This window comes from Sciurus carolinensis, chromosome 9 (assembly GCF_902686445.1).
Source record: "Sciurus carolinensis chromosome 9, mSciCar1.2, whole genome shotgun sequence".
NCBI lineage: Eukaryota > Metazoa > Chordata > Mammalia > Rodentia > Sciuridae > Sciurus > Sciurus carolinensis.
The window spans coordinates 112,814,060-112,958,238 of NC_062221.1; the positions used below are offsets into that span (position 1 = coordinate 112,814,060).

Below are 144,179 nucleotides of genomic sequence, written 5' to 3' on the forward strand. Positions count from 1 at the left end.
AGGGCATACGTTTTACTCATGACTCCTTTTGACCTTGTAAAGTTAGTAGATATAATATCTTTCTCTGTAACTTAGGTCAACTGCAATGTTTAACATGATAATGTTTTAAAGACTTTCTTGTAAAATTAGAATGACAGGGGAAAACTAGAAGATAGATTTGCCTACAATGAGAATATTGTCATGACTAGCAATTGCTTTTATTTCATGTTTAATTGTTAATATTAATTTTATATTTTGTCAATATTTTTGAGAATTATAGACCTGCTATCAATATCTAAAAAATTTTAGAGGAGAATAAACATAACTGAGGTTTTTTTTAAACCCCCTTATATAATTTCCAAAAATGAAACACAATTCTATGTAGTCAAAACTATAGATTAATGCTAGGTTTATTAAACTAGAGACTATAGACTCTACCCAATCTACTAAACCCTACAGAATGAAAATGCTGCATCTTCATGCACTGTTGATTTTATTCAGCAGCTTGTGGAAATATCTCTCTCTCTCTCTCTCTCTCTCTCTCTCTCTCTCTCTCTCTCACACACACACACACACACACACATACACACACATTTTGGAATAAATTCCCATATAAGCTTTAAGAAAGGAAATTTTTAGTCAGAAAATTTCCTGCTACTTTATTTGGGTATTTCCTTAGACACCCTCACCACTACTGAAGAGGAGTTCCTGCTATATGCATTATGTTAATGGAGGAAAAAGCAAAGTATTGTAGAGACACCACTATTAGCCAATAGAGTTTAGAATGTTTTGAGGCATACAGTTTATATTCAGACCCATGGTTGAAGTACAAAAGCTGACTAAGATATTCTAATGAATATTCACCTTTATTTAATTACGAATAGAACTTTGATCATCGACTTTGGTTTTCAAAGAATGCCAGATATATCAATATTTTTGATATAAAGGGATAATTTCTATTCACTGGGTATTATGAACAATTGATTGGATAATATGAATAATAAAAATTATCCAAAATGCAGATATGACTGAATCAACATAACACACTATGGAGAGAATTTCATGAAACATGTATGGTTATTAGTTTGAAAAGAAATGTGGGCTTATAGGTGAGTTGGATGTTACTAACTCAACCCTAACTGATTATATAACCACTGCTTTTATTTCTTTGCAAACTCTATCTACTTATAGTAATGAGGGCCTTTAACTAATTTCCTCTCCTATATTCTTGGTAGTTCAGTGCTTCAAGTCAGCCATAATTTGACAGACTGGCTTCAAGTTTTTCTTAAATATTGTTTCTTTACCATTAATAGAAAACCATTTTTTAAGCACCAAGTGTCATTATTTGCCTTGAATGTTTCAACTTTGGGTTGAAAATAATGTAGTTATGGCTTTTATCTGTATATAAGCACTATAATTTGTTACTTTCAAATACCAGTATCTTTAAGGAAGATTTCTTATCTAAAAAAAATAAGGTAAGCAGTGGTATAGAACAATATATTACTTTGGAACACGCTTTCTGAGCATAAATTTATCTTCCTAATTATATTGAGCAAATGCTTAATTTTTTCTGCATTCCTTAAGAATGTAAGAACAAGACCTGTATGTCTAAATATTAGGCACAACCCCAATCTATGATTCAAAATTGTCCTTGTATAATCCATAAAAGGAACCACTCAAATACAGATAAATGATAGTTCACAATGTATTACAGTGGTAATTTGTATTTTTCAGGAAAAAAAAAATCAAACTCCTGCTATCTTTTTTCTTTTTAAATACTGACCAGTTTTGATATTTTATTACTGCTGAGATCTATTTTTAGAATAAATTTACTCTCCATATTAAAAGAATAAAAATGTTATCCCCTTTCAGAAATAAAGAAGGGGACAATCACAAGTTTGTCTTATGAAGTAAGAATAATTATCCTGATGCCAAAACCTTACAAATCCTAGCAAAGCAATATTCCTTTTTAATTTAAAAGCTATCACCTATTACCAGCCAGGCAGAGTGGTTCACACCTGTAATCCCAGCAGCTCGGGAGGCTGAGGAAGGAGGATGAATTCAAAGCCAACCTCAGCAATAGCAAGGTGCTAAGCAACTCAGTGAGACCCTGTCTCTAAATAAAAAATACAAAATAGGGCTAGAAATGTGACTCAGTGGTTGAGTCCCTCCAAGTTCATATTGAACAGAGTTTCTTCCCTGGAGGGGTGAGGGCCAGGGTGTCAGGTACACACAGACACTGGAGACTCACTTGAGGTGGTGGTGAAGCAAAATCCATTTATGGTGCATTTACACCATAAATGGTTAAGCTATGTAACCAAGCTTTTGGTTACATAGGCTATGCAGATGCTTACATGAGGGGAGGCTCCTTCTGCACGAACCAATGAAAAGGTCATTAACTCCACTTGTGGCAGATGTTCCTAAGGTTACAGGCAAGCAAAAAAAGTCCACTGGATGGTGTTCCAATCCAGACTGAGTGGTGGGCCTTTGCTCACACCATTGACTCAGTGACCGCTGCCAAGTATGCCTGTGGGACATTGCCTACAAGTTCAATCCCCAGTACCAAAACAAAAAACAAACAAATGAACAACAACAACAAAAAAAAACAGTACACCATTCTGTTCTCTGCTTCTGTAAGTGTAGATACCTCACCTAAGTGAAAGCAGGCAGCAATTGTCCTGTGACTGACTCACTTCCTTTAGTACAGTTGCCCTCCAGGTTCATACACATTATTACACATGGCCTGGCTTCCTCCATTTTTAAAGCTGAATAATAGTCCACTGAGAGTTCATATCATATTTCCTTCATTTGTTCATCTGAAGACATTTCACTTATTTCCACATTTTCTTCCATTATGAATAATGTGGCAAGAAATTTAGAAGTGTATGTGACCCTTTAAGGTTATTTTCAATTCTTCCAGATAAGTACAAAGAAGTGAGATTGCTAGGTCATATTCTTGTTCAATTTTTAACTTTTTAAGGAACATCCATAATATTTTCCATAGCCACTGCATCATTTACATTCCTACATACAGTGTACAAGTATCCCTAACTCATATCTCATCCTAACACTTATCCAGATCCTAATACATCCTAACACTCAGGTATGTGTGTGTCTTCTAACAGGTGGGAGGTGTTCACTTATTGTGGTTTTTGTGTGCATGTACCTGAATAGTCATAGTGATGTTGAGCATCTTTTCATATATCTATTGACCATTTATTTGCCTCATTTGGATTAGCTACTCAATTCCTCTGCTTATTGTATAATCAGTTTATTTTTTCTTTTTAAATTACTGGAATTCCTTATAGATTTTGATATTAACCCTTCATCAGATATGTGGTTTGCAAATATTTTCTTCCCATTTTGTTTGATTGCCTTTTCAGTCTTAATGATTTCCTTTCCCATGAAGAAACTTTTTAGTTTGATGTTGCCCCATTTCTTCATCTTTGCTTCTGTTGCTGTGCTGTTGGTGTCATACCTAAGAAAGCATTGTCAAGGCCAATGTCATGACACAGAATAGAAGGCTGGTTTCTAGAAGCTGGGGGTGGGGGAAATGTAGACTCATTCTACAACAGGCATAATGTTTCAGTTACCAAAATTCTAGCAATCTACTGTTTAACATGCCTACAGGCAACGGTATTTTATATTTTAAAATGTGTCCTTAGATCTCATGATGAATTCTTACTTTAAACATAATAAATGGATTAAATATATCAAAATGTTAATAGTCTGGATACCTTGAGTTAAACATTTTATTTTAAAAGCTACCAATATAATGAATTATATTAATAAGGAAAACCACATGATCAACTCAATAGGAACACACTGGTACTCTACTAAAACTCATCTGCAAGCCTAAATCCCTAGCATTAAGTGGGTGAGGCCTTTAAGGGGTATTTATGGTAATGAGGGATATCCCCTTAAGAATGGATTGATGTCTTTCTTGAGAAATTGGGTTACTCTTCTCAAGATTGGATTAGCACTCCCAGGAATTGATCAGCTCCTGTGAGACCAGACTGTAATGCAACAGGGACATGCCCCTCCCTGCTATCTTACTTCCTGTCTCACCATGTAACATCTCTCTTCCACTCCTTCCCTTTCTCCTTCTCTCACCTACTCCTGCCATGTGCCATCAGCCATGCTGTGACACAGCAAGATAAAAGTTGTACATAGTTTGGACTTTTCAACTTCCAGAGTTATGAGCCAAATGACACCCCCTCCCACCCCCCGTTATCCAGTGTTAGGCTCTGTTACAGTGACACAAACAGACTATCACAGCACAGAAAAAGAAGTTGGAAAAATTCAACATCCATTGCTGATACAATGCTCAGCAAAACAGGCATAGAAACTTCCTTAAAGTGATAGCATCCACATCAAAATTTATGAATCATACTATATTTAATTTAAAACCCTTAATATTTAAACCCCACAGATTAGGAGAAAAAAATGTTCACATTCATTACTTCTATTCACCACTTCTATTCATCATGAATGTTGAATATGAATCTGGTTTTTGAGCTTGTACCTATTCAATCATAGGCACCATGTTTGATTTTTTCAGACTTATTTTCTATGTGAAAACCAGTGTTGACTTTAAACCTGACCACTACCACTAGTTTAGTACAGATACTCATTTGTTCGACCAACATATAAGTAATGATTATGCTTTCAGTAATGTTCTAGATCCAGAAATACAGCAGAATATTTGATAATTTGCTCTAAGTTAGTCTAAAAACCAAAGAAATACAGTTCCAATAATGGAACTACATTGTTCCACAAAACTCCCAACTACTTCCATCACTTAGAACTAAATACTATTACTATGTAAGAAGGAATAACTATCCCATGTCATGTAGGAATGGTTTAATTTTTAGGTTAATTATCTTCAGATATTAAAAACTAAATGTCTGTCAAAAATATCCAGTTCACAGGTACTTCTTTTGGAGTGTGTTTTACTAAAAATTCTTCAGTAATAAACTGTTAAATTTATCTAGTTATATTCAATTTATGAAATTCTAATTAATGAGGCATGTTTTATAGTATCATGTATTAATACACATTTTAAAATACTATTACTACATCCCTTTGACTTTAATCAGATTTTTATTTCTATTTTGAGTCACAAATGGCCTACAGTAACTATATCTGAGGGTTCATATTGTACATACAAAATTTTTCAATACTATTTTATATTATCATTCTGATATACTATTCAAATTCCCTATTAATTTATACTTTAACCTCTTAGTTCTTGCAATGAAGCATTTAATGAGCTTCTCCCTTGGTATAAAGTAAGTTTAATGAAGCTCAAAAATGCATTAAAATATTTATATTTTAGAACAAAAATTGATGAGTTTCTATGATCTTTATGAATAGGAGGTAAAATGTAAATTCTTAAATCTCACCAGTTTAACTAAATTCTAATTTCAAAGATTAGCTTTATATATGGTAACAATCTTTGCTATAAAGAACATAATGTGAACATTTATACCCATTGCAACAGGTTGTGGTGTTTCCTATCATTTTATAAGTTTGTAAAGGCAAGAATTGCTTTACTAAAAAAATTATTCCTCATAGTTAGAAGTCTGAACATTTTAAGTTGCCAACAACTGGATGACAGTGACTGGTGTATTTATGTGTCATGTAACAAGTTGGTGGCAAAATTAAAATGTGAATTAAGGTTTTCCCCTGTCTTCCTCCCAGTATTGACTCCAGATTCCAGGAACTAGAGAGGGGTTGCTTTACATTGTTGAGCTGTTGCAATGAGTGGGAGGCTGTAATAGGTTAACCTCTAAGACCAACTTACTCAGAGTCTTCAGTTATTAGCTGATACAAAATTCATGTCCACATCCCCATACAAGGCCTCTTCAGTTCTGTGGAACACACCTTATTGATTCCAGTCCACAGGATCTTGATGATGTGCATTTGTCATTCTGGGCTTGCAAAGAGATCCTCTGTGGTCAATGAACTTACAACAACTTACAACCCATTCTCTGTTTTCTACACAAGCGGGGGGGGCACTTTAGGACCTTGCTTTTCATCATCATTCTTGGATTCCAAGAACCCCCAGCCAACAAGGCACTCCCCCAATTCCAAGTGCAGTCTGAGGTAAGGTCACGCACCCTGGCTATCTAAGCCATTCTTGTTTCCCTGTGTCTTTTCTCTAATAATCTAACCAAGGAGCAGGACAATTTCTACTTATAATTATTCCAAAATGCTTCAACTCTTGACTGAGGCTTTAAAACTCAAGTGTCTGGTAAGAAAATTGACTCTTTTTCCTTTGGCCTCAGGTATTGACATTCATACCCCAATAAAAAAAACACATGTAATTGCAATTCTGCTACATCAGCAATGGTCTTTCTAGTCTGTTCTTACTCTTGCTTTATTCTTCGTTTCCTTTAAAATAAGAAGTCAGAATGAAAACTTTTATTTTCTCAGTATCGTATTTTGAAAAATGTGTCACTTTCATGCTACAATACATATTGAAACACATGATTAAATTAAAACAGTATAGAAGCAGTCATGTAATTTAGTTTACTTTCAAGGAATAAATGTGTTCAGATTTCTCAGATTTCTAAACTCACTTGAGAGCACTTAGTTGATGTAGAAGACTAAAAACATTCACTTTTTCAATTGCAACAAATTATGGGATTATTTTCCTAATTTAAAAAAATTACATAAAAGAAAAACAAGTAAAATGATGACAAAATTCATCTACTATTGAAATTCTTTCAGAAATGAAAATAATGGTCCCTGCCCCATTTCCTTGCAATACCATGTATAAGGCAGGTCTGTTGCACAGTTTGTATCACTTCTAGAACTGATTGGGCAGATCCTGGAACAGGAACATTGGAAACTGGTGGAACAAATCAACCCAGTTGGGTCAGGAGGGAAGAATCTGGCTCTATATAATGTGGACACATGCTGAAATTGACTTACCTTCTGGGTCTGAAAAAGAGTGTCTTTGCTACTAGGAAGTAACAGAGCAAGAGAAAAGGATTATTGGTGGCATATAAAGTGAAAAATTATGTCACAGGAAGTTAAGATCCCACAAAAAGACATTTAGTGTAGTCAGTACTTGGAAATCCAGGCAGAGTTTGGTACTCTAGGTAGAGTACAAGTAGCAAACAGAAAGTAAGAAGGAAAGGGGGAATTAAGGAAGTTTATGATTTGAAATTCAGAAGAAACCAAGATAGAGGGATGCATTCTGTAGCATTTAGACCGAATAACTGGATTACTGAAACAAGTACCAAAACAAACTCAGAAACAAGGATTTGACAAGAGAAGAAGCTTACTTACCAGAAGATGGAAGTCATTTCGGGTAGAACATGGTAGATTTATGAAAAAAAAAAAAGGCACAGACTGGAATCAGTGTGAACAGTCCCCTAAACACATCTAGAAAGAATCCCCACGGACACAAGAAGGAGCTAAGTCCTCAACAAGAGCTCCTTAAATATCTTCTGCCTTGGGTCAGGCCCAACCCTGGACACGGGGAGGAAAGAAGAGCCTACAGGTAAACCCAGTTGCAGACTGGAACATTAATAAGGGTGAACACAGAGGCTGTGGCCTTTCAACGCTCTCTGCCAGCAGCTTCTAGTAGTTCTTGAGGCTTAACTTGCATCAAATCACCTGGTGGACCTCTGAAACCAGAGCACCACATGTGCACTTTCCAATTCAGTAGCAACAGAAACCTAAATTGAGGCAAGGTGGAGATCAGGCAGTTACAGTTCTGTGAGGTGCTCCGGGGCTGTGGGTATGACCTTGCATAGGTGGCTCTACTCTGCTGTGGGCAATCACCTGTGGGAACAAAGTTTCAGATCTGAGAGTACTCTTGTAAGTCTTAGAGATCAAGATATCTTGCAATTTGCTCTTTACAAACAAACAACTCCAAATAATATTGTGTATTTGTTACACTTGAGAGTTTGAAAATTAAAACCATGTAATTCAGAGGCATTCATTTTCTCTGGATTCATACGTAGTTCTGGTACTTTCCAAGTCTTCACATGATTGGAATTTTGGATATATCAGATGTAGATTTGCATGTAGCTATATGAGAACTTTGGTATACTCAGCCTCAGACATCAACTTGCTCCCTTGGTGTTTAAGGGAAAAACTGAGGCAATCCATTTTTCTACATGACACAATTCAGTCTTTGGTTTTCTTATGCATTAATACTCCAACTAGCCATAATAAAAAGACACAACATGCATAAAGTATTTATCTGAGCATCTTGTATCATTATATCATGATTTAGTTTGTAGGTTTAAAAAATTTCCTCAAAATACCAGTGAATGCCTACACATTGAGAAACAATTTATGTTGAAAGACTGCCCTCTTGTGGCAACATATTTTTTTTTTCTGGTAGAGTCAAATCCTACTTTACCATATACCTGCTAAAATCCAACTCAAAATATCATAAAAAAAAAGAAAGAAAAAAAAAAGAAAGCCTTGACATAGTTTTTGATGCGAAACTATCAATATTCTATCAATATTGATAATATTCCAACTTCTGATAATATATAGTTCAGTTTACACAGATGCTTCATGGAATTAAGGGATTTAATCCATCTCATTATTTAGCTACCTAAATGAACATATTCTAAACATATACAAATCACTTTTCATGTTTAAAAAATACAAGCTCATTACAGATTTAAGTGGCAGTGGCACACATCACAGAATATAACCCAGACTGTCACCTATATTACAGAAACTATAAATGTCACCCCCAAATTAAAGAATCACTTCATTAGCAGACATTTCTAATGGAATGTTAATATTACATATCCTGTTTAAAGAGCTAATGCTGGAGATCTAATGCAGGAGGTAAATGATATAAAAGCAATTCTGAAGCAAAATAGCAAGTATTATGTAGATAAATATAATATGTGTATTATACACAACATATTTTATATATGACATATATATATATATATATATAACTATACCTGAAAGAGAAAGTACTTAGTTTTGCTTTGGAGAACCAGTGAAACTGAGCAGGAGATGGTAATGTTGGGCCCACTATTAAAATTTGAATTATATACATAGGAGTTTGTTATATACTAAATACTTCTTAGCTGCTGTGGATATATTAATGAAAACACATGGTCCCTTTATGTAAGGAACTAAATTATAAAGCAGAAATCATAACTAAATTGATTGCATGATAGGGCTATAATTTTCCATGAACTGTCTCTCCTTCAGCTCTCTTGAAATTGTTCCCTTCTTTACATTTTATATGCCATAGTAAAAATACAGTAGCAATATTTTTTTATCTTAAATTTTATCTGATAAGCAGATGATGATACATAATGGGGGGTGGGAGGGAGGCAAGAATGGAGGAAGGATGGATTGTATAGAGGAAAAAGAGGGGTGGGAGAGGTGGGGGAAGGAAAAATAACAACGAGACAAACATCATTACCCTAGGTACATGTGTGATTACACAAATGGTATGACTCTACTTCATGTAGAACCAGAGAAACAAGTCATGCCCCATTTGTTTACAATGAATCAAAATAAATAAATTATTACAAAAATAAATAAATTTTTTAAAAAAAGAATTTTTTTTCTTCCTGTATTTTCTAAAGTCCTTCTTCCCAGTTCCAGAAGCGAAGTTGTTCTGGTTTCATTGTTTCATAGGATGGAAAGGAGAGGTTTTGTGAAAAATAATAATAACCTGAAACTTGCTGGCTTTTGTTTTCTGAAATCTTAATTCTTTGTGAGAATGAAAAGGATATTGGAAGAGATGGAAAGGATAAAAAATATAGGAATGCAAATGGAGAAAGAGTTTCCCCAAACTAGGAAAAAATGTCTACATTATATTCCTACATTCCTTTCTCATGGTTCAGAGGAGAAGAAAACAGAAAGTCCACTTGGTGAGCAATGGGACCTAGGCACAGTTTCCTAAAAACGTCCTAGAAGGCATAAAGATGCCAGAAAAGCAGCCGCAAAAGTTTGTCTAGCTAGAAGGCTCCATGGACAGACTTGTGAGATTTTTGTATTTCCAAGTATGGTAAAAAGCAGCAGTGATCTGGGAAGAAATGGACAAAGGGGAGGCCAGCAGCAGCTTATGTGACAGGTAATCAAGCACCAAATGCCAGTCACATCATTTCATCCTCCAGGCTTGGGCTCTGTTTAACAAGGCTGTGATCTGCAACTGGATGGATTCTAAGTGACTGAAACATCACTCCTCAGTTCCTGAGAGTTTTGACAGATGTCTATTGGCAATAAAACGCAAGTCTGAATAAATACCCCCCATCTAAGTTTAACAAATTTTTTTCCAAGGACATCCCACATCCAAGAACTGATCATTATGGATCTATAAAGGCCTGGACTCCCTGCCCCAATTTGAGAGTTTTTTAGACCTATTAAAATTCCCACAGAATTGACTGAGGTCATTTGTGTGACTGGCTGCAGTTAACCTCTTGTTCTGTTCAGTCCTGTGGTCTTCACTATTACACACATGTTGGGAATATCCCAATAAACTTCTCTAACTTTCCATCTAAGAATTCATTTTCTTAAACATCTGACTGATGACACCCTAATACCTATGGAACAACCCAGGAGGTAGTCTCTAAAAACAGACCAAGGCTAGTTTCCCTGACAGCACAGGTGAATAGTGTCTTAAAATAGATATTAAGTGAATTCAAAGGACTCAAAGAAAATGGAAATTACATGCCCATCTGAATTTATGGACCGAAACATATGATCCCTAAGAATATGCATGCGCTCTGTATAAACTACATCACCTTGAACTGAAGTCAATGCATTTTAAAAGAGAGTAAATAACCTATGATAAAAATGGGGTGTGTAGAAAGACTAGACACTGGAGAGGCACTTGTCATTTGCAGAATAATATTGAACTGGCTGGGCTACATGGGAAGAAAACAGTGAATATAGGATATTAGCAAATAAGGAGATTACCATACACGTTCAAATCAAGGTGGACTTTTTTCCAGAATTATCCCTTAGAAAAACTGTGCTCTCTGTTTGAATCTTCACAAGTCTTCCTCTGATGGGTAATTGCTATTGTTGTTGTTGTTGTTACTTTGAATAACAAAGTAATATATAAGGAAACTCTTCTTTGAAGTGGTGGAGCCAAGAGTGAATTGAGGAAGTGGGTAGAGTTTCTGGGGGCTTTGACTCTTCCCAGTCAGATGCAAAGATGATCATGGACTAGGTTTCTTGCCTTTTGTTTAGTAGCCTTGATAATGGTGTTTGGCATTGACTTTAATCTTGAGTGTTCCTTACCCCAGAACAGCTGGTACCTCCAGGACTGCTATAGAGTTCCCCTGACTGATTTCAGGGTTCTAATGTTGTTGCAGTTCTATCAATTAAGGAAAAACAATTTAATTATTCCACATATGTTTGAAACTTACTGTTTAAATTCAGATTTACTATTTAAATCTACTTATTCATACATCATTCTTTGTTTTATTAATTTTACAGTAGAAAATAATCCCTGCTCTATGACACTAGGAATGGGGAATGAAATCATTTGTGCTTATCACCTTAATGATAGCAATATTATTGAAATTATTTTCAAGATTTTCTTCATAGTTATTACTACTATTTCAAGCGAGACTAAATAAAATTAAATTCACCATATCCTTCTGAATTTCAAATCCAGGGTAATTCTTATTACTATTTCAAAATATGATAGCATACTAAAGGTACATTATGCAGTGGAAAATGCTTTCATAAACAACAGGATTTTGTCGAACAGCAATTCTTAGGTCTCTTGAACCCAAGAGATGGTGCCTTTTGCATTTTGCAAATTTGACAGTGACCTCCTTGTGATGGATATTTGTTTTCAAGTCTATACACACACACACACACACACATACACACACACACACACATATACATAGATATATATATATATAATTTTTTTTTTTCTTAAGTGACTCCTGGAGCAAAAGAAAGCCTTGTTCATTGTCGAGGGTACTGTAAGTGACTTCCTCCCCTGGGAAAAAGTTCAGCCAAGTGAACTGCCCATAAAAAAATGATTTGGGTTCCCTAAGCTCAGAGTGATTCAGCATGTTGGCAGCTCTGCGTTGCCCTGGGAGAACAGGATTTGTGGGAATTGGACACTCTCACTGTGCAACTGCTCTGAGTAACATGTTCTTTTTTTCTCTGACCCAATAATCTCATCTTCTGCCAACATCTATAAGAATTTGGCAGACTAACTTGCTAGTTTACAAGGACAATAAAGTCTCAGACCCTTCACAGTTATCAGCGAAGATCCAAAATCTTTAATCCAAAAATTTTAATGTATAATTTTGTATATAGAATTGTTTGGAAAGAGTCTGTGAACTGAAAGAAAGAGAAAATTAAGAGGAATGCTCATACTAAAAAGACTGTGAATTTTGAACTTTATTTTTACCCATCTGCTACGATTATGTTTCATAAACAAAAAAAACGCTGATATTACATAAAAACAATATATCAGATATTCTATACTTTATTTCCAACAAAAAATATCTTTTATAATAGTATAGTTTTCTACCTAATTATATAGAGAAATTATTAATTTCTCAACATACTTTTATATCCTACCATTCTTATTTAAGGGCAATTTTATTGTGTATTATGGTATTATCATCTAAAAACAAAAATAACTTGGAAGAGACAGAGTTAGCATTGTTTTCAGATTATAGTTATGAATACATATTAATAAAGTATATTGAATTTATATATATTTATTCCACATTTATGGCTTTGGGCAAAATTTCCAACATTAAAAATAACTACAGTGATGACTAGATTCCTTATGTCAATTCTGATTTCAAGGATAATTTAACCCTTAATGAAGGAGGAAACTGTTAAAGGTATATATTTTATCATCCTAAAATATTTTTAATAAAATATTTAGTATTTTTGAAAAATATTAAATGCTAGTTTAATAAAATTTTATCTTGCTCTTTCATTTTCTGAGAATTGGCAGTTTGGGATTTTTTTCTTTTCTCCTTTATTTTTTTTAACTGAACTGAATAATGTCCATACAAAATCTTATTCACCTAAAATCTTATTTGGATTTATTTATCTGTAGATGTAATCTGTAAGATTGGGATTAGTTTGGGCCCTAAGTCCCAGACTGGGCCCTTGAATAAAGAGCATACAGAGACATAGGCAGATACAGAGAAAACACCATGTGAAGACAGGCAGACAGTGGAATAACACATCTACAAGTCAAGGAACATAATGATTTCTGGAACCACCAGAAGTCAAGAAACAGGCATGGGAGAAACTCTCCCTCTGAGTTTCTGGTAGTAACCAAATTCTACCACACTTGGTTTTGGACTCCCAGCCTCCAGAACTGTGAAAGAATAACTTTCCATTGTTTCAAGCCACCCACTTTGTGGTACTTTGTTACAGCAACCCTACCACACTAATACAGTTTTTATAAAATACATTTTTTTGTATAATCAAATTAATCATTTGATTTTCTGTCATCATTATAGATTTCCTAATAAAAGGGAAATGTGTTTTCCTTTGGTTAGCCTCCTTGATTCACAAAATGAATTGTGAAACATTTCACCCAAACATATTCTAGAATTCTAGAATATGTGTGTGACTTTTTTCTTCCTTCAGTATTGGAAAGAATTCTAGATCAAAGTCTTTCTGAAGCCAAATATTAATAAGAATCAAAATGTCTCACAAAGGGTTTCATCTGCCTAAATTGTGATATTTTTCTACATAAAAATTAGTAATTTATATCACTAGAAAAGCATGTGTTTCATATGTGTTTAAAGTATTTTATCAAAATATCTCATTTCTTTTATTATGCCTTTTCTTCTGTTTTGAAAGTATCTAGTACGTGTGTTCCTATGTGTGTACTTATTCTCCTTGAGTATTGCCAAATAATTTGAGAATTTTATTTGTGATTATTCTTTTGTTTTTTCATGTGGTATTTTTTTTTAATCTTAAATGAACTTAATAGCTGAAATTGATTCTGTGAACCACTGATCACATCAGTTATATAATATTCTTGTTTACATTGTTTCCTAATAATGTATCTAACTTTTTCAATGTCTTCTTTGACATTTAATTATTTGGTAAAACATTTTTAAATTTCTTTCTAAAATTATATTATTAATTTGTAGTTTATGGCATCATAGTTTAAAAATGCATTGTGAATATTTTATCTTTGGAATATATATACTTTTTCCCTATAGCCCAATAACTACCAATTGACCTGGAAGGTAAACAATTTTGTAAAATTTCCTAAAATACAAGAAAGTGCTTATCATATATTTCGAAGTACTAAGTATATATGTAGATACATGTTCACTCTATTATTCAAATGGTTTATATGCATTTTGGGGACCTGTATCTGAAAATTTCTGAAATTAGTGTTTTCTGCTTCTATGATTGTCGGTCATTGTTGAATCCATTTCTAATAATTTCATTAATCATTTCACATCCCAAGACTATGTGTCATTTGCATGCTACTTGTTCAAGCATTGATTCTTCATCATTAAACTGGATCCATTTTTCTTTTCACAATGTTTCTTCTTGCTGTTATTACATTATTTTAAACTTTCTTGTATTACACTTTCCAACAATTTTTCTTGTTTTCTATTTATTCCTAAGTGGGTTATAGTTTTTGTTTGGTTACAGGGGAATGAATTAACACTTCATATTTTGTTTTGTTTTTCTGCCTATTCTTCTGAGAATTATAAGCAGGTAGCTGGGGTTTAGAGCTCCCTTGCTTCACCATTAATTTCTGATGAGTGATAGACAAAATTTGCTTCCTCGTGAACAATTTGGCTTTCAGTACTTTGTCTCCCAGAAGAATTAATTCTCTGGGGAGTTGTGCAAACACAGTAGAAGGAAAAAAAAGGAATAGGAGAAAAAAATGGAATAGAAAAGATGCACCGAATATTTATTAAATCATGAAAAGTACATAAATTTTTGACTCCTGAAAGCAGCATATCAGGTCCAGTTGCCCAGAATAACCAAAGAGATATAAGTAAGACCCTGACTTTAGCAAATTTGTGGATGATGTAATTAGATCAAGAAAGACCAAAGTTCACTTTTTTCCCTCTCTTTTATTCATGTTTTTAATTTTTAAAAAATGCTTTGAACTTACATTTCTCCAAATCTCACTTATGGTTTCCCTCTAGGTCTTATGAGTAAATTAATAATGTTACGCCACTTCTCTATTTCTTGATAATTAGCCTTCTTTCTTCGTGCCATCTGAAATTATAGAACTAGATTTAATTTTTATACTATGTCAACTAATTCCACCATTTGCTCAAGTATTTTCTTTAATTTTGTGGTTACTTAAAATTAGATAAATGCAGCCAGTCACAGTGGCAAACATCTATAATCCCAGTGGCTCAGGAGGTTGAGACAGGAGGATCTGGAGTTCAAAGCCAACCTCAGCAAAAGTGAGGGGCTAAGCAACTCATTGAGACCCTATCTCTAAATAAAATACAAAATAGAGCTGGGGATGTGGCTCAGTGGTGGAGTGCCCCTGAGTTCAATCCCCAGTACCACCCCCCACCAAAAAATTAGATAAATGCATATTTCATTCAAAGAAACCCTCACCACCAGCACTTTTTAATTTTTTTTTAATTTTAAACTTTTCTGACAGTGATCTCCATGTTCTGAAATCCTTTCATTCTTCAGTACTGAGATTGCCTCCTGTTGTGCCTCCATCATAAAAATATTCATCTTATATATTTTATTCCCACATAACAATCTTTATATCTGCTTTCCTCCTTCAGTTGTCTCTAGTTCTCTTTGGATTTGGAGTGTAGTAGAAAATTTGCGGGCCACAGATTAGGTTTTTAGTCATTATTGACTTGTTTTCTGTTTATTTTCTTTACCCTTAATATTTAAAGCGGTAGCATGGATATAGTTAATTGTTCCAGCTTAATTAATTTTACCAAGCTACTTATTGTTTTATGTCAAACTACTCTGTATTTTAGTGTTTTAAATTATATTTTAAATTTATCTTTTTTTATTCTACTCCGGATGTGTTCAGAAATATCAATATCAATTATATTTAAGTTGGACTTTTAGTCTTTGTCATTCCTACTTATCATTTATCATTTCAACATTTTATCATTTCCTTTCCATTTTAAAAGCATGACTCAATTTTTTTTGAAATATCATTCATGATATATTTTGCATTACATATTACTTCTCATTTAAAACTGCTATTGATTTTAAATTTCCATAATATATTTCCACAATTCTTCAAATCTTTTAACATCTCTGTAGCTTTCCATTTTCATATCAGTGTATTGAATTTTTTTCCCTATTTTTCATCCATTCTTTACTCTCTATGTGTTATTGTTTTTGAGAACTCAATGTAGATACTTTCTAAAGTATTATTGACATCTCATAATATTTCATATATAAAATTTTCATCTATTTCCCCCAGAAAACTCTTTCCTCCATTACTCAATTTTAATATGGTTTCACCATTTTTTGTTTCAGAATACTTACACAGAAGTATAGATTTGTTTTGATTTTCATATTCCTAAATCTCCAGTGTAGCTGTTGTCAAAATGGTTTCTTCTAGATCACCCTCAGCGTTTAACTTCTTTAGTTCATGTCTTTGTTTCAAGTTGTTGGGGATCAATGTTAAAATATCCACTGTATCCCAAATATTTTGCACTTTTTAGTGTAGATGTGATGAGCTGAAGAATTCTGATTATTTTAATTTTGTTTATCTTATTTGGAGATATCTTAGTTGATATCTCCAAAGACCCACTTGATATCTCCATTGGATATTTTTTATTAGTCATCTCAAAATTTAAATGTCCAAAATTAAATTTTTAATTCCTACTCTGCCATCTGCCACCAAAACCTTCCTGTTTCCCAGTTTGCCCAATCAAGTTAAAGTTACCATCATTTACAGTTCAACTCAGATTAAGATATTAGGAACCTTTCTTAACTTATCTCTCCCCCTCATTCTTCTTATTTAATAAAGTGACATTGTTAAGATTCTCCCTGCAAAATACCCGAATCTGACACTACTTCCACCAACCCATGGCTCAAGTCAGCTTGATCATTCAGCCTTCTGAGTACCTGCCCTGCTTCCAACCATACCTGGCTACCAAGGATTCTATTGTTAATGTAATACAGACTCTCCCACCATCCTACCTCAATCCTACTTAGAATAAAGTCCAAACTGCTAACATGACCAATATGTTAAAAATTGGATCCTGACCATGTTACCTGCCTCAACTGCTATAACTGTGTCTCCAGGTTGCTAAGTTTCCAGCTCTACTGACCTTGCTTCTTTTTTCCCAATACACTTTCTTATTTCATGTGCTCCTGCTTGCTATACCCTCTGTCCGAAGTGTTATGCCCTTGACCTTCACCTTAGTGGCTCTGTCTTAGCCTCCAAACTTCTGTCCTCCAACTACCTTCTCAGAAAGACCTTCCCTGACCACCTCTACTAACTCTGTCCCTCTAATATCACAAATTCACTAACACATTTTTCTCATTGCCCTATCAGTCTTTGATATTGTGTTTTTATTACTTTGTTTATTCTCTACTTTGTTCACTAAAACCTAAGCTCGATAGGTTGAAGAATTTAGTGACTTTTGTTCATGGGTATGTCTCCAGCTAGCCATCAGACATATAATAAGACACACAGTAAGCATTTAATGCATATTTTATGAAAGAATGAAGGAACGAGGGCCTATTTAAAGGCTCCTACCTTACTCACTCTATGTCACATCCTCCTAGAGGTGCCCCAAATTTTTCTTGTCCCTTTCCATACTCTTCTTTTATACTTTGGAAGGCATATTATTTAAATTTGACTTCATAGCAAACCATCTTAAACACTGTTCTAAAACAATAATTGCTTGACATAACTCATGATTTGTATGTCAGTTGTATGTTTTGTCAGGTGTGGGCTAATTCTGCCATTCTCTGTCTATGGTCTGTTGCCTGAGGAGTCTCAGTTCTCCTCCACTCCCTGTCTCATCCTTCTGGCAGACTAGCTTGAGATTTTTAACATGATGTCTCTAGATCCAATGGCCACAAAAACTTCTCAGGTCTAGCTTGTGTCATGTTTTCTCTTGTCTCAGTACCCCAAATAAAACCCATGTACAAGCTAAGAGTAGGTGTCTCAGGTGGGTTACTTGTAAGAACGAATACAGTGAGGTTTGACTTATTTGGGGCCATTACTGAAACCATTCACCATGAGAAGAAAGTCATCACTGCTTGTCTGTATTTGTTACCTTAGTTGTAATTTTCCTGGTTTGTGGCCTTACAGTAAGTACAAAGTAAAATAAATAGGGTGAATGTGATGCACAGTGGAAATTATCTTGATGTCAGAAACATTTTTGTTCAGGTAGATAAATAATAAAATTATTTTGCTTGGAAATGAAATTGGAAGTCAGTCGGTCAAACTTTTCCCCTGCTTCTGTTGCTGGCAATACTGTCCATCTTAATGTTCTGTTTTTGTTTGATTGCTAAAATTTTCTCTTGGAATTTGGGAGATTATGATTAATTTTCCTGGATTGCAGAGATTTTCAAATCTAGGTTCTCTCCTTTCTTGACTTGTTCTATGAGAAGAGAGAGACGGGTGAATGGAGCATGGTTAGTTTGCATGATCATAACCCTGACATGCTTCTGAATATTTTTTCTTTACCTTATATTAAAAACTACCTACATTGAATCTACAAATATCAAATAAATGTTATTTTTAGGAGAATTTTGGAAAAATAATGGCAAAATAAGATAGTTCCCTATGTTCATTTTGTGAAACTCTAGCTTCTCTTTTGTAATAGAGTTTCTTCTGTGTTGGGTGCATTGTCCTGGGCCATGCAATTGTGAGAATACATCTACTTTGATCATTCAAATACAACATATTCTTAATAAATTCTAATATTCTCCCCCCATTCCCTTCTTAAAGAATGCTGTCCTAAGAATAAACCCATTTTTCAGTCTTCATTCATATTTCTTCCTCTCTTTCTTTGTTTCTGAGGTGCCGATGATAGAACCCAGGAAATGTGCTTTACCATTGAGTATGTCCATTCTTCATTCAGTTCAAAAATTCTCATCTTGAAAGTTTTTTCCACAGACACTTTTCCAATTAAACATTTCTTCTACCAAGTCACAAGGAGCAAAACAACTTTACCAAGTATTGGGAAGTGCAAATTAGTTTGCAATATGACAAGTTCAACAGATAAAAGTCCAATGATTTCAGAATTTTTGTATCGGCAGTAAATTTGGTTACTTGCTTTCAAATCATCTCTATTCCTAAAATACTATGAAGGAAGGACCTGGGGTTTAACATACTTCTATGGGTTTAGATGTTGGTGTTTTACAACTTGACCACTATATATGAAAGAATTTTTAAATTTTCAGTTCTAAATGCAAATTATCATTAAATATTATATTTGTCCTGACTAAAATCAGTTAATACTGAAATCTGGTTTTTCTACATTCTTAAAAAAGTGTTTAAGACAGATAATCTCCCATTTGCTGCATAATAAGAGCTCTCTGACCTCCAAGCAGAACTACTTGTAACAACGTGTTCTTTTAAATAGCCTCTAATGACTGGTTTCTGCCCACTCTTTCCCCACTAAATTAAAAAGAAAGAAAGAAAAACTTCCTGTTTCATTTTTTTTTCATTTCGTATTCATCATTGAACAAATATTTATGCTGCATCTATAATAAGTCTGAAACCTAACAATACAAAGATATACAATCTGAAACTTCCTACTCTCAGGAAGCTCACATTCTCATGATGGATACAGACAAGTAAGCAGAAACTTGTAATACCCAGGCTAGAACACAGGCATGGACTAGCATCTCTAGTAAAGAGGGGAGGAGGCAAAAATAAATGCAGTATTAGATTTGGGACAGATAAATTAACCACAGAGAAAGCAAAAGAAAGGGCCCAACTGGGAATAAAGATGTGAGAACCAATCTGAGCTAAGACCTGGAATGTGCCAATGAAGACCAAAGAAACATAGAAGAATATTCAGTAGAATTGTAATGAATCTGGGTGAATGATTGGTTACTTTGAATCTTCAAACACTTTCTGCAATGTTGTGTTCCATTTAAAGCACTTTAATCATGACTGCTAGCCTGAATGCAAATACGTTCTTCCCTGTCCCTGTGAGATAAAATTCCACCCTAAGCCAAGAGTCTAGCATTCCAGAAACTTAAGCCATGATACAGAAATCCAAATTCAATTCATCAACACCATCTGCAAGACCAGCTGTTCACCTACCAGACTTTCTTATTTCTTCATGTCCCACATGTTCACAGGGAAAAAATTATGAATGAAAATGTTATCTATGCTTTGCAGTCCTACATCTCATAACTCCAGAACCATTCCCCAATTTCTCTAATGGTTAGGTCACCTGGAGAAGCAGTTCATATTTATCTTGGGGCAGAACTCAGGTATTTGGGAATTTTTAGCTGTATCTTCATCCTAAGAACCTAAAAGGTGATGCATGAGTGTCTGTCAATTTGCCAAAATGGTCACATCCAACAAGTTCTATGTCACTTGGGAAACACCAGCTACATCACAATTTCTTAGAACCCAGTCCCTCCTATTGCCCTATGCTTCCTTTGTAGAGGACTGATTTCCTATTCATCCATCCATTCATTAATTTATTCATTCATGAATTTACACAATGCTCATTATTTACTTCATAGATAACATTCAAAACACAACCTGTCATTCCAGTATTTTCAATCATCCAAAGGAATTTTTTTTCCTTTTTGTCTCTTCTCAGTCACTGAAGATGCCCTGTAGGGCATTTATAAGGATGCATGAGACATTGCAAGTAATGGTTTAAAGCACAGATTGGTAGAGAGTAAGTGTTATGATTTCAATCTTCAATGTTTCCCAAAGGATCATGTGCTTAGGCTTGGTCCCAAGTTGATGTCACTATTAGGAGGTGATGGAACCTTTAAGAGGTAGGAATTAATGGAAGGAAGTTAGGTCATTGGTGCATGTCTTTGAAGGGGATATTGGGGCCCAGTTTCCTTCTCTCATCTCTTTACTTTGTTTCCCTGTCACCATGAGATGAATAGAACTCTCCAAGTATGTATGCTGACAAGACATTCTGCTTTCCAACAGGCCCAAGAGCAACAGAGCCAGTTGATCATATACTTAAACCTCTGAAATCATGAGCTAAGTAAGTCTTTCCTCCTTTTATTTTCTCAGGTATTTTGTCACAGCAACGGAAAGTTGACTAACAGTAAATACTCATTATTTATTTGCTATTATTGTTGTAATAATGTGAAGAAAAGGAATAATGTGAAAGCCAAGAGTATTATGAGCCACAATACTTTTATTAATATAACTAATTATACATACACTTATGTAATTGTGCCTTGTGTATATTGGAAACACACACACATTTAAGTAATTATTTAGTAAATTAGAATGGTATTACAGAACATCTAGGTAATAGTTTTTTTTTTTCCAATTTTTAAAGTGTTTTTTTTTTTTTTTTAAAACAAAAACCAAAAGCCTGTTGACCTTGATTTTGTCCACTCAACCTTTCAGTTGACAATTGCGGGTAACAAAGATTGCTTTATAGATGACATTTTTATATAAAGCTTATAATTCAATGGAAACCCAAATAAGTCACATTAATAAAGTGGGTCTTATTTAATTAAAATTATTTAATCTAATTAAATAAGACCTATTAACCTAAAATAATTGAACTACCTTCTTGAGAGGTTTTGAAAGGCAGTGTTCAGTCATGTTCTGTGACCTGTGCTGAGCAGGCATCTAAGGAATAAAGGATTGAATCACCTCATCTCTTTGCTTCTTTCTGAATCTGACCTAGAGCATCATGTCGTCAAGGCAACCTGGCGTAAAATATTTTGTACATAATGGCTGCTTGTTTTAGAATACCTGTGCTTCACTAAGGTCCTCCAAAAAGTGCATTTTTCCTCCTTACTTCTATTTTGTAATATACAGTTTCTGCAAATTTAGGGGAAAATATGAATAAATTATTCGTTGGGGGGGGCTATAAGCTTGGGGTCACAGAAATTTATTTCCCTTGCCACCATAAATACAAACTCCACAGGCTCCTTATCTAGGTCAACCTTTACCTGAAAAAAGTTGGAAGGAATTAGGATACCTGAGAAGGCATGAAAATATGAAAACCTGTGAACATTTTCATCTTTGAATTATCCTTGGAAGACTGAATCACTTGTGGCATGGAAGTTTCATTATGAAGGTAAAGGCAGGCAATGTCCTATAAGAAAATTAGGTTACTGTTTTCCCTGATGCCCAAAGAGCCTAAACACTCAGAAAAACTAAAAAGATTTCTGTTTCTAGTAGCATATCTGTAGTATTTTAATTTCATTTTAAATTTTACTAATACTAGTTTGAGATTCGAAAGTTTCTAGGAATATCTCAAAAATTAATGGAGTGGGTCATTAGAAAAATGAAATTACATAAGAGTGTGTGGTTTTGGATAAGCATGTGGAAAGCTTGTGAGTAGGTATGTAAGTGGGAGAGATGAGAGAGAAGGTCTCCGTGGACTACAGTCAGGGGTCTATGGAGTGAAGGGCTGCAGCAGAAACCAAAGGAGCTGTTTTCATGAAGTGTAGTCAGATAGTAAAGGTACAAGCAGCGCTTCTTAAATTCTTAGGTAAACAGTGAAGCATCTTTGTGTTTCTGCCTAGAGCACACAACTGATACCTCAGGAGCCTCACAGTCTCTGTATTCCAGGTGGGCACCAACAATGGCCCTACTTCACCTTCAAGTGGATTATTTGGCAAAGAATCCCATGACAGGGCTAAGGTATCATGGTGAAGTTTACATGCTCAAATGTGTCCCCTTACAATTCATATGTTGATAACTTAGTACTCACTACTGAGTATGACTATATTTGGAAATAGGGATTTTATAGTGATGATTTATTTAAAATGAGACCATTGGGGTAGGCCCTAATCCATTCTGACTGGCAACCCTATAATAAGGGGAAATTTGGATATGAGACTCAAGGATGAATAAGCACATAAGAAAGACCCTGGAAAGATACAGCAAGAAGGCGGCCATCTGCATGACAAGGAGGGAGGCCTCACAGGAAACCAAACCTGCCAGCTCCTTGATGCTAGACTTCCAGCTTCCAGAACTCTAAGAAAATATACCTGTCGTCTTAGCCACTCAGTATATTTTGTTACGGAAGCCCTGAAAAACAAATACAACAGGTGTGTTAGTAAACTTTTCATTGTCGTGTCTATGATACCAGACAATAACAAATTAGAGGAGGAAAAGTATATTTTGGTTTCACAGTTTTATAGGTTAAATCCATGGTTGACCAACTCCCCAGAGTACTGGGGCCCCAATAAGCAGAGCATTATGGTAGAAGGGACTGGTGAAAGAAAGTTGCTTACCTCATAGCAGCAAGAAAGCAGAGAGAGGCTTGAACCAGGGGTACTAGATATAACCCCTAAGAGCATGCCTTCAGAGCCCTACTTGCTCCAGCCATGCCTCCAGTAAGTAGTCCTTTCAAAGTATTAATCCATCAAATAGCTTAATCCACTGATTAGGTCACTGCTCACCTACTCTAATCGTTTCACCTCTGAACTTTTCCTGCATTGTCTGTCATATGAGTTTATTGGGTGTCACTTCATATCCAAATCACAACAGGAGGAGGCAATCAATACCATAGATACTGACTATTGTTGATAGTCTGCCTCACAGGAGCACATGAAAGACAGGCCATTGAAACATAAGTGGGAGTGATCTTTGCCTAGAAATTCTTGGACTGAACAGGTAAGCTGGAGAATGCCAAGGATGTTTAGATTATTATTTTGAATGTGATCATTAGTACCTATGGCTACTAACAGCTAACAAACATCACACTTTGAAGAAACACAAACTATGGACCCAAACTTCTTAGGTTTGAATTCTGGTTCTGTATATGATCCTCAGTAAGTTAGTCAACATTACTAGGTCGTAGTTTCCTTATCAATGGAGGTAACAAGACTAACTTCATGAATTTTTGTTATATTAAAAGAATTAATATTTTCCAAGAATATAATGATAAACATATGCAGTAGGTATCATTTTTATTATCATTATTATAGACATATTCTGTTCAAAGTGCTTTATTGAGTCAATCATCACAAAAATTCCTTAGATGACTGAGACATGGTGAAGTAAATTAACTTACTCAGGATTACATAATTAATAAGTTGTGGACACAGGATTTAAACATAATTGTAGAGGCCTTTAAGTTATTTATTTATTATGTTCCTTATAAGCAAGTCCTTTATTTACAAAACATTACCAAAAGTACCAAGTATTTATATTTACAAAGTTCACATTAATCCAAGTAATTTCCTCAAAAAACAAATTTATAAATTTTTAAAAAGTTTATTTATTACTTCAGTGAGATATACAATGAAAATGATTAGAAGTGATCCACTAAGTTCTTGATCATTTTTCCTTTAGAAAATGTTTTAACATGTTTACTAAAATAACTAATTGAGGTAAACATTCAATGGTAAAACTATGATTTAGGAAGTAGATGAGGTAAAGAGAAACAAATGGGTTTTAGAATCTATTCAGAATATTTTTCATATGCATTTTTTATTTTCCATATTTTTATTCTTAAAAATGTATTCAAGAAATAAATATATCCGATTGAACAATGCATTCTAAAAGAAAGACTGATAGCATTGTACCAATTTACAAGTTCTTTAATTCACAAATAAGTTTACATTGATGGGAGAAGGAATTTAAATATTCTTTGCTGTACATGCATGAGGTTTAAGAAATACTTCCTTCCCTCTTTAAGTACAAAATTGTATCTGCAGAGTGGTGGTCTGTGAAAGAGAAAAAGAGAGAGAGAGAGAAAGGTATTGATTAGTAAAGAAACAAATTTTATTTCCTTTTTATATAAATATTGTATATTCTATGCCTGTAGCTAAATAGTTCTCCAAATGCAGGGATTTCCAACAAACCTACAGGATCAAATTCACTCCCTCTCATTCAGTTATATAGGGATGAAGCAGACATAACACTGATGAAGAAGAGATTCTCCATTTCAGCATCTGCACTTCTTGCTTTACTGGAAAAGTTACATTGTATGGGAGACATAGTTGGACACTGAAATAGCTTACCCTGTATTCACTAAGTGGCCAGGCCACTCCTTCTCTCATGACCACTTCCAAGGAAGGGTGAGAATGAATTGTATAAACAAATTTTGCCTAAATTCTTTAATCAGTACTTTTTTTTTTTTTTGCCATACATTTAAATGGAAATAACAATGCCTAATGTGTTCTATCTCTTGGAGAGATGGTGTGCATAGTACTTGAAGATTCTATCATCAAATGCAAGATAAGTCATTTTGTCAGGCTATATATTTTCCTTTTAATGTCTTGCAAAACTCTCAAAAAAAGTAATCAGCTAAAATGAGAAAAAGATGCTAAAATATCAATAAAAGACAAAGTAAAATAGTAGAAATTAATGAAAAAAATCTGTATCAGCAGCAGTCACTTTGTTAAAGAACAGGGGCTGCAGAGGTGGTGGAAGCTCACCTTAATGTGACCTTGCAGAGTTCTAGCTCAGAAGGTCCATGGATCCCAGGTGTCTGCCAGTTTGGTTAAGACACCACTGAACATGTTTTGAAAACACTCAGGAGCATTTTCGGTTTAAATTGTTCATTTTTTAAATAAACTAATTTTCTACATATGTGTAGAAGTTATAAAAATCATAAATATAGACATTTATCTTCATTTATGGAAGTTGGTAAAGGATAATACAGTATTTTCCATTTGAAATAATAAAGGCAGTTTGAAATTCCATTTTAGTACTATAGCAGTAAATGTGAAATAATAACACTTCAATGTGGAAGATTTTTGGATGCTGGCAAAGTCGTTTTTTGTTAAGTTTTCAGAGAGTAGAATGTATACGTCTATCTTTAGAATAACTAACATATCATCAAGAAATCAGACATCATCCTTCTCCATTAAGAAATAAGTGGATAAATGATTTTTCCACTCCTCGAACAAATGTATATACACTTATGTCAACTTGTCAACTGCTCTTATCACTGAATGTAACTTCAATGCACTGACTCACCTCATTTTAAATTTATCAACTAGAATAAACATGTCATTAGACACATTACCTTGTTCCTATAATAATTTTTCTGTTTCAAATCTGTAATGCAATATGAAGGCAAGCATGTTTATATTTCTTTCTACAATAGAACAAAATTGCACAATTTTATGACCATTGATATATTCTATTATTAACATAGTAAATATACATCTTTATTAAAAATTCCACCCTTTATAAAGCCTCTGAAAGCATTATAAAATAGTTTAAGCTGGTTTGCAATGCCTGCCAAAGTTAGATTTCACCAAAACATATGAGATGTTTCTCTTTTCATTGTGAACAGTTACCTAATTTCATTGCCATGACTCTAATTTTGTCACCTTTTTATTCTACTATTGATAGTTCCTTCTCCCCAAACAATAAAAGAGGAAAACAGTATAATTTAGAAGATAATGTGTGGTATATGTTGAACTGCTTTGAGAAGAATATTGTGTTTACTTTTTTAATCTCAAAAAGCACAGTGAATATTACATTTCTAATGTTTTGCTAACCATAATTTACAGAAATGAACCCCATTACCTTGATAAAGTATAAACTTTAATAAACATAGGGAAGAAGTCCTATGATAAACAATCCCTAAAATCTAAATATAATCTAATTTTTAATTTTAAATCATATATATAATTTTAATACACAAATTTTAAGCCATAAATATCATACCAAATTATAAGAAAGAGATGTTTCCTCAGTTTGAAAATCTCTTTTTGAGACTTTTTTGTTTTGACCTAGGATAAAATTCTAAACACCAACACAGGGACAGAAATAGTGCCAGTTTCTACCTGCCAAACGGGAAAAAACAATGATTCAAGTGCACTAGGTAAGCACACAAAGGAGTCTTGATTTAAGTAGTGAAAGTAACTGAGCCTAGACTGAGCACCTGGCCAGGCCTGCCTAATACATCTTGTACATCTTGATAGAAGGACGAGAAAGGAACTTTTTTTTTTTTCTATTTCTTAATAGGAACTCTTGACTATAGGTAACTTAACAGCAACTTGAAAATAAACCTCAAGAAAATTTTTTGTTTTCCTCAAGGAAAACAAAGTATAGAAAACCCATATGGTAAAATGTACAGTGTCTGACATCTAATCAAGAATTAGCAAGCAGGGATGAGCATATAGCTCAGTGGGAGAGCACTTGCTTACAAGTGCAAGGCCCCTGGTTCAATTTCAGCACTGGGGGAAACAAAAGAAAGGACAGCAACAGGTTTCTCATTAGGATCAAGGCTTGGTAAATGCTGCATGGTACAGAAACATTAAAATGATGAATGTAAATTCTGCACTCAAACTGTCTTTCAGAATGAAGGCAATATCAAGACTTTTTCAGACATCCAAAACTGAAAGTTTTTAATACCTGTCCACCTACAGTATAAAAGTATGTTAAATAAACCACTTCAATTCAAAAGGTGAATTATGCCAGATTTTTAAAAAATGTACATCTATGGTGGAATGTGACAAACATCATTACCCTCTGTACATGTAAGATTACGTGAATAGTGTGTACATCGGGAAAAATGAAAAGTTGGACCCATTTGTGTACCGTGAATCAAAATGTGTTATACTGTCATGTCTAACTAAATAGAACAAACATTTTTTAAAAATGTGCATCTACATCGGGGTCTGAAGAGCACCAGATGTGGAAACTCGGTGGGTGACCATATATAATTTTTCTTAACTATTATATCTCTTCAATTGATTGTTTAAACAGTGATACAGTGTATTATGGAGATAGTTAGCATATGTACAAGGAAAATGTTTTCTAACAACAGCACAAAAGCCCAGTGGGAAAATAGAAGTATACTACTGTATATATGTGAATCCACTTGAAGGTTGATTGTAATAAACAAAAGATTATAGTGCAAACCCTTAAAGAAACTACCCAAATAATAAAACAAAGATACAAAGTTAACAAACCCACAAAAGACATAAAAATGGAATCATAGAACTACTCAATTTATCCAAAGGAAAGGCAAATGATAAGAAGAAATGAAAGAACAGATGGAACAAATAGATAGCAAAACAGCAAGATAATAGAACTAAAACCAGTCATAAAAATTATATCATTAAATTAACATGTAAATACCCTCAATTAAATATCAGAGATCATCATGATTTGTCATTTGAGAAATGCAAATTCAAAATAATAAAATATCTCTACATACCCATTAGCAGAGCTAAAATGAAACCAACAAACAAAACAACAAACTGATAAAGGTACAGTTTTGGTGCAGGAGAGGAATAAACCCTCCTATGTTGCTGGTAGAAAAGCAAAGTGTATAGTCACTTTGGAAAATAGTTGACAGTTTCTTTGTGTGTGTGTGTGTGTGTGTGTGTGTGTGTGTGTGTTGCTGGGAATTGAACCCAGGACCTTGTGTATGCTAAGCAAGTACTCTACCAACTGCTATATACCCAGTCCAATTGTTAGTTTCTTATAAAGTTAAATACACATTTACATAGCACCCAGAAATCCCTCTTCTAGATATATCCAAGAGAAATGAAAACTATGTTCACATAAAAACTTACATGCAAATATTTATGGTACTTTTATTAATAGACAACAAAAACTTCGAAGAAGTCATATAACCTCTAACTGGTAAACAGATAAGTGAACTATGGTATATCTACACCAATGGAACACTGTTCATCTCCACATTCCATTGATGTGAGCAGCAATATGGATAAATTTTAAGTAGCTAAGTGAAAGAAACCACAACTAAAGACAACCTATCATACAGTTCCATTTTCACAATATAATATATTTTGCTACTATTATATCTGGAAAAGGCAAAACCAGACTGATCATCAGTGGGTGGGAATGGGGAATGAAGTTGAAAACCAAGGGGCCATATCAGGGAGTTTTTGTGACTGTTTTAGTCACCTTAGTTTTTCTGTAACCAACATTCTTACAAGAACAACTTAGGTAAAGAAAAATTTATTTTGGCTCAGTTTCAAAGCTTCAGTTCATGGTCGACCTTATTCCATAGGTCAGGGCCCAATCTGAGGCAGAACATCATGGTAGAAGGATGTGGTGGAGGAAAGGTGCTCAATTAAAGACAAAAAGCAGAGTTGGGAGGGCATGCTGAGCAGGAGAGGTGCCAGGGAAGAAATTAAAATCACCAAGGAATTCTCCCAATGACCTACTTCCTTTAACCATACACTATGTGCCTACAGTTACTTCCCATTAATCCATCAAATGGATTAATCTGTTTAGGTTAAGACCCTTGTGATCTAATCCTTTCACTCCTGAAGATTTCTGTGATCTTTTGGGAACATGAGCTCTGGGGGGATACCTCATATTCAAACCATAACAGTGATTGACATGTTCTGAATCTTAATTGTGGTGGTAAAATATGACTATTTGCACTTATCAAAACACACACACACACATACAGTATATTTTACTATTAAGTAACATTTTTAAAAATGTAGCTGGAGCCCAAGTATTTTCCAGAAGGCATCCCAGGTCACCTCAGTCATGTATATCCCTCACTCCCTAAATTCTAAGGTCCTACTTAACTGGAAGTGTCTAGAAGGAAAGAGTGCTTGAAGTCTCTATCATACTCATTACAGAAATAATTACTGTTGAGTGCATGCAGTTTAATTTGGACCATAAGGCATCATATTTTTATAACTCACATTTACAATAATTTGGCAGTGCTAATTCTCATTAATTGCACATTATCTGTATGGACAGATCTAAATAGGAAAGCCACTAGATGGTTATAGCAATTATCTAAGTAATTAAACTTACAGCATACTTTCATCCAAGCATCTGTTAGCATCTCCAGCCAGCAGGGAATGTTAAGTTTTGCTACACACCCACAAAATATATTTTAGGTATTTCTTTTTCTTGAGTAGAAACAATTGCATCCAAATTTCATAAACTTAGTAAATTTTCATACTCTATCCATGGTTTAGAGTTTGCATTAAATTAAAAATTACAAACTAAAGCATTTTTTTTTTTTTTTGCACTGGGGCATATCCCAAAAACTACTCTACTTCTTACTTAACCTGTGAATAAATTTTATACAGTATTTGCCTATATAAAACAAGAGTAAGAAGATAATGAACCAAATATAATAGTTAATATCAGTGTTGCCTCTTCTGTTTCCTTTACCCCTATAATAAGTGACTTAAAGAAGGAAATATGCCTGGAAAACAAGGTTTACCTATAGGTTCCCCAACATTCTGAATAAAGTTACAAGCTTTATGGAGATGGAAAGCTGGAAAGTGTTCCTCCTTCTTGATGTCCCAACTATGAATACTTAACAAGGAAATTGTTTAAAATGCTAATAGTTATGTATGTGCAGATATTCATTTTTTATTATAACAATGCAATGTGAAAAAAATAAAATATCTCAAAATAAAGAAATAACAAGGTCAAATATTCCACAAAAGGTGGAATACAATATAGCTATTAACTTATTGATAGAAAGGAAAAAAAAAAAAAAAAGGCTCCAAACCTGGTCCGCAGTGTAGCACAGGTTAGATACATTGTGCTCGTGTTGATGTCCATAGAAACAGAGAAACTTGACTCTATTGCAGTCAATAAATAGGCTACATGATTTCACACACAGACCCTGCTTCTAACATGATGTGAGAAATTAAAGGCATGGTTCAATGGTAGCATGTATGATAAAATATTAATATTTGTTATCTCTTAATTGAAGGATGATATAAGAATTAAAATTTCCAAATGTTTGACAGTGAATATTAAGATATATTAAGTAGCTTAGAAAACTTAAGAAAGTTTAAGAAAGTCTTTTCCACTAGTAAAATACCTCATAGACTTGTGGTAAGGATCACAAAAAATAGCATCTGGAATGTAGTAGATGATAAAAAATGTATACACTATTATTTATCTAGAAAGTCATTCACTCATACAAAAAAATCTCAAAATGTTTCTTTAGTGCTCAAATATTTAAAGTTATGCATCCTTGGTACACAATATATTGCACTTAAATCATGCTACATTAATAGTTACACTGAATTCCACCTTTTGTGGAATATTTAACCTTGTTATTTCATTATTTTGAGATCTTTCATTTTTTTCACAATGTGTGAAAACCTGCATCTTGGATAAAACTAAAAATCCCTTCAATTCCCTGAAGGAAGAGGTCAAATTGAAGTTGGGACAAATAACTCTTAAATATATCCTACCTTCTGAGATGCAATTTCAACCACTGAAAGATTTCTTTTTTCAAATTTCTTGGTCGTCTGTGCTCAGTCTTCCTATGTCACTCCAAAACTCTCCTGGATTAGAATGCACAGCATGCAGTTACCAGAGTGGGAGAAGTGAGGATAGAGCCTTGATAAGAATTTGAGTCATAATAAATGCAATATTTACAAGAGGCTAGAAGTTATATGGCTATGCAATGAGAGCTACAGCTTACAGAGGTATTGGGAATAGGGTTAGAAAGCATTTTATTGATAATTTCAACAGTAGGAAAATATGTTTCATATAATTATCATCTTGATCTGTCTGTTGCTTAAACTGTGTGTTCCTAGATGCAAGGAGGTATAAGGAAAGGTAAATTGGGTGCTAAACAACGAAAGGAAAAAGAATTAGAAGGAAAGATGGAGAATCTCTATGGACCAAATATGCACTTTGAGTATATATTACGCAATTGAAAATGTATGGAACAAATTACAAGACAAACAGAAAGAAAAGCAGTTATTTTATGAACCAGAAGGATTGATTGTTAAACACATTTATAGACATTTATAATGTGTTTTTACTTACATTTTTCTGAGATTTTAATTGATGAGTGAATATTTATGTAATAATATAATTGTTCTACAATTAATCAAAATCAGGTTCATGATTACAACCTGAAAATTCTTGATTACATTGTGCAATTATCAATTACTACCTTAAATTATTTCATAACATCTTTCAGGCAAATTAAGGAGAGAATTGTTTTATTTTATTTTTTAAATTTAAATTAAGTTCTTTTAACAGAAACTAAACCATGAAATTGTTTCATGGGATACCATGTGTATACATGTGTAAAATGTATAATGTTTAAATCAGGTTAAACATGTCTATCTCTACAAACTTCATTTCTTTACAGTAAAGGAGATTGAACCCAGGAGTACTTAATCACTGAGTCATATCCCCAATGCTTTTTGTTATTTATTTTGAGACAGAGTCTCACTAACTTACTTATGGCCTCAATAAGTTGCTGAAGATGGCCTCCAACTAGAGATTCTCTTACCTTAGCCTTCCTGGTAGCTGGAATTACATCACCATCACCAGCTTTCAAACATCATTTCTTTATGATGGAAACATTCTAAATCCTTTCTTCTAGCTTTTTGAAATATGCAGAATATTGTCATTATTTACAGTCACCCTGCTGTGCAATAGCTCACAGAAACTTATTATTTCTCTCACTTTATGCAACTATTCATAATTTTAAAATCATTCATTTTATTTTTGGTGGTTAGTGTCTTTGCTTTTGTTTTTTGAGATGTGGGTCTTACCAGTTGCCCAGGCTAGCCTTGAACATACAGTCCTCCCATCTCAACCACTGTGTGGTTGGAGGACAGGCAAGTGCCACTGCACCAGGTGTTAAAAAGAAGAAAAAAAAAAAAAAAGTTCTTATGTAATATAATTACAGAAAAAAATAATTTAAACCAAATAGTTTTAGAAGTAAAAATATAAATAAAATATCCTTTCCCTTAATATGATTATTAACTTGTATTTCTAAAAACACCTAGAGTTAATTTTCTTTTATTTAGTAATGACTGTACTGGTGCCTATAAGGAATGTCCATTTGGGGCATCCTACACCTGTCTGATTCTTCTAGTGAGGCATAGCTCACACTCCATGCAGAAACACACTATTATGGCTTGGATATGAGGTGTTCCCCCAAAAACTCACGTGTAAGACAATGCAAGAAGGTTCAGAGAAGAAATGAGTGGGTTACCAGAACCTTAACCAATCAATGAATTAATCACCTGATGGGATTAATTGAATGGTAACTGAAGGCAGGGGGTGTGGCTGGAGGAGGCGGGGCATAGTGGGCATGGCTTTGGGTATATATTTGTATCTGGTGAATTGAGTCTCTCTGCTGCTTCCTGATGGTCATGTGAGCTACTTCCCTCTGCCACACCCTCCCAACATGAGGTTCAGCTCACCTTGAGCCCAAGGCATGGAGCCTGCTGTCTATGGATTGAGTCCTCTGAAACCGTGAGCACCCAAATAAACTTCCTCTTCTACAATTGTGCTGATAGGGTCTTTTAGTCATGACAGCCTAAAAGCTGACTAAAACACATGTATATGGGCGTCCTCTGCTGACACTGGGGTGCTTTACCACTACCACTTCTCCACAGTTCCCCACACCTGGAGTGCATCATTTGAGAACACAGAAAAAAAGGGGAGGGGTGGATAGTGAGGATAGGAAGTTTCAGAATGCATGAACACATTTTAGAAAGATGTACTTCAGAGGTTTTGCCAAATTTGCTAACTTTTAAACACCCTTCAGGGTTCAATTCCCAATTTCCATAATTTCTCAAAGTGCTTTGGTGTTTGGGGCATGAAATTTAAAGGACAAAAATAAGATCTCTATTTCAAAACAAAATGTGAACTATACATTGTCTTTCAGAGGCTATTTTCTAATTTAAAGACAGCTTCTTGACTCTTCTTACTCAAATGCTTGCCCCTCATTGAATCTAGCCATTATGTATATTTCCAAAACAATCTTGAAACTATTGAACTAAATGCAACTACTCTAAGTAACCAGAGAATTTAATGTGAGATAAGGAAAACATTAGGCTAATATTAGTATATAAATTTTTTTCATCAAGATCCCTTAAGAAAAAAAATACATTTCATTAAATATTTTCCAAATTTGGAATACATTTATTATATTTGAAAATAATTAGTCATTAACAAATATGCTATATTAATTTGCCCATTTTGATGATTACCTAACATATCATATTGTAAATATTCCATAATCAATTTATCAATTACCCCATCAAATGCAGTTAATTTATTTCTATTTGTAGCATTATTAATCAAACTGTGAATGCATTTCTTATATAGAAATATTTATGTACATTTCTGATATTTCCTTTTACACTTCTTAACAAATGCTTGCATAGAGCTTACAATATGCCAGAAATAGTTTAATCATCTACAAATATTGTATCAATTGTAGATATTCCTTACATTATTTAACCTTCTTAATTCTACAAAGTAAAATATTTCTTTTCCTATTTTTATATAAGGACACCAAGGCACAGATGATTAATTCATTTATCCAAGATGATAACTAGTAATTAATTGAGCTGAAATTCAAACTCAGACACTCTGATTGTAGAGTTGATGCTTTTAAACACCACCTCCTGCTATGTCTCTGAAATGTAAATCCTTAAAGAGGAAATAATGCATTAACATTTGGGGGTTATTGATATATTTTACTAATTTTTTTTCCAGAATATATGTACGAGTTTACATACCTACCAGCAGTAAAACAGGATGGCAATTTCAGTATGAATTCAATAACCGACTTTGTTTTGCCAACTCGGGAAAAATATGCTATATTTCCTTTCCATAATTTTAACTTTCTTAATATAATTGGGATTAAACATTTTAAAATGTCTATTAACCATTTGTTCCTTTAACTTTTAAAGTTATTTTATGACAACATATGTCTGCATTTCTTCATCCAATAACCATTCATTTAGTGATTACTATGTCCCAAGCACAGTTTAAGGTACTTGAAGTACTTGGAGCAGAACAGATAAAATCAGTGCCCTCAAGGTGCTTACGTTCTACCATGGGAGAAAAAAACAACAAAAACAATGAACAAGTATAGAGTCCACTATGAAAAATAAATCCTATAAGGATAAAGAAGTAGGGTAAGAGGTCGGGAGTGGTAAGATGGCTGTATACAACTGTAAACAGAATGGTAAGGTGGGTTCATTGAGAGAATGATGTTTGAGCAAAATCTTGGAGATAAGTTAGCCAGGGGCATATCAAGGAGAGAAAATTTCCAGGTAGAGGACACAACCAGGGCAATAGCATAGGAAGGTGCAGTTACAGTAAGGGGTATCAGTCCAGGGTTCCAAGGACATCAGGGAGACCCGTGAGACTAAGTGAGCCCATGTAACAGGACCTAACCCATCATTTATAAGATCACTCTGGGTCCTGCATTAAGAATGATTTATAAGCCAGGCACAGTGACACATGCTTGTAATCCCAGCAACTAGGGAGAACGAGGCCAGCCTCAACCTAGTGAGAGGTTCAACCTTAGTGAGAACCTCAGCCACCTAGTGAGACCCTGTCTCAAAATAAAACATACAAAAAGGATTAAGGATGTAGTTCAATGGTAAAACATCCCTGAGTTCAACCCCAGAACCCAACCCCCAAGAAAGGAGAAGAAGAGAAAAGAGAAGAAAGAAAAAAAGGAAAAGAAAAGGATAAATTATAGGACATAAGGCTAAGAAAAGAGAGTAGTAAGAGTCTCTTAAAATGTTTCTGGCAGAGATGGTCCACATTAATAGAGTATGTAACAGTGGAGATGGAAAGAATGGATGATTCTGGGAGTGATTAGAAAGAAGGCAGAGACAAGGAATATCCCAACTGAATGTGGATTGAGAGACAGAGTCTAGTCTATGATAAATGAAGATAAAGTCAGGATTTGGAGTATAAATAATTTGAAGAACATTTATCTCCATACTTCAACTAAAATGTATTTTAATAGTTTTTGGTAAAAATTATTTATATATAAATAGTTTAAAGCCATTCAATATCATATGCATTATAAAACTTTTCCCAGGTAATTTTATTTTTGTTTATGTATATAGACATCTAGATCCTTATTTTTGGATTTTCATGTAGGCAAAACTGCTTAACATTTTTGTTTTCTGTGTCAGCTTCACATAGTACAAAGACAAACATTTTCTAGATTTCTTTCTGTTCTTTATTAGTTTGCATTTAATATTTTATTGGGATAAGAAATTCAATGTGTGATAAGAAATGTTTAAACTTTTTTCACTTGTCAATTATTTAGTATAGTGTCATTATTTGATTGCTGTTCTTTCATCAACAAGATTCTGGAGGTTTCCACTTACTCATTAAACTACATTTATTTTCATCTGCCAGTTTCAGACATTTTCATTATTGCTGCATGGGAATACTTTTACTGTTTCATAGCTACCATTATAAACATTATACTAATTATTCAAACTTTTGTGGCTCATCTTGGTATTTTTAATTTCAGATTGGTTAGGAAGAGTCAAGTTATATATTTTTTAACAGCATCTTGTTAAACTTGTATGTGCATTTAATAAAACTCCCCATTGCTACAACATTGAATCTTCCACTCCCTGAATATTTCTTTGAATATTTGAAAAATTCTCTTTATCATCAAAATTTAAAAATAAAATTTATAAGAATGGATCTAAATCTTGACCTCTTGGTTTCCTGGTTTTTAGTTTATTCTTTCCATTTGGGATCATTATCTTCTTCAGTTGAAGGGAGTTTCTTTTATCACATCTGGAGGTCTTCTGTCTCTTCTTTGGTGACATCAGGTATCCACATTTACATTTCAATTATTTCCTCGATTTTTATATTATTCAGTATTCTCAGTTATTTACATATTTTTATTCGGTAGGTTATAAGGTGTTTTCTACATTATTGATTGAACCTTTCTTTACTATTTGTAATACCAATACCAATTCTGATGTTGATTTCAATTATTTATCTCAGTTAATTCTCTTTTAATCACTGTCATTTGTCTCATCATATCACTCTTCACTTGTTTTTTCCTGAATTTGTTTTCTTAAATATCAGTGAAAACACTGAGTAATGCTTTATGTAATTTCCTTGCATTTCTTGAAAAAATATATTTTAGAGTGAACTTATTCCTAAAGCCTGATTGTAAATCTTTCTTTCTTGTGTTTCCAATGCCATATTACACCCTATTTTGTTTGTTTTGCTGTTCATCTCTGCTTCTGTGGTAAAAGGAGTGTCTACCCCCATATTTACCCATGCTCACAAAGGATGAATTCCGTGTGTTTCCTTTTACCGTCCACAAACTTGTAACTAAATTTCTCTTGCTCTTCTTGAGCTTGTGTGCTGTTCTGTATGCAAATATTCTTGTTAAACTCTTGGTATCTTATCAGAATTTACATTGTGTGCTTCTTCTGGACCGAGGAGAAAATTCTTCATTTCTCTTTCCATTTATGATATCAAAGGAAAAACACTATTCTTGGCCAATATGAATCCCTTAAATTAAGGTCTATAAACAAGATGTGAAACTACAACCTCTAAACTTCTGCATTCATACCCTCCATCTTAACACTCAGAAAGGTATGAATGGGGGAGACTAGGACATTATGATGCCACTACCACCTTGACCTCTTCAGAGACCAGCTTTAGGGGACTGCAAATATAATTTCTATTTATATATTTAGTGGAAGTCTTGTATCTTTAAAAAATAAATATGGAGATAAATTGAAGATTGAAATATTTACAGCTTTAATCCTTCCAGGTATGACCCCACCACCATTGCTACCATGTACTTTGGAAGATAATGATGAAGCTAAATGCTCCTGCTGGAAATGTCCATATATTTTTTGTGTACATTTCAATCCGAAACAAATGACAATAAAATAATCCTTAGTCTTTTATCATTATAATGGTATTTTGTTGACATTTTAGTGACTAAATACTACCCCCAAAATTATGAAATGACCCACACTTCAGAGAATTTCCCCAATTCCTCTCTGTTGATATAGTCTTTATGTAAATGTATATTCTTATCACTTATCATTTTTATTTTTACTCTCCACAAATTCATATTACTACTTTCAAAATTTCTAGGAAGGTATTTGGGAAATCAAATACATAAATACAAGTACAAAAAGAGAAATGAAAAGGAAGCATCATAGTCAAGTAAAGATTTCCAACAATCCACACACACTTTTCTATTGACTCTCAGCTGATACTTACTGTTGAAAACACTCATACATTCAAATGATAGGTGACCAACTCATCAAAGAGCTACTCAGTGTTCCTAACAACTTCCCAAGGGTGTTGTTGATGGAGATATGAATTCTGTGGCAAACGTGTTCATAACTATCATGAGGACAAGGACAGTTAGTTCTCTGTGGTTGTGAGTATAGAAAACCAAGAACAATACAGTCAGTGGACTGAAACAAACAAGTGCTAGAGCTGATGATCCTCAAGACATGAACCCCAGACAGTAACAATGGTGTCACATTTCAATAGGAATGGAGGCAACGGTGACATAAGTGACAAACAAGACAGATGACTATAAAATGAAAGTGTGAGGACTTAGCTTCTCTTCATGCTATTGTGGTGTGTATCCCAGAGCCTCACTCTATTCTTGTGTTGAATTTCCAGTAATCTTCAGAATGGTAGGGGCATCAAATGAAAATGGACTTTCTTCTTTCCCCAATGAAAGGGTAATGAAGTTGGGAGAAAGAAAAGAATGCTAGAAGTCATGATGACCTTCATCTGCTGTAATCCTGTGTTTCATCATAGTTTTCAGTCACTGGATACCACCAGAAGGACAACTCTCAACCACTCCAGGAACACATATTATAAATAAGAAACTATTCATAAACTTCTGAGGCATACATTGTCTCACTTTTTCATGTGTGTTGTTTCTTAGGAAATGATTGTGTGTGCATTTTCTTTGCTTGGGTAATGTGACCACAAAATAAATTTTATCCAAGCCCCCCATACACTTTTAACATTTACTATCTATGTATAATATATGTATATTTTATGTATATGTATATGACTATATATGTAATATAGTCTGAAATAAACAATAAACAGATACTGGAATGCATAAATAATTAAAACATTACTTAATGAGCCTGTATTTTCGACCTTAAAGGTGACAGGTTGAAATAAAAATTGAGCAGTCTTACCTTTCTGGATATGTGAGTGATTTTAACATGAGACTCTGGATCCTGTAGTTGCATGTGAGACATGGAGTATTTGAGGTCTGGAAATACGTCAAACCAATGCTTGAAATATTTACAACATCAGTGAAAAATTGAGCAAGAATATTGACTTCTTGAAGTTTATAAAATGGTTTGCTCTTCCTAAACAAAAAATTTTATATACTCAGCATATTAATAATTTTAAACATATATTAGATCTAAAATCAATATAATACTAATGAGGCAGGATTCAGAAAACATTCTGCTATGGAAAAAGTCAAACAAAATACTTGTTAAATATTTATTAAAATAATCTAAACAGTAATTTACTATAAACATAATAAAATAGTAACAATATATACATTCCCACAGATATATTTGGGGAATACTTTTGAGGAAGAAAAGTGAGGGCTGGGGGTATAGCTCAGTTGGTAGAGTGCTTGCCTCATAAGCACAAGGCCCTGGGTTCAACCCCCAGCACCGTGAATCAAAAAAAGAAAGAAAGAAAGAAAACAAAGTGACATATCTTGTTTGTCTGAGTAAGTGCCTAGATTATATATTTGTCTAAGATTGTTTTATATTTCTTTCTTTGGACACTTCTTCGACTCTCACAATTCCTTAAATAGATAAGGAGTTCAAATAATGTTCTATGCCACCTTATCAAAAATTTCATATTTAAAGGGATAACTGATAAAAGCCAGAGATTCAAAATAAAAATTGAGGGTACTATTTAGTGAGTACAATTTCCTCAGCACTCCTGTGTACCCAGAATTATAACAATGCTCCACATACTAGACCTTATTTAACTATTTCAATGACTCTTTTTTGTAGGAATTATGAGCATTTCCATTTTACAAATGAGAAAAACTGAGTAGCAGAGCACACGGATGCCTTTCCCGAAGTCACATGGCTAAGGGACAAGCACGTGGAACGTCAACAGCCTCATCAGTGCTTCTCTGCCAATTCTTTATCCCAAGTGCCAGAACTGTGTGTCCCTGGAGTTATTTACATCAACGTGGACTTGCCTGACTCCAAGGATGCTCAACCTATTCTGCTGCATCTTGTCTCCTCAGGTAAAACTAAGAGCAAAGGAAAGAAAAATCAGAGAAGGTACGTGAGAGGGAAGAGGATGAGAATGGAGGGCAAAAGGAACGGGAGAATGAGAGAAGGAAGGGAGGGAGAGGAAGAGAAAGAAAGAAAGGAGAGGAGAAGAAAGCACAGGAGAGAAGGGGGAATAATGTTTTTTAAAGTCTATTGAAAGAAGTTTCTTTTAGGAGAACAAAGACTTGCTTAAACCAAGGTGACATTCTCACACAGAAACACTGAAGAACAGCCAGTGGGGTCCCTAGCGCTCCCTACCCTTGCACTCCTGACTTTTTCCTTCTCAACAGTTAGGCCCCAAAAAGGACACCATCCTTCCCCTTAGGAGTCATCCCTGCTCCCTCCTGGCAGAGCCACCTCCTCCTCTTTCACAGAATAGAATGTCATTAGACATATCTCTGATGTCTTTCCAAAAAGCTATCTGGATTTCTGATACTCCAAATTCAACATATCCATATTGGAACATGTTACATTTCCAACCAATCTGCACCCACCCCAGTGGTTTTGATTGCCAACAGATGGCTCATGATCACCAAGTCTCTACCTCTAGTTCATAGTTCAGATACATGTATTTCCACCAGTTTCACTTTGTCATTTGACTATTACCAGGATGCCTCAAGCTTAGAAGCTTCCCCAACACCTTCCCCTGACCCCACAAAAAGAGAATAAAAACTAAATGAAACATATAAATTTCCTCATTGTATTAAATTGTGTCACCATCTTTATGGTACTACCATCTACGGCCTTAGCCAATCTGGTACACGTCTGTAATCCCAGCAGCTCAGGAGGCTGAGGCAGGAGGATCACAAGGTCAAAGCCAGCCTCAGCAAAAGCGAGGCTCTAAGCAATTCAGTGAGACCCTATCTCTAAATAAAATACAAAATAGGGCTTGGGATGTGACTCAGTGGTTGAGTGCCCCTGAATTCAATCCCTGGCACCAAAATAAATAAATAAATAAATAAATAGATAAATAAATAAATAAAATTGGATTCACCCTTGATTTTATTCTCTGGTCAATCCCAACATCTAATCTATCACAAATTCCTTACAGTCCTTGCCAAAGAAATACCTTGAATCTTTGAATCTAATCTCATTTTTCTATCTCCATTGAAAATCCTCTCACCAGGGTACCATTGTATCTTGCCTCTATACCTCCAATAGCACCCAATCCTCTCTTCAATTCCTTCTCTAATTGCAGTGGTCTATGGTTTTTCCAAAATAAAAACACAGACTTGGCCTCAATCAGACTCCCCTAATCAAAACATTTCAGTAGTTTTCATTTGCCTGGTGAATGAATTATAAATCCTGCATCATGGCCTATGAATTCTTGTTCCTGTAGTTATTCAGGTGCTATCTACCCCTCTCATCTCTCTCTCTCTCTCTCTCTCTTGTGTTCCCTGCCTTTATTCTCAAACACAGAGCTTTCTTTAGCTCCTGGAGTGAATTGTGCCACCTTCTGCTTCACGTTCTTTGCATTTTTGGGTCCCCAACCTGGAATGCAGCAGGGCAGTGACTCATTTACCATTTAGATCTCAACTAATGCAATATACCCATAAAAAATTTTAATGACCCCACTAATTCATATTCCCTATTTAGGTTTCCATACATAGTATAATTTGTCTCAAGACACATTTTCAGGGCTATGTTTTACTTTTAATTTATTTATAATTTATAATTATTTGATTACTTTCTATTCCTTACTATGCTGCAGTCTTGATGAAGAGAGTACTGTCTATTCTGCTCACTGCAAGATTCCAAGCACTTAGCAGAGGGCCTCCTCAATGTGGATAATCATTAAAAATTGTTTGAAGATAGGGATGATGGACCTCATTGTATTCTTTCTATTATTAATTTAAAGTCTATCTGCTGCCCTACACTGAAATTATATAAGGGCAGAAATCTAATTTGTCAAAAACGTTTTCCCCATTCCTACCATTGTTCCTGGGCTACAGAAACTCTCAATGTTTTTACTGAATGATTACTTTGGATCATCCCTATGTGAGTCTTAGCTCAGTATGGAATGGCACTTTAATTTTTAAATAGCTACCAAGCTCAAACACATGAAGTCACTCTAAATTGATTTCTTTTCTTGACTTTCACATTCAGTTAATCATAAAAACACATCACATAACTATTTGAAAGTCTTAAAACCTCTGGAATCTCACACTTCTTTTTCCACGTTTACTGGTTTGGTGCAGCTTCTCTGTGGACTCCTGGCACAAATCTGGTTCCTTCTAATTACCTACTGCTCATCCATCTGGGGAATTATTCTAATATGAACATGTAATACTGAGATCTCCTGTTTAAAGTCCTACCTTGGTATATTCATACATTTGGTCTCACAAGATCCAGTGATTTTAGTTACACAGAATGAGTGTTCACGTTACATCACTAAGTATAACAATCAGGATGCAGAACACATTTTCAGGAAGATACTCATTTTGCTAATAAAAAAATAATGTGTATCCACAGAGTCATGTATGAAAAGAAAAGGAGGATCAGAAAAGGACAGAGGAGAAGAGAATAAGGAAGAGGAAAAAGAGGAGAAGAAAGGGGGTGTAATAATTATTTTTTAATGGTTAAGGTTGAGTATTCTTGGGTGACACAATTATAGGCAATTCTCATTCTCCAGTCTATAAAATGATACATTTTCTACAGTGAAAAAATATTCTTGTTTCAATATTGGAAAGGCAAATAAAAGATCATTTAAAATACTCTGAATCCAGAGCATCTAAAAATAATTCACATCCCAATAATTATTAATAGAAAAACAATAAAGTCATTAGCCAGGCTCAAATGGACAGATTTTAACACAGGAATATTTCCATATTTATACTTTTTCATGGTGTTTGTAAAGTAAATCAGAACACAGTTTGCTTTCCAGAGAAATCCAAAGCAACTGCTTGAGAACTGTAGTCTGCACACTATTCTTGAATTAGGTGCTTTCTCATCTCCTTATCTTTGAAATTAACTTCTCCCTGTTTCTGGATTCCATCACCTGTGTTTTCTAATGCTTCCTTAATTTTCTCTGTGACTCAACAGTAATTTAGTGATATTCTATCATAAAACTTATTACTCAGAGATGCAATTATGGCTTAGTCTCTTCCAATATTAAATATGTGACCTCCTAGTGAAAATAACACTATTATGGTCTGAGTTCTAGTATTCTGTAAAATGTCTGAATAAGGTTAGTGATGAATAATGTGTTGGATAAATAATTAATACAAAAGTTAACAAGCATAGTTCTGATAAAAACTAAATAATGGATTATATGAATATGCATAAATATACATATTCAATGTTACCAAAGGTAAGGAACTATTTTGCAATAATATGTACAATTACAACACATTTGACCAATGTTCAAAATTAGGTAAAAAGGATCTTAAAGTTTTTTATAATAAAAGATGGGGACTTGATAAAAGTGAAGAATTTGAACTGAGATTCTAGTTTAATTTCTTTTATCTTCCTTTTTAAGTGACTGAAGGAAGTTTTAAAAAAAGGAAAGGAACAAGAATAATTGGTACTCTTGCATTACCACATTCATTTCACCATTAAATTATCTGCAATGCTTTTATGAACTTTAGAAAATTAAAGTTACACAATTTAATATTAAAAATGCATTTTTCTCAAAAATTTAAAAAACTTGCCTGATTTTTAACCAAGGGTATTATTCCTAAATATGATCATTGTTTCTCATGATGGAAGTTCTTTATTTTAGCACAAGAGGTTCTCAGTAATTTTATCAACATGAACTCTAAAATTATTTTCTATGTGTAGTGCAAGGGCTGAAATATTTAATCTTAAACACTGTATTAGTTGTGAATTGTGATTCCTTTTTATATTTTAGTGTTATTTTTATTATAATTAAAAGTTAATAATACTATAATATTAGAGACATTGTTACCATTGTGCAAATAAAACAGGCAGGAACATTTTCCTGGTTCATGGTTAGTGGCTGAATGAATCTATATGTCAATATATATTCAGGTCCAAAGTCCCTCACATATTAGATTTAATTAATTTGCCAATTCAGGTACTAGGACTACCTATAACCTGTGACAGCAGTAAACAATGGAGATACCAATTGTTCCTTCTGGAACTCCAAAACCATCATTAACCATTCAAAAGTCAAACCAACCTATTAAAATCCATGGCAAAGCAAAATTTATCTTGTATTTAATTACCCGACATGGTAACTATGAGTCTTTTGAAAGCAACTCTTATTTAACGACTTTCTAGAAGGTCCAGCACAGTATATTGGAAGCCATAATTTCAACTGTAACATGCACCTTTTTATCATGCTCTTAAGAGAAAATTAATTTTCTACTTTAAGGATTTATTAAACACACAGGTACTCAAGAATCTGACCTGATAATTTGCTTTGAGATGAGTAGATAACATTATAAACATGTATATACAACTGCACATGAATAAGAAGCTAAATAGAAGATTGAGGAAAAGCATCCCTCTCCTACTATTTGGGAGCTTTGTGGCTGAGCATGGTTTTCTGAAATACTAGAATTGCTTCACTCTGTTATTAATTGTCACTAGACATTCATTTTCACCACTATGAACATGATGTTTCTTAAAACCTGGAGAAAGTCAGAAGGTTGTCAGGAAAGACATTGGAATTAAGAATGAAAGGACAGAAAATAAAATGTTTCTTCTTGTACTCTTATAACTGAGATAGTCATCAGATATATAATATTAACAAACTACTCAGCCTCATATTCAGTATCTTCCTCTTTAAAATGAAAGAATCTGAATGAGACACAAAATCCTCATAATAACTAACATTTAAGACTCTTTGGATAGAATTTACTTTGTTTGGACTATCTTCAACTGGGGAATACTCAAGAAAGCACACATTTAATGTATAAAAGAAGAAAATATGAAATGGTACTTACTCATAGAGCCTTGGATTTTCAACCGTTCCAAGTTGGTTTAATAATCTAAATGAAATATAGCCATCATTCATAGTTTCACCCAGAGCAACTATACTGAGAACAAAATAATAAGCTACGAAATAAAAATATAAAAGGCCATTCACATTATTTTTTAAACTTTAGCTTGGGCACATATGCAAATACACACACACACACACACACACACACATATATATATACATATATATATATATAAATATAATATATATATAATTATTTAATGTAGTCCTATATTATATATGCAAATGATATTCATCAGAAGTTCTCATTTGACATTAAGTAATATATTTTGCTTCTTGTTTGTCAACTTCTGACTAGTCTTAAAAATGAAGAATAAGAACCCAGTAATGGTTATGGTTAGGATTTGGTCAAGTACCTACTAAATTCTAAATAGTCTACAAATCAAAAAACAACCAAACAACATTCAGAATTTAGGTCAATTAATAACTTGTACTTTTCAATAAGATAACCAAGGTAAATATGATAAGGTTTTTTAATTATATGAAATAGTCCAAGCTACATCTTCTTGACAGCCATCACTCTATTTTCTCTGGCAGCTGAAGAATGACTACTAATAACCCTATTATGGTAAGTTTATAGTCGTTCTTATCAAAATGCTCTCATGAAAATTTAGTATGGTATATTTTTCAAAGACAAGACTACTGAACTCACTCCTACACTCAACAGTTTCAGGGTTATAAGGAAGTCCTAACTCTGCCACTTACCCCAAGCACCCCTAGAAGACGATACATATATTCAACATAACATGGAATCTGCAAATTTTTCCTATGAGATATACAGAAGTTGTACATGCCACCCTGTTAATTGCTGCTACTAAGCAGTCAGAAGTAACATCATGTCTTGTGCTTAGTATTACCTCAAATAAAATAATGCATTTATGATTGGATTTTGTAAATTTCTAATGCAAGAGATGGTAAAGGAACGCTTCTTATTCTGAAGCATATGACCAACTTTAGGCAGAGTACTGTGGCCCACCTCCCTCATAAAATTGGCTCAGGTGTTTTCTGGCAGCATCACATATTAAAATGTTACAGAATGAGCCACCATCCTACTACAAGTATATAGAAATGCTAGGTGTGCAATATATATTTTAATACGCAATCAAGCCCTAAAGGAGGAAGTGGAATGAAGAACAATACATTCAAGGCCATAAGGATTGAAGCCCTGGACTTGAGAAATGGTGTGAATCATGGAAACTGAGGTTGAAGTATCAACTTCCAGAAGAAGAAATATGGTGCTAAGTGACAGAGTTGAAATTCAGGTCCCTGTAGAGTTTCAGGAACCTCAACCTCCTGCCTCATCATTGAAAGACCCACTGGGGAAATTACTCCTCCTGGTTCTGTACCTCTATAGGTCTTTTTAGAATCTTTCTGTTCTTCTTTTTGAGGTTCTGAGAATTGAACCCAAGACCTCAGCATGCAAGGCAGGCACTGTACCACTGAGGTACAAACCCAGTCTTCCATGCAGGTCTTAAGGTTAATAAAATAATAATAACATGAAATTTAAATTGATACTAGTCATTTAGTGAAGAACCCTAAACAATTTACATAAGAGTACTCCAGGACTGTGATAAAACAGTTCTAGGAAGAAAGAGTCCAACTTGCTCTGAAGAGAAAATTTTGGAAAACAGCTGGTTGTTGAGTATTTTCTATATTAATGAAAGATATAAATCTTTGATTTGAAAGAGCACAAATTTTTCATTAACCGTTAATCCAGACTTAAAAGGAGCATTGATATTGAATAACAACACTGAAGCAAAATAAATTTATAAATACAAAATGAAGAAAGTGACAGATTATCTTCAAGAAAAAATTAGGTTGACAAAAAACTGGAAAACAGGAAGCTTGCATGAATATAAGAGGATTAGTCTTTTTGACTTGTGAACAAAAATAAATGTTGATGTAGAATTTATCTCAAACTGTTTTCATTTCTAAGTGAGAAAAATAAGGATAATTTCAAGGGGAAAAAAGGAAAACTGACAGAGAACACTAGTGAAAAGTCACCCATATGGTATAGATCAGTAAGAAGTTAACACTAAAAGGAACAATGCAGCATCAGGAGACCTCAAAGACACAAACACAGAAACTGAAATTAGGAAATAAAATTCAATAGTTAATGCAATAATGACATTTACAATTAATATTGAATATTGAATAAATGGAAGCAAAATACTACTGAATAAAATATTAAGATAGTAAAAAGAAAAGATTCAAAGAATCTGTGAGGTATATTATTGCTGTGAATAAAATCTAATAAAATAACTATGAGGTAAGATAAAATTTTATGTATAAACCAAAAAAGAAGGAAATATGATCTATAATTTATTCAGGAAAATATAACAATATTATGTACATTCCACCCAGCAAATGTAGGATATAATTTATTTCAAGCAACCATATAGAATTCATCCCTCAACAGAGTAAATATTTTGCTCTGCAAATGACTCTGTGAAAAGGAGGAAAAGATAAATTACAGCCACAAGACTTCTAGAACTAATAATAAATATTAGTAAAGTTGCAGGATACAAGATCAACACACATAAATCAGTTGCTTTACTACGGACTGATAATAAAACTACTGAAAAAGAAATTAGGAAAACTATTCCATTCATGATTACCTCAAAAAATAAATAAAACACTTGGAATTAACTTAACGAAAGATATCAAGGTCCTCTACAACGAGAACTATAGAACACTGAAGAAGGAAATTGAAGAAGACCTCAGAAGATGAAAAGACTGCCCATGTTCTTGGATAGGCAGAATCAATGGCCTACTACCAAATGGCCATACTACCAAAAGCATTATACAGGTTCAATACCATTCCTATTAAATTGTCAATGACATTCTCCACAGAACTAGACAAAGCAATTCTAAAATTCATTTGGAAAATTAAGAGACCTAGAATAGCCAAAGCGATTCTGAACAAAAGAATGATGCTGCGGGCATCACAATACCAGACCTCAAGATAGACTACAGAGCCAAAGTAACAAAACAGCATGGTACTGGCACCCAAATAGACATAAGGACTAATGGAACAGAATAAAAGACACAGAGATAAATCCACATAAATATTGTTATCTCACACTAAACAAAGTTGCTAAAACATATGTTGGAGAAAAGATAGCACCTTTTTAACAAATGGTGCTGGGAAAACTATAAATATATGTAGAAGAATGGAACTTAGCATTATCTCTCATTATGCACAAAAGGCAATTGAAAATTAATCAAAGACCTAGGAATTGGATCTGAAACTGCAACTGTTAGAAGAAAATGTAGGCCCAACATACTAACCTGTTGGCACAGGAATCAACTTCCTTAGCAAGCCTCCTAAAGTGCAAGAAATAAAACTAAACATTAATAAATGGGATTGCATCAAATTAAAAACCTTCTGTACAGCAAGTAAAGAAGAATATGAAGAGAGAGGCTACACAATGGAAAAGATCTTTGCCATCTGGTAGAGTATTAATAATCAGAATATATAAAGAACTCAAAAACCTTGACACCAAAAACAAATAACCCAATTAAAATATGGGTAAAAGAACCAAACACCTCACAAAAGAAGAAATACAATTGGCCACCAAATATATTTTTTTAAATGTTCAACATTGCTAGCAATCAAGGAAACGCAAGTCAAAGCTACAGTGAGATTTCATCTTGCTTCAATCAGAATGGCAATCATCAAGAATACAGATAATAAATGTTGGTAAGGATGTGGGAAAAAAAGTACACTCACATTATTGATGGAACTGCAAACTAGTGCAACCACTATGGAAAGCAATATGGAGATTTCTCGAAAAACTAGGAATGGAACCACCATATGATCCAACTATATGACTCCTTAGTATGTAGTCAAAAGAACTAAAATTAGCATACTACAGTGACACAGTCACATCAATGTTTACAGAAGCACAATTCACAACAGCTGAGCTATGGAACTAACCCAGGTGTGCTTCAACAGATGAATGGATAAAGAAAATGTGGTATATATAAACAATGAAGTTTTACTCAGTCATAAAGAATGAAATTACGGCATTTTCTGGTAAATGGATGGAACTGGAGACTATCACACTGAGAAAATAAGCTACACTCAGAAAGTCAAAGGTCCAATGTTTTCTCTGATATGTGAAGTCAAGCCCAAAATAAGAAGTAAAAAAAAGAGAGAGAAAGAGAAAGAGAGGAAAAAGGTAGAGAGAGTCTATCACAATAAAAGAAAGACCAATAGACTAGATAAAGAAGACTGAGGGGGAGAGAAAAGGGACAGGATAAGGAAAGAACAGAAAAATGAATCTAACCTAAATTTCCTATGTGTATATATGAATATACCACAGTGGACCTCACCATCATGTATCTCCACAAGCCACTAACAAAAAAAAAAAAAATAGAAAAAAATAGATCAGGGAGAGGAAGGGGAAATACGGGGAACAGAATTTGAGCTAATTACATTCCATGCTTTTTTAATTATGTAAAAATGAATCTTAATGTTATATATAACTAAGAAGAAACAATAAAAAATTTTTAAAAGACAAACAACAGACCATGAGAAATATTTTTAGTTGAAATATCTAATAAGTACAACTTTCTAAAATATGTATTATCAAACTCAGTAGTTAAAAAAAATAATCCAATGGGAAAATGATGAAAAAGTATGAACACACATGCCTCCTAAAATGGACCTTATAAAAGAGATATTTGATATAATCACATATCAGGCAGGACAATGCAAATGAAAACCAAATGAGGTGCAATGTATACACATCAGAATGGGTAAGATTTCAAAAATTATGACAATGCCAAATGCCAAGTGGGAATAAGATAAAATGGATCACTCATATTTTGCTCAGGGGAATATAAAATGATACAGTCATTTTGGAAAACAACTGTCAGTTTCTTTTAAAGTTAAAGCAGCAATTAGTTTATGACCCAACAATTTCACTCCTAAGACTTTGTGACAAAAATGAAAACATATTCACACAAAACTTTGTACACAAAATTCTTATTAACATTATTTGCAAGAGCCAGAAACTAAATGCATCCTCTATGCTCTGTAAGAGCTGATGGTCAAACTATAGTGCATATATACTCTGGAATACCACTCAGAAATGAAAAAGAATCAATTACTGATACATGTTAAATGAATGAACGTCCAGGGAATTATGTTGCATGAATAAGAGCCAATAAAAAAGTCACATACTAAATAATTCCTTTTTTATAATAGTTTTGAAATTACAAAATTTTAGAAATATATTAATGAATGTCAAAAGTCAGAAACAGCTAGGAGACGGCATATGTAGTTATAAAAGCACAACATAAGGGATCCTTGTGGAGATGCACTGCTGAGTATCTTCACTGTAGTGGTAGAGACATAACCATATACATGGGACTAATCTGTATATAGCTCAACCAACACACACATACACAATTTGTAAGGAGTTCTGAATAAAGTAGGTGGAATGTACAAATATCAATATAGCTAATGAAATATATTACCTGTAGTATTGTAAAATGTTACCATGGAGGGAAATTGTCTGTATTATCTCATCTATGTGCAAAACTAAAATTAACCAGTAAAAGTTTTAAATTTAATGGTAGACAGACTCAATTTAGTATAACAGGGCATACAATTAATGTTTATAGGATTATAATATCTTCTGATCAATCTCACTCCAATCAGAATGGCAAATATCAAGAATACAAGCAGCAATAAATGTTGGTGAGGATGTGGAGAAAATTCGACCCAGTTATCCCATTCCTTAGTTCATATCCGAAGAACTTAAAATCAGCATACTACAGCAGACAGACCCCAGACACCATGCCTGCCCAACCCCCACCACAGACTGACGCCAGACACCTAGCCTGCCCTCACTAGGGCTCCCCAGCTTCTTTGGAGGCTGGTGCAGGCATTTTGAATTATTCCTGAGGGTGAGGTCATCATCAGTGGAAGGGCAGCTCCCTTCCTGAGACACCTACAGGAGATTGGAGGCCCTTTGACAGGTACCTCTATTTACTCACTTACATCCTACACCCTTCCCAATCCTCTTCATTCACCACTAGGAATACTGTAAATAATAATCAAACTCATCCTCTTTATTACAACAATGTTAAAGTCTTTATAGGGGCTATCTGGTTTAGGGCTACATTTTCTTTGTATTGGGTGCTAATATTGATCTACCCTTCAAAGGAGAGGTACTGGAAAACTGCAGGGTCACAATAAGTCTGCAGTGGGGAAACCTCAGTACCTCAGATTTTCACAGATCTGGGGAATAAACAGAAACAATATGAAAACACAGGGGAAGAAAGTGTCCATAATAAACCAAGATGCTATTTGATAGAATCCAATGACAGCATGGCAGTAGAAATGACAGAAAAAGGGTTTAGAATCTGTATAATTAAAATTATCAGTGAAGCAAAAATGAGATAAGAGAGCAAATGCAGACAATGCATGATCACTCCAATAAACAGTTAAAAGAACAAATGCAGGAAGCAAAAAGAACACTTCAATAAAGAGATAGAGATTCTGAAAAAAAAAGAAACAAATACTTGAAATGAAAGAAAAAAATAAATCAAATTAAAAACTCAATAGAAAGCATCCCCAACAGAATATATCTCATGGAAGACAGAATCTCAGATAATGAAGAAAAAATACTTAATCTTGAAAATAAAGTTGAGCAAACAGAGAAGATGTTAAGAAATCATGAATGGAACCTCCAAGAATTATGGGATATGAGAAGACCAAATTTAAGAATTATTGGGATTAAGGAAGGCACAGAGATACAAATCAAAGGAACAAACAAACTGTTCAATGAAATAATATCAGAAAAATTCCCAAACCTGAAAAATGAAATGGAAAAACAAATACAAGAGGCTTACAGAACACCAGGTACACAAAGTTACAACAGATCACACCAAGGCACATTATAATGAAAATGAGTCACATACGAGATAAAGATAGGATTTTAAAGACTTCGAGAGAAAAGTGTCAGATTACTTATAAGGGGAAACCAATAAGGCTATCAGCAGATTTCTCAGCCCAGATCCTAAAAGCAAGAAGGGCCTGGAACAATATATTTCAAGCTCTGAAAGAACACGAATGCCAACCAAGAAACCTATACCCAGCAAAACTAACCTTCAGATTTGATGATGAAATAAAATCTTTCCACAACAACAAAAGTTAAGAGAATTTACAAATAGAAAGTCTGAACTACAGAACATTCTTAGCAAAATGTTTCATGAGGAAGAATTGAAAAACAATACAAGTCAGCAAAGGGAGGAACTACCCTAAACAAAAAGCCAATCAAAGGAGAAACCAAATCAACTTAAAAATAAATAAGCCAAAATGATTAGGAATACAAATCATATCACAATAATAACCCTGAATGTTAATAGCCTAAACTCAATAATCAAAAGACATAGGCTGGCAGATTGGATTAAAAAGAAATACCCAAAATATGCTGCCTTCAGGAGACTCATCTCACAGAAAAAGACATCCACAGACTAAAGGTGAAAGAATGGGGAAACAAAATACCATGCACATGGACCCAGTAAAAAAGCAGGGGTCTTCATCCTCATATCAGATAAAGAGAACTTCAAACCTAAGTTAGTCAGAAGGGATAAAGAAGGACATTTCATACTGCTTAAGGAAAGCATGAATCAGCAAGACATAACAATCATAAATATTTATGCCCCAAACAATGGAGCATCTACATACATCAAAGAAACTCTTTTCAATTTTAAGAAGTAAATAGACCAAAACACAATAATAGTAGGGGACTTTAGCACACCACCCTCACCACTGGATAGATCCTCCAAACAAAAACTGAACAAAGAAACTACAAAACTAAATAATACAATCAATGATATAGACTTAATGGACATTTACAGAGTATTTCATTCATCATCAAGCGAATATACTTTCTTCTCAGCTGCGTGGATCCTTCTCCAAAATAGACCATATGCTATTGCACAAAGAAGTCATTAGTAAATACAAAAAAATAGAGATACTACCTTGTATCCTATCAGACCATAATGGAATGCAATTAGAAATCAATGATAAAATAACAAACAAAAACTACTCATACACCTGGAGACTAAATAATATGCTATTGAAAGATGCAATGATACAGAAGACATCAGGGAAGAAATAAAAAAATTCTTACAGGTAAATGAGAACAGCAACACAACATATCAAAATCTCTAGGACACTCTGAAAGCAGTACTAAGAGGAAAGTTCATTGCATTGAGCTCATACATTATAAACAAAAAAGTCAACAACTAAATGACCTAACATTACATCTCAAAGCCCTAGAAAAAGAAGAACAGATCAACACCAAAAAATGTAGAAGACAGAAAATAATTAAAATCAGAGCTGAAATCAATGAAATTGAAACAAGAGAAACAATTTTAAAAGTTGACAAAATAAAAAGTTGGTTATTTGAAAAAGTAAACAAAATTGATAAACCCTTAGCCACACTAACAAAGAGAAAAAGAAAACTCAAATTACTAGAATTCATGATGAAAAAGGAAATATCACAACAGACACCATTGAAATACATAACATAATTAGAAGCTACTTTAAAAATCTATACTCCAACAAAATAGAAAATATCAAAGACATTGACAAATTTTTAGAGACTATAAACCTCCCAAAATGAATCAGGAAGAGGTACACAATTTAAACAGTCAATTTCAAGCACCAAAATAGAAGAAGCCATCAAAAGCCTACCAACCAAGAAAATTCCAGGATCAGATGGATTCTCAGCCAAATTCTAGGAGACCTTTAAAGAAGAACTAATACCAATACTTCTCAAGGTTTTCCAAGAAATAGAAAAGGAGGGAACCCTTCCAAACTCATTCTATGAGGTTAGTATCACTGTGATACCAAAACCAGACAAAGATTCATCAAGGAAGGGAAACTTTAGACCAATATCCCTGATGAACATAGATGCAAAAATCTTTAACAGAATACTGAAAAACTGCATACACAAATATATTAAAAAGATAGTGCACCATGATCAAGTGGGGTTTATCCCAGGGATTTAAGGTTGAACATATGGAAATCAATAACTGTAATTCATCACATCAATAGACATAAAGTTAAGAATCATATGATTATTTCAATAGATGCTGAGAAACCATTTGATAAAATGTAGCACCCCTTCATGTTTAAAACACTAGGAAAAAATAGGAATAGTAGGAGCATACCTCAACATTGTAAAGGTCACTGTAAAGGCTTAGCATTGCTAAGCCCATGGCCAACATCATTCTTAATGGAGAAAAACTGAAAGTAATCCCTCTAAAAAATGGAACAAGACAGGGCCTCTTTCACCACTTCTATTCAAAATCATCCTTAAAACACTAGCCAGAGCAATTAGACAGACCAAAGAAATTAAAGGGGTACAAATAGGAAAAGAAGAACTCAAGTTGTCACTATTTGCCGATGACATGATTCTATATGTAGAGGATCCAAAAAACTCAGCTAGAAAACTTCCAGACCACATGAATGAATTCAGCAATATAGCAGGATATAAAATCAACATGCATAAATCTAAAGCATTTTTATTCACAAGCGATGAAACATCTGAAAGGGAAATGAGGAAAACAACTCCATTCACAATAGCCTCAAGAAAACTAAAATACTTGGGAATCAATCTACTCAAAGAGGTGAAAGACCTCTACAATGAAAACTACAGAATACTAAAGAAAGAAATTGAAGATGGAAGATCTCCTGTGTTCTTGGATAGGCAAAATTAATATTGTCAAAATGGCCATTCTACCAAAAGAATATAGATTCAATGCATTTCTAATTAAAATTCCAATGAAATTCCTCATAGAAATAGAGAAAGCAATCATGAACTTCATCTGGAAGAATAAGAGACCTTGAACAGTCAAAACAATCCTGAGCAGGAAAAGTGAAGCAGGAAGTATCACAAGACCTTAAACTATACTATGGAGCAATAGTAACAAAAACAGCATGGTATTGGCACCAAAATAGACAGGTAGACCAATGGTATAGAATAGAAGACACAGAGATGAACCCACATAAATACAGTCACCTCATACTAGACAAAGGAGCCAAAAACATACAATGGAGAAAAGATAGCCTGTTCAACAAATAGTGCTGGGAAAACTGTAAATCCATATGCAGTATAATAAAAATAAACCTCTATCTCTCACACTGCACAAACTCAACTCAAAATGGATCAAGGACTTAGGAATTAGACCAGGGACCCTGCACCAAAGAGAAAACAAAGTAGGCCCAAGTCTTCATCATGTTGGCTTAGAATCAGACTTCCTTAACAAGACTCCCAAAGCACAAGAAATTAAGCAAGAATCAATAAATGGGATGAACTCAAACTAAAAGCTTTTTCTCAACAAAGGATACAATCAATAGTCTGAAAAGAGAGCCTACAGAGTGGGAGAAAATATTTTCCATAGGCACTTCAGATAGAGCACTTATCTCCAAAATTTATGAAGAACTTACAAAACTTTACACCAAAAATACAAAGAATCCAAACAAATGGGCCAAGGAACTGGACAGACATTTTACAGAAGAAGACATACAGGTGATTAATAAATATATAAAAAAGTGTTCAACATCTCTAGTAATTAGAGAAATGCAAATTAAAACAACCCTAAGATTTTATCTTACTCCAATTAGAATGGCTATTATCAAGAACACAACAATAATAAATGTTGGTGTGGATGTGGGGGAAAAGGCACACTTTTACATTGCTGGTGGAGTTGCAAATTGGTGCAGTCACTCTAGAAAGCAGGGGGGAGAATCCTCAGAAAACTTGGAATGGACCCATGTTTTGGCCCAATTATCCCACTCCTTGGTTTATATCCAAAGGACTTGAAATCAGCATACTACAGTAATGCAGCCACATCAATGTTTATAGCAGCTCAATTCACAACAGCTAGATTGTAGAACTAACGTAGATGCCCTTCAACTGAGGAATGGATAAAGAAACTGTGGAATATATACACAATGGAATATTATTCAGCCATAAAGAATAATACGCTTATGGCATTTGCAAATAAATGGATGGAATTGGAGAATATTATGCTAAGTGAAACCAAAGTATCCCAAAAAAACAAAGGCTGAATGTTTTCCCTGATAAGTGGATGATATATAATGGGGGGTGGGGAGTGGGGAGTAAGAGAAGAATGGAGGAACTTTAGATTATGTAGAAGGAAATGGGGGGTTATGGAAAATCGTGGAATGAGACAGACATCATTACCCTCTATGTACATGTATGATAACACAAATGGTATGAATCTACATCATGTACAACCATAGAAACAAAATGATGTACCCCCATTTGTGTACAATGAATCAAAATGCAGTCTGTAAAAAATAAAAAACAATTATAATTTAAAAATAAATAAATACAAAAAAATCAGCATACTATAGTGACACAGCAACATCAATGTTTATAGCAGCTCAATTCACAATAACTAAACTATGGAACCAACCTAGGTGCCCTTCAACAAATGAATGGATAAAGAAATAGAAATACACACACACACACACACACACACACACACACACATATATATGATAGAATCCTACTCAGAATAAAATTATAGCATTTGCTAGTAAATGGATGGAGTTGGAGAATACCTTGCTAAGCAAAATAAGACAAACCCAAATAACCAAAGACTGAAAGTTTTCTCTGATATGCAGACGCCAATTCACCATGGGAGAGTGGGGGCTAGGGAAGGATGGAGTTACTTTATATTATGTAGAGGGAAGTGAAGAGAGGGGTAGGATATGGGGACAGGAGCATAAGAGAGTGAAACAGACATTATTACCTAATGTACATGTATGACTGCATGACCATGTGATCCTACAATATGCATAATCAGAAAAATGAGAGATTATACTTCATTTATTTATTATCTATTGAAATGTATAAATGCATTCTACTGTCATGTACAACTAATTAGAAAAAATATAAAAATTAATTAAAAAGGACTATAATATTTTGAAACTGATGGTGAATATAACTTCAAAACTTAACAATAACTGACCCACCATAAATATTTTGTAATGTGAGAATCTATTTTAAGTTTTTTCCCCAGACACCAAGGACAGTGCCACTAACTAGAAACTAACTTATAATATCCACATAAAGTGATTTCTTTATAAATCACTTCCAACTTTTCATCTTTAAACAAAATAATTGTGCTATCTTGCATAGGTCCTCTTTAAGTTAATTATTTAATACAACTCATATAAGATTCTCTCCTGTTGTACATGTTTTCTCTCACTTAACTCTAAACGTATTAGGGAGATTATTATTTATTTGTCATTTTCAGATGCATATATTTTAAGTTTTTAAGTTGGTATAAATAGTATATGTATAAGTCTTAGGCTTCCTAACATGTTATATGCTGAAATGACTTCAAAATAAATCATGTTAATTTGAGTGAGGCCGTGATCATTTCTTTGGGAAAATATTATAGAAGCATCTGATCAATTTATCTAAAAAAAATCAAGTCTTCAGTTGAATCTAACAATCAATCAAGTCTTTAGTTGTCTCTAATGAGTTTTTAAAAATGATGGAATTTGAGAGAGTGCAAAGAACATTTTCAATAAAATAAAATGGAATACAAAATATTAATATTTTGTTCATTTGTTTAAAATGTTAACAACTTACTACAGAATGGATTTGTGCTACTAGTATCCAAAAACACAATGGTCCTAAGAGGCAATCCTTCCATTTTTTCTTTTAAGCCAACTTTCCATAGCTCAGCTTCATAACCTAAGATGTAAGAAAGAGGACATTGGATATTGAACTTTTATCAAATAATACACATATTTCAAATCACTAAAGTATAACTAAAGGATCAATGAGCAACATCATCATGATAATCACAGTCATGGATTTTTATAACTTACAAAACATTTTTCTAGTAATGTTTATTCTACTTACTTCAACTACAATAATAAATTCTGGATTCATCAATAAATCCACTCTAGAAGTCTAATCAGAGTTTAACATATGTTGCATGACCATAGTCCATTTGTAACAGATTTTACTATTATGTTATGAATTCAGAATTTAATTTGTAACTCTTTAGAAAAAAGTTCAGCAGAGTACATTGTAATAAATGAACATACAGTTTAGCTGCTCGGTTATAGCCCTTAGTTTTTCTATACACATATGCAAACATACAGATATGGTATGCATGTACATATATTATATGCAATATAAAGATGTAAATAGCATAAGGGTATCTATATACACTCACATAGTAGATAGTATATAGTTAATATATGTATACATATGCATATAGAATGTGTATTATATAGAACAGATTTACATATTTATAAAATTTGAATATTTATTAAATATATATGTGTACACATATTTCAGATGTTTCTTGTTCCCCCACTCCTGCCTCCAACACTGGAGATTTGAATGAAGTAGAAAGAATGCTCTATGGAAATTTTACAGGTTTAACTTTAGTTCTCACTTATGCTCTTAAGCACTTTATATATTCAATGTGGTTCATTCAATAAGACCAAAAAAAAAAAAATTCCAAAAGAGCCCTGGAGAAAATGAACCCACATGATGTCATGTGGGGAGAGTGACCTAGGATGATATAAATTTAGCAAAGCCTGCATAATGCATGCCTGCCTAGAGATTCTCCACATACTTTAGTCCTGCTACAGCAAATTGGTTACATATGGTTAGATTCAGCCTTTGTGACCACTATTTACTCTTAGAGCTCTTTTGGTTTTAGGAACCTTTCTGGAAGATCTTTCCACGATACTGACCAAAGGTTTATATGCTAGGCTCTAGTATTTTCTTTGGAAGACACTGAACAGTCCCTGAGAGTCTAACATTCTATTTTCATGTGCATTCTTTTTGTTCTATAATTTTCCACTGGAAGCCTTTAATTTTCAGAAGCTGCAATACTTAACTGCTCTTACCAAGCTTTATTGATTTAGAAGGTGTGAACCATGTAGGATTCATGACTACTTGCTGATAGCAAATGGAAATCTATCTGTGGTTCACACCTCTTCACTTGCTCCTAAAACTTCAAGTGAAAAAAGAAAATTCTCAGGGCTGTAAAGAATGTGCAAGTTTCTTTCTTTAAATGTAAATATAATTGGATGATAGATAGTTAGACTCATTTGGATATAAAGAACATGGATCATGTCATTGGAATCTGCCCACTATATTAAGTATAGGAAGGCAGTTGAACTATTTTCTCATTAAATATTTTTAAAAATAGTAGGAAATAAAATATTTATTCTGACAGTACCATGTCTCCACAGACAAATTTTCCACAAAATGTTAACAAATTAACATATAAATATAAATAATAGTTTTTATGATTTAAAGTCATCAGAAAATACTAACACTTAGGGTATTCATTCTCAAAAGGAGTTACAGTAACTATAACAATCCCTCTTACCTAGCCTAGGACATGAGTTTTGCTTAAAGCTGCCACAGTCCACACATAAACTAGCCTTGTAATCTTTGTATGAACGACAAGGAAATGAAACAAAATTGCAGTTTGTTTCCAAAGTTGCCATGAACAAGTGAATTGCTCGCTGGTGGTCACATTTAATATATTCCAATCCTTTAAGGAAAAAAAAACAAACAAAAGAACTATACATGTATTAAACTGAGATTAAGTAAATCAAAATTTTTAAACGTTGAAGATTTAAGTTCTACTAAATTCTGTGTATATTATAAATATGAAAGTGTTGACTGCAATATACTTATATCTCAAGTCCCTTAACAAATAGTACCATTAGAAACTTAACTTCAGCATGTCTTCTGCAGGAAAATTAATAATGTTTTCCACAAAGTAATAAGTAACACAGCAAAGATGTTTAATTTCAATAACAGTAGTTTATGATAGCATCTTTAATAACTAGTATACATCTCTCCTTTCTAATCTTCCCCCCATAAGATTTCCACCCAGGATCAGAAATGACTATGGAAGCAGATGACACTGAAACTTAATGACCTCCCTTTCCTTTCCCAAACTCTAGCATCCTCATCTCTTTGACCAAATTTGTCCAGCTTCAGCAGCCTTTGACCTTGTGTTACTTGACCCATTACTACTGTGGACCTAAGAATATTTATCACCATGGCTCTCAGATGAGCCAAAGTCCACACCTGTAACAGCTGCTCAGCTGTATCTATACATAAGATAATCAAGAGTTGAGAATTTAAAAGTATGTTTGTACAGTAAAATGGTGATGATAAATGTTAAATTTTGAGAACATATGTGTGTTACATGATACTTTAGCTACATGATGCTTCCTCAATGACTTAAAAATTTTCCTAACATTTAAAATGATGAACTAAAATCATTGGAACCATCACATAATAGTCTCATTCATGACCAAATGATATGATTACTGGCAATCTTTATGAATGAAGTAGGATCAAATTAAACCACTTATGATCAATAACAATCCCGAATCTTGAGGCAAGGATGATTAAACCAAACTATTACCCAAAGATTTAAACAGGAAAAAGTGAATTATTTTCTTTGACCATTTTGAATCATGTGTAGTTCATTTGCAAATACTATACATATACCTGAAAAAATTGATTTAGGACAGCCAGGTTGTTTTTTTCCTCCATTTGGATAAAAATCTACATGTCCCAATGGCTCTTGAATACCTAAACCTAAGAAGAAAGGCACCCAAGAATCACAAAATGTATATAATCAGGTAGGCAACAATTACCTAAAACTAAATTGCTTATAACAATCTATAGAAAAGTACTCTTTAAATATTTTAATTGAAAATTTTAAAAAAGCTATTTTTTCAGATATGAGTTTTTATGGTGTTAGTTTTTCAAATTTGCAAAATTGTAATTCATTAATTTAATATATTTACCAGTCATGGGTTCACTATGGAACAGTCACATTCTTAATGCTTTTAGTGCGTAAGTTTGAAAAAAGAGCAAAAATTCTTGTAGAGGAAAATACTTTTTTAGTGGAAGGAAGATATAAGGACAAATAAAAATATAATATATAAGATAAGTGCTAAGGAGCAAGTGGAACAAGGACATAGCACAGCTGGCAAGGGTGGTAGCTGCTCTTTTCAGTAGTTTGGCTAAGTAAGGTGTTTCCCACTGAGGAGGCTGAAGGTGAGCAAAGATTGAAGGATGTGAGGCAGTGAGTCATGGGGATATGGGTAAGTAGACTTGGGGTATTCAAAGAAACCAGGTGGTTGGAGCATAACATGTAAGAAGGATCATCAGAAGACAAGAAGTCATGCCATATATGACCTTTCTGGTTAGTGTGATGATTTACTCCTATTCTGGATGATCATGTCTGGGAGCTGCTGATGCTAACTGGTAAAACCTAAAGAGCACACTGCCTCAGCTGGAAGAATATGGGCAAGGGTGGCATGCAACACACAGCTATGATTCCTGGGATTCTGTAGATCTGTAGATCTTTAGGGCACTGGTGAAGTTACAAATTCTGAGTCCATTATCAATATGCAGTCTATTACCCAGGGAGCCACTAGAATGAAAAAGGGTAGCAAGTTCAGAAAATTCAGGACTATAATTAGATATAAAAGCTGCCACCAAGTAAGATTGAAATGCTTTGGCTTAGGGCACAAGAAATCAACACAGATAACTCTAAAAAGAAATCAGCAAAATGTTTAGCATAACAATAAAATACTTGGATCTAACATTAAGTATTAAGATGTCAAAGATTCAGCCTCAGCAGCTTAGCAAGGTCCTGAGCAACTTAGGATCTTGCTAAGGTCCTAAGTTTTATATATATATATATATATATATATATATATATATATAGAGAGAGAGAGAGAGAGAGAGAGAGAGAGAGAGAGAGAGAGAGAGAAAGAGAGAGAGAGAGAGTCATATAGTTATATATATAAATATATATGACTGGGAATGTGGCTTAGTGGTTAAGCACCCCTGGATTCAATCCCTAATACAAAAAAAAAAAAAATTCCAAAGATTAAGATGCAGCAAATTGATTTAATTAGTGTATAAACAAACACAATAACAGCTAGGGAAGTATTAGAGGGACAGAGAACACTGGTGATATACATAATGATGTGGGAGTGAGGGTCTATTAGAAAATATAAAAGATAGTTTAGATGATTCCATTAAAGAGCCTAGATTCCAGGGAAGCATATGTGTGATATGTCTGTAAGAGAGGCCAATTACTCTTCACATCTCATCATACACTCTGCTTATGGCACTTAAGCAAGCATGAAATCCAATGATTTGGAGTTTTCTAACATCTAAGCACAATATGGAGTTCCAAGTTTGGAACCAGCAATTTCTCCAATCTACCACTGAGGTTGACCCCAACAGGATAGCTCCAGAATCAAGGGGAAGCAAAAGATTTATATTCTGAACTTAGAAACAGCCCTTAATTCAGGCATGGCATTTCCCTCTTATCAGATGCTGGAGGTAGGGCAGCTTGGTCAACTTAGAGCATTAATTTCCTTGATTTCAAGAAGGATGGGGAGAACAAATATGGCCTTTTAATTTTCTTTTTATTTAAATTATAACAACATAAGAAAGGAATATAAAATATATGACTACGAATTCATTATTATGAGGCAAATGGCCTCATATCTAGTCATGTCAAGAAACAGCATCTGGAAGCCCCATTGGCCCTTATCTAGCCGAAAGTTTTTCTCTGCCCTTTAGAGATAACCAACATCCATTCCATTAATGAAATCATTTTTGTGTAAATTGATACACTAAATATATACACAAGACACTATATATACATAAAACATATATACATATGTCTATATGTACACATATGTACATAGGCTTTTGTGTCTGGCTTTTTCCAATGATCAACCTGTTTGTGGTGTTACTCCACATTATCAGGTGTAAAGGTTATTTACTGCTACATAGTCCTTCAGTGTATGAGCATTCCATAGTTTATCTGTCCTCTCCAATTGGGAGACATTTGTGCTGTTTCTGTTTTAGGGATAAAATTCATTCTTACTCTGAATATTCTTGAACATATAGTCATGCATATGTGAAAGCAAATCTGTTGACTGTACACTTGGAAGTGGAGTTGCTGTTTTATAGACTATGAATATCTTCAGCTTTAATAAATAATGATCAAGAATATCCAAAGTGGCAGCACCAATTTGAGTCTCTATCAACAACACTTGAGTATTTCTTTTGTTCTACAACCTTTTTAACAAATGTCTTCCCGGGCTTTTGAATTTTAGGCAGTTTTATAAACATGTGGTATTTCATTTAGGTTTTAATTTGCATTTTTCTTTTTACTAACTTTAAAAATGTTCCATATGGTTATTGTTTACTTGGAATTTTTCCTTTATAAAAATGCCTGATCAAGTCTGGATTTTTTTTAAATTTGATCATTTTTGCCTTTCTTAATTCATTGTGGTTTTAAAGTTCTTTTTCCCCATATTTTTGGCTTGCTGTTTGCTTTCTCAAAGTGTTTTTTGATAAAGTTCCCAATTTTAGTGTAAACAAATATTTAAGTCTTTTCACTTGGGTTATGAGTTTTGTGTGATTTGGAAAAATATTATTCACTATCCCAATAATATGAAGGGTTTAAAATTGATACCACATAACCTATTTGCTTTTCCTTTTCTGTTTGTATGCACAACATGGACAGGATTTTTGTTATACGTGAGTTAGAGTTTTTTTTTCAACTTCAGCAATTAACTAGCTGAAACAGAAATATTTCTTGAAATTTCATTTTTCATAGCTGTGCCATCCCTGCCATAAATCTCAGAAGTTTCACAAGAAACTTGTTTTGTTTTACTGGATCTTTTGTCTACCCTTTATGTTAATGCCACACTCTCTTCATTTCTATGAGTTTATAATAAAATTTGACATTTATAAAAAATATGTACTTTTTTCCTTCAAGACTGCCTTAGCAATACTTAGCCCTTTAGATTCCAAATTAATTTAATACTTTGCTTTTGAAGTGATTTTTTAAAGATGGGATTTTGATAAAAAAGGATCAAGTCAATGACTATCAATGGCTTAAATAGGACAAACTATGTTTCACAAAATTTAATTTTTAGGATGATCTGATACTTTTTGAAACCTGAAGGAGGCAAACTGAAGACAACCAGTGCATTTAACAATATAAATGGGAAATTAACCCCAAACATCTTATCTGCAACCCTTCTTCCTTTTATAATCTCCTCTTCCCTAAGGTCTACATTCAATTTTTCATTTTTAAATCATTATATCATAAATCCTGCTTTACCTTTGGCATCAGAATGGATGACATCTACAAACTTTGCATCAGTATAATCTAATCTACTATTTGATGGTTTTCCAGAAAATTTTGGCCCAGCAGGGTCAAGACCTGAAATTCAAGAAAGGAATGATCAATATAATCAAGTCTTACTCTGATGTTCATTATAATGCATGCTTGCATTATTAGTATTACATTTGAAACATATTAAGCAGTTTAAGTTGAAATCTTCCTAAAAAACACATTTAAAGATAAGTAAAATTTGATAAATAACATGTATCTTCATTAGTTGAATACTTAATATCAACATTCTGAGGCAGTCAAACTAAACCACCCTAGAGACACCTCAACACAATATTTTCTAGCATTTTCATTTAAGTAACAATTGTTAGTAAATTGGTAGTTTTATATTTAATAATGACTTCTCTTGAAGGGGGAAAAGATAATGCATAGCATGTATTCACATTCTCTTAATAAAGAAAGATATATTTAAAAATTCTGTGTAATATAAACATTATTTTTGGAGTAGCTTAAATTTTATATAAAATTTTAAATAAAATTCTAGACTCATGACTTTCTGAAGAGTATCAAAGTGGGGGGAGATAAATTCCTTGAGAGCATCTATGCAGTGGAAGAAAATAATATCTGAAAAATTTATTTGAAAAATAAAGAAAACTTAAATATAATGTTGCTCATCCTGGGCCCTTCTGTTATCTCTGTTTTATTTAATTAATCCACTTGACTGAACAGTCTACTTCTCTCTTCCTGTAAATTATTGTGATATAGAACTTCCACATGTGTTGTCCTTTTAAGCCCTGATGGAAGCCTGGTAAATGGAGCCATTAAATTTGACTAATAGGTAGTAAAACATACCTGTCCATACAAATATTTTTCTCCTCTCCTCTTCCTCTTTTCTGAAATTTAACTAAAAAGTCTATTGTCTTTTATTAATACTTGAAATTGTTATAAATATTCTATGACCATACACTTCAATAATTGTTAAACAAAAATAACATAAATTGTTCATGGAAGGATATTGTACTTCTAAAATCACCACCATTTCTAGAGGAAAGAAGAAAATCTACGTCAGCATTATTTGGTTACTGAGTTCTCTGAATACAGAAACTCTGTCATGGGAATATGTGGGAAATTGGATAGCAGAACTCCTGAAACTTAGATAACAACTCCCGATTCTTCTAGTACTCAAGTAAAATATTTTTAAAAACTGATGTGGAGATAGCGGGGCCATGCAAGTACCTGTGGGAGAACGACCTGAAGCGGCTATGGGATTACGTTTGTGACCTTCTCTTGGAGGAGTCAAATGTTCAGTCAGTACCAACACCAGTAACAGTGTGCAGAGACATACATGGACAGTTTTATGACCTTTGTGAACTATTCAGAACTGGAGGTCAGGTTCCTGACACAAACTACATATTTATGGGAGATTTTGTAGACAGAGGTTACTATTATTTGGAGACCTTCACTTACCTTCTTGCACTAAAGGCTACACTTATTACACGTATTACACTTTTACGAGGAAATCATGAGAGTAGACAGATAACACAGGTGTATGGATTTTATGATGAGTGCCAAACCAAATATGGAAGTGCTAATGCCTGGAGATACCAAAGGTTTTGATATGCTCTCAGTAGCAGCTTTAATAGATGAACAGATTTTGTGTGTTCATGGTGGTTTATCTCCTGATATCAAAACACTGGATCAAATTCGAACCATTGAACAGAATCAAGAAATTCCTCATAAAGGGGCATTTTGTGACCTGGTTTGGTCAGATCCTGAAGATGTGGATACTTGGGCAATTAGTCCTCGAGGGGTAGGTTGACTTTTTGGAGCAAAAGTCACAAATGAGTTTGTTCATATCAACAACTTAAAACTCATCTGCAGAGCACATCAGCTTGTGCATGAAGACTATAAGTTTATGTTTGATGAGAAACTGGTTACTGTGTGGTCTGCTCCTAACTACTGCTATCGCTGTGGAAATATTGCTTCTATCATGGTCTTCAAAGACGTTAATACAGGAGAACCAAAGTTATTCCCGGCAGTTCCAGATTCAGAACGTGTTATTCCTCCCAGAACGATGACGCCGTATTTCCTTTGAGGCCTTAGCCCATCCTGCTGACCCATTTTTCTGTCCTCTTCTTACCCCAACTTTCTTGTATTATCCTCTACAATATACTTTTGATCGAGCACTTTGCTGCTGAAATGCTGCCTCTTGCCTTTTTTTTTTTTTTAAATTTTAAATTATCTAAATTTATTGTTTGTTATGGTGTCTATAGCAATGTTTTTCTATCAATTTTCTCCCTCATCCCATCCCCACCTTGGACTCATTTGAGAAGACTTGAGAAATGTCTTAATATTCACACTGCTGCATATAGCTCTTGCTTATTTACTGGTCTGGGGAAACAGGATGTGTTTCCTTTTTTTAAAAAGCCAATTGACAATTACACCGAAATACTCCTCCTTTTGTATCATTCAGCCTTTTCTTTTAGTTCGGTAAGTTTAAAGAAATTTCAGCAGCAAAGTTGTTATTCAGTGGGTACGATGGACTACAGATGCCTCAAGTTACGTATACCTGTCCCAACTGTAAACTTCATTGTCCTTTGTTGGATGATATTTTAAAAGGACATAAAATAAATTGGTCTAAAGGGCTGCCCTCCTTGTTGTGTTTTTAAATTTTAGTTAAAAACTGCTACAGCTTATGACTTTGTACATTAATATAATTGTATTGATCTTTTTCAAATTCCTTGTATTTTTTAATAAAATAAAAATTCCTTGTATTTTTTATTTTTTAATAATCTTAAAACTCAGGTTAAGTGTTAGAAATTTTAAACAGCTTGCATTGTTAGCTTAAAGTTACTCTTTTTTTCTTTTTTCCTAATTAGAATTCTTGATGATTATTTAGTTTAAAACTTCAATTGAAATTCAATAGTATTTATTTTTAAAAAAATCACTGAACTGTGCCTAAAGAACATAACTGCCATATTAATGTTTTGGTTTATATCCTCTATAATAATAGAAAAACATTTAATACTTGTAATGCTGATGGTTCATTTGATACCAGTTGAGTAGAATGTGATCAATCCAGTTTACAATCAATCATGAGTATCATTGAGTAAAAATATATGTACTTTTCAAGGGAACCATTCTTTTCTTGCTGTAACACTTGACCTTAACTTTTAGGAAGTGTACATTTTTAACTGCAACTGGAAAGGTTGAAAAGTCAGGACTCTTATTTGTGAAGTGTAATCTGAAGCAGATTATTTAAAATGTAGAAGGAATAAAACTGTCCTTTTTTGTAAAGGTCCGTGATAACATGTTTTGGCTTTGTGTAAGTAATTTGAATATCCAAAGGGTTATGATGATCAGTTCTTGATATGCAACTGTCCACTTAATAAGGAAAAGTGTTCCAGTATCTCTATGACAGTGGCCATGAATGATGTTGGAATGTACCATTTTGTTAAATAATTGGTATCCCTTTACTACTATTTTTGTCATCCCAGGAAATCCGTGTGAAGCCAGCCAATTAATAAAGCACTTTAGCATGTGTTCAGGTACTTTTAAACCCCACTTTTGCCCTTCAGGATGAGAACTTCCAGGTTACCTAAAAATGCAATAAAAATCTTTATAGTCTAAGTTTCTTGGCACATAATTTTTCATCAGGGTTTTGTTTTACTGAATGAGCACAATAGCTTTTTATTTTTCCCCAACCACCCAGCTCCTTGTACAGTTTTTAATTGTATAGCTATATGAAAGAAGTACTAAGACATTTGCTGCACACATTTGAACTCATGGTGGGTCAGTAGCTTTGTGTTGCTGCCCTGACCCCAGTGTAATTCAGGTGGAAAGGTGTTTATCTCACAGGGATATGTAGCTATGTATTTTACTAATTGTGAAACAGTGGAAATTAATGATGCAGACAACTTGGTGTGGTCTTTGAATAGTTCTCTGCAGTATTTTTTTCCTGTTACCATATATTGTATTTAAGTGCTTGCCCTTCACTGCTTTTAATTTGTACCAATAAAACTGGTAACCCTCAGACCTACTTTTACATTTGACACTCCTTAGTTTAGATTGATGTAGTAGTTTTCATTCTCCCTGTAATATGACTTTTATTTTTAATTCATGGTGTACTGCATTTGTTTGTCACTAGCTGGGCATGTGCCAATAATATTCTGTCCATTCCTTAACTGCCATCTCTGTTTTGCCTGATTTCAACTGAATAATGGCTTTTTGCATGGAAAAGAAGAATAGTTTTTACTATTAGACTTGTAAAGGGAAGAGAGAGTGAATGTATTAGACTTTGTAAGCCTAAAAGGAATATTTGGATCCCTCTAATAAATAAGGGCTATGTATTATATAGAGTTAATCATGTGGTGGAAGATACTTGCAAGTCATAGATTTGTAGGCAAAAGGATATGTTACTCCCTGTTTTTAGGCTGAATGTAAAATCCTTTTTGTTGTATTAAGGAGGGTAAGAACTATTTTTATTTGCCTATGATATATATACTGGTTTCTAATAAAGAGTCCTAGGCTCTAGTAAAAAAATATATCTTTTTAAAAACTGAAATGCATTAAGGTTTGTGAAAATTAAGTACATAGCTATATTCTTAGCTCAGACATATATTAATTATAAGAAAGTTTAATTTAATGGGCCAAATCTTCCTGTGAATTCTTACAGCAATATAATAATTTAGATAGAAATACATAGATCTTTTTCTCTCATTTCTATCTCAGTCACATAAACTGTACTTAGAACTAAAGGAGATTTTAGAATCTGAAGTCTAATATTTGAATATAAGTACAGAAAAATAAATGTTCATACATAATTTCTATTGTTTCATTTTCTACCTGTTAAATTTTAAATAACTTCTGATACTTAAAATTGTGCTAAAACAATAATTTTATAAATAAAAGTTTTACCTGTTATTCTTCCAAGTCCACCACGAAATATCTTTCCAACAAAACCACTAATATGAGCTCCCAAGCTCATGCCTATGAAATGAAAATTTTCAAGAGAAGCTCCATGTGTCTATAATTGAAAATAAGAATGTCATAATTTGCATTTTTGGTATTCACAAATCCTGCCTCCCACATCCACATTCTAAAATTCATTCTTTTTTCTTTTTTCGTGGCTTAATTCATTTCTGGTAGGTAGGAAAGGAGAACTTTTGTAATTTTTGAAACAAATATTTATTTGTTCAACTTGAGGCATAAAATATCTTATTTTTCTCTAATTTTTAATAATATAAACTTTTATTTAAAACTTTTTAAAAACTTGTCATCTGTTAAATGAAAGTGTCTGTAAAATAACATTTAATTATCAAAACATTTTCTTATAATAATAGACCTTTTAGGTGATTACTTTGTGTTAAGTACCTTGACATGTGCATTATAAATCTCACGCTTAATATTCCCAATTGTCCTCTAATTTTTTTTATCCTATTGCATAAAATTGTGCCTGGTACTTATTAAATACTAATTAAACAAATATCAGTGAATTCCCATTTTACCAAGGAAACAGGTTTACAGGTTAAAGACTGACCAAATCCACTTCTACCTATTCTGGAGAAGATGGATCCCAAGCTTCCATTGTCAGAATGTTTGTACCCTCTGCCCCAGATTAATATGTTGAAATCCTAACACTTGAGGTGATAGTATTTGAAAATGGAGCATTAGAAAGGGTGATTGCATCATGAGGTTGGAGCATTAGAGAATGGGATTTGCGCCCTGAGCAAGAGGCCTGAGGGAACTCATTTGACCTTTCCACCATGAAGGCAAACTGTAAAAAGATATCATCTATGAACCGGGAAATGGTCCTTTATCAGACAACAAAACCTGCCAGGGTCTTGCCCTTGAACTTCTCAGCCTACAGAACTAGGAGAATTTCCATCATTTATAAGGGCAATCTATATTATTTTTGTCATGGCAGTTCAAATGAATTAAGACACATCCCAGATCAATTTACCTAGTTTATGCTAATCTGTCTCTCCATTTTCTCTGGTTATAGTGTATGAAAAATTCTAGAAAACCTGGTAAAAGTATAATAATCATTCTCACTTCAGAGATGATAAAATGAGGATTATGGATTTTAAGTGACTTCCCCTAACATAAGCTGAATAGTGATGGAATCCAATCTTCCAAGACTAAGGTTTGAAAATCTATTATTAAGGGTATGGAGGTGGGAGGATGGAGGCATTAGGAGCTTTCATGAGGGCGTATTTCTTCCACCACATTCATAGGGAGCTAATAAGAGAGTTGTGGGCAGATCACAGTCCAGTCTACACAGTGACTTGCCTGAAAGCTTATTGAAATATGTAGATTGTCACTAAAGGAAAACTAGACAGGCTTTCCCAGCACAAATCAATAATGTTCCTTAAGTACTTCAGAGCATGCCCCAAAACTTGAAGGAAGTATTTCTCCAAACTTCAGTGCTACTGATCTTTTTGTCTCTTCTTAATTTAAAAATTTCCAAGCAAAGGCATTGTTAGAAATTTATCTATGCTACAAATTTTCCTAAATTTCTCTACTTAACTCTCACACTTTCCATACTTTGAGATTTATTTTTATTATTTAAAGAAAAAATTGTTTACGTAACTTTATAACCTACTGATAGCAATGGGTGAGGTAATTATCTCCTCTGCCTTTCCACAGGCATAGTATGGTTCTCTCCAAATTTGGAAATGTAAAAATAATAATGAAAGTGGATTTTATTCGATGATTACTAAATGTTATTAACTAGTTAAATACACACATATATACACATTCACAGTTGAATATATCTGTATATTCAACTAATAATCATATAAACATCATTATAAAATTTTATCTCAAATGCACAAATAAGGAACAGCAGCATAGAGAGGTTAAATAATTGCTCAAAGCCACACAGATGATTAGTGAAGGATTTGGGCTTTGAACCTCTCCAGTCTGACTTCTAGCCACTATGTGTAGCTGCTTCTTGGATTTGCTGTGCTTGTTCAATTTCATCAAAGGCTTGGAAGTTCACCACAACATATGCAATTTCAAGCCCAAGAATATACCACAGACCAACATGTAACCCTTCTTTCTCTCAAGCACCCATAATTACCACCGCTCAGGACAAACATGAGTCCCATAGGTCAACATAATAAACAAAAATCATTCAAACTACAGATGAGTCAGAACTGATCTGAATTTACTTGGCCCATCCCTACTTTGAGCAGACCTGAATGGAATTGCCTTTGACATTGGTAAAAGAGGAAAAAAAGGAGTGGGGAGAGGGTGTGGGGAAGGAAAAATAACAGAATGAGACAAACATCAGTACCCTATGTAAATGTGTGATTACACAAATGTATGATTACACTCTACTTCGTGTACAACCAGAGAAACAATAGTTGTACCCCATTTATGTACAATTAATCCAAAATAAATAAATTTTTAAAAAGATCAGATTATAGATAATATATCATATATAAATACATTTATATTCATGTATTACATAAATGGAACAAGAACTAGTTATTTTGACTTAAAATGATACTTCTTTTCCTAAGACAAAATAAAAATGGTACTTCATTTGAGGGAAAAAAAAGTAAGTTACTTTTCAGACTGTTTTCCCCTCACTTTTACCCATTCATATTTGATAAATGCAAACACATTAGACATGTTTTAGGGTAGATATCTAAAGAATGCAATGATTATATACTTTATTCCCTCTTCCCACATAGGATATTAGTTTAAGTACAGTCAAAAAGTCTTACAATGTTTTTAAACCAAACATAAGAGAATTATTTTAAAATAAGGTCAAATCAAGTTATAGAATTATACTTTGAAGCAAAGATAATAAGACTGCATAAATTAGAATATCAAAGATGTAATTCTAAATGCTTATGGAAAAAAGTATTTATTTTATATCCACTCTGTGGTGTTACATAACACGCTATGTATTGCATAGCATGGACTTACCAAAAGATTTTGAATGTACTCAGTCAAAGTCTCAGCAACTTTTCTGGTGTTTTTGACTGCTCTATTGTAAATAAAAGTTGTAGCACCATGGTTCCAGTCTACTACAATTACATTCATGTCTTCTTTATTCAATAAAATCCTTACAAAATTTGAAAGCCATGATGGGGTCGAGCCCATTGGTCTGTATCCATGAATGAGCCAGACTGTTTTCTTTTGTGTGTTGAAATTAACATTAAGTGAGTTATTATGCTGTAACAGTGGCTGAGCGCAGTTTAGGTTGTTCCTTGTATACATCATCAGAATTATCTTTAATCGGGGAATAAACAAATCTTTTAAGGAATCCTTTACACTTAGATGAGAGAATTCAATGCATTGTCTTTTATTCTCTGAAATTAAAAAAAAATTGCCAGTCAACCTGAGAACTTAGATATGATTGAATTCTTGATGATGTTTTAAAGAACAGAATTGAACATGGCAGGTTAGAGGATTTCACTTTATTAGCATTCTAATATAAATTACTAACCAACTACACTGTTTAAAGTAATACACTGATTAGGCAAAAAAGACTTTCTGAACTAGAAAATAATTAAAAAATTACAATAGAAAATATAAATAAATGTGATTGGTTAAAAATCAGGAATTGTTTATCCATATAAAGATAAAAAATAATAGCAATGTTTGTGACTGAAGTCCTTAATACTGTTAATAATACTATTAATACTGTTAATAAAGAAATGAAATAGATAAATGGATTAGGAACTATGAACTTTAAGAATATCTTTACAGAAGGTTACTTACAAATGAATACAAAGCATTAGAAAAACAGATATTTTACCTGAGCAGTTCTCCAATGAATATAAATCAAAACAAAATATGATTTTCCTAACAAATAAAAATAGAAAATTCCTCCAAATACCATTGATAAGGGTAAATATCAAAAGATTCATAAACATGAATGGTAAGAACATATAAAATGATATACTTGAAAAATTTATATGTATGTATGTCTCCATATGTGTGTACCACACAGCCATATTCTTGACAAAATTATAAATCACTTTAAATGTCAACATTAAACTGAATGTGTTCTCTCTCTCTCTTTCTCTCTCTCTTTCTCTTCCTCCCTCCCTCTCTCTTTCTTCCTCCCTCCCTCTCTTCCTTTATCCATCCCAGAAGGAACAAAGGCAGAAAATAAAATAACTAAGAAAGATTAACAACGCTCATTGCCACATAGTGAAACAACAGCTGCTTTTTATTTTCTCTTTCATAGATTTTCAGAATTGTAACTCTTTTCATAATAACAACATAATCCCAATAGATTTTTTTCCAAATAAATTTTTAAAGAGAATGTGTGCTTATACTGCTTCTGGAACATTAATTCTGTAAGAATATTTGGAAGAGAATTTGTCAATACATATCAAACATCCAAAAATGTGTTAGTATATTTTATCTCAGTAAATTCACTTCTAAGAATCTATCAGGAGAAAAGCAAAAGAAATGAATTATCAAATATTATTTTAAGACTGGACATATATAAATTACTTACAATAATCTTACTTGTGAATATATATATTTGCAATATATATATATATATCTTTGCAAATATATATATATATCTTTGCAAATATATATATATTTGCAATACTGTCACAATGACTGAGACAAAAGAAAAGGAGGAAGGCAATGAAGGAGATACAAGATATGCATTCAATTTCCAGGCAAAAAAACTAAGATATCCTTGAAAGAGTTAAAAACTTGATTCTTCATGTATTTTAAGTACTAGAGAGTGAGGAAGTAAGAAGAGGAATAGATCAAATCACAGTGCCTATGAATGTTTGCTACATTGGGCAAGTTCTGTAAGGAATCCTGTTCCTCCGCCTTATCTTATCAGCAGAACTTGGATAAGGGCCAAATACAATCAATAAATCCAAACTGCTGACACACTCCAACTCCAAGTAGCTTTTACATGGTACTAGAAAGAGTAATAGGGAATTAATCGGTAGGATTACTGTGAAAAAAAAGTGGGGGGGAGAAATTATCACCCAAAACCATCAGCAGAGAAATTTATTATCTATTACCAGATGTACAAATAATTGCAGAAAACTCTATAGCAACCCCATTGGAATGCAAAGAAAAATCTGATTTCAGAAACATAAGCAGGAAGCCCATAAGAGAAAATTTATTGAGGTTAAAAAAAATAATAAAACACACAGCATCAGATGGAGAACAGAATAATTAAATTTTCTAATTTATGAAGGGAAAAAGTAATTTGCAGAATTTAAATTCACATTATAAATGTTAAAACAAACACAAAACTCTCTTATAATGAGAAACGAAGGGAGAAAAATTAAAATTATGAAGTGAAACTTAAAGGAGAGAGAATGATGATTCAAATTTTAAAATATTCTTGTTCCATAGGTCAGGGGATTGGGGTGAGAGAGAGGGTTCTAGCTACAAAAATTAAGGGAATTGCATACTAGGGGTTGCAAACTGAAAAGGTTCACTACAATGCAGAGAAAGTCAGTTAATCAGACTCACCAAGAGGTTTTCTAGAAACTCGTTTGGAGTTCGATGAAAGAGAAAAATATCCCAAAAATGGCAAGGCAGAAAATATACAGGTTACAAACAGAGAAATGAAGTGATAATGACTTCATGTTTGCCCTTTAAATGAATACATCAGACAGGAAAAAGTTATAAGTGGATAGTCGGGGGCCCAAGAAGTCTATGCCTTTCCTAAAGGACTCCACTAAGAATGATACAGCATACTTTCTGAATCATCTTAGTTATATAAAAATGTTAGATACGTTGAAGATAAGATCCACAGAATCTCACAATACAAAAAGATTGAAAGTGAATGGGCAAATAAGGTAAACACTGAGTCAAGACTGAATGTTACAAAATTGGATAAAACCAAAAAGCAACAACAGAAGTCATTCTTATATGTCCAAATCAAACTAATAAAGACAGAAGCATAAATTCAAAGTAGTATAGAGGAAGTGGGCTTAATAGAGGAATTTGCAAGATTTCAAAAATTTTAAGTGTGAAATAGAAAAGGGAGGTTTTAAAAAAAATGTTGAAAACCCCAATGTCAACTGCTGTACTATGTAAACCATAACACGTAAATTTCTAAATATAAAAAATATTTAGAATATAAATTAAATATTTAAGTGTATAACAGTTTACAAATACAAAAGAAAAATTGAAAATTGAAGTAATGAAACTAGAAAGCACAAAACAATGATAAAATTACAGTAGAGAGAAATATATGATATGTAAACAGATATATCACTGTGTAAAGTTGGCCTATTAAAAAGCAATTTCAGCTCTTGTAAAAAAAAAAGTAAGAATAACATTATTTTAAGAACACACATGGACAGATAAGTGTATTTATCATAAAAGAGGCATAGGCTGCTTTGTTATAGCGCGATGATGACTCCAATTCATCACCTTTTCCTGGGTCCAGGTCGTTTACTGTGTAACTTGAGGTATTCTCTCAACTAAGTGGGGTGACTTGTCTCAATCCACAATGAAGAAACAGAAATAGGACTTGCTTCGACAAATAGGGCCTTAGGAGCCTTGAAGAAAACAAAGATCTGAAATGGACTTGTGCCTGGGGACTTATACCCCCACATTACTGCCATCACATGAAAACAATCCTGGTCTTTTCCTACTAGAAGATGAGATAGGTATGTTGTGCTAGTAACTAATCAGTCCAGTTGATGGTCACTCAACATCAAGACAGGCTGGTGAACACAACCAAAAACCACTGCTCCTTAACCAACTGAGTCCACAGGCAGGAATAAAAATAGATTCAACTCAAGTGTCACTGAGGAGGTAATATTTTATTTCATTTTGGCTTTATTTTTGCATGATTATAATATTGTATAATTGATTTCACTGATAAAATCAGGTAAAGAGAATGAAAACAAGAGATAGGCAGATAATATGGAACAGTTAACATACTATATTATTAGACTCTTAAAGAACATTAAATTGATTCAATTCTAGATTTTTGGAGTAGAAAGAAAAGTAAAATTCTAGGCGTCAAAAATGCACCAGAATCTTCACAAAATTTTCCTTACCAATTAGGGAAATTAGGAAATTTCCTTACCAATTTGTTCCTTATCAAAAAAATTGGAAGCTCCTTTAGTTACTAGACCTGCCCTACAAGAAATGCTAATGCATCACTTACTAGACCTGCCCTACAAGAAATGCTAATGCATCTTTCAAGTTGAGATAAAGTTCACTAGATAGTAACTTGAAGTCATATGAAAATATAAAGCTCTCCAGTAAAGACAAACACATGACAAATACAGAAAACAATACTATCATAATTCTGGCTTATAACTTTACTTTTTTGTCAGGATTAAAAGACAAATACATAGAAATAACAATAACTGTATGTCCAAGGGTATACCAATGTATAAAGGCAAAAATTTTGCCATCATGTTAACTCTTTTGTATTATTTGATATCTCATTTTCATTCTCTTTACCGTATTTTACCAATGAAACCAATTACACAATATTATAATCTTGCAAAAACAAAGCCCAAACAAAACCTAAAGTAGGGTAGAGTGGAACTGTGGAGGGGTTTTTATGCAATTGAAATTAAGTTAGTATCAATTTAAGTTGAATTGGAATAATTTTAGTATGTTATTTGAGGTCTCCATGGTAACCACATAGAAGCTATCTACAGGGGATTTAAGAAAGGGAATGAGAAGAGAATAAGAAGCATGTCAGTATAAAAATCAACTAAACACAAAGAAAGGCAATAATGTAGGAAATGAGAAACAAAAAAACTGAAGACATGTAGAAAACTAATGACAAAATAGTAGAAGGGCTTCACTGCCAGTATTAAACATAGATGAATTAAAACCCCTAATGTAAAGAATGTAATATTGGCAGAATGGGGGGTGGGGGACAGGTTCCAACTATATGCTATCTATAACAGACTCATTTTAGATCTAAAGAAAGTTAAAAGATGAAAAATGATATTCAATTCAACAGAGATCATAAATGCTATACTAATATTAGAAAAAAATCACTTTAAGTTAAAAATTGTTACAAGACAAGGAGAAACACTACAGAGCTGAAACAATAAAAACACCAAAGAAAATGGAAATAGAAAACTTCATTACATTGGATTCAGTCTTGATTTCTTAAAGACAACCCAAATAATTTTTAAAAACACAAGCAACAAAGACAAAAATAGATAAATTTAACTTCCTCAAAATTAAAAACTTCTGTGCATTGAAGGACAAAAATCAACAAAGTAAAAAGGCAACCCACATAATGGGGGAATATAAATCATCCATATCTGAAAAGCAGATTATTTTCAGATTAATATCATAATATGTAAAGAACTGTTACAACTTAACAACTAAAAATCAAACAACCCAATTTTTAAAAAATGGGCGGAGGACTGGAATAGACATATTAATGAGGAAATGTAAATGGTCAATAAACTGATGGAAAACATCACTACAATTAAGAAAATTAAATTAAAACCATAATGGGAATACCACTTCTAACTCTTTAGGATTGTCACTATTTTTTAAAACATCAAAAAATGCAAGCATTGATGAAGATATGGAGAAAAGGAATTCTTTTGCATTGGGGATAAGGATGTAAAATGATACCTCCGCTGTAGAAACAGTAGGGTGACTTCTCAAAAAAATTAAAATAGAATTACCACATAATCCAGCAACTCCATTCCTAGGTGAATACCCAATTAATTGAAGGCTGAGGCTTGAAGATAGACTTGAATACCCATGTTCATGGCAGTATTATTTACAATAACTAGAGTGGAAGCAACGTGTATATCCATCAATAAATGAATGGATAAGCAAAATCTCTAAGATACAGTGGAATGTTATTCAACCTTAAGAAGAAAGAAAATTTTATACATGCTACAATGTGGAAAAACCCTGACTAGTACATGTTAAGTGAAAATAAGCCAGTCAAAAATGCATTCTACTGTCATGTACAACAAATTAGAACAAACAAAAACAATTTTTTTAATTAATAAAATTTTTTAAAAGGAAGAAAAAAGGTCAAATATTCTATGGTACCACTTATATGATATACCTAGACTCAATGACCAGAGTTGTTGATTTCACAAAGAGCGAAAGCAGAACAGTGGTTTCCAGGGGCTGGGCAGAAAAAGGTAAATGGGACATCGTTTCAGTTTGGGAAAAAGTTCTGGAGATAATTACTGATGATGGTTACATGATAATACCTAAATTTAATATCACTTATACACTTGAGATGGCTAAAATATAAATTTTTATGTGTTTTATCTCAATCAAAAACAAAAACAAATAAATGCTTAACAGAATTCCTGTCATCATGAATTGTGGGAAGCAATCCATGATTAGCAGAATCAGGCTTGGCTGAGCCATGGGATACAGAGGTCTGACTCCTAGGAACTGACAGTCATGAGAGACAGTTTCAGACAGCCTGGGGTAGGTGACCATGTACAGAGTTGACTCACCATCTGGGAAAATGCTAATTCTCTAAGCAAATGATTTCCACCCCATCCTGTTCCTCACAGGAGAATCCTCCCCAGGTACGGGACCTTTTACCTGTGTGACTAAATAAGGGTGAAGATGGGCTTCTCCATCTTGTGGGAAACCAGATCTGGCATGGCCCAGTCCACCACATCCCCTTTCATTTGAAAAGATTATTGGCAATTATGCTTATTGATTAGATAAGTTTCTTGGTGATTAATTGATAGCAGGCACCTCTGTCCTATCTTCCAAAAGAAACTCTTTCCCTCATCCAGGCGGGACTGCGGCAGAACCCCCCACAATGGATATCATGATGCCATGTTTCTATAAACAACTAGAACACTGGATAAAAATTAGGAACAAGTAAATTTAAAATTGGACAACAACAATCACAGGAATGTATTTACTGGAAGAAGAGAAACAAATTATTTGAATCCTATAATCTATAGCTTTTTGTTAGGTGGTCCTTTCTCCACTGCAGTGCAGGTAGGGTGAATTCAGTCAGAGCATGGTGATCTTTCTAACAGGGAGAAAGTTGGAGTCTGGGGAGGCCAAGGCAATTGAAATTAGAACAGCAGAAGGCTAGAGAGGAAGAAGCCATGAAGAGAAAGAATTTTGAAATATATGGGGCAGTTTCCTTGTGTCTGTTGCAGTATATAAACTTACGCATGAACGGGGTGAAACATATGGAGCTGCAAGCTGAACAACTCCAGAAATCATGCAGGGATAGAAGACACTAACATTGAATGAGTCAGAGTAGTGGTCATTAATGAATAGCGGGTTCATCCTCTAGAGATCCCAGGTCAGACATTAGTTGCCACATTGCTAAACTAGATATAGAGTAAAAGAGAACTAAGGCCTACACCTTCTCCCTCTCATGCTTTCAACTCTACTTTGAATCAGCAGGAAGCGGGACATGAGTATGAAATATTGACAGAAAATATTAATAATCTCAAGTGAAACCAGGTTTGCCAAATAAGACACTGTCATAATGAAAAAAAAAGAAACAAGTGATACATTGAACTTCCTCATAGTAAAACAGATTTGCTCTTTCAACAACAATGCGAAGAATACAAATATGCAGACATGCAATAGGCATATCTGAGAAATACTTGTGTTCAAACTCTTTGTGTGTGTATGTGTAGAATATACATATAATAAGACAACAAATCAATTTTAATTGGCAAAAGAACCAAAAACATTTCACAGAAGATGGTGATAATGGCCAAGAATCTCAAGAAATGGTGCTCAACATCAGAAGCCATTCAAAAAATGTAAATTAAAACCAAAATAATACACCACTACATACTCACTAGAATGACCACAAATTAAAAATAAACTGGCAAAAACAAGCTGAAACCATTCCACATTGCCAGAAAAAAAAAAAAAAAGGACAAAATGATATACTACTTCGGAAAAAAAGGTTGGTAGTTATCTGTAAGGATAAATACGTACTTATATGACCACAAAAAGTTCATATCTAGGTGTTAACCCTTTAGAACTGAAAACATGTCCTCTCCACTACATGTACATCTTCATAGTAGCATTTTTCTTTCCTCTTTTTAGAACTGAGGATTGAACTCGGGGGGCTCAACCACTGAGACACATCCCCAGACCTTTTTATTTTTTTATTTTGAGACAGGACTCAAAATAATTTGCTGAGGCTAAGTTGCTGAGCCTGGCTTTGAACTTGTGATTCTCCTATCTTAGCCTCCTGAGTTACTGGGGTTACAGGCATGTACCCTTCAGTAGTATTTTTTTCATATAAACCCTGAACTGGAAAGAACCCATATGCTAAACAAGAAGCATATGAAAAAACAAATTGTGATTATCTATATGATGTAATGCCACCAGCAATATAAAGGAATAAAGTACTCGTGAAAAAATTTGATGAATCACAAAAAATTTATTTTAAGCAAAACTACATCTATAAAAACTATAGAAAAGAAAATTTCACTTACATGGAATTCTAGGAAAGGATTTCTAACCTAGAATGTCAGCAAACAGGTCCAGTATATATGGAATCAGAGAAGTTAAAGGAATTAATTGCAAAGAGTTAATTTTTAGGGTAGAAGAAATGTTTAAAATCTTGATATGTTTTACTATGGCTTATAAAACAGTACACATATGTTGAAAATTCACCAAAATATATTTAAAGTATACATTTTATTGTATTTAAATTATATCTCAATAAACAATTTTATAAACATGCCATAGTAAATATCCAATATTTTGCCATTTTTTTTTAGTACTTGGAGTCAGTTGTATTTTATGCAAAACTGTTAAGTTATGGGAGATAATAAGTTCCTGGTTTTGTTTACACTAGTTTGAACAAGGTCCTGTGATTTACAAGTTAACTAGTTCTTTCATAAAAGAAGAAAGAGGAAGCAAAGTCTAAGGAGAAAGGGAACAGGAGAAAGAATTAGAGGAAGAAGAGAGGAAGAAAGAAAAGAAACAAGGACTAGAAAAAAATATATATATACAACAGACATTAATAAAAAATCTGCAAAGCAAAAGAAACTTTACATAGGAAGAGAATGGATTTAAATAAGCATTAAGATATACTATGACCCAGAATGGAAGATTTAATATGAAATAATTTTTACTCAAATTAATTTATATGTGTGATATAATTCTAAATTAAGATGTTAATGAGATGTCAGAGGAAAGGAAAAGTGTACAAAAAAAATGAATGACCTTTTGAGGATAGTAAGGGGCATGGTTAAAATTATCCTAATATTATAAATAAATTAAAAGGAGGTCTATGAATTTGAATCAAGAGTTGACAGATGAGGGCTGGGGATATAGCTCAGCTGGTAGAGTGCTTGCCTTGCAAGCACAAGGCCCTGGGTTCAATCCCCAGCACCACAAAAAAAAAAGAAAAAAAGTAAAAGAATTGATAGATGAAACAGAATGAAGTCACCCATACGTATATCACATCAGCCATGAAAAAAAAAAGCAATTAAAACACTCATACTTTGCTGGTGGGAATGCAAAATGGTGTAATCAGTATGGAGATTCCTCAGAAAACTTGGAATGGAACCACCATTTGACCCAGTTTTCCCACTCCTTGGTTTATCCAAAAGACTTAAAATCTTCATACTACAGTGATGCAGCCACATCAATGTTTACAGCAGCTCAACTCACAATAGCTAAACTATGGAACCAACCTAGGTGCCCTTCAACCGATGAATGGACAAAGAAAATGTGATATATATAGACACACACATACACAATGGAATATTATTCAGCTTTAAAGAAGAATGAAATTAGGACATTTGCAGATAAATGGTTGGAGTTGGAGAATATCATGCTAAGGGAAATAAGCCAAACCCAAAAAATCAAAGACTGAATATTTTCTCTGATATGCAGATGCTAATTCACAATAAATGTGTGGGGGCATTAGGGAAGAATAGAGTTACTTTATATCAGGTAGAGGGAAGTGAAGGCAGGGGAAGAGGGTCTTGGAGTAGGAAGGTGTTAAGGTTTGGATGTGAAGTGTCCCCCAAAAGCTCACACGTGAGGCAAAAAGATTCAGAGGAGAAATGATTGGGTTGTAAGAGTCTTAACCCAAGCAGTGAATGAATCCCTGATGAGATTAATGGAAGTGGTAGGGTGTGGTTGGAGGAGGTGGGAATTGGGGCGCAGCTTTGGGGAATATATTTTGCATCTGGAGAGTGGAGTCTCTCTCTCCCTCTCTCTCTCTCTCTCTCTCTCTTCTGTGTGTGAGTGTGTGTGTGTGCTTCCTGATCACGTGAGCTGCTTCTCTCTGCCACACTCTTCCACCATAATGTTCAGTCTCACCTCAAGCCCCTAGGAATGAAGCTGACCTTCTATGGACTAGGACCTCTGAAACCGTGAGTCCTCAAATAAACCTTTCCTCCTCTACAATTGTGCTGCTCAGATCATTTAGTCACAGCAGCGGAAAAGCTGACTAAAACAGAAGGAGAGTAGAATGAAACAGACATTACCTCATGTATATATATGACTGCATGACCAATGTGATCCCACAATATGTACAATCAGAAAAATGAGAAATTACACTCCATTTATATATGATTTTTCAAAATGTATAAATGCATTCTACTGTCATGTACAACTAACTAGAACAAATTTCTAAATTTTCAAAAAAATCAGTCGAAGGCAGTAGATTTTAGAATAAACAATGTGAAGATGATCATTTGAGTCTAGTTATACTAAAACATTCCATGTAAAAGCAAAGTTGTGTGAACTAAAAGAATATAATTAATACAATTACAGACTAAGAAATGACCTTAAGCATAAAAACAAAGGTAGAAATGTAAATATGAATTTAACATATTCCACAGCAAATAAATTTAAAATTTCTGTATATACGAACTATAAACTAGCTAAAATATAGAACGAAACATGAGTAAGGGAAAAGGATGCCTGTAAGTGAAGGAAAAACAAATGTTATTCAAAGTAAAGAACTCTTAAAGTTATTAAAATATGATCAAATAAATAAAAATTAACTAAAATATTACCACATTATTTTTACTATCATACAAATTGACCTAATTGATATTAATACATCAAGGTGTTTGATATTTTTACTGGTCAGTATTTAGTAACCAATTAAATTATAGCAATGAGAAACTAGAAAAATGAATTATGATGGATCCTTAAGATGAAGACTACGGAGCAAATTAAAAATCATTTATAAAAATTGGGAATAACATTACAAAGCTTTTTATATGAAATAAAATAAAAAGCAAGATAACAAAAACATGTCACATAAAAATATTGCTATATATAGCCCATATATATGGTCCTAATTTTATCTATAATACTTTGTGTGTCCATGTACACTATAAATATATACATGCCTATGTGTACATACATAATCATACATATTTATTATAATAGTACCAGGATACATATTCCATACTTACAGTATAGTTTATGGTGATGCTGATATTACAGCAATTTTTCTCCTTATTTGTACTTTTTGTGTTTTCTATTTTCTGTACTTCTATATTTTCTTAGTTTTCTGGAACTAAAATATTCACTTTTCAGGTTTATAATGAGGAAAAATGGTTTAAATAGACTCCCCTGAGTTAAACTTGAAAACAGCAAAAATAATGTTATCAGAAAAAAAGCCAAATATATCAGAGCAGAAAAAGAAGAATTAATTTTTGAATCCTACTTGAAAAAATAACAAATGGAGGCTCTGAGGACTATATTGCACCAATTTATTATGACTAAAAATTGAGTATTGAGAAACAATATAGGATTTCATTGCCAGCTATGTAGGAAGATAATGACTGGCAATTTTCTCAAAAGAGAGGTACACTGAGAAAGAATGATGAAAACCATTTTAGGTTTCAAATTTTAAATAAAGTAACAGAAACAATGTTAAAAAATATCAGATACATGGGGAAGTAAGGAATAATCGTTCTAGTTGCCCAGCTATATCTTCACAATATATTCCCATTACAGTTACAATGGCTGTAAAAATGAGAACAGAATGATCACAAGAGTCCCAAAGAATGAACAGTGCCCTCGGCATGAACAGGTGAAACCCAGGAGCTTCTAGTCCCTCTCACACTTCCCTTATAGCTCTGAGCAAATTCTTATACCTCTCAACTCTGAGCCTGGGCTTCCTCACTTTTTGAAGTGTTTTATTGCTTTGCTTTACATAATTGACCATACAATAATTACACATGTCTATGGAGTACAGTTTCAATACATTTGTAAACTGAATAATTGGCACACATCTATAATCCCAGCTCCTCAGGAGGCTGAGGCAGAAGGATCACAAATTCAAGGCCAGTTTGGACAACTTAGTGAAAATTAAAAAAGAAAAAGTGTTTGGATATAGCTCAATCATAGAGTGCCCCTGGTTTTAATCCCTAAACCTTAAAATTTAAAAACAATTGAATCAGATTGGCATATATATCACCTCAATCATTATCACCTCTTTCTGGTGATAAGTTTAGGTCCTCTTTTCCAGGTATCTTTAAATGTACAATATATTTTAGATATTGTCACCCTAACAGATGATAGAACACCAGTGCTTATTCTTATCTATGTGTAACTTTGGACCCATTGATCTGCCTTTCCCCATTTTTCCATTCCCCTCTCACCTCCCAATTCTCTAGTAACCACTATTCTACTCTCAACTTCTGTAAGATCAACTTTTTAAGATTCTACAAATGAATGAGATCATGCGATGTGACATTTGTCTTTCTGTGCCTGACTTACTCACTTAATGATGTCCTCATCTTTAAATGGAAGGAGTTGAGACAAATGTCCTCTACAACTATAAAATTATTTGACTCCAAACTCATTTTCATGGTTGCTAAACCACTGAGACAAGTGATTCTATTTGGTGATTTTCAGTGTTGACCAAATCAAAATCAGAGAGATTGCAATACCCTTCCATAAAAAGGCACAAATCTTCACACACATCCTGAATTTAATCCATCTTCCTATGATAATTTCCTTAAACCACACTCTCATCCCAAAAAGCATACATGAAAATCTCCTTCCTTTTCTTTCCCTGTTTCTGAAAACAAAACAGTTTTGTTATCAACATCAATCATATCAACAATAATCATATCAACAATAATCATAATAGTATGATTATTTAGCAATCACTCCACGTCAAGTTCTGTGTTGTTTTATATTTCCTACATTTTCCTTCATTTTACCTACAAATAAAGTGAAGATTAAACAGATTAAATGATCTAAGGTCATACAATAAGAAGCAACAGGACATTTTCAGGTGAAATCCAAAAAACATGAGCAACATGGTACAAGCTATTATGCGAACATTTGCGCAAACAAAGAAGACCCCATCAAAAGTTCACTAGCTCATCAAGAATAAAGAGCCTTTGGGAAGAGCAGAATTCCAAACACAAAAAAATTGACCCACTGATGCCACCAAGACAGGTGTTTGTATGGTCATAGCACCAGGTAAAACAAAACTCTACAAGTGGAACTTTAAGATTCCTCAAGGCTAGTGACCAAAAGCAAATTAAAGGCAAAAATGTATTTTGCACTCTAGTTTTGAAGCAATCAATGCAAATTCAGAAAATAAATATTGATTCAATTTGTTATACAAAATCAAGATATAAGTAAGTTATTTATCTAAATATGTGGAAAGTTACTGACAAGGAATCTGACTACAAAGCAAAATAAACTAGGTGTCCAATAAGTTTTTAAACCAGGAATTCGCAAGCATGGATTTCAAAAAGGGTCTGAAGAAACACTGGGCAAGTCTGTTCCAAATGTAATTTCCTGGGGCAATTTCCAGAGATTCTGATTTAGTAGATACATTTGCATTTTTAAATGGATAACCTAGGAGTTTCAAGTAGTCCATGAAAATGCATGGAGAAGACCTACATTTGGAAATTAAGGAAGTAAAGAGAAAATGGGTTTAAAAGGAAAACAGTGAATTACTGCATTATAATTTACCAGATCACACATTTATATTATCTCTGCCATGAAACAGTATTCTAATTATTCTTTCCATTTAGAAGTGAGCAAACTGAAGTTCATGGAGGCTGAGTCACTTGGCCTGATATCTAGCCATCAGGACGTGAGTTTAAAATTACACATTTCATATTCTTTCACATCACCCTTGTATTAAAGAGACTTTGGTATAATAAATTATAATAGCTTGTATGCATGTAATTTTCATAAGTCAATAGAAATAAATTACTGGACACATCAGAAGAGAATTGATACAATTTAGAGAAATATAAAAATTTTGTTGAGGCAATGGGCTCAGAAACCCATGGATCTTGGGAAGGTCATTGCCCTACATGATGGCTATTAAAGTTGTATGACTTGCTATTCTCTTTCTACCTGAATGTGGTTCATGTACCCATGTATTGCCTAAGAGTTTATTAGCAATTCAGAACCTTGTGCTTCCTCTCAGCCTATGAATAAGAATTTGCTTTTCACCAAGATTGCTAAGATTGCTTTACCATATAAGGAAAATTTCATGATTTTAGAAAAATGACTTAAATTTCCTGTATTTCCCTTTCCTCATCTATGAAATGAGAAAACTGATTGATCTATCTTTAATATATTTGCCAGGACACTAGAACATAGGATTTGGAAAACTGTCCTATGAGACAAATCTGGCCAGAAATCTAAGAATAGCTTTAATATTTTTAAATGACTGAAAAAATCAAAATGATAATATTTTGTGACAGGTGAAAATTACAATTAATACAAAATTTAGCATCCATTAATAAGTTTTGATAGAACACAGTCATGCTCCTTTTTTTATGTATTGTCTACAGCTGCTTTCATACTATTATGGCAAAGCTGAATAGATGACCCACAGAAACTAAAATATTTACTCTCTGGCCTTTTGCAGAAATACTTACTAACCTTTGCTACCAGAATAAAAGCAACAACAAAAACTGCCATTTTACCAGGAGCATGAGTCAGCAACTGTACTATGAACATATGTGCAAATAAATAAAATAGAGACATACAAATACTTATTTATAGTTTGTAGAGTTATCTCTCCACTTCCATTATATTTAAATTTTTATTAAAATACCTGACTAGTCTTGTTTTTCAGAATGTTTTTTTCTGTTTAGAAGACAGATATAATCAGTGATTTCTTAGGTCAACAAAAGTGAGACATGCCATCCTACAGGTAAATTTCAGAATCTCCAGGGGTTCAGGAAGAGCAGGTATAATTTGAATAAAGCAATCATGTGAAATAATCTATTGAAAATTCAACGAAATTCCTATATCAAGTATAGACTTGTAGAAAATGAGAGAAATCATAAGAGTTTGCATGAGTTAAAAATGATTTCAAGATACAGTAACATTTTTGATTTCCTTATTTCCTTTTTGCTCTTGTTAATGTATAAAAGTTCTATCATATTTTAATCATTATCACGAATTTCATGAATGATGCTGTCAGCAGAGACAGAAACATATGTAGTAATATCATCTGAGTTTTCCTGATTAAAAATTCAGGCAACTGACTAAAGCTTTAGTCAAAACAATCTCAGGAAGTCTCCCTAAAGTTCATAGTGAAACTATAATATAAAAATGATTATAAACTATGACATTAAAATGACATAAGGTTAGGAGCCTAGAGTTCAAATTTCTCTGACTTTTAAATTAAAGTGCCCAAATTATACACTACACAAACAAAACACTTATGAAGAAACTTCTGGGACAAAATATAAATATAAATGATAAAATAAATATGATAAACTGCACACTACTATCCTTTAGATTCTGAATTTGAATATAAAATTCAAATGTTTTCAGAATAATTAGCTCAAATATGCAGTTGAAAATATAAGAAAGGAAGTTGATATTTTAAGGTTTTTTTTTTTTAGTATACATTCAAGAATATTTTAGGAAGGCATTTAAAACAAAGAAAATAATCTACTTTCACAAAACTCCTCAGAAAACTATTAATTTTGAATTTTGAATTTGTTGTTTTCATTATCATAAAGTGGAACAAGTAGTTCTACTTTATTAAGAACTTTATTACCATAAAAACTAATAAAGGAAACATTACTAAAATTAGTAATGTTTATTAACATAAATCAATAAACCAGGATCGAATAAAGTTGTTGCTTATGACCATAAACCAGCTTTGGTTTTTATTATGCTAAACAAGGAAGAAAGTTGTATTTTATGATTTAGTTTGCTTTGCAAGTGAAAATTTACTTTTGTAAAAAGTTTACTAAAAAGGAGGGCTTTCTGAATTAATGAAATTAAAATAAGACATTTATTAAGTCATGACTTTCAAACACTCAATTTCTCTATTACTCAATTATTTTTTCTCGTTTTTTTTTATTTATTCCCTATGTACATCTTCTTTTAAAAGGTTTTCTAGTTACTAATTATCTGAAAAGTAAATAAAATAAAAACATCAATTTCCCAATCATAAAAACACGCACATACATATACATACAAATCATCACAGTAATATGACTTGGTATACCTATGATTATAACATATTTTTTCATACTATGATGTCATAGCATTCTTTATCCCAGAATACAAACCACACTATTATTTTATATACAATTTTTAAAGACAAATTATTAATAAGTATCTTACCAGATCTTACCCAGCACATCAAACACAGAAAAATGTATACTCTCATTTGGAATCTGAAAAAGTAAAAAAAAGCACTCAGATTCCCCCCAAAAAAGAAATTCCGTAATTCATTAAGGTTTCTCTTTGATAGGCTTGTCACAAGCTGGCAGGCTTTACTGTAAAACTGACTTTTGCTCCTCCCTCTTTGTTGAAAAGGTGAGGTAGTTTTTTTTCTCCCATTTGACTTGAGGTCATGAGAAGGAGTTTCAAGTCAAAGACTCTGTAATAAGTCATAAAGTTTCTGTGACACAAGTTGAATCTAAGGGAATGAAAAGGCTAATTATATATTTCTTTATTCCTTTTAGCCTCAGGATTTCAGAAGTGGTCTGGAAGAATCTGTTTGTGGAAAGTTAGGGGAAAAAATGTGTTGTTAGAAAATGCCAGAAATGGAAAGAGTCAGAAAAAGTTGTGGCTTATGTTCAGTTTGATTACAAACTAAGCTGCCCTTACACACCATAAAATCAGTAATGAAATCCATACCCATGAAGCTGTCAAGTATAAACTATGGGCTTTTCAGGTTTACATCAGTTTGCATCCAAAACACAGAGGCTATTTTAAAATTTAAAATTCTAGCTTGTTTCTTGAGGCTAAAATTTGAAAATAAAAAAATACTTTTGCTTTTAGTATGATAATTTTAAATTATTACAAACTTTATTTTTACATGTTTACTCAAGTTTCATTTTCTTCCCAACTATGAACTTAAGCAAAGAAAATTGAGAGTTTTCTAAGTGCATGGGTTACAAGGTCAAAAATTGCATTTAATTTTAGGAAATTCATTTCTCTCTAAATTCCAAAGATTCAGTAAGAATAGCAGTGTTTAATATACATCAGAGATCAGCAGAAACTAACCTGAGTCTGAAATCATGCTTCAGAAGTCCACAAACAAAATGAGATATTCATTTTAAAATCATGAAAATTTGACTGCTCATGAAACGTCACCATTTGACCTGTTTGATCTCTGAGTGTTTTATGTAAGACTATTTTTAAAGGTTCCCATTACTATAATTTGTTTACCACCAAATAATGTAGGTCTGAGCTGTAATAACTGCACTTCTCTAACAGATATAAATAAACCACATCATTTCAGAAAATGAAGAAAGATGATATATGCAGCATTCATGTAAAACATTTTTAACAAATGCATACTGAATAAGCTAAAGAAAAAATATTTACTATTTCACTTATAATTTCCCTTTCTTTTGTGCTCTTGAGGTAGTACTATAATATGACCCTTGCACATTTTTTTCATCTTTATCATTCTGAAGAGGTCATATGAACTTGGCATTTCAGATAGTACAATACAGAGCAGAGTTTCAAAATGAATGTCTTTATTATCGTATACTTACTGTCAATAGGAGAAAGTTGGGATTATTAAAGTCTATTGGATTAAATAGCAAATTATAAAGAGATGACAAAATAATATATTAAATGCCAATAATTTAATAGGTCCTTATTTACTTGTGTACTTATTTAGTCCTCACTGGATATAAAAAATGATTTTAAGACATTTACTGACTTGTATACAATGTAAACAAGAACACCAAGGTGATGATGACTTTGACAATAATGGTGATAATAATGATTGAGAAGAAAGAAAACTGAGCTCTACGTACCAGGTTTGCTTCTGAGGTAATTATGATAGTTGAATAATATTTATGTTGAGTCACTGTTTATCAGAATGCACTTTACTACAACCTTTTATTTAACTTAGCAATGTGTCAAAAATATTTAGTAATCTTACCCTTTGATTCGGAATTAAACACCAAGGTACTTTTCTACAGAAATCCTAGGTCCTCACACGTGATAATAAACAGCATGTACACAAAGGTATCAAAGAAAGGATGTTCATCTGAGCATTAGTATAATAGCCCAAAAGTGGAAAATGTAAATGTCTAATAATGAAGCATTAGTCTAATTATGTCCATACTGCAGATTAAAATTTATAAAGCAGATAGACCAGTATTTATATATGGAGAAAAACTCCATTACAGTTTTAGGGAGAAAAGGACAAGCTCAAAAATGGTATAGATAGTACAATTTTTAAATTGTGTGATATGTATATATACATTGTTCAAACTCCAGATTTTCCTCCAAAATTATTATCTCTATGTGGTATATTTTCTGGTAATTTTTAATTTTATTTCTTAACTTCAAAAATATTTCTTTATAATAACCACATGTAAAACAACAACAGCAAGAAATGCTACATTTACTTAGGGGAAAATATGGGCAGGAAAATCAAAATGAAGAAAAAAATAGAATTTTTTAAAATGAAGATAAAATGAAGTCAGTTTAAAAAAGAGTCTTTTAACAGTAAATTTCCAAATTTCCATTTATACATTCATTTATGCAACTTTTATTAAGCACCTAGGAATTGCCCGGTATAGGCTAAAACCTATTGGGGATAAAATAGGGATATTCACTTATTTGAAGAGCATAATTTCAGCAACTATTTATTAGAGGCCCACAGATGTGTCAGAATTGTTCTAACCTAATATATTTAATGTATAGTAGTTCACAATAAAGGAGAACTGAAAGAAGGATACCTAGGAAACTATGATACTATACAGGTGGGGCACCCAGCTAATCTAGATTGTAGAGTTCAGGAAATCCTGGCAGAATATACTACCTGGACAGAGTTACAAAAATAATGAGTCAGAGGCTGGGGATATAGCTCAGTTGGCAGAGTGCTTACTTTACATGCAGAAGGCCCTGGGTTCAAATCCCAGCATCACAAAAAAAAAAAAAAAGTCAGCTGGGTAAAGAAGAAAGAAAGAACTGATGTGTATATTTTTTCATTTTGATAGGCTCATACAGGTAGAAGTATAAGACATCTTGGAATGAATAAAGAAAAACTAATTCTTTATAAAGTATTCCTTGTTTTGAAACCAGCAATGCCTTATATGTGACTAACGATCCAGTAAATGCTGAGAGTAAAGTCAATTATTTTTTTGTTTTTGCTAGATTTACTATCATGCATGCATTCAATACGAGTTAGGAGATACAGGATACATATGTTAAAAAAATCTATTGAGGTTAAATTCTGAACAAACAGCTAGTCATGTGGGATGAATTTCAGAATTTATAACATTGAATAAGTACCCCAGAATTATAAGCAACATAAATTATGTACAGTCAAAAAGAGAAGATGTAATAAGAATGCCAAACTCATGAGCATTTGTACACAAAAGAATAGTGTACATTTCAACGTAACAATATAATCTGATCATTAACTTTTGCAAATACAAAAGTCTATAGCATGCATAGTCAAAAATAATGCTGAATTTTTACAAAGAAAGATGAAAATACAGTTCCCAGATAAACAGTAACTGAAGGTAGGTTAAGGAGGAAATATGTTGGTTTGTATAACATTTATGAGGTACATAAACATAAATATATCAAAGATATACATATAACAGAGACTTGCAGGTAACCATTTACTTGGTCAGCATGTATTTGTTATTTGCTTCCACTGTACTAATTTCCTTAACCTCCTTCTACTCTTCTATATTTACACTGATGACAAAGGAAAAAAGAGAGGAAAGGTAAACAATTTATAGACTCATGAATTATCACCTGAGATAATTACTAAAGTTACTGACACTTTATTGCAGTTGTATATATAGAACCTTTGTCTCTCCCATTATGTAGAGTTTTATGTTCACTTTCATTCCCAAGTTCAAAGTCAGTGCCAACACATAGGGAACACTAAGAAAATACCTATTAAATGAAGTAATTATATTTAGTCTGATCCATTCCTTAAATAACCTGAATTCCAAACAGAAGTTACTTGTTCAAAGTCACAAAACTAAGTAATGCCAGAGTTAAAGGGGAAAAGCAGATTTCCTAAAAATGTATCTCTTTCCGTTAGCAAAGGTGAGTTCTCGGGTCCATCAGACAAGCAAAAGTTTGTCTCATCAATTAAAAATGAATTCCCAAACTAAAAGAATGGTGTCCTCATTACTTGTACAATATTTGCAGGATGGTTTCAGGGTCCTACGTAGACATTTTCCGAGGATTCCTTGATACGGCTGTTTTCTCAAGTTCAACAGCTCTCCGAAACCACCTCAAACGTGGGTTGTCATTTTCAAAGACTTCTCTTAGGAGCACTTCCTGGATAAATAAAATTTTAATTTCAGTACTCTATTATATCAAAATCCATATGTGATTCATTCTTTCAAGAAATATTTTATCAACAATTTAATTTTAAAATACTAATGATGTATCCATTAACTCTTTGGAGACAAATTATTCTTTCCTCATTAGCCTAGTAGCTTCCGAAGTGAAGTTACTAAATCTTAGATCATCTCTATAGTCTTGATTGAAAATGTCGGTTGAGTAAATCCAAAATCAAATAATGAGCATGAGAAAACAGGTGCTGGAGAGCAACCGCTACAAGCAAAAGTGCAAAGCCCCTTGAGCAATAATCTTTACCTAACACTCTTCCAGGGTCTGATTCTGGGCGTGGCGGCAGCGTGGTGGGCGGTCCCCGTGGGGCTCGGGGGGCGTATCCCGCAGCCTAGCTCCGCCCCTGGCGCGCGCGCTCCCGTCTCCCTCGCCCCAGCAGCGCAGTAAAGCGGAGCAAGGGGGCGGGTCTGGCGCTTCCTCCATCCTGGGGCCGATACCGGAGGGATGTTCCCAGCTCAGGAGGAGGCTGAAAGGACCGTGTTTGTGGGCAATTTAGAGGCCCGCGTGCGGGAAGAGATTCTTTACGAGCTATTCCTTCAGGTACCGTCCTCGGGGAAGGGGCGGCGGAGGGGCGGGGCACACCTAGACCTCCGGCAGCCCGGCTCCCTTCCCGCCCCCTCTTGTCCAATGCTTTAATTATTTTTGACTGTATGCACCTGTCTCGAGCGGAGCGACTGTTCAAAGATATGGCTTAGCCCCATCCCCACTGCAGAGTTCTGACGGTAGGCAGTGACTGGGCCCTCCCTAATTCCCAGTCCTCATTAAGGGCTTCCCAGGCCTTGGATGTGCTCCAGCAGAAAACAGCCCTGTCACTGTCTTCCTTCCGATAATAAGCACCTTTATGTCTTACATCCTCCAAAGTGAGAGGTATAGCTTTTAAAATGTTTTCATATACATTACTCATCCCCCTAAGCCCTTTTATGCGGAGGCTGTTTCTATTCTAGTATAATAAATGAGATGTGAGATGATGGAACAACCAATATACCATGACTGTGACCAACTGACTCCCTGGTCAAGGTCTTTTCCTGCATCCAAGAGGACCTTAGGAAACTTTTCCAGGGCTGGATTAAGTTCGGGATTAAATCTCCTGTGTTCTGTAAACACACCTCTGGTACACGCGACCGCTCACTTGCCAAAGGTATATCTTCATTCAGCCACTCATCTAACCATTTAATGACCTAGAATTACAATTTTAGAAATAGCCCTTACACTTTGTTAAAGGGGGAAATTAAAATCAATTGCCATTATTTAGGGTAATCTACCAAAGACAGGTATATTTAGTACGGAAAAGTGGTTGAAAGTATGGGCTCTGAGGTCAGCAGTGTGATTTTGGGCCAGTATATGAGTCTCTGAGTTTCCTCAAATGTCAAATAGGAGTAATAGTATCTACAATATGATGAGATTGTGATGACTAAATGAGCTAACCTAAATAAAGCAAAGCTATAGCTAGCATTTACTAGGCGTTTGGTGGTACCAGTAGTAGAAGTAGTAGTAGTAGTAATAATGCTAACATCAACAGAAATAAAAAGTGACTTCCTCCTATCTGAATAAGGGAAGGTTCCAAGGAAAACAATTGCAGAACCAAATGTCTGGGATTAAGTATGAGTACCAGAGGTGAAAAAAATTTATTTGGTTTTAAAGGACCCCCTTTATCTCTGAACTAAAGTCTCTCTGTCAATAATAGATACACACAGTTTAATAGAGAAGATTCTGTCCAGGACCACATTTTCCTCTCGTAGGCATTAAACTATTTATTATTTGAAAAATATTTTTAATTTTAAGACTTTTATGTTTATCCTTTTAATTTGCTACCTTTTTAAGTTTACCCTTTAAAACAAAATCTCTAATCCTTCTTTTTTTATGAATATAATTTGAAACTTTCCACCAAAAGAAGAAAGGAATGTAAACATAAAGTTACTTTACCCCATAATGTGTTTCTTGTTAACCCTCCAAAAAAGGAGGTGGGGAGAGATGAAGGTGTGTTTGCAATTCCTTATACAAAAAACACATATGATTTCTAGTCTGTAAGGACTGGATCCGTATCAGTTGTGTGAATCCACAAGCAACATATATTATCTTCTCATTTTTTATGATTTCCTTTTTCCACCTAAGTGAGATGTAAACCTCACTTAATAGATAGGGAAGTATACTTATGTTTTTATTTTTTGCCTATAGGGAATTTGCTGAAGAAAATGTAAAGGAAGTATAAGTGTGATGTTTGTAATGAAGATGCATTATCAGAGCTGCATAAAGCTATTGCTGTTTTTTTCTTGAAGTTTAATTGATTTTTCTGAGTTGAAAATAAATCTTTGGATTTATGAGAAAATAATTTTTAAGTTTCTTGTAGGCTGGGCCACTAACCAAAGTGACTATATGCAAAGACAGAGAAGGAAAGCCGAAATCTTTTGGATTTGTCTGCTTTAAGCACCCAGAATCAGTGTCTTATGCAATAGCTTTGCTGAATGGAATTCGTTTATATGGAAGACCAATTAATGTGCAGTATCGATTTGGTAGGTTCTCTCACTGATGAATCTTCAAAGTGTGTTTTGTGGTTGCTGCTATTCTCAGAAGTTGTAAGCATTTTGTTTTCCATATAGTATAAGACAATAAAAGTGTAGTCACTTAATTTTCTCAAAGGCATATTTAATTTATAATACTACATAGTTAATTTACATTGTCAATTATATTACCAAATTTATAGCATCTCTTCTTTAGTAAAGTTTAAAATGTACTTTTTAAAAATGTTCTATTTTAAATAGTCATCAATAGCTATTATGGTTGCTATTGACTAAAATTAAATTTACTTGAACTAGAGATACATACGTAGCTTTTATATAGCAAAACTATTTGCCAATCTTCTTGTCACTGATAATGTGGTATCAAATACCTACGATTTGGAAGATAAGTGGATAAATTAGCCCCTCTGGGGAACCCACTTTGTAAATTGCCAGGAGCTGAATTTAAGCCCCTTTAAGAGCAAAGTGGACAAAGTTACCTGGAGAGTGATCCTTTGTAGTGGTGCAGGAAAGATTCCTGCTTCAGATGACCTCAGATCCTTGTTCTGAATTCATGTCAGGAACCAGTCATCTGTAATTAGTCACCCAGAGAAGGTCATCCTGTTATACTAGGCCTTGCATCTTTCAGGGGACTGATTGAGATCATCTGAGTGATGCTTACAATACTTGTGTTTAAGTATTATATAAATGTAGAGACTTACTGACATATCACTACCATAAATTATTCAGGTTTATTGATGTATCATCCTTTGGTTTTTATTTCCATTGATCTACTAAAAATGAAAAATAAGAATTAAAAAAGCAATTTCTTCTTGCATAGGAAAAGTTCTTTTCTTTCTTTTCAGATTTTCTTTTTTTCTTTTTTTTTTAGTTTAAAGCATGGATGCATCATACTCTTTGATTCTGCCCAGTTAACTCACACATGCTGGTAGAATAGGCCAGAGCTTATTCTATTCTGACACATCCTGTAAAAGGTTGACTTGGCCTTTGTCTAAGCAGTTTAGAGAATTCATGCCTTCTACAGTGAAGGCAAATAGCACTGATATTTGTCATTATTAGTTTATAGGTAAGTAGAACAAAACAATTTCATGTATCTGATGTAGTTCCATATTAAAGTATTTTTATATATAATTGTTGCTTTTGGACAAATCTTGATTACACTTCGTTCATTTAAAGTAATACATACAATCTATAAATATGACTTGAGAGGTAGATATGCAAATCTTTTACTTAAGTGTGGAATTTTAAGTCAGTACTACATCTTAAAAAATATTTGGAGCTGGGCCCAGTGGCACACACTGTAATCCCAACAGTTTGGGAGGCTGAGGCAGGAAGATCACAAGTTGAAAGCTGCCTCAGCAACTTAGCGAGGTCCTAAACAATTTAGTGAGACCTTGTCTCTAAATAAAATATAAAAAAGGGATGTAGCTGTGGCTTAGTGATTAAGCCATTCTGGGTTCAATACCCAGTACCAAAAAAAATTTTTTTTGGTTTATGTTGTGTGTTAATGTTAGAACTCCAAGTAACTGTACCATGGAAGTAATCATTGTATTTCTTTCAAAGGAAGTTCTCGCTCTTCAGAACCAGCGAACCAAAGTTTTGAGAGCTGTGTGAAGATAAATTCACATACCTACAGGTAATCAAAAATAAATTTTTCATAAAGTAAAGCAAATAAATATGTTCCTATAATTTATATTAAAGAAAAATAGTAAATATGTGTGAGGAAGATTTTTAACATAGTCTGGACTATTGCAGAACCTTACTATTTATACATAGGATCAAATTATGAAGTTTGTTTCTTCTGAACCTATGGAAAGTGAGAGAAAATATTTTCATTTAAAGTTCAGTTTTAATATTTAAAGTAGTAAGTGATATAGCTTTATATTTATAGTGTTCTTAATGGTTTCCTTTATGCTTTTCATAGCTGTTAAATCATTTAAGCATAAAAGGTCTTGCTATAATGGATCATGGAGATATTGTTATCCATATTTTATACAAACACAAAAGTTAACCAATTCTCAAGGTCACAAGGATGATAAAGTACTAGCCTTAAAACTAAGCCTTCTGATCTTAAGCCATTCAGCTATTTATTTTACTATTGTACTTCTCTGTGTCCTAGAATTTTTTATAGCCTGATTTCTTGATGCAGTGGTAACCTTCCAGTACACTGCCTGGCAACGTATCCCAGAGGTTATGGTACATAAAGGCTCTCAAACCAATTTAAGATTCTCAAGTCACGGTGTAAAAGACACAGTGAAAAGCAAGAGCAAGGATAGTGGATAGTTTAGCACACTTAGGATAGAGTGTAAGTGGGCAGAAGGACCAAGTAACTGAGTTCTGGATATAGTAATTATTCACAGACTATTTCTTTCTCTGCTGTCAGCCTTCCCTACTGATAGTATGGTGATAAGGACAAGAGTGGAGGTTGTGCAAGGCTATCCATTCAAATGGCAAGTTCCTGGAACTATTATTATTTATTTCTCAAAGAGGTGTGGGCTAAAATACACCTGACCATAGAAGGAGTCTCCTGGTTCATCAGCTTGATGTCTGTAGGCTTGATCTGAAGTTATCTTAGACAAAAGGAAGGCAAGAAGAGAAATATAAGTTAGTACAGAGGTGGCATGATCAGGAGTAGGTATCATCTCTCTTCTGTCTTATAAGCTCTAACTCATTCACCATCCATTAATATATATTATGAATTCTATCTTGGCCTCACAGGTTTCTTGTTTATTCTGTCCCTAACAGTTCCATCGCCTCTAATGAACTGCTGACTTACTTACAGTCTACACTAAGCATTTTTATGAATTTTTTCCATCCTGTTTGTTTTGTTGTCATCTTTGGCAGATCTTAATATTGTCAAGAAAACTTTAAAAGCCAAACCTTGTATCCCTGTTAACTGTATCAACCCTCTCAGGCATGGGAGAGTGACCTTTTGGGACTGGCAAATCCCAGAATTATCTTTGGGAGCAGTATTAAGCTCCAAATAAGTGTGCTCCATATTTTCATTCTCCCCAGAATTCTTATATTGGTAAAGGCAGGAGAACTTAAGAAAGTAGGTAATGAAAATCAGATTGCCTGGATTTGAATCCTGCCACTGCCACTTTATTAATGATGTAAACCTGGATAAGTTATTTTACCTTTCTGTATCCTATCGCTCAAATGAAAATAATACCTGAAAAATTTTTGTGAGAATAAAATACTATAATAAATGCAAGGTATTTAAAATACTGAATACATTTCAAGTATTCAGCAAGTTTTAGAAAGAACAAAAGGAGAATTTACTACTACGTTAGGGAAATCATTACAGATTCATGGTTTGAGTCACATATGTGATGTAACAGCTTCCCCTCTTCTTAATATCAAGTGGGAAAAGATACTTCATTCTCCTCAGATTTTTGGGAAGCAACAAGATATTCATAGGATTTAGAGTTAAAAAAAAAAAAACTATATAGGCAAAAGAAGATGGCAGTAAAACTGATCTTACCCACTCCATAACTTTCCTCTACCTTTCACCCTGTTTTTCTTTGCAATTACTTCTCCTACACACATGTTCTGCTGTTCCTGAACCCTGTCTCCTAACTGACCTCTCATATTTTTCTTCTTCCTCTCACTAATAAATATTTTTATCTTTCACGTCCTTTCTTCCCATTCATTTCTCAAACCCACTGTTATGTAAGAGCTTCTCTTATGAGGTGATCAGAACCTTCTGATCAGCCATTCAGCAGGCTGTTTATTGAGTTTACTGCTGTAGAATAACTGACATCTCTGATTTCTTTCTTAATGAAGTTTATACTTCTGATGACTTCTGTGATACTACTGTCAATATTTATAAATTGGGTCTCCTCCATCCCTCTGACTGTATCCTGTCATTTTGTCCCCATCTGCTTTTGCTGATTTCAGCCTCCCTCATAGAACACTTCCTAACCTAAGGATTAGTGGTATTAGAATTAAAATTAGGGTGTACTGTAGAGCTACTGCAGAACCTAGCCAGGGTTTATAACATCTCCATAAGAGCAATTATCACATGTATAAATGAAACATGGGGACATCATAGTTTTTAAATTAGGGATGTTTTGATTATCTTAATTCATGGAAGATATCAGCAAACATGTTTCTGTAAACATTAGGATTCCATTTAGAAAGGAATACAATTTTTACATTTACACAGTAAAGACACTTTAAAAATAAATTGATGAAAATCTCTCCCTCTTTGTTTTTATTTTTTTATTTTATTTATTTTTTTATTTTATTTATTTATTTTTATTTTTTTTCATTCTTTGCCAACTGCATTTTGATTCATTGTACACAAATGGGGTACATCATTTCATTTCTATGGTTGTACATGATGTAGATACATACCATTTGTGTAATCATACATGTACATAGGGTAATGATGTTTGTATAATTCCACAATTTTTCATACCCCACCTCCCTCTCATTTCCTTCTACATAATCCAAAGTTCCTCCATTCTTCTCTCACTCCCTACCCCCCCACCCCCATTATATATCATCATCCACTTATCAGGAAAAACATTCAGCCTTTGGTTTTGGGGATTGGTTTATCTCACTTAGCATGATATTCTCCAACTCCATCTATTTACCTGCAAATGCTATAATATTATTCTTTTTTGTGACTGAATAATATCCCATTGTGTATATATACCACAGTTTCTTTTTTTTTTTTTCAAAGACTTTTTTTTATTGTAAACAAATGGGATACATGTTGTTTCTCTGTACATGAAGTAAAGGCATACCATTTGTGTAATCATAAATTTACATAGGGTAATGTTGTTTGATTCATTCTATTATTTTTTTCCCTTCCCCCCACCCCTCCCACCAGTCTTTTCCCTCTATACAGTCCTTCCTTCCTCCATTCTTGCTCCCCTCCCTAAACCTAACTCTAACCCTAACACTAACCCCTCCCACCCCCCATTATGTGTCATCATGCAATTATTAGCAATATCATTCGTCCTTTGGTTTTTTGAGACTGGCTTATCTCACTTAGCATGATATTCTCCAATTTCATCCATTTGCCTGCAAATGCCATAATCTTATCATTCTTTATGGCTGAGTAATATTCCATTGTATATAAATACCACAGTTTCTTTATCCATTCATCAATTGAAGGACATCTAGGTTGGTTCCACAATCTGGTTATTGTGAACTGAGCAGCTATGAACATTGATGTGGCTGTATCTCTGTAATATGCTGATTTTAAGTCCTTTGGGTATAGGCCAAGGAGTGGGATAGCTGGGTCAAATGGTGGTTCCATTCCAAGTTTTCTAAGGAGTCTCCACACTGCTTTCCAGAGTGGCTGCACTAATTTGCAGCCCCACCAGCAATGTATGAGTGTCCCTTTCTCCCCACATCCTCGCCAACACCTGTTGTTGCTTGTATTCTTGATAATTGCCATTCTAATTGGGGTGAGATGGAATCTTAGGGTGGTATTGATTTGTATTTCTCTTATTACTAGAGATGTTGAACATTTTTCCATATGTTTGTTGATTGCTTGTAGATCTTCTTCTGTGAAGTGTCTATTCATTTCCTTAACCCATTTGTCGATTGGATTATTTGCATTCTTGGTGTAGAGTTTTTTGAGTTCTTTATAGATTCTGGAGATTAGTGCTCTATCTGAAGTATGATTGGCAAAGATTTTCTCCCACTGTGTAGGCTCTTTCTTCGCATTGCTGATAGTTTCCTTTGCTGAGAGAAAGCTTTTTTGTTTGAATCTATCCCAGTTATTGATTCTTGCTTTTATTTCTTGTGCTATGGGAGTCCTGTTGAGGAAGTCTGATCCTAAGCCGACATGTTGAAGCTCTGGACCTACTTTTTCTTCTATAAGATGCAAGGTCTCTGGTCTGATTCCGAGGTCCTTAATCCATTTTGAGTTTAGTTTCGTGCATGTGAGAGATATGGGTTTAATTTCATTCTGTTGCATATGGATTTCCAATTCTCCCAGCACCATTTGTTGAAGAGTCTCTCTTTTCTCCATTGCATATTTTTGGCCCCTTTGTCTAGTATGAGAAAATTGTATTTATTTGGATTTGTGTCCGTGTCCTCTATTCTGTACCATTGATCCACCTTTCTATTTTGGTACCAATACCATGCCATTTTTGTTACTATTGCTTTGTAGTAGAGTTGAAGATCTGGTATTGTGATACCCCCTGCTTCACTCTTTCTGCCAAGGATTGCTTTAGCCATTCTGGGTTTTGAAAATCTATATTCCAACAAAATAGAAAATTTCGAAGACATCAAGAGGTTTCTAGAGACATATGAATTGCCTAAACTGAATGAGGAGGACATACACAATTTAAATAGACCAATTTCAAGTAATGAAATAGAAGAAGTCATCAAAAGCCTACCAACAAAGAAAAGTCCGGGACCAGATGGGTTCTCAGCCGAGTTCTACAAAACCTTTAAAGAAGAGCTCATTTCAATATTTCTCAAAGTATTCCATAAAATAGAAGAGGAGGGAACCCTCCCAAACTCATTCTATGAAGCCAATATTACCCTGATATCTAAACCAGACAGAGACACATCGAGGAAAGAAAATTTCAGACCAATATCCTTAATGAACATCGACGCAAAAATTCTCAACAAAATTTTAGCAAATCGCATACAAAAATATATTAAAAAGGTAGTGCACCATGATCAAGTGGGTTTCATCCCAGGGATGCAAGGTTGGTTCAACATCAGGAAATCAATAAATGTAATTCACCATATCAATAGACTTAAAGTCAGGAATCAGACGATTATTTCAATAGATGCAGAAAAAGCATTTGATAAAATACAGCACCCCTTCATGCTCAAAACACTAGAAAAAATAGGGATAGTGGGAACATTCCTTAACATTGTAAAGGCCATCTATGCTAAGCCCATGACTAATATCATTCTAAATGGTGAAAAACTGAAAGCATTCCCCCTAAAAACTGGAACAAGGCAGGGATGCCCTCTTTCACCACTTCTTTTCAATATCGTCCTTGAAACTCTAGCCAGAGCAATTAGACAGACCAAAGAAATTAAAGGGATACGAATAGGAAAAGAAGAACTCAAACTATCCCTATTTGCTGATGATATGATTATATACTTAGAGGAACCATGAAATTCCATCAGAAAACTTTTAGATCTTATAAGTGAATTCAGTAAAGTAGCGAGATATAAGATCAATGCACATAAATCTAAGGCATTTTTATACATGAGTGATGAATCTTCAGAAAGAGAAATTAGGAAAACTACCCCATTCACAATAGCATCGAAAAAAATAAACTACTTGGGAATCAATCTCACAAAAGAGGTGAAAGACCTCTACAATGAGAACTACAGAACACTAAAGAAAGAAATTCAAGAAAACCTTAGAAGATCGAAAGATCTCCCATGTTCTTGGATAGGAAGAATTAATATTGTCAAAATGGCCATACTACCTAAAGTGCTATACAGATTCAACGCAATTCCAATTAAAATCCCAATGGTGTACCTTACAGAAATAGAGCAAGCATTATGAAATTCATCTGGAAGAATAAAAAACCCTCTTTGTTTTTATATCTGTGGAAGATTGAAATGTGCCCCTAGTGATGATTAATGACTTGCTATTGTTCTGTTACTATTTAAATGTTTTATGTCTTTATATAAATACAAGCTGGTCTAACATTTTTCATATCAGAAAGTCAAAAGTGACTCTCAATATTGAAATTTCAGTGTTTAGTAATGAAATAATGTATTGTTCTAACACTACATTACCAATATAATAACTGATTATTTGCATGTGTTTATTTAAGGTATTTAATTCTAACTGCTGCCAGAGAAGCTGTTTTTTTTCTCTTTCTTTTTATGGACAACTCTCATTTTTTTAAGAGAAAATAATATTTGTACCAAAGAATTTAAAATGTTTTTTTGCTTCCCCTTTTATTTCTCCAAAGGAATGAAGAAATGTTGGGCAGATCTTCCTTTCCTATGCAGTTTTTTCCAATTAACAATACTGCTTTACCTCAAGAATATTTTTTCTTTCAGAAAATGGTAAGTTTGATATCATTTGATTTAGCACATATATGGTACAAATTTATGAAGAATGTGAAAACTGTCCTTAGTATTTGGTGCTCAAATAGCTAATATTAATCAACAACCACTTATTACTTGAAATTATCAAAGTCTGCTTCCCAGCATATTCTATTTTCTTTTCTTTCTTTTTTGTAGAGATGGGAGTGAGTTGAGGGACAAGTTCATGGTATTAGTTAATCTCTAATCTGCTTCAAGTAGTTAGAAATTTTAGTTATTATCTTTCTATCATATATCAAGATAAATACGTTTATTAAATATTTTACCTGTTTCACTTTACTCTTAAATTTTGGCTATTAGAAGATTTAAAACTACATATGTGGTTCATATTATATTTCTTTCATAATCTATATTGCGTAAACTAACAAACCTTTAATCTTTATGTTAAGGATTAAGGAAGCTTCCACACCCCTACTACGCTACTATGAAATCACTGCCTTTCTTTTTTTTTTTTTATTGTAAACAAATGGGGTACAACTTGTTTCTCTGGTTGTACATGAAGTAGAGGCATACCATTTGTGTAATCATACACATACACATTTACATAGGTAATGGTGTTTGATTCATTCTGTTATTTTTTCCTAACCCCCCACCCCTCCCACCCGTCTTTTTCCCTCTATACAGTCCCTCCTTCCTCCATTCTTGCCTCCCTCCCACCCCCCATTATGTATCATCATCCACTTATCAGCAAGATCATTCGCCCTTTGGTTTTTTGAGATTGGCTTATCTCACTTAGCATGATATTCTCCAGTTTCATCCATTTGCCTGCAAATGCCATAATTTTATTATTCTCTATGGCTGAGTAATATTCCATTGTATATATATACCACAGTTTCTTTATCCATTCATCAATTGAAGGGCATCAAGGTTGGTTCCACAATCTGGCTATTGTGAATTGAGCAGCTGTGAACATTGATGTGGCTACATCACTGTAGTATGCTGATTTTAAGTTTTTTGGGTATAGACCAAGGAGTAGGATAGCTGGGTCTAATGGTGGTTCTGTTCCACATTTTCTAAGGAATCTCCACATTGCTTTCCAGAGTGGCTGCACTAATTCGCAACCCCATCAGCAACGTATGAGTGTACCTTTTTCCCCACATCCTCGCCAACAATGGCCTGAACTCATCAATCAAAAGACATAGACTGGCAGATAGAATCACTGCCTTTCTTATACCAAAATACAGTTTGGTTTACTCATGACTGTTTGCATAATTCATGTTGCTTTTAATATTCATTAAACTTTTTTAATATGCATTTAAATTAGCTTTTTAGATTTGTTTTGGTACATGACTTGTCCTTTTGTTTCCCCATAGCAGTGGCATGCACCTAATCCAATGCTGCAGCTTCCTTACTATGAGATGACAGCCCCGCTTCCCAACAGTGCGCCTGGGTCTTCCTCACTGAGTCATGTTCCCGATCTAGAGGCTGGACCCAGCTCCTATGAATGGACTGTCCAACCACCAAGTGACTCTGACCTTTATCAGATGAATACACGAAAGAGGCAAAAGCAAACCAGTGACAGTGATAGTAGCACAGAAAACAATAGAGGAAATGAATTCAGCCCCAAATTCAGAAAATGTAAGAAAAAGAAAAGATATTAGTATTACCTTCAGATAATATGTATCTACATTGATCTTAATTCTCTTTAAAGAAAAGTGACCAATTTCTTGAGTATCTTGTCTTTTTGAAATATATGAAAATATGACTTATCTGATTTACTATTCAACTTTTGCCTTGAATGACAAAGGCTTTTAAAAATAATATAATGTACTACTTTTATATGTCATAATATATTTCACCCATTGCCAATAAGAAATATACTTTGTATCATTTTATTTAATATTGGTGATGAAATTTCATTAAACTATTAACTAAAGTCAGTTACTGAACACTTATGGATAAGGCACTGTGTTTTCTCCAGATTGTCACCTATAATATTCAAGTTCAATTAAGTTGCAATTAGAAGTGGAACATTGGATTTACTAAAAGAAACTAATGCAAATATTTAAGAGTTCCATGTGGTTCCTAGTGAATATGTTATAAAGGAGTTTTGTTCACTTTGTTAATAACATTTTATTTGTTATGTTTACATAGATTCTTTCTGAGCCTTACTGTCCTTCAGGTTTATTTTATAAAATGAGGACATAAGACAGTGATACCAAAGGAAAGATAATTATCATGGGATTAGCTTTTGGGTCATTGCCTTGTTATATGAGTTAAATAGGGATGCCTGCCTCTTTACTTCTACTTTTTATCATGAAAATTAAGTTTGCTATGTAATTATTATATTATCTACCTCTTTTGCCAGCCAGGTTTGAGAGGATATATTTAATGTATTTAAATCTTGATAATGAATAAGTATATAGAATGATATTTTATTCATTTTTGATATTAAATACTTAATTGTCCAAAAAAGTTTTCTATTTGGGGTTCATTTATTTTAAAAGATAAATAGGCTCCATGTTAAATAAATGGTTTATTTGGACATTTTTGTTAATTTTATAGTTCACAAAAAATTAGAATGATAAGAATTATATTTATTAAAGCTAATGGAAAGAATCACTCAACTCCTTTGTAAATAGAGCACCAAATTCAGTAGGAAGGGCCATGCTTGAATGTTCCTTTTGCATGTTACATAGCACTTTACAGATACTTATTGTTTAAAAGAATAAAGATTTGTTTTAACAAAAGGAGTAACTGAATTTAACTTAGTTATAAATATACAATGTAGTAGAATTTACAACAAACATTGGTCTACTTTCATCTGATCAATATGAAAAACTAAATTGTGTGTTCTGTAGTTTTAACTGTGTTTCCTGTTCTTGAATACTGAAACTCATACTTTTTTCTTTTTAAATTCACATTTTTGCAATTTAGAATCATGCCAAAGGGAAAATGGTTTCTGCATAATTAGAAAACAGTATATCTTTAAAAAGATTAACTTCACTTCACCTTAGTGTTTTCTTTAATTCTATAATTTACCTTAAACCTAAATTATTTTGTTGTGATTGTTATTATTGGCAGTATATATAAAAATATTTCTTAGCAATTCAGAATAGCATATGTATAAGAAAAATACCTTGAAATACTATTACATTAATTAAAATGTTAGAACTGCAAAAAAATTGTTAATTTCTTCCATCATAGTCAGGAAAGTACATGTTATGATTTAGATATGATGGGTCCCCCAAACACTCATGTGTTTTAAAGCACGGTCCCAAATGCAGCAGCGTTCAAAGGTGGAATCCTTGGGAAGTGATTACATCATGAGGGTTCTGACATCATCAGTGGGTTAAGTGAAAGATTGACTATTGGACTACTGGGAGGTGGTGGACAGTGTAGGAAGTGAGACCTCATAGAAATGAGTGCAAACTTGGGGGTTTACTCTTGGGGACTGTATCTTGTCCCCAACTTAACTCCTCTCCCTCTCCATCTCCTTCTCTCTCTCTCTCTCTTACACTCTCTCGAACTCTCCCCTCTTTCTCTTCCCCCTCCTTCCTGGCTGCCTTAAGCTGAGAAGCTTTCCTCCACCATGACCTTTCTCATGATGTTCTGCCTCACCTCAGGCCCAGAGCAATGGAGCCAGCTGGCCATGTACTGAAAACTCTGAAACTATAAGCCAAAATGAACCTTTCCTCCTCCAAGTTATTCATGTCAGGTACCTTTTCTTCACAGCAATGAAAAACTAATACAGCACCTCAATATTAACTTGACCTAGTCAACCAACTTGAAACACATAGAAGATGAGAAAATTCACCTTTACCATAGTGTATTTCATTCTAAAAAATATAAAATATCCCTTGAAATATCTGCCACCATCCTATGAAATTTTGAATTATCACTTTTCCCCATGCTATATGTTGGAGTTAAGAATTATTAAAATTATTTACTTCAGGGGTTTTATTTTCCAATTTCAATTGCCAACTCTCAAAATCTGTTCACTTTTAAGTTAGCCTGAACCCATTCTACTTTACTGCAAGAATCTTGAAATATGAGAACAAAATCAGACATTTTGTAGTCTTATATTTTCTAATTTTTATAAATGAGTGTCTAATGCATCAAGAAATGGCAAAATTAGAAAAATTATCTACAATTAAAGTTAGATCAGAGTACCAGACACACCTTTGAAATCTGCTGAAATAACCACTGAACTATAGTTTCACATGTAGCCATTTAGCCAAGAGTTTAATCTATGAAATGTCAGCTTAAATTCAGTTGTTATAAGCAATAACTAATTTATTGTAACATGATTATTATCAAATTTTGATATAATTATTTTTCAGTACCTTGCTTTAAGTTTAATTAAAGAAAAGAAGTTATGAATTTCTGTACTTTCCTTGGCACTCTTCATGTGCAAGAATGTTGTGTGCCGACAGAATCAACCTCTTCCTTGTATGGCTGAATACCAATAAACTGCTGTCTGTTTAGAAATTGAGATTTCTCTCTTGCCAATACTTACAACATTGTATCACCAGATATTTTTCTCCATTGTCTGCTAAACATACCCGCTTAAGTGTCTTATGAGTACTGCAGATTCAACACTTACACCTTAATCTTAATTTTCTCCCCACATATTTCCTTCTTTGCCCAGTTCTGGCCACTGTTCGACTATTAGTCACTTGTTCAGGTACTATGATAGTGATCTTGCTTTGAGGACCCACAGAGAAACTTTCATTCCCTGCCCATCTTCAATCAAAATGAAGCACTTTTGATGCCAGGTGCATGAAAAAAATTGAAATGGGTCATTTATTGGGAATATGAACAGAATGAAAAGATGGAAGTGACACTGGTTTCAGCTCTGTCCATCCAACTGTTTAAGGCCTGAGCATATTCTTCATGAAATGGCTCAGGAAGATGTGGTTTAAATGGCTCTCCTGAAAGGTTTAACTTTGTGGTCTCCCCATCTTCCCTATTCATAGGAAGGAAGGGAAGAAGAGAACTGTGAGCTCCTAGAAAGTCATCACAAAGAACTGAAGAAATACTAACTGCAACTGCTCTGGTCTGTGGTCAGAAATCAGGTCCTTTCCAGCATCACAAGCTGCTCTATTGCTATTCATCGTAGTAAAATCATTTATATCAGAAATAAGAGCCTGTCTACCAACACATTCACCATTAGGAAAAGCTGCTTAAGGCCCGGAAGGATTTTGGTAAAAATGAGCACTAATATATAAATCTCTATAGAAATTATACTTTACTACAGAGCACCCAATGAACAATATTTTTTAAAAGTATGTTTGCTTCCATCCCTTAACCCAGGGAAGTTCAGTGAGCAGAGACTCCAGTTTGTCCTGAGATATACTGTGGTGCTTGATAATGATCTATTTTGCCTGATGTGAATAAGTTCTGCAGGGTCATATCATCATCAACTAAAGGCTAACTTTCTTGATTCCTAATTAATAATGACCAAACTACAAAAAATTACCTCATATGCACACAAAAATTACTATAGCAGTTAAAAACAAGTGATGTATTATCCAGTTCCAGATAATATTTCCTTTGACCTTCTAACACATTCTTATATCATCAACAGATTATATAAGCAGTAAGAAATACTCATAAAAACTTGCATTGGAATTGGAATTAGTATAGAAGGATGCAAACTAGTATTCTCTCTGTGTTCCAGACTCTGAGAAGGATTGAACCCAACAATCCTATGTTTCTGTAACTTTTCTGAATACAAAGAATAATGCTTGCATAGTCATTAACCTGATAATGAGACATATATAATTCAAGATTGCTGGCATAACTCTTTAGATCTTCATCTCCATCAGAGAGCATCACTCCACCTGATCCCAGCTGTTTGTCTTCAAAAATCTGTGTTTGTATTTGTTTTTATAATCCCCCATCACCCCTAGCCAGAACCTGCAGTTTGACCTCACTGAACATAGCAGTTGGTGATCATATGGTTACGCTACAGCTGAGCAACATATGGCTTAGAAACTTAATCAAAGACAGGGAGTTTGGGGGCACAGTGGGAAAGTATGGCAGGTTCCACTGGGAGCCTCATGCAGTTTTCCACTAGACTTATTAGCAGTCTCCTTCCTGACTGGGAGCTCACCAGTGATGGATTTGTGGCAACTGAACTCTCACCTTCCAGTGCTAAGAGTCAGTTTTCTTCCAAACAGGAAATTCCCTCAAAGACAGAGATTTTTGGCTGTTGTGTATTCAGAAAGTTCTGGTTAACCCCGGGAAGATAAGCTTGGAAAGGTTTCTTTCAATGACTGCTGTTTGTTCAGATGTTTTCAATTTAAAGTCATTTTTATGCCATTCTGGTGAGTTGGTGGTCAGTTCATTTCCCCTACTTGAAACTTCACAAGAAGTTTCACAGGGAGTTGAACTGATTGCTATGGAAAGAAAAATCATGTTCATATTTATATTGTATGATACCTGAAAATAAAAATAAGAACATAGATTAGAAGAATGAATAAGGAAGAAGGAACAAATCCAAACACATTTGCCCATCTCCATTGAAGGAGTCTTCCAGCTCTGGGAATAGGTCAATCAATTAAATGTCTGGGTCTCATTAATGTGACATAGAATTAGTCATTGAAATGATGTATATTAGATACTACTTGTCCTTTTTGACTTACAATCAGAAGTATTCACCAAAGACTGCACAACCACCTCCTTGTTAGGTAGTCAGTGTATCTGAGATGGGATGATTTGAGTACAACAGAGGCTAAACTGTAAATTTCAGATTGGAGTGCTGTCAAGGACTGCCTAGTGACATTGAATACTTAGATCACTGCTTTGTAAGTTCTTAGAATTGAACTTTCTAAATCATAAGTCCCTCAATTTGGAAAAGTTTTTCACATTACTGAATGAAACTTGATGCTTTAGTACAAAAGTGTATTTTCTAGGGTGACTTATTTGGTACATGTATTCTGTGATACTTTATATACAAAGGACCCCAGACTTTGGCATGTAAGGCAGGATACCTGGTAAAGAAAGTGGTACAGGTAACTGAGTCTACATTTCCCTGAGCATTTGGAGAATAACCTTTTATATACTTTATTGCCACAGCAAATAAAAGGATCGATGTTGTACATGGACAAAATCATGGTAGAACCTGTGACCCACGAGGTGGGTGGCTGATGACTTTTGGTGACTTAGCTATATAGGCATCAATATATTTCCCTGTTTCCTGTGCCTTCATCAGGCTATAATAGCAAAAACAGGTTAAGAAATGAATGATAGAGGAAACCTTCAACTTAGCCTCCACAGAGGCTATTTTACCTGACTAGTATACTCCAGATCTTAAATCTACCTATTTATAGTTCTGATCACCAGAAAAGATAAGAATAGATAAACATTGTTCCATGTTCCCTTGGTACAACCTTAAACCTAGGAATACTTTCCTGTGATTGAGCCAATATCTGCGTAAATGTCATTCTTTTTCCCTGTAATAGTATTAGAGAACTGAAAGTTACCTACTTTGCGGTCAAATTATAGGGAGTGATTACAGTATTTCTTTGGTATTTCTTATCTAGGAAGAGTTCAATGGCATTTATGTTTTTAGTCCAAAGGAATAAATTTCCTTCCAGTAATTTTACCTGAATAAAATTTAGACCTTGCCAGGCATAGTGGAGCACACTTGTAATCTCAGTGACTTGGGAAGCCAAGGCAGCAAGACACAAATTCAAAGTCAGCTTGAGTAACTTGGTGGGCCCATGTCCCAAAATAAAATATAAAGGACTAGGGTAAAGTGCTCCTGAGTTTAACCCCCAGTACCCAAATAAATAAATAAAAATAAAAAGTACTGGAGATACAGCTCAGTGGTAGAGCACCCCTGGATTCAATGCCTAGCACTGCTAAAATGCTTCTACATAAGGAAGGAAAAGGTCAATAAAATGAAATGGTAATCTACCATTTGGGAAAAGTTTATTTACCAACTATATATCTAGCAAGGGGCTAATATCCAAATTTTAGAAGGAAGTCATACAACTCACTAACAGGAAAACAACCCAATTTATGGGAAAGGGTTTTAATATACATTTATCCAAAAAAGACATGAATATAGTCAGATGTTTATGAAAAGGTGCTCAACATTATTCATGAGAAAAATGCAAATCAAAACTACTAAGAGATATAACCTCACATCCAGTTGGATGATATTATATTACTAAAATATCAGGAAAGAACAAATGTTAAGTGTGTGGAGAAAAGAACCTTTGTGTGCTGTTCATAACAAAGCAGATTAATGCTGCCATTATGGAAAACAGACTGGAGATTCCTAAAGAAATTAAAATTAGAACTAGCATGTGCACCAGCAATTCTCCTTTTAGGTATATGCTCATAGGAAATGAAATCAGCACCTTGATGCAATATCTGCCCTACCACGTTCATTTCAGCGTTATTCACAATATTCAAGATGTGAACACAACCTAAGTGTTTGTCAACTTAGGATAGAGAAACTGTGGTGTGTGTGTGTGTGTTTGTGGTGTGTGTGTGTGTGTGTGTGTGAGTGTTATAATATGTAATATTATTGAGCCCTAAAAAGAAGCAAACGCTGTCATTTGCCGCAACATGACCAGACCTGGAAAACATTCTACTAAGTGAAACAAGCCAGACAAAAAAAAAAAAAAAAAATATTTCATAATCTCACTAATTGTGGGAACTGAAATAAAAGCCAAATATTCAGAGGTAGAGAATGGTTATCAGGGGTAAGAGTCAGGGGAAAATGGAATGATGGATATAGGTCAAGGAATAGAAAGTACAAAGATTTAGAATGAACAAGTCTAGAGATTAATGTACAACTTGAGAACCATAGTTGGGAAAACTGAATTGCATTAGGAATTTCTACTAAATGAGTAGTGTTTGCTGTTCACACGCACACGCACACACACGCACACATATGGGTAACCGTGAGATGATTAATATGCTAATTTGCTTCACTATAGTAATTATTGTACCATTTCTATGTGTCCCGTATCCCTCTGTTGTATACCTTAAATGTATACTACAACATTTATTTTAAAATAAATAAATAGAAACTTTGATATGTATCTATCTCCTCAGTGAAAGAGATGGCAGGGCTTGTCAATGGACAGAAGCCACGTTTTTTACACCTGTTGATGATAAGCTTCAAGAATATAACTGTATATAGATAGATAGGTATGATAACAACTGTTCATTGAAAATCCAGTAATTCTTGCTTCATCCTGGAATGATAGCTTTAAAGATGCCAGGAAATAAGGCAACCAAAAACTAGTTCAAAAAGGGTCAATCCATGTCTCCTATTTGGTGGCAGTCTGGATTTGTGTGTGTGAGTGTGTGGGTGGGTGTGCACACGTGCATCAGGAATTGATCCCAGGGACACTTAACCACTAAACCACATCCCTAACCCTTTTTTTTTGTTTGTTTGTTTAAATTTTGAGACAAGATCTTGCTGAATTGTTTCAGCCTCACTAAGTTGCTGAGATTGACTTTGAACTTGCAATCTTCCTGCCTCACCTCCAGAGCTTCTGGGATGTGCCACCACATTTTTATAAGAGGAAAAAGGTAATGCTTCTCACTATTTGAATCCATTTTCTTAATAGGCTTTAGAATTCTTTTTATGTCTACATTTTTATACTTCTCTGCTTCTGAGGTTTGAGAATGATAGGAGATATCACATTTTAATTACTATCCTAGTATTTTCCATCACATAATTTATTTCTACAGTAAAGTAAGTGACTTGATCTGATTTGATCTATAAAGGGATGCCAAAATAAGGAAAAATGTCAGTTTTTATTTTCTTTACCACTGTTTTTGAATCAGCATGCCTGATTCGATAGCTTTAGCCAGTCTCCACCAAACAGACAATAGCCAAAGAGTGAGAATATGTGAAGGCTGAAGATAAATTTATAAAGTCTACTTGGACGACTGCAAAGAGCAGAGTGGATCTTAGATAATTCCAAGAGATACAATGATTACTTCTAGAACCTTGGTGAGATTAACAAATAATTCATTGGGAAATAACTTGGTCAGAATGTTTTGGATTTCAGGACAGAACCAACTGTCTTTAAGTTTCCTGGATTTCTCTCTTTTTACCTATGTCCTATTAAATGGGAGACAAAAGGTCAAAGGACAGGGGGCTACAACATGTGCATTTGTTCCAGTTTATAATACATTTACTCATTGTTTGGCACCCTTTTATGGCCATTCGTAATTTTCAAGTTGTTCAAGGAAAAATGCAGCATTACTTTCGGCAATTTTGTAAACCCTATTGTTTCCTAGAGATTATTCGTTTCATTGATGTGCACTGGACAATGAACAAGTTCAGTAGGAATATGAACAGCCTATCACAGGTCAGCATATTTGTGTCCATTAACAATAGGAGTGCTGGCACAGGCCAAGAATCTCAGACTTCTAATTGTTCCAACAGCATGTAAGACTTCAGAATCATGTCTGGAGTCAGTAAATACGCTAATTTTCTCCTTTGACAAAGTGTAAGAGCTAGTAAAACTGAGTTTGACCATGAGCTGATTTTAGAAAAGGCAAAGAGTATGCCTCACGTGTTTCATGTGGGGAAACTATGGTGTAAACAGTTATTATGTATATTAGTCAGGGTTCACTGAAGAAACAGAACCAATAGGATAAATGTATGCCTAAATGTGTGAATATCTGTTGTCTATAGATATATAGTCATGTGTCATTTAATGATGGAGATGCATTCTGAGGAATGTGTCACTAGGCATTTTTATTGTTGTGCAAACATCACAGTGTACTTACCAATAAATACTTGGAATAGCCTATTACATACCTAGGCTATTGGGTATAGACTACTGCTCCTAGGCTACATACCTGTACAGCATGCTACACTACTGAATGCTGTAGACAATTATAACATCATGCTATTTTTGTGTCTAAACAGAGAAGATACAGTAAAAATAGGATACAAATAATATAAATATAAGACACCATGAATATAGCTTTAGGACTGAAAGTTACTATAGGTGACTCAGTAAGGGAGTACTGTGTTCAAGAGTGAATGTGAAGGCCTAAGTCATTACCACAGATTACTTGTTTTAGACAGCTTTTTCATTGCTGTGACTAAAAGGTCTGACAAGAACAATTTTAGAGGTGGAAAAGTTTATTTAGGGGCTCATGGTTTCTCAGGCCATAGACAGCTGGCTCTGTTCCCTGGGGCTTGAGGTGAGGCCGAACATCATGGGGGAAAAGTGTGGTGGAGGGAAACAGCTCACAAGATGATCAAGAAGCAGGGGTTGGTGGGAGAAGGATCTCCACTTACCAGATACAAAATATAGACCCCAAAGGCATGCCCCTAGTGACCCATCTCTTCCAGTCACAGCCTACCCTCCTTCAGTTACCACTCAGTTAATCCCATCACTGGATTAATTCACTGATTATAGTAAGACTCTTAATCCAATCATTTTTCCTCTAAATCCTAAATTGTCTCACACATAGGCTTTTGGGGGATACTTCACATCCAAACCATAATACTACTCTAGATTTTATAAACCTTGTACATTTAGGTTACACTATATGTATTTAAATTTTTTCTTCAATACTAAATTAACCTTAGTTTATCAAAACATTTTTACTTTTTAAACATAAATTTTGATCTTTTTGTAATGAAACAAAACACAATTTATATCTTTACACAAATATTCTTTTTCATATTCTTATTCTATAAGCTTTAAATTTTTTGTTTTATTCTTCTACTTTCTATACTTTCTTTTGAAAACTAAGATAGAAATTAGCCTGGGTCTACACAGTATCAGGAGCATCATTATTACTGCTTTCTACCTTTACATCTTGTACCCCTGGGAGGTTTTCAGAGGCAATAACATGCATGGAGTCATGAACTCTTGTAATAGCAATGACTTCTAGAATACCTACTAAAGGACCTGCCTGAGAATGTTTTATGGTGAACTATGTTTTAAATAGAGTAAGTACACCCTAAAATAACAATAAAAATCATAGAATAGTTAATACATAAGCCAGTAATATAGTTGTTATCAACACATATTTTATAGTATATTAAATTATGTATGTGCTATACTTTTAAACAACTAGAAGGCAGTAGATTTGTTTATACAAGTAAACAGCTATGTCTGCTCTATGATGTTATAATGGCTGCGATGTCAGTAGGCAATAGGAATTTTTCAGTTCCATTATAATTCTATGGGACTATTGTCTTACATGTGGTTCATTGCTGATGGATATGTTACTCAGTGCATGTCTGTATAAGTGTATGTGTGTGTGTGTGTGTGTGCGTGTGTGTGTGTGTGTGAGAGAGAGAGAGAGAGAGAGAGAAAGAGAAAAAGAGAGAGGTATTTATTGTAGGAATTGGCTTACATGTTTATGGAGGTCAGGAAACACCATGATCTGCCATCTGCAAGCTGGAAAACCAGGAAACCAGCAATGTAATTCAGTGGGTCTGAAGACTCAAGAACCAGGGTAGATGATGATATAAGTCCCAGTTCCAGTCCAAAGCCTTGAAAATGGTGTGTGTATGGGGGAGGAGGGCAGTTGTGTCAATCCCAGTTCAAGTCCATAGGCCTGAGAACCCAGAGTTCCAGTATCTGACAGCAGGAAATAATGAATGTCCCAATTCAAAACAGGTTGCAAATTCACTCTTCAACCCTTTTTATCTATTCAGGTCCTCAACAAATTGGATAATGCTCACCCCTATGAGTAAAGACCATCTTCTTTTGTCAGTCTACCAATTCAAATGCTAGTTTATTTCAGAAACACTCTCACAGACATACTACAAAATAAAGTTTTAGCAGCAATCTTGGTGTTTCTTGGCCCAATCAAATTGACCCATAAAATCAGCCAGCAAATTATTTCCTTAAAAATTTCATTTGCAAGGACTATCACAGAAGAGGATTAAGTCTAAGGAAGTATCTGAGAGAATAGCTTTTCAGTTTAGAGACCACTTCTGTAGATACAAGCGCATCCTATGGAATAGAACCAGGCTCTCTGCACTGAAGAGGAATGATAGTTGGATTGAAGTAAGGATGGTGGCAAGGACCATGGAATAGCAAAGGACTGTGAAAGAGTTTATGACTCTTACATCTTGCACAAATTAATAGATTTGATTTCCTCCTGAATCCAATGTCCTTTGTCTCTTCACTGAAAAGACTGAAGTATTATGAGGTAAAGATGTGAAGATAAGGACACCTTATTGTAAAAGAAAGTCTAGAATTAAACCAGTTCCTCATTTGCATCTCAAGAAAGAGGCTTGGGGGCCAAAGATGGGAAAGGTCTGTTTTTTCCCTCTAGGTAATGAGTCTGTGAGTCCAGCACAAACAACAGATGTATAGAACCTTTGTGTTTTACCCTTTGATTTTCATTTTTTATTACAAAGCACTCTTAGCATAAGACAAAACAATAGCACAAGAAAGAGAAAACGATATAGTGGTTATCCCTGGGAAGCCGCTGAAGGACTAATCAAACCAAGTCACAATATTCAAAGAACTTGTTCTAAACAAAAATACTTGTAAATCTAAATTCTGGAAATTCTTCTTTTGTAAAGGGCAAGTAAAAATTCTTATTACCTTGGTCCACCAGATTCTAAGCAGAGACCCAGGAGTATGATGTGTGGGAAAGTTTACCTTCTTGTCACTTTGTTCAGAGGTCCCTAGATCTCAGCTGCAGCCTCCAGTGTAAGCAGGAAGTCCTGACCATCCATTCTTGTTCTCAAAACATTTGGAAGGAAAACTTTTTCCTGTTAACTTACTCTTGAGTGGTCAGGGTCTACAAATCGATTGACAATATGTAGATTAACAGGATAAAATAGGGTTTTCCAGAGAACCAGTTTGGATCTTTATGGGTAAAGAGACTTATTATAAGGAGTTAGCTCCTTATGTCTTGAATACATATGTCATCAGATACTTGTCATGAATACTGACAAATCTCAAGATTGTCAATAGGCAAGCTGGAGATCTAGGACAGTCAACAGAGAGTTGAGTCTGAAGACCTGAGAACCAGGAGAGCCAATGATGCCGCTTTAGTCCAAAGACCAGTCTAAAGGCAGCCAGGCAAAAAAATTCCTTTATTCCAGGGAGGATTAGTTCTTTCCTTTCAGGTCTCCAACTGATGGGAAGAGGCCTACTCACATTATGGAGAGCGATCAGCTTTAGTCAATCAATTAACTAAAATTTTAAGCTCATCCCAAAACACCTCCACAGAAACACCCAGAATAAATAATGTTTGACCTAGTGGCTCTGTCAAGGTGACACAAAAATTAACAGTCATACAGAAGAAAAGTTTAGTTCACATGGATGCAGTACTCTAAGAGGAGTGGCTTCCCCAACAGTTGGGTGCAAGTACCTGTATACCCATGTAACAAAGGAAGGGGTGTCCATGTTATGTCTTCAAGAGGAAAGTCTGGAAGGGCTGCTGGGCTCACTGGCACAATTTTTCATACCAGTGCTGATTGGCAGCCTTCTTCCGGGTCAGGAATTTCTCAAATGGGTGATTTACAGCTGCTGATTTTTCATATCCAGGGGTAGAGGTCAGTCTTCTGTTGAACAGGAAACTCCCTCAGTGGGGGATTTATGGAAGCTGTAAGGTTTTGGTTAAGTCAGGAAAGGGAAATTGAGACAAGGTTTCTTTCTGTGGCTTCTGTTTGTTCAGATGTTTTCAGTTTAACATAATCCTTATACTATTGTGAGGTGTTTGGGAGTTCTTTACTAGCACACAAACTTGCTTGTTTATATAAAGAATCTGGTGTTATATTTTGAAAAAAATTAATTTTTATTAATTGGTAAAAATTTAGTAACCCTTATGCAGCATTTATTATATGCTAAGGTATTTGGGTTCAACTGATCTGTGCCTCTGTGTCCAGATAAGCACTGTACTTTTTTTTAATTGTTCAAGTGCCTATACCATACTTTGGTCTAAAATAAAATTAGTGTGTTCTATAACCAAGAAATTCTTAAAATATTAATTCCATTTTTAAAAATTCAATTCAAATTTCCTATGTTTAAAAACCCATTTCTAGGTTGTGGCAAAGGTCCAGGATCATGTCCCAAGATATTTAAGTATAAATCAGATGAGTAATTTGCCCCAACTTCCGTCCTCAAAATAAGTGCACATGAGTAAAAAGTGATTAAAATAAATATCATATTCAGGAAATAAAAATATAAGAATCTCCATACTAAGTATATAACTAAAGAAAATTAAATCATTAGATCAGAAATACCTGTAATCTGATGTTCATTGCAGTTCTAGTTACAATAGTCAAGATACAAAATCAATCAATGTGTGTATCAGTGGATGAATAGAAAAGAATCATGTGGTAGATAAATGCAATGGACTGTTATTCAATCATAGAAAGATTGAATCCTGTCATTTACAGCAAACATGGATGGACCTGGAGGTCATTATGTTAAATAAAATAAACTAGACAAAAAGACAAACACCACATGTTTTAACCTACTTATAAAAACTAAAACATCTCACATAGAAGGATAGAGAGGAATAGAGGTCAGTCGAAGGTGGGAAGGAGGGGGAGATGGAAAGAAATTAGATAAGAGGCACTAAACCTCAAAGAGAAGGTGTTATGTCTGGTTTTCTATAGCCAAGGAGGATAACTACTGGTTACAACAATTTTTGATATACTTTAAAATAACTAGAAGAATGTGAAATTTAATAACAGAGAAATAAAATCTAGTGAGATGAAAATGTTCATTCCTCTTATTTGATTATTATACATAATTCACATGTATCACATTATCATGTACCTCATAAAGATGTAAAAATATTATGACTATATAATATATACATATATATATATATATATATGTTAAATAAGAACTGAGAAGATCAGGCTGTGTGTTGTACTTGAAAATGGAGAAGCAGATGCAGGTGATGGAATCTCAAGTCTATATTTCTGACAGACTGATACCATCACCACCTTCCTCCCACAGACCACCCAGCTGCCTAGACAACAGCTTCTCCCCCTCTCCTTCCCCATCAAAGTAGAATTTAGACAATCATTCTGATGTACTCTACCCCAGAAGTAATTGGGAACCAGATGAAAGAATTTCTGCAGGATATCATAGTGTACTTTCTGAGGAACACTGGCAATAAATTCACTGAACTGTTTCAAAGAACTAAGCAATACTAGGAAATGAACATAAATCACATTTTCTTTGTTTATTGCTAGGAATGTTCATTACCCAATGTCAGGAGTAGAAATGAATGAATAGCTGAGTAGATGAATGAAAAAATGAAGCACAAAGGACTGACCCTGGAAGAGGTTAATGATCACAAAATCTACTACCTATTCAGGCTATTATGTGCCAGACATTAGTCTCCAGAATGACACCACAGAGATGAGGAAGCCCAAGTTCATTTGCCCTAAGACACATGCTTTTTCTACAAAGAGTCAGAATATAAGTTTCATGGAACTTGTTCTAGTGCCTCAGTATAATACCATATGGTTGGTGTTAAAGATTTGCTTTCAGAGTCTACAATTCTGGGACAGTACTTTTGAATGGAAATATGCTGAACCATTATCATGATTACTTCCTGTTGAAATTGATTTTATTTTCACTCTTCCTAAGTATAAATCTGAGCATAGTCACTATATCTAAAGACGTGACTTGATGCAAAGACTGTACTGTAGCTTAGTCCAAATTTCAAATCTACTAAATTTGGGTAAGTTAAATGGAGATTTCCTACAATGTTCTGAGTAAGACAACATTTCTGATAAAACTACTTCTTTATTCTTTCATCACCTAATCATTCTATTTCAGGTTCACATTTCCACAAGATTCAGTTGTCCTTTCTCTATATTGTATGCACTATTTAGAAAATATAAAGACAAGATATTTGCAAAGAACTAATGCAGTGGGTATGTTTAAGAAGACAGATATCAGTAAACAAAACAAAACAAAAAAACAGAATTTAAATGAATTTTTAAATTAAAAAAACTACCTCTATTAAGATGAGTAACAATGAAATGCTATATTCTTATAAACAATTCACTCATTTCTTTTGCCCAGTTAAAGTTTTATGTCTCTTGCTTAAAGAAATCTGAAATTGAGGCATGGCTTTATTGAAGTTTGGAAGAAAAATACAATGTAAGACGAAGTGGGTAGTTGGAGAGTTTGGCCAGCTGCCTTTCAAGAGGTCTAATATGGTGGAATTGTTGAATTCAGTACAGTTCAGCATGTAGTCCTTAATTCTAAAGTTCAGAAACCTGATTACATCTGCATGTTTATTATGGATTGACTCACATTGAATAATCTCATTTAAAAACCAGTTCCTGCCAGACGTGGTGTTACAAGTTTATAATCCCCAGACACTCAGGAGGCTGACACGGGAAGGAGACCCTGTCTCAAAATACAAATGAAAAAGGCCTCAGGTAGCCCACAGGTAGAGCACCCTTGCACTGCAAAAATAAATAAATAAATAAATAAATACCAATCCCCCCTCTCGCCATATTCTACAGTATAACAACTACTAATGAAGTTACAGCTTCCTTAGATTACAGATAATTGAAGTAAATAAATGTGCATAACTCAACCCCAGCTAATCAATCTTCCCTGCCATCTCTTACTCTTGACCAAAAGTAACAGGATTAGCACCAGTTCAGGTAGGTTAGTAATGGTTGATTCTTCTAAATAAAATAATAATAATAATAAAAAGAGAAAAAGAGAATGAGTGGCTATAATCAGTAAATGTAGATTTAGGCATTCTCAGTAGCTGTACTTTTCATGTTGCAGATGAGTGAAATACTTGAAGTCCTTTACAGAATGAATTAACATGTAAATCATGTAGATATCTGTTTAGATATATCTATTTAGATATGCTAGATAGCTAAAAAGATTATGCAGAGAAAGCAGAAACCAAAGAAAGCAAGATGGATGATATTTGAAACCCTGGTTCAAAATTTTTTGAAAAATTCAGCAGTTTTACAATAAATTCTCTATTTTGGCTTAAGTCTTTGATTTAGATTCAAATAATACATTCCTAAACCCAAACATTTTTTTTTTTGTAAAGTAAAGATCATAGATCATCTAGTAACAATCTCTGTGGTAATATTAGAGTTCTATCACTTATCTATCTCTTAGGGTAAGTCACTTAATATTCTTTGTCTTGGTTTTCTCTTCAGAAAAATGGTGGTAATTTAGATATTTCTTTTGAAAAAGTTATGCCAGGTTCTATTAAAGAAAAATTTAGCGTGGTTTACTTTTCACCAGTCTCTTCTGGTATGCTTCTAATGATATCAGAATCATCTAGAAAATAAAAACAGTAATTTTACAATACATTTAATGTAAATAAATAAATAAATAAATAAATTTAATGACAACCAGTAGTAACAAAACTTCCCTGTTTTGGTTACATGTTCTTTAGATAAGTCTGCAACTTAGCACTGATTATTTGCAAGTTATTACACTAGGGGTACTGTCATTTTTATTAAAGTGGATCAAAGATAGCCTAGAATTGTAGCAATTATTTGGTCACAGAAAATGATGTGTAACCATATAATAATTCAGATTGGGTTTATCACCAACATTTATAAAACCATGCCTAGGGAAAGAACTAGGTCTGGGAACGCGTGGATGGTCTTAATATAGTGAATGTTTAGCCTGTTCTGATTATTACGAAATCAGAACAGCAAGAATATTTGCAGTAGATTTCTACCAGCTGTATATGAAGCATTTCATTTTCCAATACACTTACTCTCAAATTTAATTTCTTTCACATTTCCCAATCACCAGTCTAATAAATCAACATTTTGTTGATGTTTAAATTTCCATACACTTTATTATAAATGAAATTTATGAGGAAACAAAGTGGAACTTTTTTTCTTACTTATTGGTAATTTTCTAGTCTGTGTGAATTAAGTTCTTTGGTCACCTTTTTCTGTTGGCTGCTCATAATTTTCTTAATTATTTTTAAGAGGAATTTATATAGAAGGAACAGTAATGATTGGCATTTATAATTCTTGCAAATATAGCTTCTCTATCATTTGCTTTCAGTTTTGCAAAGCTATCTTGGAACTGGAGAATTTACAGTTTGTGCCCAAGTCACCATGCTCTCCATCTATTTTTCAATTTTTCATTTGTTTAAATTAGTTATACATGACAATAGAATGCACTTTGATACATCATATATAATGGAGTATAATTTCTCATTTTTTCTGGTTATACATGATACAGACATTTTCTCCATCTCCATACCTGCCTTGTGGAACAGTCTCAGGAAACTTTTTCATTATTATGTGAATATTTGCATTTTGTCTCATCTTAACAGTTAAATGTATTATCTACCGAGAATAAATATTATTGTGTGGTATAAGTTAAAGATCTAGCCTTGTTTTCTTCTCTGAATAGTTAACATGATTCCTTTATCACATAAGAAGTTCTTATTTTTTCTGTATCTTTGATTCTATTTCATTGAAATTTCTTTCTTTATAACAATTTTGCATAATTTTCCTTATTCTAGATTCTCAATATAGTATACTATTTTCCCAGGCTTTTGCATCTTCATAAAACATTTAAAATAATAAAATCTTATTGTGATTAAAATTTGGTTATCTGCTTGTTTTATTTTATTGATGTAAAATATTTTAAATTCAAAATTCACTTGTCAATAATTTTAAAAATAGTCTGTCAAAATAATCATTTTGAAGGGTCATGTTTGCTTTGGTTTCCTTTTCCCTCTTTTCTAATGTAAGCTAGCCTATCTACAGAATTGTTCGAAGTACTGGCATTTATTTTTAATATGTATGAAAATTCTGCCCTCTTGTGACAATGTAATTTACACTTCCATCAGTCGTACTAATTTTAAGTGTATTTTATTCAGAATGAAAATGATGAAACAGAATCTTTACTTTTGAAAAATTATTTGCATCTATTATTAAAAATAAGGGCAATAAGCAATTAAATGGTTATTTTTTTCTTTTACCCTTCTCACTCTCATTTTGTTTTCCTAATAGCTCTTATAATAAGAAAATTTATTAATTTTTTTTGCAAAGATCCTTTCCCAATTAAAAAAATGTGTAAATTCCAGTTCTGGTGGTATTTATACATAAAACATAATAATAAGGCATTGAGAACTTCAGGGACCATGAGAAGGTGCAAATGTGTTTTGTGTGTAGTCGGAGGCAACCTATGACCCAGTGGAAATAACCATAAGTTTTTTGACATTACTCTCATGGAGTTATGTCATATAAGTCTTATCTCAATCCATTTTTTATTGTTACAACAAAATACCTGAAGCTAGGTTAATTAGAAAGGAAAGCTTTAATTAGCTCATAGTTGTAGCGGTTTAGGAGAAAGGTGCCAGCTATCTGCTCAGCTCTGGTAAGGACTAATGGCAGTTGGTTTCACAATGGCAGGAGAGGGTAAGACGGTGAGTTACCATATTGAAAAATGATTTGGGGCAGTACCACACTCTCTTAAAATAATCCATTCCTTAGCAATTAGTTCAGTCAGTGACACCTGATCCACCTGAGAGACAGAATTAATATATTAAAGCGATCAAGGTCCCATGACCTAATTACCTTCTACTGGTCCCACCATAAAGATGGTTCTACACATTGATGCCATTACACTGAGGACTAGGCTTTCCATACATGAGTCGTCCGGAGACAAACCATACCCAGACTACACCATGACTTTTTCTCTTGCATCTGAATGAATTTTGACTGCTTTGGCAAATAGAATATGATTAAAGTGATATTGTGCCAGTGTCTGGTCCCAGCCCTTAAGAGACTGGCATTTGCATTTTCTGCATCTTGGAATCCTTGCCTTTATAGTATTCATTCTCTATGTAAGAACTCCAGTTACCTTGCTGAACAGACCATGTGGAGAAACCTTGAGACTACATGGAGATGGGGAAAGGTCCTGCTGAACCCAACTTTCCAACAACCTCTGCTAAGGCCAGGCATGTGAATGAATACATTTTGGACTCCTTTAATTATCCTACTGAGGAAAGTCACCGCAAGACCTCAATCAGCGCCAAAAGGAACAGAATCACAAGATATTATAAAATGTTATTTCTAGTCCCTAAGTTTTGGGTAATTGACTACACTATAATACAAAACTTAAATAACATTTTAATGTAAAACAAACCCAGCCCCTAACTGTTGAGACATTTTTTTTTTCAAGTTAATCATCTTTGTTATTTTCAGTGTTCTCAAAAGTATTTCAGAATTTTTTTCTAAATACTGACTACATAACTAGTATATAAACTAGTTTAATGTTTATTAAAAATAAATAGAATAACTGTATCAAAATTCTACCCTTGAAATAGTCTCATGTAATTATTGATAACCTTAAATGCAAATCTTTTCTGGATGAATTTTCTCATCCTTCAATGAATTTTATTTTGAAAAAGGAAATCACCTCTCTTTCCCTTTGTCTTTGGGGGGTGATTTGGTTCCAACTGTAAGGTATTCTCTGTTTCTAATACCACAGATCTTACCAGCACTATACTTACTGGGTTAGTAAGCTTTTTAAACTTCAGAGACCAATAATCAGATGCCATTTTATTTCAACCACATTTTCCTCCCTAACTTTCCCAATTGCAATTGTTTTGTTTTGGCCTCTCTCTGCCCACTGTATTGTTTCTCTTATCTTCAGAACTCAAGTGGGTGAGGGAGGGGAGAGATTTTCTTTTCAACCACTTCTAAACCTCACCAATGTTGTATTTCTGCCAATCACAACTTTCAGAATTTTCATGCAACATACTACTTTTGTTTGCTTTTGTATTCCAGTGAGATGGAAAAGATGGAGTTGATTTGTTATGTCCCATTAACCAACTCAAATAATTTCCCATATGCTCCCTGAACAATTTAAATGAATTTCTGCAAATCGACAAGACTTTAATCTTTTTGAAATATATCTGTTCACTGGGAGCTTTAGATCTATGTAGGCAAATGTTTCTCCTTATGGTTAGAGAGTGAATAAAATAACAGAACTTTAATCTTTAGAGTTAATCTTTAAAGTTTTTACCTCTCATTTAATTTTAAACATTAAAAAAAGTCCATTTGATCATATGCTACATCCATAAACAGATATGTTTAAAACCTGGTCTAAAAAAGGCATAGGAAATGATTTACATTAAAGCTGCTCTAAGAATTTGCATATTCTACTTCTAGTTGGCTCTTGGTTTCCTCTCCAAGTTGGCCCTGTGTGTGGCTCTCTCTTGGTCTTCTTCCCTCACACTAATACTCTATCACAAGCCACATGTTCTAGAAATCTTCAAACCTGGTTCAATCTTCTCAGGTCAAGATTTAAAAAGCACTTTTTATTTCACTAAATGGTGAAACATATTTCATTTCCTTTTGTTGTATTCAGGGAGACCAAGTAGTCTCTCCCCATCTTCCTTCTTTTTTTTTTTCCATGCGTTTATTTTCATCTTCTTTTTTTTAAAAAAATATATTTTTAAAAATTTTTTACAGACTGCATTTTGATTCATTGTACACAAATGGGATACATCATTTTGTTTCTATGGTTGTACATAATGTAGATTCATATCATTTGTGTAATCATACAAGTACATAGGGTAAAGATGTCTGTCTCAGTCCATGATTTTTCATACCCCCCCCTCATTTCCTCCTACATAATCTAAAGTTCCTCCATTCTTCTCTCACTCCCCACCCCCCCACCCCCATTATGTATCATCATCCATTTATCAGGGAAAACATTTGGCCTTTGGTTTTTTGGGATTGGTTTATTTCACTTAACATGATATTCTCCAATTCCATCCATTTATTTGCAAATGCCATAATATTATTCTTCTTTGTGGGTGAATAATATTCCATTATTTACATATACACAATGGAATATCATTCACCCATCTTCCTTCTGAACCTAACTATTTATTCACAGTCCATGTTGCAGGGATCCAGGGTGGCTCTCTTGGGTTTTCCAACCCCAAATACATACACTGCATTAGGTTCACAAAGATTCCTAAAACTATTAAAGAAGAATCTAGGTTGGAGCTGGACTCTTAACTGCTTTACTATTAAGTCGGAGATCTAAAACCCTCACTAGAATAGATTGATTGGGGACTGGGACTGTAGTTCAGTGGCAGAGCACTTGCATGGCACATGTGAGGAACTGGTTTCAATCCTTAGCACCACATAAAAATAAACAAATAAAATAAAGACATTCTGTCCATCTACAACTACAAAAATAATTTTTAAAAAATAGATTGTCCCGAAGACACAGTTGTGTACTGATAAGATGTTCCTTATTCTGACATCTATGCCCCCTTCAGAGAGGTAGGATCCATACCTCTATGCTCTAAGGAAAAACCCACCATTCTCTATTCTGCACCTCCAGCCCTTGCACTCAAAGCTGCTCCCTCACTATTTCCTTTGAGACCCTTGAGATCAACCTTATTGTGGTACTTATCTTAATTTGCTGCAGTTACCCCTAAAGCACATCAGGTCATCCCTCATCTCTCCACCTGGGCACCATGAGGTATGAGAATATCTCTACTCTGATCTATAACCACCCCTTCTTAATTTCTGAACCTTCCCACTCTGGTTTTAGAAATCATGGTCATTCAACAGCAAAATCCCTTGTATTCTAAACCTGTTCCCTTACCTTCCTGCTATAGCTCAATCTAGATTTTCTCCTGAGGATTCTGGTTGCCTTGTAGCACCCTCAAGAGGTACCTATTTTCTCTTGCACCCTCCTCACCCGGCTACCTAAAAGAGAGATACTTGTCTCTTGGTTCAACATCAGCACTTTCAGATCCTTCCCCCTTCTTCCCACCATTGTAATATATCACCAGCTATGCCTTCATAGTGCATAGTGTGCAGTGTTCTTTTGTCTTGAATATAACTCCTGACTCACTGTCAGTCTTTTTTAACACTCTTCCAAATATATTCTCAGTGATTTCAATGTATACCCAGCTGATAAGCCCAAATCACTGGTCCCTTAGTCCCTAAAATCTCCTCTCCAAGGAGTCAAGGTCTTGACCTTTCTCATACATGCACTCCAGTGATCATCATGGATCTTTCCACATTATGAAAACTGGCATCCTCTCTTTATTTCAATTTCTAGAAACCCACTCTTCACACACCAACTCCTTTTTTTTTTCCCATTAATATGTTTGGGCAAGAGCAAGATAGAGATGTTTAAAGCTGATGTGATCATGTTTTAAATTTTGAGCTAATGCAGGTTAAAGATATACATAATAATGCTTCAGAACATTGCTGTCAGGAATTTGAACAGCAGTGTTTTTTTTTACTTTTGTAGATAATGCTGTGCTAGATACCTTTGTGCAAATTGCTGATTGCTAATGAATTATATCATGACATGCATTTGGAGAAGTTAATGGATTTAGAAGGAAGAGTTCTTTTGGTGCTCCTATTTGAAACTGGTTATTTTTGTTCAAATGAGTTATGATGAGATTGGAGGATATAAAAAAACTGTTATTTTTCTCCTGCACTTTGATATTTTTGCAATTTTTTAAAAAAAAAATTAAAAGTTTTGAAAAGAACCAGCATTGATGTATTAGTTATGTAACTGAAAACTTTTAGTTTTAAAGTTAATTAACAGTAACCAGTGAAAAACAAGTTGTCAGTGGATATATTTGGGAAAATTTTTGCAAAGATGATTTCTGAAACCAGTGAGAGCATTATTTTATTCTCTACAAGCAAACCTCCGCTTTACATTTTTAGAAATTTTCCCTTCATAATTTCAATTTTTAAAAATCTGAAAATATATGCAAGATATTCATGTTTTCTCATTTGTAGAATCCTTAAGTCATGAATTTCTTATTGACTTTACCTGAAATGTGCTCCATTCTTCTTCCAAGTTACTTTTTTTAAACTTATAGAATATATAAAATCACTCTTTTTCTTATCCATCTTCATTTTTAATCACACTTTACACATGTTCATCCCAACTTGTTCCTTCCTTGTGGTCTACTGCTCATATTTAATTAATGTTGAAACATCCCATGTTCTGAAAAGAATAGTAAACATGCTCATAAATATTTATTAAATTATAAAATTTCTGCAGTCTATACTTCTCTGATATTCATGATGTTTTTTTTATTTATAATACATTTTAATATTTTCTCTATTAAGGGTACACTCATTCCTAAATGAGGAGAATTCTACCCAGATTCAGTACTTAGCAAATCACTTAAGGATTTTAATAAGGTATAAGTATATCCATATGTACCACTCTGAGTGCAGGTTCTATTCATTTCTTGAATGTGAGTACTATGTCAGGAGTGTGCTGATTTCATGTGCTCCTTCATTAACTAGGACTTTCTCAAGTTGGGTCCTTTCTACATTTACCCCCTGTACCACCAGAGTTGTAAACATTCTGAGTGAATAGTGCACATTAATCTGTAAAACTCCCAGTGTGGCCCCTTGACTGCTGGTCTGACCCTATCCCTGTTTCTAATGCTCAATTTGTAGGCATTACCTCTTATTTAAAAAAAAAAAAAAAAAAGCAAGGTACCAGTTTTATTCCAGTGGCCTCTGACTCTATCCCAGTTGTTTGATAGGTATCTGGATGATACCCCCAAATTCTCATCATGCAAATTCCCCAGAGGCCCATGTATGAAAATCTTGATCCTTAGTTGGCACTACTTGGAGGTGATAGAAACTTAACTTTTAAGCAGTATGACTTAGTGAGAGGTGTTTAGGTCACCAGGGACTTGCCCTTGAAGAGGAAGTGAGACCCCCCCCACCCAGCCCCTGCTCTTTCTCTTTCTTGCTTCTCAGCCATGAGGAAGCAGCTTTGCTTGCCACAATCTTCTGTCATGATGTACAGTGTCACCACAGTCTTAAAAGCAAAGGAACCAACTGATCATGGACTGCAGCCTCTAAAATTGATAGCCAAAATAAACAATTTGTGTTTGTAAGTTGACTATCCCGGCTATTTGTTATAGTATTGGAAAGCTGACAAACACATATTTCTCTAACTCGATACAGAAGATGTTGAGTTGACATGCAGATGCTGATATGATGAAGTTGAATCTAGGAAGTGTAAGAATGACTGTCAAGTTTACTTTTGACAAGGATTTTTAAATCCTGAAACAGGAAGATAATAACAAAGGATCAAGAGGGGATGGTTTACTGCTTTCTACAGCTGAACTGATGGGTTTCTCACTTCCATCAGCCTGCAGTTTATGGAGCATTTCCTCAGATTCAGACAAGTTTATTACCATGACTGTTGCAAATTCTGTTTTCTTGTTCCTACCATTGATTATCTCAGAAGCTGAGTGAGGCAAATTAATTATAGTCATTTTCTTAAAAGGATGGGAGGTCATTAACTAAACACTTTTTATTCATGAGATATAAAAAAGGAAATCAAAGCAAGCAGGTGGGGAAAGACACCATACAAAATAATTGATTTTGTTTCTAAATGAACCCCCAAAACATTTAGACTACTGATTTTTTCTGTCATTTGTGTTATTCTTTTTTTTTTAACCAGTAAAAGCATTTACATGCTAAGGCACAATTAATTTAAATAGAAAGAATAAACTTATTTGAAAAATCACATTTATGCCAATAATTTCTCCGTATAGCAACCTTATATCCTAAAAGGAAGCTCATCTGTTCTGTCACTGTAGCTTCTGAGAGAGATCTCGTACTTTCCAATCAAGTAGACAGTATGAATTCTTCTTATGACTCACCTGAAACAGTGTTGTTTGTTAATACTGAATACTTAAATGTGCAATGAGAAATAATTTTATTGCAATAAGATGAATTTAAGTTGAATGTTATTTTTACTTAGAGAAATTTCAGAAATTACCATATGCTAGATGTTTTGAATTCCATCTGTAACAGAGCCTTTAAGATTTCCTTAAAAAGCGAATGTCTGAAATCTATGTCCAATCCATATTTAATACATAATCATGGACCAATGAAACTTATTCCATTTCATATGCAAAGTGGGAAGTGATGACTATTTCACAAGTTGAGGTTAAAGTAACTAAGATTATTCTATACACCTGCAAATGTTTAGTAAATATTATTTTTTCTCTGGGCCGTGAAACAATGTTAATATGCCACATTTGTTGCAAGAGTGCTATTTGCAATCATGAGAAGGTTCATGGAAATGGCCAGGCAGTCTCTCAGTATAAACACTTCACATTTCACAATGCAGCACCGTTTAAGAGTTTTTAATATTAACATGAGGATATGATATAAGTACACTTAGTAGTTTTCCAAATCTCTGTGCCTGTGCGTATCCATTGAGTCAGATAATTGATATAATTCTTGGATTCAAGTTACCTAGCCAAGGGTGAATCTGAATATTTTTTGTCCTATAGAAAAATGTGATTTGGAGAAAAGAAATATACCTAATTTCCTCAAATTGCTTACCATTGTCTAACTAGCTTATTCAGATTGTAAGGGATTTGTGCTACAATGTGACACAGTAGGAATAGTGAGTTAAAATTCCTTTTACAAACGTGAGGCCACTGTCCTTATATTCCAAAGTGCAATGAGGAGCTATGAACAGGTCTGGTTCTTTCAAGTACTCAACTAGATTATTCTACATCCTTCTCCATAAAGTCAAGGTTAATGTTCTGACTTGTCATGCCCTTTACTACCTTGAATATAACAATGCCTAAAATACCTTACAAAATTTAGTTTTGCAATGAGAAATAGAAAAAAGAAAAACATATTTTTAATGTGTCTGAGAGTTTTAATATTGTAATCCTGAATCTTTTGAGAAGACAAATGGCATTAATGAATATAAAATCATTACACAAAATCATCAAAATTTCTTAGCAGATGTCAAAGGAAATCTACAGAAATCATCCCAGTCCTCAGCACTATAAAGGTGTTTTAGTCAGTTTTTTCACTGCTGTGACTAAAAGACCTAAAAAGAACAATTTTAGAGGAAGAAAAGTTTATTTGTGGGTTCATGGTCTCAGAGATCTTATTCTGTAGACAGTTGGCTCCATTCTTTGGGGCTCAAGGTGAGGTAGAACATCATGGCAGAAGAGTGTAGAGGAGGGAAGCAGCTCAATGATGATCAGAAAGCAGAGAGGGACTAAGCTCAGCTCACCAAATATATATTCCAAAGGCATGCCCCCATTGACCCACCTCTTCTAGTCATACCCTACCCACCTTCAGTTACCACTCAGATTAATCCCTATCAGGGAATTAATTCACTGTTTTGGTTAAGGCTCTCATAACCCAACCATTTCACCTCTTAATGTTCTTGCATTATTTCACACATAAGCTTTTGGGGGACACCTCACATCCAAACTATAGAAAAGGCAAACTAAACATTACTTCTGGACAATAGGACTCTTGTTAGGTTCCAACTGTAGGTGCTTTTATTTTTGAGTTTGTAAATAACCTTAAAAAGGGGGGTTGACTATTAATCCAGCTAATTATTGTGTGGAGGATTTTTGTCTGAATTTTCATATCCATAGAAAGCAATTATCAGTTAATTATATATTGTATATTAGTTGTATGCAAGTGGTTATATAAAGTAATATATAAGTTATACATAAGCAAAATCAAACTTCTGTCTGATGACCTTAATTCCAGAAGCCATAGACATTTAGCTTCTTGTAAAGTTGCAGAATCAAAGCATTCAGTATTTAGGACTGATCGACAATTCTTCCTGACCATTTGCTCTTCTCTCCCTACTTTCTCTGTCAACACTGGAACTCCTCCATTATTTCTGTGAATTACACCTGTGTCCATATATTCCATCCCTGAGCTTGCCCTGAATGCCAGTCCCTATAGTGTCTTAGGTGAACATATTTGATACTGTCAATTATTTTGGAGGACAGAGGGGAAGAAGCCAAGTTCATACTGAGCTTCAAAAAATGAGCACTTCCTAGATACCAGGAATGGCATTTAACAGCTTTTTCTAGAGACATTTTTAATCACATAGTTGTGGGTGTATAAGTATTTAGCTGATATCTGATCATTGTGAATAAAAGAGATTATTTTGGCTCACAGAATTTTACAAATAGGTTACAAAAGTCAGCTCTCAATACAATTAAATCAAATAAAACAAAATGAAACAACAAAAAACTCAGTATGTTTCCTTTAAACTTTCTGATTTTAATTACTTCTTCTATTACATAAAAGCAGGGTAAACTGCTATGAAATTTGTTCAAGTTAATCAATCTATTGGAAGATACATTTATTTGATATTGTTCATTGACCAATAATTTATCTTCAGAAAAGTGATAGTTTTGCAAAATATGTGAAAAAAACAATTTAACATCCTCCTCAAGAATTTAGATTAGTCTCTAAATAAAGTTATTTTAAAATTTTACTGAAAACTACTTTAGTCTATTGTTAATGAAGCTTAAAAAAGGAAAGAATCTTAAAAACCTTAAAAGCTAATATCAGAGTTTTTGTTAGGTAGAGAGATGTTGGTTTAAGAGATTCCTTGAGGACCACTAGAGGGCAATGATGAGCAGAAAAATCAGAGTAAAAGTGCATTAGAACTTCATAGAAATGAATGGGACTGTGGGGAGAGAACAAATACAGAGAAAAAATGGAAAGGGGAGTAAGAGAGGAAACAACTGATGGATACGGCTCAAGATTGGACTACTTGAGGCAGAAATCTCAACGGATTGCATTTAACATTCAATTTCAAATTACGTACTTTGCAGCAATATCAACCTAGGTCATTCACACAGAATAAAGGTAAAGTCAGTTATGCCACCGAAGGGCTTCTGAAGGTGCTGTGTTTGTATGTGTGAACTCAAAAGCTTTGAGTTCTGCGTTTGAACTACCAAAGTTTGAAACGGTGCCATATATTATTCGTACTACTTTTTTAGAAGCAGGAGTTTGAAAGTAAGACTACTCTGGCAATGACCATGTTAGGTATTCCTGAAAATCTTGGGGATGTCCCTGAGTTTTTCACTAGAGGTAGATTTAGGGTTTGAACCAAGCTTACAATCTTAAATGGCAGGAAGAGTTAATATATTAAATGTTATATATATGCATGTGTGTGTGTCTGTGTACACGAACACATATATGATATTATTTGCCAAAAATAAGACAATAAGAAACCATAAGAAATCCCAAAGGAAAGAAAAGCATAAGCCCAAACACGTATAAACTACAAATATACTACTCCTAATAGTGGGGCAATAATAAAAGTGCTCTAGACTCGTAGTTTGCTGATACTTGGAGCAAAAGAATGTTGAGGGGCAGCTGCCAGTTTGGCCTGTTGGATAACCAGCAGAAGTAAGCTAAGTGACACCCCAGTCTATCCACTGTGAGCTCCTGCTGTTGGCAACTGCCCCAGGCCTTCTGCCCTCCGGGGGGATCTGGAAGAGGCGGGTCTTGCCTACCAGTGTCTGTTCAAATTTCTTTGTTTCCATTACCTTTACTTCTATATTTTTATGATAGAAACAAAATTATACAGACAGTCCATGACCTACAATGGTTTCTCTTATGTTTTTTTCAACTTTACAATGGTGTGAAAGTGATAGACGTTCAGTAGAAACTGTCCCTGGAATTTTGAAGTTTGATCTTTTCACAAGCTTGCAATATGTTGTTCTCTCATTGCTGGTCTGAGGCAGCAAGCCAGGATCTCACTCAGCCATTCAATTGTGAGAGTAAACCATCAACACTCTCTGGCATACCGTGCTATGCTATGATGCTGGTTAAGTGTATTAAGTGCACTTTCAACTTCAGATGCTTTTCAATTCACAGTGGGTTTCTTGGGACATAACTCCATTGTAATTCAAGGGGCATGTTTGCAACTAATGAATCAATGTTGGTCCGAATTCTAGAGCCTTGGATGGGCCAGATGAATTTAACCAAAATTATTTCATTTACAGAATTCCTAGCATACCTAAAGTATTATTTAAATAGTTGCAGGATAAGTAGGTCAGTATATCATTAAGCATTTGAGTGGTACTTGGTGCTTCCTTAGAGAAATACCCAAATCCTCAGTTCTGGAACATAGTCCTCTGAGTTGGGGCACTACTCTGTCACCTTGAAATTTGCTTTTTGGTTTCTTTCTACTCTATTCCATGGGAGGAAAATATAAACTTCTTACTAATGTTCTTAGAAGGAAATTTAAAAAAAAATAGTGTTTGGGTTTGATGGAGTTGGCTACTAAAGGTGCATGCTGTTAGCCCTGATAGAGTGCAGATTCCTTCTAAAGGAATTGTCCTGCCCTTGGTTGATCATTGACCTAAAGATTAAAACCAATAGGTTAAGAAATCAAAAATCCTACAGATGTTAGAGTAGTGACATAGCTGTTCTCTCTCCTTGTGTTTCCATTCCACTGATAGCCCAAAATAATTCTTCATATTCTCTTGTCCTCTTAGTCACTTACAGATGTGAAGTATTGAATTAATAAAACACGATGGTCCACATTTCCTGATTGTACAAAATATATATAAAAAACTGGAAGTCCCAGAGTTTCAACATTTGTATTTTTTTCCCAATCTATCCTGAAGTTGTATGATGCCCCAGTCCTCAGAGAGTGTGTCTACTCTGCTCAATAGGACACAATACAAGTTTTCCTCAATTCTTTTAAAGAGCCACCTTAGAACCTGAACGTTATGGTTGGGATGTGAGGTATCTCCCTCAAAAGCTCATGTCTGAGACAATGCAAGAACATTCAGAGGAGAAATGATTGGGTTTTGAGAGCTTTAATCCAATCAGTGAATCTATCCCCAGATGGGAATAACTGAGTGGTAACTGAAAGCAGGTAGGGTGTGGCTAGAGGAGGTGGGTCATTGGGGGCATGTCTTTGAGGTATATATTTTGTATCTAGCAAGTGGAGTCTCTTTGTCTGCCTCCTGATCATCATGTGAGCTACTTCCCTCCACCACACTCTTCCACTGGCTGTCTATGGACTAAGATCTCTGAGCCCCCAAACATTTTCTTCTCTAAAATTGTTCTTGTCAGGTATTTTGGTCACAGGAAAAAAAACAAAAACAAAACAAAAACTGACTAAAACACTTGACTAGTAGGGTTTTTTGTTATGCTTCATAATCACAGAGTTTTTGTCTTGTTTTTATTTTTTGTGCCTTTGAATTTGAAGCTCAATTTTTCATCTAGGGTCAAGGAATTGGACTTAGAATTGAAAACTGGAATTGTAAGTTTCAATTTAGCATTCATATTGTGTCTAAACCGAATAGCTGATATAGACAACAAGAGGTGATATAATGAAGTCAAATCACATTGAATAGAATTTATAAGTGTTTCAGTGATAAAATGCCAGTATAAGATTCCTAAACTTTAAAGTAATTCCTTAGGACATCTGCAGTGAGAAAGCATACTAACAAGGATTAACCAACAGAGTTTATCCTTTTACAACTCAAAAGAAATTCAAGGAAATTAAAGCCTAAGGAATTAAAGTAAAATAATCTTGCCCTGTGGATTAATCCCCAAACTGAAGTACAAAGAAATTCAAATATATCCTGATTTTTCATTCTGTTCAGTCACCATTCAAGCAGTTCTCCACACCTGAAGAAGTTGCTGTCTCTGCTGGCTGCATCCTGGGTTCTGCCTCATAGTCTCTGTGAGTTTTCCAGACATAATAAAAGAGATTGAAGAGCACTCCTATTAAAGGGCTTATTACAACAATATGTTTTATCAAATCTGCAAGGCAAAGTTCATCTGTGCATTCCATTGCATTTCGCAGAGAAATATAGATATTGCTGCCAAGTTGCACAATTTAGGACTTCCCCATCCCCAGGTTTCAACAGTTTAGAACATCATCATTTCCGTGTCCCCTTTCACCCTGTTCGTTCATCCTGTAAACATAAAACTGGGCCTCCATCCCATGGGGATCCTCTGAGATCTGAAAATCGTGTTTATTTTGGTTTGGATATGAGGTGTCCTCCAAAAGTTCCTATGATAATGTAGTAGATTATGAGAGGAGTAACCTCATCAGTGGATTAATCCATTTGATGGATTAATACTTTAAAAGGACTACAGTGGGCAGGTGGGGTATGGCTGGAGAAGGAGGGTCAATGGGAGTATGTCCTTTGGGATTATACCTTGCCCACCTAGCTGACTACTCCTCTCCTTCTCTTCCTCCTCTTCCTCCTTCTCCTCCTCCTCCTCCTTCTTCTTTTTCTTCTTCATTTTTTTTTCTCTCTCTCTCCCTCTTTTTTGGTCACAATTATCTGCGTAGCTTTCTTCCACTATGCCTCTCTGCCATGATATCTGCCTACCTCAAGCCCAGTCAACCATAGACTGAGACCTCTGAAACTATGAGCCAAAATAAATGTTTCCTCCTCTAAATTGTTCTTGCCAGTTATTCTCACCACAGTGATGAAAATATGATGAACCCAAGCCCACTTGGAGGTTGAGAAGGCTGCGCATTTATTTTTGGGGTCCCATCAGTCAGGAGTTGCCTTGATGCATTAACTACCCCCTCCAGCCTATCCAGGGTTCTAGAGAAGTTTCCAGACAAGAGACACAGATCAATTGGATGTAGACAACAACGTGCATGCAACGTTTTCTTTAGGTGCTGGTGAACTCAGATGATCAAAAACATATACGGAAGATGTATTCACAGCATCTACCACATACTCTAGAGTACAATTTCCCTGTGCAACTCCTCTACTGCATCAGTAAGACTCAAGAATCTCTGGAAGATTTTATCAGGTTAACTTTGTATTATGAGCTTTTCCTTCTCTAATGCTGGCTGAACCTCAGAACACCATTCATTTGAACTTTCTTTTCTTTTCAGACCAGACAAGTTTTCTTGTTTTGACAGGCCACCAATGGTGAGATAGATTTTAACAACACACATGATAAATTCTTAATCTTCAAAATCATCAATTGTGTGATTCTTTCCCACTTGCTCCACAATTAATTAGATTGTCTTATCCAGGAAGTATTCTCTTATCAGAATATTTAACCCAGGTAAGGAATCTTGCACATCATCTGCTCAGATCCCCCTCAGCATATGTATCTCTTTATTTCCTTCCCTTATGGAACCAAAGTCTTTGATTCTGAAGCATCTGTCCCAGACTTAGGATAATATTGTGTCACCTTAACTCTTACTTACCAATAATTCTTATATATTTATACATATTCTGGTTGATTTTATATGTCAGTTTGATTATGCTGCTGGGCAGCCAGGATAAACATTACTTCTGAGTGAATGTGTTTCCAGATTAAATTAGCATTCAAACCAGTGGACTCAATAACAATAGACAGCCTTTCCCAATAAAAATGGACATTGTGTTAATCAGCTTTCTTTCATTATAAAATTCCTGAAATAATCAACTTATGAAAAAAAAACTTATTTTGATGTGAAATTTTGAGGTTCCAGTCCTTAATATATAAGCCCCATTACTTTGGGCTTGGAGCAAGGAAGCATCTTGGTAAGAGCACTGGCTCCCCTTTTAGCCAGGAAACCAGAGAGAATGAGGATGGGGTTGGGGGTCCCACAATTCCCTTCAAGAACATGACGCCAGTGACCTAAGGACTTTCCACTAGGTCTCACCTCTCAAAAGTTCCACCGCCCTTCCATAACACCACACCAGGAATCAGTCCTTTAATGTGTGGACCTTTGGGAGACATTCAGACAGACATCAGTTAATCTATTGTGAATCTTATGGACCTGAATGGAACAGAGGAAGGAGAAATTCAGTCCTCTTTTCCAGTATCACTGCTTCAGCCGAACATCTCATCTCATCTGTTCCTTCTCTTGGACTGGAATTCACATCATCTACTCGGACTCTCAGGTCTTCAGACTCAGTCTGAATTACACCACTGGATTCTCAGTCCTTACAAACATCATGCAGGTCAAGACCTCAAAATAAGTCTTCATTTACACACACACACACACACACACACACACACACACACACACACACACTCATTCATTCTCCTTTTGGTTCTATTTATCTATAGAAAAACTTGTCTAATTCAAAACTGATTTTACCAGCATTTGCTGTCACATTTGCCCCTATTTTATGCAATCTATTGGTATTGCTCCCATAATCTTTAAGAGTTGTGTCAAAGGTTGGGTCCTCCATAAATTAGACTCTGTGATTGTGTAGGTCTGTATTTTGTCACTGTGACCAAAATATCTGACTGAAACAACATAAAGGAGGAAAAGTTTATTTGGGGTTCATAGATTCAGAGGTTCAGTCTAAGTCAGCTTGGTACATCTCTGGGCCCAAAGGTGAGACTGAACATCATGGTTGATGAGTGTGGTGGAGGAAGGTCACTCAGCTCATGGTGGCCAGGAAGCAGCAGAGAGAGTGCAAGAGGAATCAGGAACAAGATATATAATCTCCAATGTATGCCCCCAATGGCCCACTTTCTTGAGCTGTGACCCATCTTCCAACAGTTACCACCCAGTAATCCATTTGTTATGGTTTAGATATGAGGTATCCCCTACAACCTTATGGAGACAATTCAAGAAAGTTTAAAGGTGAAATGATTGGGTCTCATGTCTTAACGTAATCAGTGCTTTAATCTCCTGATGGAGATTGACTGAATGGTAACTAAAGGCAGGTAGGGTGTGTTTGAAGGAGTTGGGTCCTTTGGGGTGTGCTTTTGGGTATATATCTTGTCCTTCTTGAGGAGAGCTCCTTATCTGCTTCTTGATAGTTATGTCCTGAGCTGTGTTTCTCCACCACACTCTTCCACCATGATGTTCTGCCACAACTTGAGCCTTGAGAAATGAAGTTGACCATCTATGGACTAAGACCTCTGAAACTATAAGCCCCCAAATAAACTTTTCCTTCTCTAATTTTTTCTTTTCAAGTCTTTTGGTCAAAGCAGTGAAAAGGCTTACTAAAACACCAATCAAATTATTAATTCATTAAATGGATTAATTCACTGATTAGGTCATGGCTCTCATAAGCTGTTAATTCCACCTCCTATGCTAACACAGAAGCTTTGGGAAAACACCTCACATCCAAACCGTAATAGCAATGAACTTTACTGTGCAGGTGGTGCCCTTAGAATCGACATGCATAAACAGGAGATGTGAGCAGTAACAAGACATGAGGAAAAGTTGAGCATGAATGGAGGATGCTGCCCCATCATAATCAGTCATTCTTTTTAGGACTGAAATGGTCTGTTCTTCATACCTCAGCCTATACCAGTCAATTAATGCAGGCTACCCCAAGAAGAGTGTGAGCTTGGGCCAGGATACTCTTTGCAGGTGAGGCAATCCTGGGTGGGTCTTGACAACTAAAATTTGGCACTCATCCCACCTACTGGAGTGATAAGTCCTTCCTTGATAACATCCTTCTGGGTGTTACAGATTCATATGCCCACATCCCTAGATGTTCTTATAGATTCTCTCTGCAATTTTGAGAGAGAACATATCAGTAATTGCCAATTTTGAAGGAGGACTTATCTATAGTTTCTATCTGATGTTTTGAAATCAAATAATAATAATTTTCTGAATCTATGTGAGGACCATATAAGCTCCTTCCTTTTTTCTCTTTTGGTCTCTTTGGGACTTTTCTGTGGCATGTTTCCTCGTCTAACATCACATTTACTTTCGTTGTTGAAAGTAAATAGGTCTAGATATCTCTGTCCTCTTAGCTACTGTCCCTTTTTCTTTTACAGATCAATCTAGTTCAGCCTCAGAATAACCAAATACTCTTTGTAGTTTCACTGACTGATACTCCCATAGTTTTTTAGGGCTAAATCTGTTTTCTGAAGCACAGTCCTCTCTTCATCCAAAGCACCTTGAAATTTTCCTGTCTACTGATCCATTCACATGCTCTTTCTTTCTGTGCCACCTGGAGTCCCAAGTCTAAACCATTAGACTTTTTAAAAATGTAAAGATTCTTAAAATACCTGTTGACTTTGGATATTCAGTGATGACATCCAGATTTCCTTCTCTTACTATCCAAGTAAAGTGATATCCCATTCTTTCACTTTCTCAATGGAGACTACTACAAATCTATGGGAACAAGTACAACCCAGGTCTCCAGGACTCCCAAGCATAAGTATGAGACTCTGGTTATTAAGTCCTCAGGAGAATGCAAAGGCAAAAGAAAGTTGAAATTTGAAGCTCCAATTTCAATTCCTTGGCCCAAAATGAATGAGAAAGTGTAAAATTCCAAGATGGAAAACACCCTGGCTATGAAATATAGTGCAAAGCTGCCAGCAGGAGTGGGTCTAAGCCAAGCCTTTAAAAGAACTAATAAAATCTGAAGATCAAAAGCATGTGTGGTTCAAACATAGTAAAGTCTGAGGTCAAAATTCATGGGACCCGGGCCCATGAATAAGTAGTTGTTCTTGTGTCTCTCTGACCTACAAATTCTACTTGTAGTCTTTATTTCTCAGATTCCCAGTCTAATGTATCAGACGTTAAGGTTTAGACACCTCGGGGAATGAGTGAAAAGACAGAAAAAAGCCAGGTGTATAACTGGAATAAAAATAAAGAAGAAATAAAATAAGTTCTGATGTAATAGGCATATTTACCCTTAGTGATAGCTAAAGAATAATTTATATAAAATACAAACAATATATAGTTCCTACCTGGCATAGATTAATTGCTAATTAAATGACTAAGATTTTTATCAGCCATTTCAAGAGAATATTATATTACACCTATAGTATTCCTTTTATTATAAGGACTGAGGACTCAGACAGGGCCACCACCAATAGCAGAGTAAGCAGTTATGTCAGAGACCTCAGGACCCTCAGGAATCTGGGTTCTGTTAGTCTAGCCATCTTAGTACCCAGGGAGGACTACATCCACCTGACACAGAGTAATGTGTTTCCATTAATCCCAAAGTTGGGTCCACTCTGGCCACTTCTGGCCAGTAAATCAACAGGCAAATAAGCGATTGAATGTTCTGGTTGGTAATTAATACTGACTATCTACCTCCTAAGAGGTAGGTCTCTAGAGGAGAATTTTCCATCTTATCTCTTTATTTCCAAGTCCAGTAAGTTGGCTGTTATACAAAGTTTCCAGCAGATGGTGCTCAAATAACACAAGTTGACTGGGTCTCTTGCAGACTGGGCCCAAGAGGATTTGCTTCCACTGCTAATCATCCTTTACCTTGGAAAGTTGTTTCCAATTGTTAATGGCAGTTGGACAAACTGCTGTCTGTATATTGAAACTGAATGTTATTGCTTATTTTATTTTTTATGTTGAACGACTAACGGTCAAACAATGATCTTTTAACTTTTATGGACATTTGCTGAAAGAGTTTTTATGGAATCATAAAATGAATATATATTTGAAATTAAATCAGAAAATGTTATGAACATGAGGACAATAATTTATATGTCATACTTTTATTGAAAAGTCATATCTGAAAAGTGTTCTCTATTATAATCTATTTTTACTGTGCACACTGTTTTCTTCTAAGGGTGGCTTTTAATCCTAAACGAGAACACTTGTTCAGCCTTGTTTGATCTTTTACAGGGAATTCCCCATCAGGTGAAATGAATAGTCTTGAAGCTATAAAAAGTTTCAACTCAAATTTACAAAGAAAATAGATAATCAAAAGCATTCAGTAAGCAAAATGGACAAAAGTTTAATATAAAAGAATTTAAATATTTTTAGCAAAGTAATTGAAAGCATAGTATCTAAGGACAAATAACCTTGGTTTAGAAACATGCTCTTAAATACTATGCTCTCAATTACTTTGCCAAAAATAGTTGAATTCTTTTATATTAACCTTTCATCCATCATGCTCTGTATGATTTAGAACAAAGCTCTTAAAGTTCCTTTAAGAGTTTCCACAGCTATTAAGTTGGGATAAAAACAGTTTTTTCCTCATAAGTTTGCTCTGAGATAACTGCAAATAAAACCCCTAGAACTTGCCTAAAAATAAGAAGTGCTAAATAAATGATAATAATATTATCATTATTATTATTTAACAAATGTTAAACTTTTTTGAACTCCTGTCTACAATATTAAAATTTTACTATATAATTCGGGCCATTCATTTAGGGTACATTTGTTCTTTTCTCTTATTTAAATATTTATGTAAATCATTCTTTTTCATAAAATGCAATATTACCTTCCATTTAAATAGCATACCACTCTGGGTATGTTTAATTGAATTTAAATGGATTTCAATTAGAAAAGATTTAAGTCATTAGTCAGATTTAATTTACTCATTAATTTTCTATGAATGACATTATGGTTCAATAGACTAATATTTATGTTCTTGATAATTAAAATATAATTACAAATTTTATATTTAAAAGGAATGAATATTTTAGAACCCCTATCCTATGTATTTTTAAATAAAATGCCAACTTAATATAGCTCATTTAGTTCTGTGGTTACAAGTACCCACATGTTTTGATTTAGTTATAAAAGTTTATTGAAGCCAAATTTGATGGAACCACTGGGAAGTGAGCCTCTCTTCCCACCATCTCATGAATGGAGATTACTACACATATACTGCATAGAGACCACATCAACAAGCCTTTACAATTTGACTTGGATTATATCAAAAAGTTAATAATATTTCTAAAATTAATATATATAATGTATATATATATATATATATTTTTAACAGAACCTCATATTTTGCAAATCAAAATAATTATAAAATTTTCTGGTAAAAATAAATTTGCTAGACTAAAATAATATTGCAAAACAAATTGAAAAAAACCATGAATTTAGAAAGTATAGTTTTCCAAAGAATGAACCATAATCATTAAAATATTATCAAACACATTGATTATATATCAATGAAAAAAGAATAAGAAGTTCAAAAGTAGATCAAATTAATTATGATAATTTAGAATATAAGGACATTCATCATTAAATATTAGTGAACAGGATAATATTTAGTAAGTAATGTGATAAATGAATAATTTAGAAGACTAGATGCACATATTTGAACATATTAAAAATAAATTCCAGACAGATTAAAGGGATAAATAAAAAAAAAAATTCAGGTGTTAGGAAAAAGAATTCTCTCAAAAATCCTACAGGATTTTTAGTATTATGTGCATAGTATAAATGGAAAAGCTTATGTGAAAGGCTAAGTAACCTGCCTGAGATCACTGTGTTGCTTAGAAAAGAGCAAATCATCAAACCACAAGTTCATTTGAATATAAAGCTTATAATTGTCCATTGCAATTCTACATAAATTGCTTAGAATAGACCCACCTATGTTGATACTTGTCAGTAATGATGTCGTCATTTCTATCAGTATTATTCATTATTCATTGCAGAATTAGGTGAAATCAATTGATAAGTATATTCTAGGGACAATGTATGTTAGCAGCATAATTTTGAATAATGTGCCCAAAATTTAGCTAGCATCATTGAAGTATTGAAATTTCCTGAACTGGTAATTTTTGATCATCATTCATTTCAAAGTAATAAAAAGACGAGGGTAAAAACACTTTATGCACAAAGTTATATGTGACGTAAGAATTCAAAAACAATAAAATGTTGAAGAATCAACAATACTTCATTAATTAAACCACACTGCATTAGAACAATGGAATCTTAGGTAGTAATTTTAAAATGATAATTATGGAGATACTGTAGCAAATGAAATGCATTTATGAATGATAAATAGGAAAAATAAATGTAATCTTGGTAAAATTTACTTAAATATAATAATCAAACTTAGAGAAGAAAAATGGAGCATAGAAACTCATACAATTGCCATCATTGGGGTAGGATGGGATGAAGTTTAAGTGAATTTTTTCTTTACTTTTTTTAAAAATTGATTTTGTTTTTCAATTCATAAAA

General features: G+C 34.1%; 2 protein-coding genes, 1 non-coding gene and 1 pseudogene across 8 annotated transcripts; 2 read left to right on the forward strand and 2 right to left on the reverse strand.

Annotated features, from left to right (window-relative positions):
- Window positions 1-24,468: 24,468 nt before the first annotated feature.
- On the reverse strand, window positions 24,469-93,336 carry Lipi (lipase I). Of its 6 annotated transcripts, XM_047565420.1 has the most exons (13): window positions 93,296-93,336; window positions 92,826-92,974; window positions 88,823-88,875; window positions 72,239-72,624; window positions 69,215-69,323; window positions 64,286-64,387; window positions 60,628-60,717; window positions 59,486-59,653; window positions 57,718-57,822; window positions 45,000-45,111; window positions 38,974-39,150; window positions 26,073-26,144; window positions 24,726-24,765 (listed from the first exon to the last, which is right to left on the reverse strand). In XM_047565420.1, the coding sequence occupies exons 3-12, from the start codon at window positions 88,866-88,868 to the stop codon at window positions 26,099-26,101; spliced, it is 1,341 nt and encodes a 446-aa protein (XP_047421376.1). In that variant the 5' UTR covers window positions 88,869-88,875; window positions 92,826-92,974; window positions 93,296-93,336; the 3' UTR covers window positions 24,726-24,765; window positions 26,073-26,098. The 6 variants fall into 6 exon arrangements, with proteins under 6 accessions (XP_047421373.1, XP_047421378.1, XP_047421375.1 ...); XM_047565417.1 differs by lacking the exon at window positions 26,073-26,144 and having other exon boundaries at window positions 24,469-24,765; XM_047565421.1 differs by lacking the exons at window positions 24,726-24,765; window positions 26,073-26,144 and adding an exon at window positions 31,243-31,311.
- On the forward strand, window positions 65,302-66,392 carry LOC124992788 (serine/threonine-protein phosphatase 6 catalytic subunit-like; annotated as a pseudogene).
- Window positions 93,337-93,455: 119 nt separating the features above from the next.
- On the forward strand, window positions 93,456-107,113 carry Rbm11 (RNA binding motif protein 11). The gene is made up of 5 exons (XM_047565423.1): window positions 93,456-93,589; window positions 95,397-95,559; window positions 97,129-97,201; window positions 103,482-103,578; window positions 104,931-107,113. Exons 1-5 carry the CDS (start codon window positions 93,494-93,496, stop codon window positions 105,216-105,218), a joined length of 717 nt encoding a protein of 238 aa, XP_047421379.1. The 5' UTR covers window positions 93,456-93,493; the 3' UTR covers window positions 105,219-107,113.
- A 14,970-nt stretch (window positions 107,114-122,083) lies between these two features.
- Window positions 122,084-122,215, reverse strand: LOC124993834 (small nucleolar RNA SNORA72). Its single transcript, XR_007110353.1, has one exon. It is a non-coding gene; the product is annotated as a small nucleolar RNA SNORA72 (small nucleolar RNA).
- Window positions 122,216-144,179: the final 21,964 nt, after the last annotated feature.

Coding starts and splice junctions, on each gene's coding strand:
- Rbm11 (XM_047565423.1), top strand. CDS start 93,494: ATGTTCCCAGCTCAGGAGGAGGCTGAAAGGACCGTGTTTGTGGGCAAT. Junction 95,560..97,128: donor TAATGTGCAGTATCGATTTG/GTAGGTTCTCTC, acceptor TTTCTTTCAAAG/GAAGTTCTCGCTCTTCAGAA. Junction 103,579..104,930: donor ATTTTTTCTTTCAGAAAATG/GTAAGTTTGATA, acceptor GTTTCCCCATAG/CAGTGGCATGCACCTAATCC.
- Lipi (XM_047565417.1), bottom strand. CDS start 88,868: ATGAGAGTATACATTTTTCTGTGTTTGATGTGCTGGGTAAGATCTG. Junction 72,625..88,822: donor GATGTGCTGGGTAAGATCTG/GTAAGATACTTA, acceptor TTTTAATTTCAG/AGAATAAAAGACAATGCATT. Junction 69,324..72,238: donor AGTACATTCAAAATCTTTTG/GTAAGTCCATGC, acceptor TTTCAATTATAG/ACACATGGAGCTTCTCTTGA.